General features: G+C 38.4%; 3 protein-coding genes and 3 long non-coding RNA genes across 12 annotated transcripts in view; 2 read left to right on the top strand and 4 right to left on the bottom strand.

Moving 5' to 3' along the window:
* Positions 1-746: 746 nt before the first annotated feature.
* On the bottom strand, positions 747-34780 carry LOC119502840 (myocyte-specific enhancer factor 2D homolog). Of its 5 annotated transcripts, XM_037794066.1 has the most exons (13): positions 34566-34780; positions 22776-23178; positions 20009-20212; positions 19265-19402; positions 17612-17828; positions 16151-16207; positions 15332-15513; positions 13264-13293; positions 10282-10411; positions 9869-10058; positions 7898-7966; positions 6281-6331; positions 747-5778 (listed from the first exon to the last, which is right to left on the bottom strand). In XM_037794066.1, exons 2-13 carry the CDS (start codon positions 22827-22829, stop codon positions 5313-5315), a joined length of 1788 nt encoding a protein of 595 aa, XP_037649994.1. In that variant the 5' UTR covers positions 22830-23178; positions 34566-34780; the 3' UTR covers positions 747-5312. The 5 variants fall into 5 exon arrangements, with proteins under 5 accessions (XP_037649994.1, XP_037649996.1, XP_037649995.1 ...); XM_037794068.1 differs by lacking the exon at positions 6281-6331; XM_037794067.1 differs by lacking the exon at positions 13264-13293.
* Positions 33345-46102, top strand: LOC119502841. Its single transcript, XR_005210186.1, has 3 exons — positions 33345-33489; positions 36821-36824; positions 45937-46102. It is a non-coding gene; the product is annotated as an uncharacterized LOC119502841 (long non-coding RNA).
* Positions 46103-52987: 6885 nt separating this feature from the next.
* On the top strand, positions 52988-67567 carry LOC119503888. The gene is made up of 4 exons (XR_005210403.1): positions 52988-53627; positions 56362-56420; positions 59188-59470; positions 65755-67567. It is a non-coding gene; the product is annotated as an uncharacterized LOC119503888 (long non-coding RNA).
* LOC119503889 lies at positions 60701-87606 on the bottom strand. 2 transcript variants are annotated; one of them, XR_005210404.1, is made up of 3 exons: positions 87501-87606; positions 78359-78460; positions 60701-65868 (listed from the first exon to the last, which is right to left on the bottom strand). It is a non-coding gene; the product is annotated as an uncharacterized LOC119503889 (long non-coding RNA). The 2 variants fall into 2 exon arrangements; XR_005210405.1 differs by lacking the exon at positions 60701-65868 and adding an exon at positions 68813-69784.
* A 1166-nt stretch (positions 87607-88772) lies between these two features.
* Positions 88773-110616, bottom strand: LOC119503643 (brevican core protein-like). Its single transcript, XM_037795514.1, has 14 exons — positions 109985-110616; positions 101396-101475; positions 100911-101270; positions 100558-100732; positions 100221-100348; positions 99781-100074; positions 98725-99576; positions 96480-98441; positions 92405-92512; positions 92073-92231; positions 91892-91974; positions 91042-91186; positions 90736-90918; positions 88773-89532 (listed from the first exon to the last, which is right to left on the bottom strand). The coding sequence occupies exons 1-14, from the start codon at positions 110002-110004 to the stop codon at positions 89438-89440; spliced, it is 4644 nt and encodes a 1547-aa protein (XP_037651442.1). The 5' UTR covers positions 110005-110616; the 3' UTR covers positions 88773-89437.
* Positions 110617-119159: 8543 nt separating this feature from the next.
* Positions 119160-121896, bottom strand: part of mrpl24 (mitochondrial ribosomal protein L24) — a 3582-nt gene continuing 845 nt past the window's right edge. For both annotated transcript variants that reach the window (XM_037795519.1, XM_037795518.1), the window contains exons 3-6: positions 121257-121352; positions 120764-120867; positions 120033-120163; positions 119160-119629 (exon numbers count right to left, since the gene is read on the bottom strand). In XM_037795519.1, the coding sequence (XP_037651447.1) occupies positions 119493-119629; positions 120033-120163; positions 120764-120867; positions 121257-121352 (468 nt within the window). In that variant the 3' untranslated portion in view covers positions 119160-119492. The remainder of the gene's footprint in view (positions 119630-120032; positions 120164-120763; positions 120868-121256; positions 121353-121896) is intronic.

The following is a 121896-nucleotide window of genomic DNA, read 5'->3' as shown; positions in this document are numbered from 1 at the left end:
ATAACGAACGTGAAAGGCGAACATGGCTATTGTTAGTACTCACTGCTGTCAACCTAGCAGCTTGTGGAAGATTCCGGTGATGCACAATGAGTGCTTGGGCAGGCAGGCAGGTCTCCCGTCCAGTCCTGAAACAGCCACAGATACCCAATTCTTTTCTTTTTTATTGTTGGACCATTCTATTTATTGATTGCTGTCAGGATGTAATGAGAATTTTAACTGATATAACAAAAATGTTTCTAAAATCTTCACCAACTCTACCTTTTATAAACTGAAAAAAAGACACCAGACAAAAACATAATCATATGAAAGTTGGGTAAAAGATGACATGAATGAAGATTTTTATGGCTCCAGCATTAAATTCATTTAGTCTGTGAGTATCAGACTTCGTTGTTGCCTCGCTCACATAGTTGCCGCTTCCCTCACAGGAGGTCATGGGAGATCAGCTAAATTTAGCCGTGTAGTTATCACTGAATGTGTGAAATGAAGCTTCATCGCACGTGTCTGTAACTGTGACAATCAGCTGAGGTGAGGATGAAGAGGGAAAAAACAGATGATCAACTGAAAGAGGACAAACACTCTAATGCTCCTCTGAAATGGACTGAATGACATTTTCGGGGAATGTAGAAATATTTCTGGAGATTTAACTTGCACTAAATGTTCCTGATTGAGGACTTTGGTCTTTATGAATTACTGAAGAGGCACTTTTGCTTTGTTAGTAAACATTCAAATAAAACCAAAAACTCAAATTCATTTCACTCAGTTTGTCTATTTAATATATAAAATACGGTAAAACATACGCAAAAAGGGTAAGGTTTCAAGGGACGTGGATACTTTGGTACAACAAACACTTTTTTGTAAAAGCGGTATAGAATTTCAATAACATATCAGTGCATACTTTGTATATGAAAATATACACAAATTGTATATCATTCTCAAAAAAAACAACAAAAAGAAATATTTTCTTTACAACAAAAACCCAAAGCAGACTAGCTCAACACAATATATTAGCTATAAATTTCATCTTTAGTATTCCATATGCTACATTATTCTGAGTTGTTTTCAAACTCATTTGTGATGCATGTCCTTTATCATTACTGTACGTAACATAAGTTTTGTTGTTACCTGTATCTCATGCATTTACTTTTTTTTTTTTTTTTCAAATTTCATGAATTACTAATTTCAGTTGTTTCCCCGTTTTTATAAATATATTCTATATCTTAATTAAAATTGCAGCATTTAACTGGTATTTCCTTCATTGCATTTACTAATACCACAATAACTGATCGTGCAATTTTCAGCAAGTTGTTTTAAAAAAAGGAAACCAGTACTATGTTTATGATAAGGAAGAGAAAATAAGAGAGAAAATAAAAACTATCCTACACAAAATAGCAATAAAATAAAAGCTCCATAATAATATCATCATAATAATAGACAATGGAACTGCCACCAGCACAAATTAATCCAAAAATAGTGAGATTCTAAAAAACATTGTACACAACAAGTAACAGGGGTGCAGGTTTTCATTTCTCATATAGATTGTCATGTGACTAAACTCCTAAATTGGACAGAGAACCTTTTTTGTACATGAACAAAACTGCATGAGGCAGGAAGCCAATCGGTGTGGTGTCACATTTCAGTCAACCACCAGCCCCCACAAACACAAAGAGTTTCCATTGAAATTAGTTTTGTAAAAATGGAAATGACTCATTAGCTCTGCCTGAAGGCTGGTATCACTCATCAGTTGGATCTTCAAAGAACTTGTTCGACATTTTGGGTAATGTGCTTATTCGCTGTCTTGCAGAGAGTTAGATGAGAAGTTTGACTGTCTGTTAAATAGGAAGTTACAGCCGGTTAGCTTAGCTTAGCATAAGGTCTGGAAACAACTAGCCTGGCTATGTCCAAAGATTTAAAAAAAAGCCTACCAGCACCTCTAAATCTCAGTAATTTAAAGGTTTTCTATTCAATATTCAGAGCATTAATATAGCAGCAAAAAACTATTTGCTTTGTAAAGATATAGTGGAGTAATGTCTACCTGAGCAGAGAATGAAGTCGCTCTCCCTCTGTTGTAATCCAAGCTTTTCCTTGCTTTGTTGACATAGCCGGGCATGCCTTTTCGTGCATGTTAATGCATGTGAGCGTGCCCCACTGGCTAGCTCACGGCCAATGCTCTGCACTGCTCTCATACGGCAGTTACAGCTGTTAACGCCGTCCCGACTAACGGTGCCGTCACAAAAGCATAGCACCCACCCTCTGGTTCCCTCCCCAGGTTAACATTGTTAGCCCCGTCAGCAGTGCTGCCTTGTTTTCACTGTCAGCGCCGTTAACTACAAGCTGCCGGCTCCGCTTTCGCCATGTTGAGAGCTGTGCAGAGGCAATAGAAATGCTCCCAATCTCGCATTTAGCACATTTAAATTGCCCAAATTAGCGAATGTTATGCATTTGCACGGTTCGTTAACACGGGAAACCAGATACAAAACTGAATTGATTGAAAGAGTGCTAATATTTGATTTTGAAGAACTTGAAAAAAAGGTGGTGCTGAGGTGGAAATGACAGTGTACGGCTTATAAATAATTATATATATATATAATATATAATATAAATTATATTATATTTTTTGAAAGATTTCTGGAAAAACGTGTAAAATTTAAGCTAAATTTGGATGAAAATTGTTCGTAATCGCCGTCTGAATATTATGACAGGAACACTGCATTAGAGGTGAGCTTCAGAGGTGCTGGAAGGCGAGTTTTGTTACCTTTGGACAGAGCCAGGCTAGCGGTTTGCCCCCGTTTCCTGCTTAACTACCCGACTGTAGCTTTAGATTTACTGCAGAAACATGAGTATCAATCTTCTCATCTTAATCTCGGTAAGAAAGCGAATAAGCGAGTTTCCCAAAATGTAGAATTACTCCTTTAACGGTTTAAGAGGCTAATTTTCTCCAACATGAGTTTATTGAAAGTGTTGGATGTTAAATTGACGATTGAAAGAAGAAAACAATACTAAACTGAACTTAGCAGAGTGAAAAGCTACCACACTGTCGAATGAGGGACGGAAAAATAACCTCATGGAAAACATCAACAACACTGGCGAGAACACGTCACACAGCACCGCGATGTTTCTTCCGTACACTCGCCACAAACCGCCAGTGTCGGTGTCAAACACTGGTTTGACACTCTGCTCAGACCAAACGGCATCGATTCATAAAAGCCGCCGTCGTCTTCACCTACACTGACCTAAAAGTGTAAGATTGTTTAAGTAGATAAAAAAACAGCCAACAAACAACAGCTGACACGCCAGTTTGCACTTTGAGCATCGTCTCAAGGAAAAAAAAAGGTCAAGCAATCAGGAGAAACTTTCTATTTGTAGGCTATAAACAACCTGTGTACACACACTCATACACACAAACTTGAAATGGTTGAGACCAAACAAATCTGTACTATAAAACATACAATTAAACAACACAGCACTTAATTCCAAAGTGAAACAAAGGCATAATCTGTGTCTGCTTAACGTGGAAAAGATTCTGTCAATGAAAATATGCGTCAAATAAGTGCGTTTTATCTCTTAGCTACACAATAAGTGAATGGCAGTGTCCTAATCGTTTCATGTTCAGGTGGTTATGGACAGTTTTACTTTGATTGTGGGTTTTTAAAAAAATGTGTGGTAGGAGAACATGATGACACCACAACCAAGCAGGCCTCTGTGAGTGAGACAGAAAGTGCACAAACCATCAACACTAGCATAAAATAGGTTTACTGAAACAAGTCCGATCCACCAGCACTACCTAGTGTGGCGAAACCCCTGCACCGTAGCTCGAAACATATCAAATTCACACTCATATATGCAAACAGATCCACTGAGAATCAACACATTGCTTGTTTTTAGGGATACCTAGCAAAGTCTATGCAAATATAGTCATATGTACATACACGTCGTTGAAGCTGAAAAGCTATTTTACTTTGTCGCCAACTGAAGCGGTAGAAATATAGAAAATGTCTTTTTCCTTTCACTTTTTGAAACACGGCAAAGAGCTAAGGAGAGCTAGAGAGAGCTAAAGAGGACATCAAAGCTTTTTGTATAAGGAGTGATTTTTATACAAAGTCAGAATTCCTACTTCTGGACAACCAACGAACCTTCAAAACAGATTTTTTTTTTGTTTAAATACCAACAGATAAAGAACACTTGGACTGAAAGGACCAAATACTTTCCCTACCCAAAAAAAGCCACCAGAGAGGCTCAAAAACTCTATGCATTTAACTGGATGGCATCTACTCCTGGTAATAAGCTGAGTGGCTGGCTGGATTTCTGGTACAACAATTTCCATCCAAGTTCCAGAAGAAATGAGGTGAGAGGACGGGAGGAGCACCCCGTCTGAGGAGAGAGTGACGGCGAAATTCGAAGCCTGAAAAGCATCAACAGTTTCTAGTTCTCGTTTCCGTGACAGTGCGAGTGATAAATCGTCATTGTCCCTGCACCGTGTGCGAGAGGCATTTGGCTTTTTTTGTTGAAGAGAGGTTGATATTGGCACTCGGTGCTCGGCTCCACCTGAGGGCTCGGGCCTGCCTGGGTGTACGAGGTTGGGAGAAGGTGGCAGCAGAAAGAACCATTCACGGTGAAGTATCTTTACCTAGAAGAGCCAGTTTGAGTCCGTTTGCTCAGTGCCAGATAGATGCTCAGTCCTCAAACTTGTCCAGATTAAGTTCTATCCAAAAGTGCAGTTTGGAAGTGACTTATGGAAGAATGGACAGCACGCAATCCAAGCGACCTTGGATTTAAAAAGAGCAGGAAGTGGTGAGTCATACAAGTCCCATAACGTCGACAAGCCACCAATCACAACGTGAACAATGTAGCAGAGCTCGATGTAAATACGTGAAGGTGAAACCATGTGATAGATAAATGTTTTTATGGTTTTGTCAGATTGCAAAGGTTCAACACCTCATTTCTACAAAACAAAAATGACTACACGGGAGTCCATTCAAGCAAGAAGGCTTTAAAAATCTACTGTCCCTCTATTCAAGGATCTACACAGGACAAAATATCCAGCTGAGTAAAGTCATCCTCTCCTCACTCAGAGCGTGATCCCCAAAGGATTTTTATTTCTATTTTTTTTTTTTGGCAAAGCCTCATAAGTCCGGGTGACGCAGCTGAGTTGTATAATTTTGGACAGAGGCAGATGTGTGATGATAGTGTCACATGGCAGTGGGGTCGGGGCAGTGGGGGTTTAAGAATGAGTGTGGGTGTGTGTTGTGGGTGTTGTGGGTGTTTGAGTGTCAGCAGAACTTCCCTGTGGGTTCAGTGAGGTGTGGCAGGCGACTCTATGTGACCCAGGTGTCCAATCTCATGCGCTTGATGTTTCCTCCCTCCTGCTCCGGATCGTTCGACGCCCTGAGGAGCTCGGCTGAGGGGCTGAAGTCGGGGCGGCTGCCGGGACCGACGTTTCCCGTAGCGCCAGCTGCGCCGCCACCACCGCCGCCGCCTCCCCCTCCGCCGCCGGCTGCACCAGTGTCATCGCGATCGCTGCCTTCAAAGGAGCTGGCGTTGCTGCTGACGCTGTCTGCGGGCGAGCGGCCGGTCGGGGGCTCCAGGCACAGCAGGGAGCCGGGGTACTGTGGCGGCGCGGTCAGGATGGCTCCCCCTGAGGTCGAGGACGGCGTGGTGGAAGATGGAGGAGGGCAAGGGGTGCTGCGATCCCGGCCGGGCGAGACGGGCTCTGACTTGATGCTCACGCAGGAGTTTGTGTTGACGGTCAGCATGGCGCCTTGAGGTATATGGGTCACAGGCCTGAAAACAGGGTCACAGAGGACAGAGAGAGAAAGACAATGGAAGATAAGGGACAGAACAAAGAGGAAAGGCGAGAAAACAAACCATACAAATGATTAGCTACTTGACAAAAGGTATATGAGAAACTGTAAGGTCACTCGCAGACAAAAACCCACATTACAAGGCACAGCACCAACAGGGAAAAGCCACACTCGTTTATTCAACAATCCAATCAATTCGGCGCCTTAAAAGCAGAAGTAAACCCCCACACTGCTCCCATAAGATCAACACAACAGCCCAGGAAGCATGAAATGATTCGTGTGACAGGGTGGTTCGCAGTGAGTCAGCTATGATGTGAAGAAACTACAGATGATAAAAAGAAAATAATCTCGGGTTAGAGAACATGGTGGAAACCGGAACTACGTCTCATTTCCTGTTTGACTGCAGACAGCACCAGACATGCTTAGAGGGAGCCAGCCAAAAGCGCACAGACACACAGGAAAAAGGAAGTATGATACAGTACCGGCCCAACCACTCATCTCTACCCAAGAGCAGGTTGGACGGAGAGCCAACACTGTGGGGAGAAAACAAAATGTTGGAGCCCAAACCAAAGGGAAGAGGTGGATTAGAAGGCATGTGTGGAGAAAAGTGTGAAACATTATTGCGAGCAAAGTTTCTTCAACAACAGCAATAATGTTAATGTCTTAGCATCAGAAAAACAAAGACCCTAGTGGGCTGAATTTTTGTTACAGCACACATAAAAATCCAGGTATGAAAATCTTGTTTTCTGATCTCCAAACACAATGGAGCATTTACACAAGAAGAAATGTGTTCGTATGGACAGTGACGCGTTCTGAACTTTTGACTTACTACAGGAGTTTGTACGGTGGCCTTTCAGGACAAAAACGCATACAAGAGTGAATGCAAAAATCCATTTAAATTTTTTTGCTTCAGTAAGGTACTTAAGGATTATTTTTTATAAAGAAATTGAAATGCAAAATATACAATGCAAAGGCTGCAAATACTAAAACAAAAACAACAGAAATGTGCAGCAAGAGAAGGAACACAGAGGAGAGAAATTCCAGCAAAAATATTGAAGCTTTGATCGTTCTGATATTTCTATTGTTTCTTATTTTAGAGTGAATTACTCTTAAAGTTTTTGCCTTCTGTATGCAATTCGACATTTGCAGCATTTCATGATTTTGAGCGCTGAGGTTTCCCTCTTGCATGCGTTTGGTCCTCAGAGGCCACCGTATTTGTGGGTGTTCCAGGGCTGTAGCATTAAATAAGACGGGAACAGTATGAAGAAAATATCTGCTTGATTTCTCAAAGCTGAGACTTGCAATTAATTGTCAAATGCACACCGGTAGAAAAAAGTCTTAAAACTTTTTATAATTTATATAATTAATCTTTGCTGCAGTGTTACAATTTTATAATTGAAAATCTTTACTGCATCAACTTTTTGATATTTGTTCCACAAGCTGTTCTGAGCTTAAATATTAATTGAATTACAAATTAATTTTACCGCGCATATGTTGTAACCAAATAATATGACGTGAAGATGATGCGTGGCATCTCCTCTTTTCACCCTCCTTTGGAAGAGGACCTGCTCTGTATATATAAGGGGCTCATTCTAAGCTAACGAAAACACAACGATTCTTAGTTTCAGATGATTATACACCAATGAAAAAATAATAATTATTATTTTCCATTTCGGCAATCGATCCCCCTAAGTCATACACACTGGTCCTTTAAAGCAAATACACACGCAGTGGACTTAAATAAGCAAAGTCAATGTCCACGGTCTATTAATTAAAACCAAATATGTAATCTGTGAGATGTCTGTTATCTTAAAAAGTTTGAATATTTTAATTTAACTGAAATTTCCTACTGAAAATGTTATATTCTCCTAATATTTGTCAGCTAAATTAATAACGACTTTCATATTTTGAAAGTTTATTTTTAAGGCCAGTTCTTTGTTATGAGTCAATTTAAATATATGGCTGCCTTCAAGGCAACATTTACTGTATGTCATTATGTTTTAGACAAAAGCCCTTCAAATGCAAAGTGGACTTCAAACCCCCCCTACAGACAAGGTCATGACATTTCACACACGCACACACTAGTAGTGGCTGTTCACCTCAGGTTGGCAGCCAGACTGGACACCTGGCTAGACAGCTCGCTGCACTGTTTGTCCACGCCCCACATGCTGTGGACAAGAGGAGAGAACACACTTCAAGGATCTGGTGTTCATGCTACCAAAGACACAACTCAAACCCGGCAGCGTTAAGCTCACGCAGCTCTCGACACACGCTGCGACTGCACTTAACAAGTCCTCTAATCTGATACAGAGGCTTCTCAGTCTTCTTCTTTATTAAATCTTGATATGAAATCTTGATATAAAATGATAGAAAAAACGTGAAAAATATCTGCCAAGGTTTTTCCAAAAAACTCAAATTACATTCCATTCACTTGATACGATGAGCGATTCGTCTTTATGTATCATTTCTAGGAAATAACCACATATCCTGTATCCACACAGCAAATTACATCAAAATCAAGGGAGCTGATTGTACACCACCTGGCAGAATCTTTCACTTCTTCAAAGAAAATTGAAGTGACTGTTCAGTCCTTCAATCTCAAAGTTGTGTTTACAGTAAGGCTCCTAACTGGGACAGCAACAAGAAACAAGAGTGCACAAATTACTTCCTTCTATTCTTCCAATGCACTATGATAAAATGAAGTTCATGTTGGTTAAAAACCAATGAGGGTAAGCCAATAATCTGTGGTGGGTGAACAAAAACGGTACTCAAGTAAAAGTATTATTACTTTACTAAAACTATTGATGCCAACATTTTTTTTGAATCAAAGCAAATATTTACAGAAATACAATCATTTATTTCCTAATTATTTGAATTGTGTTTTTATGCGAAAAACATAGGCTGCATCATTTGTAGTGTGGGCACAAAGAGACTGTGAGAGAACAAAGAACTTGAGTTAAATAAATAATTACATATTTCCATTCTGTTAATGTCACAGTTAACGAAGGCTGTGATAAGTTGCGTTGAATTGCCCTTTTGTATTGTTTTTACATGAGTTTACATTTGGGCCACCAAAAATGTACTTTGGCCACTAAATTTAGGGCCTTGGTGGCCCGTGGGGCCAGGGCGTAAAAATATATATCATCTTTACCTGAAGAGTAAAAAAGCATCTCGTAAAAGACTACTCAAGTAGTGAGTAACTTAATTAGATTAATGAGTAACTTAATTAGATCCATTCAAACAGGTCCTCACGTTTTCTCAGATTCACTGTGGAATTAGGAAAAAATTGCATGTGCCTCTTCTGAAGGAGCCGTTTCATCTTCTGCCAAGGTGAACTGAACTGAACTGTAGTCAGTTGAAAGGGGGGGTCATGAAGGGGGTGGGGCCACACCTCCGTTGCTATGATTGGCTAGTAGGCCTCCTAGCTCTCGCTGTCGCGCGTGTGAGCTCAGTTGAATTTATTTATAGCTAAATGTATCAGTAAAAGTAGCCCAGTGTAACGGAGTAGAAGTACATATCTTTCATCGCAAATGTACTCGAGCAAGAGTAAAAAGTATATTGGAAAACAACAACTCTTATCTTAAAAATAGAGTACACGTAACGGAGTAAATGTAACTTGTTACTACCGACCACTGCCAATAATAAAAGATGTTGAGTTTCTAATAATTCATAAACTCTGCAGTTACAAATGTGACTCATGTTATTAATAAAGGATCTAGAAGGTGAAATTGTTTTATACTGCTGAAGTGCACCAACCCCATAAAAGCTGAATACCATGTTATGAAGAGGCTGAGATGGTGAGATGCTGGTGAGACCAATTCACTAAAAAGGAATGTGAATTGCTTGCATATAAAAGTCATGGTATGGATATCATGCAGGCTGCCTGGGAAGGTCAGAAGTAAAGTATTTCAGCGTTGAGAGGGTTGTCAGTAGACCAAGAGCTTTTACACCACAAATACGTCAGCTGCTGTCATCATCATCGTCATCATCATCATGGATGTGGGTGACGGGGGAGCTTTTAGGAAAGGAAAGACGCAGCGCAGATGAGAAAACGAAAAGAAAAGACTTACACCAAGTTGCTGAGTGATGCAAGATTAAGTTGTTGTTGTTGCTGCTGCTGTTGTTGTTGCTGTGCTTGCTGTTGTTGCTGCTGCTGTTGTTGCTGGGAAACAGCCTGCTGTTGCCATGATGTTGGCAACAAGCCGCCAGGTGACGCCAGAGCGTGTAAAGCAGTGATGTCTGCACTGGTCAGCTGGTACTCTGAGAGAAGACAAAGGATAAAAAAGTCTCAATGTAAAGCTCTTTAAGTTCTTCAATAAAATTCTGTGGGATGCATTTTTTTTTTTTTTATTCTGTCGGTTTTAAATTTGTTTTCCTTTTTTTTTACTGAATCTTGGAGGAAAAATAATATATCCAGTATTTTATATTTTAAAGCCACCTGGTGCTAGTTCTAGCTATTTTGGCTCCCGTGTGTTCAGTTCACCTGTGTTGTACGCTGTGGGCATGGCGGAGAAGGGCAGCCCCTGTGCCAGGAGGCTCGGTGTGGCCACAGAGACTACCGGTGTGGTGAGGCTTTGTGCCACCTGGACTCCTGCTGCCAGCCGCTGGGCGTTCTGCCAGAAGAGGACACCGACATGTTAGTCACAGTAGAAACAACTTTCACACGTGGCCTCAAGCTAAAAGACTTATTTCGATAATGTAAAGTCTGACATGCTGGGAAATGACAATGTACATATGGCTGGATTCCTAATGATGTATTGAGTCAAGTAAATCTCAAAGTCACGTGGATTTACCGTCAGGAGGTTCTTGATGTCATGCATCAAAAACAGGTTCCTTGTTTTGAGTGCGCCATAAACAGATGTATTACATTAAAGGCAATTTATTCAACATCAGATATAATTATGTAACATTTTTTAAAGGTTTTTCTTCAGGCAATGTATGCCCTTATCAGATAGCGACATTGTGAGTTGACAGGAAATTAGGGGAGAGAGTGACAGACACTGACCAGGGATATTGCAGTTCATAGTCAACTCCTTAACACTAAGGCCACTCCGTGGGTTTATTTTTTTAACAAGACTTCAAATTAAAGCACAATTTAACTTAATGTTTCATATTCACTACTTATGCATGCATTTTTAAACAAAATCTATAATTTTTAATTCTTCTGCAATTTCTAAAATATGTTCACAAGAAATGTTTAAGTTTCTCAACGACTATATAATACTATCAAGGGCTGCAAAAAAACAATTATTTTCATTATCAATTAATCTGCCCATTATTCTTTTGATTAATCACTTAAATTGGTGGCTTTACAAAATGTCCGAAAATTGTAAAACGTCTCTCACAATGTCCTGAAACCTAAGTTGACTTATTCAAATTCCTTGTTTTGTCCGACTAACAGTCCTCAATATATAGATATTCAGTTTACTATCACAGAAGAGCAAGAAAAACAACAAATATTCACATTTAAGAAGCTGGAAACAGTGAATTTTTAATTTATTATAATTGTTTTTCCAGATTAATTCTCTGAAGAATGAATAATTGATTCATTGACTAATCATTTCAGCTCTAACACTATCTACTATACTGTACAAACAGTACATTCTGTACTCTATATGCTACTTTTTTAGATTTAAATTTACAGTCTTACAGTCAATACAGTAAATAATAACTGTATAGTCGTCCATACAGATTAAGACAAATACTGGAAGTTATCTTCAACTATTGTGACCCAGATCTTGTTTGACTTTTAATTGAACATGCAGCTGATCTCATGTTTCTCCAGTGGATGTCACTACAGGCCCGACAGTATGTTGCTTGGGTGCACTCCGGTTGATCAGATTTTTATGTTTCAATCATTCATTTTTAGAGAACAGGGTACAAACCTGATACTTGCTCAGTGCTTGTACATTAAGTCAGTCATTTAGATGACAAAATATCGAGTGTTTCTCCAAACCAGGTGCCACAGACATGCTGATAAATCTGTGAAACTGCTACCATGAGGTTTTATCATCATACACCTGCGCTGAAAGACACAAATCTCTGAAGTAGCACGACACTCTGGAGTCTGGTTCAGCTGAATTATAACATGGATAAAAAGCAAACTGAGGTCTTTTGTAAGAGAAAAAATAAAAAAAGGTCCTGCATACAAAAAGCCAAAGATGCAATAATTCTGGTCTGAAATTACTCTCTTGAATTGTATGACCATGTGAATGCAGATCATCCTGAGAGGAAACATTGGCTGAATTTACAGAGAGAGAGAGAGGAGATAGACCAGAGAGAGGGGCCAGATTCAATTAACTGCCTTTGTGAAGAAGTGAGGAGGGGCGGCAGGGTGAGAGTGATGAAAATGAATCACTATCCTCTGGAAAATGAGATTCTTGCCTGTCAACTTTGAGTGGAATTGTAAAAGGGGGGCGACTGACAATCAGCACCAGAACGCAGCAGCCATCATCCCTCTCTCTCAGTAAATTCAGCTTAAATTAAAATGTGGTTTTATAGGATAACAAGTTTTCTCAATCAGTAAGTTGTAGCCGGCCTACTGTACTTTTTAAAAATTATTTTATCTGGTGTATATAATATTGTAGGGCAAGTGTAATCTGTAGGGGTGCATTTTCATTATGGATTAATTGGCCCATTTTAGCAATTAATTGATAAAGAAAATAGTGAAACATTTTGGTTATAATTTCCCAGAAGATAAGGTGACATAGATATTTAGTTTATTCTGATATATGACAGAGATAAGCATCAAATCCTCACATTTGACAGGCTGAAATCAGAAAATATTCAGCATTTTTGCTTGAAAATTAGTGAAACTATTGAAGGGGACCTAATATGCATATTTTCAGGTTCATACTTGTATTCGGGGTTTCTAATAGAAGATGTTTACATACTTTAATGTTCAAAAAATGCTGCAAAAACCTCTTTTCACCCTCTGCCTGAAACACTCTGTTTGAGCTCCTGCAAGATGCAGATTAGGAGACGCACAATCCTGAAGTATTAATGCCTTTAATGTAATGCCAGATTTTGAACATCTCTACTTGACAATTTTGATGGAAGGTGAAAATGAGTGTCAGTGATTGTGGAACATGCTCCGCGGCGCTTCGCACCACAATGCCAAGTGAAGAGACACCCATGCTTTAGGTGGTATCATATGATGAAGTAAATGGGCCCGGTTCAAAACTGACGGGATCACTTAAAGACAATTCTGCTAAAGCACTGATAACCGTGGAGGTCTGTTTTTCTAGATTATCACTGCGAAGATCATGATCCTAACAACACAACCATGAGCCCTGAATCACATGCAGTCAGGTGGGAACCACAAGCTGAATACCACCTCAAGAAATGTCAGTGGAGCAAGACCAAAACAATGAGTATCTGTCGTACAGTATTGCAACCATGCTAATAATGTGTTGACTGTCGATAGCCATCGACTCATGCGAGTGACTGACGTGGGGAAAATCACCTCATTTACCAATTCCAGCTCATCCTCTGTCTGCAAAGGGTGGTAAGTAACAGATTATATTAGTAACTAAAAATCAATAAGGATAAATAAATAAAAAAATACATAAATAAAACTACTTACTGTAGTTTGGCAGACTACTTTTAAGTTACCTATGAAATAAATCAATGTATACTAATTGTTACAGTAAATGTGTGGGAACCTGAAATCTCAGGAGACAGCACAAAACCACAAGGTCCATTTGTCATCAGTTCTGCAGCTTTTGGTCAAATCACAAGATCTTCCTCGACACTTTTCTACAAGGTCAAGAATTAATAATCAATCTCAACGTTTAATTCAACATGAGCAAGTCCTTAAACCTGCAATAACTGTTTTTTTGGGGGCACTCAATACTTACATCTTTTCACTTTATAAAATTGATATGGTGAACGTGTTAGCAAACCGATGCCTAATCATACAGCTAGAAGACACGGAGCAACTGTCACTGGTCACTTGGTCAATATTCCCTTCTCATGGGTCCCGTTTCATATACAAGAAATCATGTGATCCATTGTGAATATAGAAATATTGCAGGTTTGAAGTGTGCGGTAAAATGGAAATTTGTAGTGGGCAAACTGTTTAGGAAGATTGTGTGGTATAATTGAAAGCTCCAGAACAGCTACTAAATGGACCACGCTTGTTATAGCTTGTTAAAGGGGTAGTTTGGGTGTTTTGAAGTGGGGTTTTATGTACTTGTATTACCTACAGTAGATGTCGGCATGCCCCCAGTTTGGAGAAGCAGACAGGAGTTACCGCAAGGAACCAAAGCAATGTACTGCTGTGGACGGGGCCGGCAGCAAAACGTATTTTAGCCACCTAAAAAAACATCAATATCAGTTTAAGTGTATGCTATATTTAGAATATTTTCGCCGGTATACGGTTTATGTTTCCGACACGGGGAACTGAAGCCGTTATCTATGCTCTTGCCAAAGCCACCAGACTCCATTGAATTTTTTTTTTTATTTTACTTCGCAGAACACGGGAGTTGCTGGTCTACCATTGCCTCAATCGGTTAGTGTTATTGTGTGACTTTGGTTAGTTCAGATTCACCAAAGTTGCACAATAACTCAAACAAACTAACCGATCGAGGCAGCGGTAGACCAGCCACTTCCATGTTCTGCGAGGTAAAATTACAGTTTTTTTTTCAATGGAGTCTTGTGGCTTTGGCGAGAGCATAGATAAATACCAACGGCTTTAGTTCCCCGTCACAAAGGGCTGTCTGACGGCAAGGTAAATTGTCGAAAATATTCTAAATATAGCGTACACTGAAACTGATAATGATTTGTTTAGGTGGGCCTTTCTTTTAGGTGGCTGAAATACATTTTGCTGCCGGCTGTCTACTGTCCACAGCAGTACATTGCTTTGGTCCTATGCAAAAACACCTGTCTGTTTCTCCAAGCTGGGCGCGAGCCGACTGTCATCTACTGTAGGTTATACACCGACTATGGATAAGTACATCATACAACCCCACTTTAAAACACTCGAACTATCACTTTAATGTGGGTGCATGTTTAGTTAAAGTTATGAGAAATCTCATCTGTATGTCAGTGGGAGTTGGCTGATTCATCCGAGACTTTGCTGACTCTGCCAGAGTAAATAATGAGATGTTGAACGTAGAGTGGAGAGCACAAATCAATGCTCTCGGGTCTTTACTAAAGACACAAAAATGATGGCAAACAGCCTCTAACAGACTGTTTATCTTCTATATAAACAATAAAAAATGTTTAATATAATATACATTTCAATTCCCAATGTTTTTGTATATTTTTCCATCTCATTCATTGGCCAGTGAAGGCATGCTTTTTCTGAGATAAAATGAAAATAATTTCTATCCCCTCATGGGACTCAACAAATCTTCTGGGTTTCAGGTGTCTTGGTTTTCTCGTTGTTTGTAAGATCCTTACTTTTTAATCATCCAGGTGACTAAGCGTGTTAACAAAAAGGTATAAAGTGGCACTTTTTCATTGTATAAGGTTCAAAATGTTAACTAGAAAGGACCCAGGCAGCACAAGTTCGGCTTGGTTAAGCTCACCATCTGCATGAGGCTCTTTCCGCCCTGTGAGGTGATGACTCGGAGGTCTGGCTTGCGGCTGGTGACCATCTGGGGGCTGGGAGGTGGGGGTGGAGACTTGGCCGGAACTACTTTCCCCAGACTGTTGCCGTTGGAAACGGTGAGGAGGCCTGGGGAGGCCCTGGCACTGTTGTATCCATTAGCTGCGGGGAGAAAAGGTGCGAATGGACAGAAATCAATAGGAAAATCAAACAGGTGAATGCAATCAGCGGGGTGCGGAAACTGTGTGCACTCAAAGTTGTGTTGAAATAATCCTCCACAGCTTTCTTTTTATTCTATTCTGAGATGCACTAATTTACAGATGACAACATCGACAGAATAAAGCTGGTTGTAAAAGCAAACGTCACCTCATCAGGAGCAAATCTAATCTAATAACTAAAAAGATGATTTCAAAATCTTTTTGTGTTGGTGATTATTGGACATGATGTCAAGACAAATTTATTCCTTCTACTAAAATCTTACAATAGTAAATATGATTTAGGAGCCAAAAGACTTAATAAATTGACCATAACGTGCCATAATGTTAAAAAGTGAGCTGCTGGGAATCCCATGCATGCCTGTTGATGTTACTGGTGGCATCCCCTGATCTCTCCACAGCACAATCACAGATGGTGCAGAGGAGGAGAGGAGAGGAGGAACCTTGGAAAGGATTTGGGATAAATACTCTAATACAGACTACATACCAGAGGAATTCTTAGCGATAAAAAATAAGCAAATAGCTTAATAATAAATAATAAACCAAACTCAGGATCGGAACAAATATAGTAGCAGAGTACTCACGGACTGGACTTGGGCATCCTCCATTTGAATTATTCAGCTCGCCTCCGAGAAGAGCACCTATTGAAAAAGGATAAAAAGGATGAGAATTAAGAACCAAAACAACACTAGAGGCTTTCACATTGTCTGAAATATAGTAGTTTACTGTACACACTTCTGTTATTTCTGATAAGATCTGAAAAATAAGGAAGCAACAACGTATTGGAACTTGTACCGGCATACAACATGCTGCAGCTCTGAAAAGACTGATATACAATATAATCAAAAACGTCTGTTTCCGAGGTCAGCAATGAGCTTTCAATCTAAAAAAAATTCCAAATATTTTACTACAAATTGTTAACGGAAATCCATAGCAATGTGTATATGTGTGTAAATTTTACATTTATACACTGGAGAAAATACCAAGACCACCTACAGTACACACCAATATACATTTAATCATTTTAACTACTATATTTTTATCCTATCCTATATATTTATTTTTTTCTAATTACAATCATTATTTATAGCCTTTTTTTTTTTTTTTTTTATTACAACAGATTACTACTAGACTAGAGTATGCCACCCTGCATTTCAATGCACATATTTTGATCCTTTGAATATTGAATTATAATCCAGAAAAAGAAGCATTAAAGACGTGAAGACGATAAAACTTTTGTCGCGCTCAAAGTTCATAAATGCGATTCATTCATGCGTATGTGTTAGGTCATGAATAGTTGTTAGCTAATTCTGCTAGAAACTTATTGTAGTAACTAAATTTATTAAGTGCAGAAGATATTATTCTTCAAATAGCTTAATATGCATTACCACCGCCTTCTGGACTGGTGGCGTGCCGACCCTGGTGTGAATGTAGCCAGGATAAGATGAGATTGCAACCAGATTTCTGATCTGGCTAAGGGAGACACATGCATGTGACTAAGTGTAAATTAAAATGTCTTAAATCTCATCTGGATTTTATCCAGATACGATGCACTTGACATGACAAGTGTAAAAGTAATAGATAATGAGAAGCCAAACTTACTGACTCCAGTTCTTCACTGCTTAATATGAGGCTGATACAGCTATGAGCTAATAATTTAAAGGTTATACAAAAGTTCCCAGTTGGAGGAGTGCAGCAAATGTCACACACTGCAGATTAGTCCAGGGCCGAGGAACTAATCAGCTCTTTACATATAATGATGCTACATACAATATCCACTGCAGGTCTATGAAAGAATCACAACTGATAACAATATATACTACATTACAATGTTATCCTTGAGGAGGTAAACATGAGGAAGAGCAGATAGTGTAGAAGTAGAAAAATAAAATGACCACATTAGAAGTATTTCGTATTTTTCTCGTGTTGGAAATATCTCTTTCCAAAAGTAAGAGGCTGCTCGACGGTTTACAGTCTGTTTCTGCTGGTATTCATTAAGTGACAACTGACGTCTTGCCACACTAGGCAGAGTATCACTCGCTCACCTGCACTGGCTGGTCGCTGTGGCAACCCAGGAGACACCGTATTTCTCTGAAGAGCCGGTTGCTGTGGCGACAGGAGGTGGGTATCCGTGAGCGATGATGATGTTACATAGGAGGTAGTTACCAGTGCGTTGCCAGGGTTAGTGAACTGCAGTGTGCTTTGATTGGACGCCTGGACTGTGACAGGCATGGAGAACGTCTGGGTCGGAGCGGTCGACTGCTGCAAAGTGGGAAGAGAGAATTTCAGTTTTAGTCTTTGTCGTACGACAACTGCTAACTGCTAACCGCTCCATCTCCGCTTTTCAGCCAGCATATTTGCACACATGTGTACAGTGTCTTTGGTAAGCTAAAATAGTTATCAAAAGCTAATATAATTCAAAACGATGTATCCGTTGGGCTCTAATTGCAGGTTAGCCACACAAATTTCAAAATGTATTTTACTGTTCTAGCTCAGCAAAATGTACAGTTAAGCCTAGAGGTGTTTGATCACCACATCCCTTTAGATCTGAAAGATTGCTTTCTTAACATCCACAGAGCTTTCAGAAAGGTGCTGTATAAAATGTATGGATTTTCCTAAAAAAAATGATTGATTGTGAATTGATCATTTTAAAAAAGTTGACGTGTCCAAAATGATTGATTTGTTTATCTCAGTGGAAGATATAAGATGTTTGGTTCCCACTTCTAACAAAGCGTGTGAGCCAATAATACAACGACGTTGGTATCACGTGATTTCTCTGTGTCGTCGGGGATCAAGTTGCCAGCAACTGATAAATGGCTGAGTTTGACGGTAAGCGCCCGGCTTCACTCCGGTACCAATGGTGCTCGGCGATAAAGGAGGCTGCCTCTGCCACTGGTGTCTCCATCAGACTGCAGAGTATGTGAATATTTACCGTGACAACTGATGTCAGCACATAATTTAGCTGTCTTAGCTTAATCGACCAAACCAAAATAACATAAAATTACAATTTGGCATATTTAAACAAAACCAACAACAACTTCCAACAGCCATAGTCCTTACAACCTTAACGGATGTGTTGGCACTGGTTAGATTGTCAAAAGGAGAAAAATAACAGCTTCAATCCCTGAGGAGCTACGATAGCGTCTTAGTGGCGGTTGCGTCCAGTTACCAAACATTATAATTTCCTCAAACAATGTAGAATGAAAATGTGCATCAGAGGTGATTTAAAAGAGGGTGGTCAACAGAAACATACGTGAAATATAGGTTTATTTTGACTGAACCAGAGTTGGGGATTGTTGGAAAGACTAACCAAGACGGTTTTGGTGAGCTTTATTTAGTTTCTGTCGAGTTTGAATGTGCGCTGCACACACACCAAATATAGGCCGAAAGCTACATGTTGCGAAATGACTGCATTACTCTACCAAGAAAGATTCATCACTTGACATGAAAGCCAAAACAAAACGTTCTGTTCATATATCTGTTATCTCCTATGATGATCAAAAGTGTCTATTCTTCTGCAAAAAGACCCAGTGAAAAATAGTGTGAAACAACCAGTTAGAGGAACTTCACCCCAGTAGCTGTTTCCTGTCGGCACTCAAGCCAAACACAAAATAATAACAGACAAACGTTTGACCAACAAGTCTACAGTCAAGAGAGAAGCAGAACAAACAGTAATTACGATATACTAGAAGACTTACTCCGTAGCGTTTGAAGAGAACATCCAGGTCCTCTGTGGTCTTACGGTACTTGTCATCATTTAGGGGACTTTGGTCGATGGAGTCTTCACCGTCTGGCTCTGGACTGTCACAACCGTTGAAGCCTTTCTTTCTCAAAGTCTATGAAAGATAAAAAGAAAGTGAGAGCAGTGTAAAAGTCAGTCACTTTAGTTGCTTGAAACCAGGGATGTCCCTATTGAGTTTTCTTTTAGTCCCCAAACCCCGATCTGGTATCTCCAATACCAAGTCCAATCTGATCTGGATCATCTAAATGTAGATTAAAGATGTATCCGTCACATCACCACACCACCTGAGGGATAAGCCAAAACTCAGCTAAATGGTGACTACTTATGTGTCTCTTGATCCTGGTGTTTTTAGTGAAACACCTGATTCAATCACTTGTACAAAAGGTGGTCACAATTTTACCAGATTACATGGAAAACACCTGTATATGTGATGAAGCTCACGCTGCCTCTAGTGTCACTAAGTTTGTGTGGAGTTTTATAAATCAACCAGATATTCTCTGGCTTCCACTTTTAAGAGGAAGCTGTTAACGTCCATAAATATTAACTGGCATCTTATCTCTGTTTTACGGTAAAGTCTCCCTGTAATAATAAATGTTACATCACAGGAAAACATTTCTTTAGATGACCTAAAACTCAATGGTAACTGTCAATCTTAGCCAACTCACTTGTAACACAAACTCTGCCGACGTGATGGATTTACCTCAATAATGTCTGCATTGGTCCGGCTCTCGTGAGGCTCGTTGTACTCTGTGTATTTGAGCAAGACCTTGTCCATGTCAGTGCTGGCATACTGGAACAGCTTGTTGGCATGGTTGAAGATGATCAGAGCGATCTCGCAGTCACACAATACACTCAGCTCGTAGGCTTTCTTCATCAAGCCAAACTTTCGCTTTGTGAATGTCACCTGAGAGAAAACGGCAGAGGAAGTTTGGGAGGGGGAAACAGGGCAGAGGGTGGGGAAAAAACAAAAAAAGGTATGTGAGTACACACCCTTTATTAAAAACTCAAAACTCGCTGAAGGTCTGAAATACCGGCATACAACTTGACGTTTTCCGTGTAAAGCTTTCTTACTTTTCCTCTATTTTCCAGTCTCTCTTTCTCAGGGTTAACACTCTGCTATTGAGATAAATATTAATATTATTTTTAGATCTTCTGTGATAAACACACAAAGAGGTCTAGACTTGCAAATCAAAATGAAATTCACAGTTCAGGAGAAGAAGCTGACGATGTGTGAACTTTCAGGTGTCTAGTAATGAAGAAAATATATGCAGTCACATTACTGGCAGACACATCAGGGAACACATCCAACAAATCGTGGAGACAGTTTTCAGCATCAATAATGAAGCATCCTTGTTTTTGTGGACCTTTTATGACTCATAACTACTAGCACAACGATGAAATAATAGTGTCAGGCATTGGCCTTCAAGCAATAACCGGTCTCTGATTGTTTTAGTTTTTTTAAATAATACTCCAACAATAGGTTTCGTTATTAGTACAACCAGTTATATACATTTGTTGATATGATTTTTAGCCTTGATTCTCTGATGTTGCGCTGAACAACTTAAAATAAAAAGAAGTGGACTAATGTAGTTTAATTTTTTTTTTTTTTTTAAATGACAAGGAATGTGATTGAGTTAACGCTGCTTCTGCCATCACCATTAGATGATGTGGTCCATACAGAAACCTATCGTACATACAGTACACGCTTTGGTCATGAGATTAATGGAAATAGATTTATTTTCGGTGCCACAGTAGAAGTCAAATTCACAGAGGACGTGGTGACCAACTCTTGGTTTCCAATTAACCAATTGGTCAATGGTGAGGTGGGCAGTTACAACCTGAATTCAAATGGAATTAAATGTTTAATTCTTGGTCTAACACAGATTAACATATTTTATATCAATAAATTTGTCAAAACGTTGTGTTGTTTGGAGTAATTTAACCATGTTTCAGTGACACTATCAACTAATATATTCTGCATACAACTTCCTCTAATGTCTTATGCCTCAGTGACACATGTTCAGTATTTACTGTATGAATGGTTTCCAGAATCCATCTGCAGAGTTTAAGATCAGAGCAACCGGGAAAAAAAAAAATAAAAATACCAAATTAACATTCTTATACGACTACTCATCCGACATAACTGAGAAAACAAGAAAGACGTTGGTCAGGGAAGAAACAATAGGCCATTAAAGAACAACATCAATACGACATTTTACAAACCCGAGCTGCATGGCAGAGAGGCCAAAAGGCACTCATGGAAAAGACATGACACATGACAGTCTGGATATTGAAAAAAAAAGAACAAACAGAGCCAAAATATTCTGTGGTGTGATGAAACCATAATTTAACTTTTCAGCAGTGAGACAAAGCACTTTGTTTGGCAGAACCCAAATTTATCTCATCACTCATCCAACACCGTCCCTACTGTGAAGTGGGGTGGCAGCCTCATGCAGTGAAGACTTGTGAGGAGAAAGGAAACAACAAATGGAACTGAAAAAAGGCAAATTGCTGCTGCTGCTGCTGCTGCTGCTGTAGAGTATTTGAGACCTTGAGACCTTTCACTGCAGCAAATGTGTATATTTGAATCGGACAATGACACGACAAGCATAAAACCAAATCAAAAATAGAGCAGCTTCATAAATGAGATAAATCTGTGAATCACTTCCAGACAGCTGAGTTCCTCCAAAATATCAAATCTGCCTGGCACCTCGGACTGGCAGTGAAAGATAACAAAAACCTCAGTAAATATGAATATCAGTAAACTGAACACATTATTCCTGAATTTAATATGTTGACGCTCAGTCTCTTTTAGCCTCGGAGCTTTTTCATGAACATGGAAACCATATTTTTAAAATATATTTGAATGACAACTGCTTAAATTTATTTGTATTCATCGCATTAATTTTAGTATAAAATATATTTTTACACTGTACTGCCTGGGAAATACTACCTTTTAGTTTTAGAAAGAAAATGTCTTGATAAAACGAAATGTACAACAGCAGTATTGATTTTTTAAAATTAATATATAAGTCTCTAAGACAGATGGATTTTTAACCGTGGCGCAATACTCTGATTCAATCAATATAATTAAGTTTGGCTGTATTAAGAACATATTAACTGATATTTTACAAAACAAAAACGCAAAAGGGATTATTGGTGCATCTAAACAGAACAACTAACATCTAAAATCATAAAATAAAGAATAAATATACAGGATTATAATTTTGATCAGTCATTAACACAAACTTGTGGTACTGTAAAGTTTTCCATACTACAGACATATTTTAACGCATACCAAAAAAGTATGGAGGTTCAAAGTCCTAAATGTCCTGTACAAATGTATTAACTTTATTCGGAATAATCGTCATAATAATAAATTATCAAAACACATGTTGGTTGCAGCCCTCACCCATAAAAACGAGCCACAGAAAAGAGAAACAGATGAAAACTAAGTTAAGACTCACCTGCTTGTTCCTTTCATCGGTGATCCGCTGGATCTGAATCTTTTTCCTACCCATGATGCTTTGCAGTTGTGGAGACAAATGTCGTAGTCAGTCAAGTGGTGAAGCGCCTCTCAGAGGGTGCGAGAGGAAGTGCAGCCTACTACCTCTTACTTCAGCCCAAAAGCACTCAGACACAGTCATGCATCCGAGGGCACACGCACACACACATTTCTCTGCCCAGGTGTGGTGAGGCAACGCTGTCGACCCCTTTTGCTGGCGGGCGGCGAGAGCGCGTAGAGTGGGTGCTGCAGAGATGTGTGACGTTTTACAGCGTGGAGGTCCTCAGTTCATTGTTTGTTCAACGGGGACAAAAGTGACAAACTTCCCCTGCAGCTGCTGTGGTGAAGAGGACGTCGCTCCTCTCCTGCAGGAGACAGAGAGACAGAAAGGTCACTCAAATATCACACAAACGTCAAAACAAGACGTGTGAGGAAATTAAATCGATGTCTGTTGATTCATGAATCAATAAATCATCATATTCTTGTCATGTGAGAAATAAAATGACAAAAGTAATTCATCTGAATTAACTTGAAAACAACGGCGACAACAATGCTGTCTGATTATGACAGCAGGGGGTCACAGACACACACTAAGGTATCTATCCAGACAACACTTTGTACCAGAATCACAGCTGAAATGCACTGGCATAATGATTTGGTTAATTCCAACCGAAGGCACTTAATTAAATACATTTTTGATTTGATGTCATGCTTTGAGACGTTCTCTTTCAGCCTTCATAGTGAAAAGTCAGGAGAAGTTAGCGCTGTATCTCGCTCAAATACACTTCAGCAGGTAAAGCTGCAGAAGATATTTTTGTTATTCATATGGATCTACAACATTACAATCAAATCAGGTTTAGAGCTGCAACGATTAATTGATTAGTTGTCAACTATTAAAGCTGAAGTAAGCGGGATTGGAGCAAATATGATTAACAAAAAGTTATTTTTATAAAACGTTATATCGTGACAGTAGTACATGAAACAGGTAACCTGAAAAAAATCATGTGCCTCGGTGTCCTCCAGTGCTCCTAACGGCATCTGCAAGATTTCACAGACCGAAGGAAAACAACCAATCAGAGCTGATCTGAGGTCCGCTGTCAAACTGCCGTCTATGAGAGCCGACTGTCAATCACTCGCGAACTCCGACCAAACGGTCAAACTAGGCAGCGCTGATCAAATATGAATCACTATTCTGTTACTGTAATGCCTATTTCTCTCCTCAAATGTTTTCAGAATCATCTTGTAGTGCACGGTTTAGTTGTAAAATGAGCACGTTGGTGACGCCGCCGCGTGAAATCTGGTGAAGGAATGCCAAGTTCCGGTCACATGACCGGAGCACAGCCAATTGGAACGCTCTCTCAATGAAATGACCTGTGATTGGTCAAAGTCTCCCGTCACGGGCTAGAGTATTTAAAGCCTGAAAACAGAGCCATGAGGAGGTGCAGAAGTCTAGTTTTCTCTCAAAACACTTGAATTATAATATACTGAAAGGTTATTATGGAATTTTTGCCCAATGATGGCAAAAATATACTGCCTACTGCCACTTTAAATTAATCCCCAACTGTTTTGATAATCGATTAATCGGCCTCCTATAAATAAGCTTAAAAATCAGTAACAGCTTCTTAAAGGTGACTTTTTTTGCTTCTCTCTCGCTGTGTCCAAATAATCCCTACATACTACCAAAGTGAAAAAGTTACGCACTATGTATGGTCCTATAAATTTCCAACAATATAGATTATAGTTATGTGACACTGTACTGGTCAGTGGCGGTGGAGCAGATGATGATTTATACATAACATTAACATTTATACACACTACAGCCACAAAAGCCATTTGAAGACATCACTTTAGGGAAATTCATGATAAAGGTTTGTCATAGTATTTTTTTAAACATGTTATAGGGTAAAGGATCAGGCTAATTGATTGAGAAGGTTAATAGATTATTAAATTTTAAAACTTAAGAGTCATCAGAACGTACAAGCAAAAGGTCAGCATGTTTTTCCACTCGCATGATGCTTCAGCCCCTTTAGGGCCACTCAGCGTCAACACTTAAACAATCAATGCCATTTTTCTTTCAAGGAAAATCAGAGTAGCTCTACTTGAAAAGGGACGTCAGTGAACAGGACTCAGTTTGTATGGGCCATTAGTGTTTTAGATCATATTTACACACAAGAAAATCTTCAGAAGCGATCTAAGAAGTGTCAGTCCACAAGTTGTATGGCATCAGAGGAGGCATACTGATGACTATAAGGGCTTCACATATCTTTGTGTGCAGACTGAATCACTGTTTGGTATTCTTTATATTGGCAATACTTTGAAATCCTCCTCGACATGAAGGTCTGAGAGTTATGAATAAGAAATGAAAACAATGAACAAATGATGAATAAGAAAGCCTTGAGAGCCTCTGCATGAGTTACAGATAGATTTGAAACTGGTCAGTCTCTTGGTCGTGTTACTACACACGACCTGAGCTGTTGGAGTCAAATGATTAATTGTTACCAAAGTGATATTCCTGTATGTTATACTGCAGGTATAACAAGCTTTATGCCAAGATTCAGATGGAGTTTTTAATGGTGGCAAGGATAAATATTTAAATTGATATACTACAGCAGTAACAACAGTTTCTCTTTGCTTAGTCGTGTGTGTCAACGTGACATCATTATACATTGCCGACGCTTTTGATTGTATCTAGAATTACAAATTAGTCACTTAATCTTCATAATAAATGCTAATTAACTAACAGTAATATATACAGCTGCACATATCCTTCCTTTAAATACGTCTACAACTGTGATTTAAGTTCACAGTAGCGCTGCACAGTTAATAATATAATTCTAGCTTCGACAGTTAATTAAACTTGGTCAGTTGTGATGCTGATGCTTTGCATTTAGGGTGCTCTGATACGTTAAATCAAGCGCTCACTGGAGCTAAAAGGAATGGTCGATTAATCGGCAATTAATTAGTCAATCGACAGAAAATTAATTGGCAGCTATTTTGATAATTGATTTTTCATTTCAGTCATTTTTCAAAGCAGAAATGTCAAACATGACCAGCTTCTCAAATATGAGGATTTCCTGCTATTCTGATTTGGGGATACCACCTTGGGCTCTGGGACACAATAATGAGCATTATTCACTATTTTTTGACATGTTATTGACAAAATGATTAAATGAGAATATCATGGTCGGATTAATTGATGATGAAAATAACAGTTAGTTGCAGCCCTATGTACGTATGAACAATCTTCACCAACGCTTGCTTCCACTATGATTTTGATGGAAACTCCATTTTTTTATTTAGGGATAATTTTATTTGACTTCATGCTTGACATTATTGATTTTTTTTTTGTATATGTGTGTATAATATCCATAATCAAAGGAGAGAAATATGAACTGGTTTGATGGGTAAACCACACCTCTGGAGGTGAAAGTGAGACAGTGACTGCAAATGAATCCCAAAGCTAAATTTTGCACTGCTGCAGAGAAAACTGGAAACAAACAAGGCTTTTACATTTTCTAAATACATTAGCATCCCTAAAACCCCTTCTCCGTCCTACACATAGGCTCAGCCCTGTGGCAGTCGTGTTACGTTTTCCCTCTAGTCTTGACCCTCCATGTCCGTGCTCTCCTGTGGGATTGCTGTTAGGCCAGACGGAAAAATTTGAAAACGCCAGTGGAGTGCACATGGGGCCTCCACAGACCACATTTCAACACTTCAGAGCGCCCAGCTTGAGAATTAATCAGATGTTGTAATAAAAGCCAGCATATTAGATTCAACTCTAAAAATCTCAGTGTCATTTATCAGTGCCATGTATTACCTCAACAGCTGCACATGAAACTTAAGCCCTCTGTATCAACCATATTTATTTTCACTTTTCTTGCTTGATTCAATACACCGGATCGGTATCAGCACAAATACTGACCTTATTAAGTGGATCAGGTGTCGGCAATAAATACAGTTTATTTGTCTGTCATTATAAAAAGAAATGTGTTTTCACTTTCACTCCCTGGCCTCATGCTCATGTTACCCTACATACAAATGATTCCAGTGAATTCAATTTAGTGAGGTGTGCAGATTTTAACTTTGAGAAAAAGAGTATTACTCGGTATCAGAGTTGAGGTATCAGAAACGGCATCGGAAGAGAAAAAGTTTTACTTTAGTATTTGGTGTTAAGTTGTTACAAGTGACTCAGGATTGGTTGAAATCTGAGGAAAGTCAACCTATTGTTGCTGATGTGTTACTGGTTCTTGTGACAATTTAGTTGGACAATTTGTGGTTATTGTGGCTTCAATTTTTTAAGCAAAAATAGTGAAAAGATGCAAACACATTTTCAGTTTCCAGCTTCTCAAATGGCAGGATTTGCTTGCCTCTCTTTGTCATATACATTAGTAAATTTAATAACTTTGGGTTTTGGACTTTTAGTCAGACTAGACAAAACATCTGAAAACGTCACTTTGGGAAAGACTATGAAAACTATGAAAAGACATTGCAATTTTTTTTATTATAATTTTTTTAATTTTTCTTTTTGGACATTTCATGCACCAAATAATACATTTTGGTCTATGCATTGTTACAAAAAAGTGAAAAATGTCCATCATGCCCCAGAGCCCAATGTGAAGTCTTCAAAAGTCTTGTTTTGTCTGACTTATAGGGGTGTAAATCACAAGTTTCATCACAATACAATATTGTACTGATACCGATTTTTATTCGATTAAATTCAGGGGTCTACGATCAATATGAGGCAATATCATAAGCCCATTTAACACAATCCGTTATGTATATATAAATGAACAAAAAGCAACTACAATATGATTTGACAATTTTACTACTGGGCTCCTTTACTTGGTTCTGTAGGAAGGAGGTCTGCTTGGACAGAAATCGTGACACACATGTACCATGGGAATTTCAAAATAAAGGTGTATCTTAAAGATGATGATATATATGTCAATGTTTTCACTTTGCGTTGATGATATTGAATCAATATATCACTCCGGATCGATGCATCCTTACACTCCTACTGACAATTTACAGTGAGAAAAGCTGCAAATCCTCATATTTGAGAAGGGAATCTTTGGCGTGTTTGTAAGATAAATTAAACGACTTAAACAATTATAAAATGTTCCTACGATCGACTAATTGTTTCAGCAGCAGTATATCATAGCTTCTTTTGGCTCATTAGCTTATCCACAATTTTCCCAGGTACTTCCCTAGTAACTGTGCAAGTACCCTCTAAATGCAAGCATGTTCAGTTGTGAATCACGGCTGTAGAAGGACCTACACGGCCAATTTATTGGATTATTAATCATGTCAAAAAAAGTACATTTATATTCGACACAACTAATGCTATAAGATGTTTAAACAACAAATCTTTCAATGATAAGAGACCTTAAAGTGTTTATATCCCTCTAATGATGACCATTAGCAGACAACATTATATACAGACTAGCAATTAATTTGGACAGCCTGCAAAACTAACACAGTACACCAAAGACATAATCATGTATGATTTGGTTTGTGCTGCACTTTTCATACATGATATATCTGTATTCACAGCAGTGCTGGACATCATCATAGATCATTCATTAGCTGCAACTGTAATGCACCAACTCTAAACAATTACCGCAACATGTAGACATATCCCACTGTGAGAGGGAAAAATGATTAAAAACAGCTCTTCCCTACTGACTACTGACTTCGCCAATGTCAAGCGACAATCTTTGATTAGCCGTGAATTGACCAGAATGGGGCAACACTGCAAGGCTTCGGTCTAACCTCTTCCTCTCCCTGACTGCCCTCTGCATGGCTGCCCCCTCATTACTGTAATTGACACGTTCATCCCTCCTATTCCCCCTTAAGGCGCTGATGGCTCAATTAGGAGCTGGCCGGAGGACTGATTGGATGCCAAGATAATGAGGTCGCCGCTTGGCTAAAACTGAGCCCTGCATCGAGCTGAAACCAAGCTTGCTCTGTGACATACGGGAAGCCAAAGAAGCAGAAAAGACTGTTAAGAAGTAAAGACACTAGATAGAAGTGTATAATAGTGGAAAATGAATGACTTTTGGCTCCACCAGGTTTGCCTCATTATCTTATAGAGGGCGTGCATTTGGTCACCCTGGTTGTAAAAAAAAAAAAAAAAAAAAAAAAACGAGACACGCACATGTTATTCAGATTGTCCAAGTGATGGTTATGCAACCCTTGAATATTCTTCTGATGAAGGAGAGCGCAATCAAGCTCAGGGTAGGCATCTGTCTGTTTTGGAGGAGTGTAATTAGTGGCTGTGACCTTTAGCGGATTATGCACTAGCCAATGAAATGTGCCAAAGCCCTGAGATAAATGGTCGGAGCCTCAAACGTGACTTGCAGTGGGGTTTGCCCATCCACAGCTCTCAGACAGCGGTTTAGGACAGCCTTTATGGCTCAATCTCCACTTCCGGTAGATGGACAGCGTTGACTTGCTCTTACGTAGTCTTGTGACTTTGCATCAACCTTTCACCTGACAATAAAAAGGAACATGTAGTGATGGAAGATTATATAATATTCATGTCGCCTACAAGCATTAGAGAGCTGTAACGAACTATCGTTTTCATTATCGATTAACAGCTGATTATTTTATCGACCGTTTCGTCTGAAAGTGTCAGAAAATTGTGAAAAATTTCCATTTACAAATACCTTTTTTGCTCCATTCGACCATCAGTTCAACACCCAAATGATGAGTTTACTTCCATAAAAGTCTTAAAAAAGACAAATCCTCACATTTGAGTTGCTGAAATCAGAAAATGGTTGTAATTTTTGCTTAAAAGGGCGGGTCCATCTGCTTTCTGTTACGTTTTTTGCAAATGGAAATGCACACTCGTTGCAAAAAGCAGTGACGTAGCTTAAGTAAGCTAATCGAAGCTAATCAATGAGGTTATGAAGAATGTGAACGCTAGCACTACAAAGTTAGCTGTGCTAACAAATGAAAGAGTAAGTTCAGACTTTTTGAAGTAGGGTTGTATGTATACACCCGAGTTCTGTAGGGTAAAATTACTGTGTTTGTGAATGTAGTCTGGTGTCGTTAGAGAGCGATATAACGGCTTCAGTTCCCCGTCGGAAAGGTCTGTCTGACGACGAGGTAAAGCGGCTGTGGACGGGAGCAGCATAAAAACGTTTTGGTTTTTTTTAAATAAAAAAAAAATCAATATAAGTGTACACTATATATAGAGTATTTTCATCGCTTTACCTCGCCATCAGACAGCCCTTTCCGACGGGGATCTGAAGCCGTTATATTCCGGTCTTCAAAGCTACCAGACCAGACTCCATTGACAAAAACAGTAATTTTACCTCACAGAACATGGGAGTTGCTGGTCTACCGCTGCATCAGTCGGTTAGTTTGTATGTGTTATTGTCTTTTGGATCCGAGTCGACCTAACGTGGCATCCACACAGCAGTACATTTCTTAGCTTCCCTGCTTCCTTTGCTTCTCCAAACTGGGAGAGTGCCAACCGCCATCTAAGTTACTGTATGTAACGTTAATACACTGACAATAAGGATGTACATATACTGTACATGTAACAGCGTCATCAAGCAGAAAAAAGATTTTAGAAGGACTTGGGAAATAGCATTTTGACACTAAAACAAACATAATACTACTACTTTGACTAAAGCTGTCACTTTTCAGATTATCACACCGACTAATCATTCCTTGAACCATTACCTGACCTGACAAGAATTTTAGAAAACATACAGTGTTTTCAGTTCTGTATAAATGTCATGTTCTATGTTATTGTGTAATATGTCTCTACTTGACAATAAGCTGCTGTGACCACCAAAGAATAAAGACAATATATGAGACAAATTACAAGTTGACTGCTATCAAAAATCATTAACTCAAAGCATAATACCTATCCAATTAAACAATTTTAATAACATATTTTAAATGTCTCATTAAAGTGTTTTGAATTTGGATTATTTTCCCCTCATGTCTTGCTATAAAATTACCATTAACAGACAAATCAATGGAAGCCTCTGAGGTCTTACTGTACCTCTTCCACTTGACTGAATCAAAAGGAGATACAAGGAATGTAAATCTTATCACCCTGGTATATCTTTGAGAAGTTGAGAAAATAAATCACAACTTTCTAGACACGGCTGAAGTATTTCAACCAACATAGAGGACTGAAACTTGGAATGAAAGATGTTGCCACAGCAATTACTGTATACTGTAACATGCGTTTCCTTTCCGTTTATACTTATATGTCTAGGTCAGGGGTCTGCAACCTGCTGCTCTGGAGCCACATGCGGCTCTTTAGCCGCTCTCCAGTGGCTCCCTGCGGACTTTTAAAAGGGGAAATGGATAACCGTTTTTTTTTACATTTTCGTTTTTATTTATCATTGTTGTAGGTCCATGGTACAACTTTATTCTCGTAATATTACGACTTTTTTCTCGTAATGTTACGACTTTTTTCTCGTAAAGTTATGACTTTTTTCTCGTAATATGTCGCCTTTTTTCTCATAAAGTTATGACTTTATTCTCGTAATATTACGGCTTTTTTCTTGTAAAGTTATGACTTTATTCTCGTAATATTACGCCTTTTTTCTTGTAAAGTTACGACTTTATTCTCGTAATATTACGACTTTTTTCTCGTAATATTATGACTTTATTCTGAAAATCTCTGATTTTTTCCCTCAATGTGGCCCTAATACTCTGTAGTACATTTGCACTTGGGCCCTCACTGCATTAGACTTATATACTATATACTTAGACTATAAACTGTATTATCTTCATCACAATGCTCAAATGTTTTGCGGCTCCAGACAGATTCTTTTTTTTTTTTTTGGCCTAAAATGGCTCTTTTCATGGTAAAGGTTGCTGACCCCTGGTCTAGGTCAATCATTTTAAAAATCATCTATTCTGATCCCTTCTCTCTTCACATTAGTTGCAAAATGCAAAAAAAATACAGTTTGTTTTAAATAAAGTGTGTATTGCTATAATATACATCTGTTGTCTGTCTTGTTGTTAGGATTTTTTTGAGACGAGAGACAAAAGTTCAAATTCCCATATACCCCCAAATGATGTTAACAATTCAAGATCTGAATTCAATCTTAAGGAATTGCTGCTGTGGACTTTGAGAAACCCCTTGGATGATTTAATTCTGTTCATCTTGGCAACCACTCCCAGCTTTGTCAGCGCTATGTCTTACCCATAGGAACTGCAAGTTTCAACAACACTGTTATTTCAAGCGTTTTATAATAAAAAAAAATACTTCTGCTGATGATACTATAGCAAGGTTTTTTTGGGAAGCCAAGTTGTTGATCCTGCTGTGAGGCAAGTAGAGAAATGGGAATATTTGACTTCTAGAAATAAGGAATCAGCAGCAAATCCAAAACCACATATTACACATCACAATAAACAGGCTGCTGGCAGAGAACTGACTGGTTGAAATGTGTCATCTATGCTCTCAATCTGTGGGACTGTGTGTACTACCTTACGATGTTGATAGGAAACCCATCTGCAGGGATGGCACACAGTGGTGTGTGTCACTCTGTCAAACTGGCCTACTTCTTGCCCAACAGCTTTAGTATCTAACACTGGAATGGCACAGAAAAAAATCATAGCTGCTGATTTCCAGTGCACTGAATGCATACATACGACCCCATACATCGTTGCCCTAATTTGACTGGGATGCTCTAATAGTATATGTTAAAGGGGACATATCATGCTCATTTTCAGGTTCCTGCTTGTATTTTGGGTTTCTACTAGAACATGTTTACATGCTTTAATGTTCAAAAAACACATTATTTTTCTCATACTGTCTGTCTGAATATACCTGTATTCATGCTCTGTCTGAAACACTCCGTTTTAGCGCATTTCAACGGAATGGCAATAAAATTGCGTTGCTAGGAAACAGCTTGGGTCCATATTTACACCCTGTCTGCTGATGTCATTTACATACACTGCAACAGGAAATAAATTGCGACACATTTAGTATATTTACGTTTAAAACTGTGAAATGGTCTAAATATTATATATTTGTGACATCACAACGGCTAGTTTCAAACGCACAATTTCTGAATACGGGCTTTTTGCATTTCTCCATGGATTGCATGTTTTGATACTTTCACAGTATTTATATATCACTTAAATCTGCTTTATAATATAAAATACATGAAAATCTCACTTTTTACAATATGATACCTTTAAAGAATACAGAATATAAAGCCATGCAAATGCCCTTTCGCACTGTCCACCTGGCACTGTTAATATAGTGAGTCTTTTGTACTACAATCTCATCAAGTCACTAACAGGCACACAAACTTGAACCAGAATATCATTTTTCTGGAGGCTGGAAAAATGCAGCTGGATGAGCAGCTTTTGAACAATAGCTCTCTTTTATATGTCTCCTTAATGTCATTAAACTACTGAGCATGTTAGCTCTGGTATGAGGAGTCCTGCACGCGGTTAAAATGATATTTACTAAAGTAGGGACAAAACATTATGACAGATGGAGTCTGGAGACTGAGGAGTAGGCCCACAGAAGGTAGACAGATACCCTTACAGGGTCTAATTTGACAGGTTGGAAGCTAATACCACTATCAAATCATCCTGTTTTTTATTTAACCATATATATATACATGGTTAAATAAAAAACAGGATGATATATATATATATATATATATATATATATATATCTGGATACAGTATCTGTGTGTATATATTTGACCATGAATATTTCAAACGAAACATTGGAAGGACCTGATCTGATTTATCTTTGTGTTCAACTCTTCGGCTTAACTCCTGTGCTTATTTTATGCAGGTCGGCGCCCTAGATGACAGGGTGTACTGTCCTAGACCTCTAACAATTTATCATTATTTATTTAATTATCTATTTATTTATATTTATTTTTGTACACCTGTTTTTTTTTTTTGAGTGCCCTCTGGGTATTGTCATGGGTGGGATATCTATCAGTCCAAACATGTTTGTGCAATGGATTGTCAGAGTTGTATTAACAAAATTCAGAAATAAACTCTGTTTAAAAAAAAAAAAAAATTGACATTTAGCAAAGTAGTAAATTATGTTTATTTGTATTTTTATTTTATTTAATTATCTATTTATCTATATTATTTTTGCACACTTGAGTGCCCTTTTTGAGTGCCCTCTGTGATTGTCATGGGTGGGATATCTATCAGTTCAAACATGTTTGTGCAATGGATTGTCAGAGTTGTATTAACAAAATTCAGAAATAAACTCTGTTTAAAAAAAAAAAAAAAAAATGACATTTAGCAAAGTAGTAAATATCATGTCTGTATACCTACAACACATTATGACAGATGGAGTCTGGAGACTGAGGAGTAGGCCCACTGAAGGCAGACAGGTACCATTACAGGGTCTAATTTGACAGGTTGGAAGCTAATATATATAAATCAAGTGTGTCCTGTTGTTTTGTAACCATATATACCTTTATTTAAGACAACACAACCAGGGTTGCAAAGGACGAGCTCCTCTCAACACTAAACAGGCCATTTCACAATGTTCAAGTTAGGAGTCGACAAACCGACAGCCATTACCTTCCTGACACACTGCGAGCTCTAACACGCACTACTTTAAATCACAATTACGGACATTTTGTATTCAAATTAAACCCTATTCTTCTACAGATATAAATCACAACAGTTATGCTTATTTACTTTAGCTATATTTATAATAATAACGCTAACGTCTGTGTCTGTTTGAGGAGAAAAAAGACGCAGGAAGGAAATGTATCACTCCACTTACCCTGAAATATCGCTGATAAAAAGCCGAAAATAGACCCCTTCAAACGACCTCCACACGTATTAATGTGTTAATTAAGAAGCGTTAATTAATCACGCTGAAATTGACGTGTTTATTTACTTAAAATCCACCGCATTTAGTCCCATTTTAATGTTGGAAGTAACTATACAGTCCACCCAGCCGTTACCAGCGTACACCAGTGTACCACCGACGTCATTGAAATTAGCTCGTGATTGACCCGTGGGAGAGCCAATGAGAAGCCACGGTGCGTGACTCTCCTCCAATCAGAGCGCGGTGTCGCAAAAAGTGGGCGGGTGTTTCTGCGAGAAGGACATGACGGAGGTGACGGCCATGTTCTTGCACACAGAGTGTCTGTATGTATCCCTCCGCTGCTTCAGTATTTACCTTTTGCATGATTTTGCATGTGGGGAAAATGTCACTGTGCTTCTGCCTGCTTTCCATAAGACACAACCCGCTACTAGGCCGTTGGTTTTGCACGCCTGAAACCACCACAGCCTTGATGAGACCAGCTGGGGTTGTTAAAGAGAGAAATGTTGAGTGTTATGAGGTGTTAATGGTCTAGATTTGTCTGCCAGATCTTCTTTTTATCATGCATTTAGACATTTTGGCATCATGACACACAATAGCATGCTTTTTTTTTTCAACTAGTCACCTTGTGGAAATCTGCATATGAGTAAATATGGGGACACATGGACTATTAAATCAGATATGAGAGGTTTAAATACTGTATGTTCAAGTTTATTTGTCATATGCATTTAAAAGTACAGTGTACAGTGAAATGCAATGAAATGCATTTTACCCTGGCTCTCTCTCAGCCCTTAAAATAGATATAAATATATCTATATATATACTGTATGTGAAAATTGCAATGCAATCATATACTGCACACATTGTACATTATATCCTTTTGACATTATGCAAGTGTACTCTGTATACACAGTAGGCATACTGTACATATAATCACATAAAACCACCTCTGCATGCAGACTAATTTATAACCGTATATATGACCAGCTGGGGTTGTTAAAGAGAGAAATGTTGAGTGTTGTGAGGCGTTAATCGTCTAAATTTGTTCTCCCAGACCTTCTTTTTATCATGCATTTAGACATTATGGCATCATGACACACAATAGCATGCTTTTTCCCCCCAACTAGTCACCTTGTGAAAATCTGCATATGAGTAAATACACACAGATATGAGAGGTATAAATATGTGAAATAAATTGCAATACAATCATACACTATATTATAGTATAGACTAGTGCAACTAACATTGTACATAATATCCTTTTGACATATGCAAGTGTACTCTGTATACAGTACACAGTATATGTATATATAATCACAGAAAACCACTTCTGCATGCAGACTAATTTATAATCTTTTACAGGGCCGGATTAACCCACTAGAGGGCCCGGGGTGCAAAATGACCTATAGGTGTCTCCCTATTCCAGTATATACCCACTCGAATCCTCTTCCCAATTTAGTTTTCTATATTTTTGATCACACAGAAATTAATTTGCAATATGCACCATGTACCAAGTATAATATCAACTGATATAATAAAAGGAAATTTTGACACAGGGTCTCTCAACAAGACAGGCCGTCAAGGTCAAGCACAACAGCAGCATCTACCTTATAGGGACATTTCTATTTCCCAAACTAAATTTCAATTAAAGCTGAAGTAGGCTAGATTGGAGCAAATATGATTTAAAAAAGTTATTTTTATAAAACACAATATCGCTATATCCTGACAGTAGTACATGAAACAGGTAACCTGAAAAAAATCATGTGCCTCTGTGTCCTCCGGTGTTCCTAATGGCATCTGCAAGATTTCAAAAACCGGAGGAAAACAAGCAGTAAGAGCTGATCTGAGGTCTGCTGTCCAGCTGCCGTCTACGAGAGCCGGCTGTCAATCACTCGCGAACTCCGACTAAACGGTCAAACTAAGCCGCACTGATTAAATATGAATCAATATTATGTTACGTTAATGCCTATTTCTCGCCTCAAATGTTTTCAGAATCATCCTGTAGTGCACGGTTTAGCTGTAAAATGAGAAAGTTTGTTACGCCGCCACTATTGTGAAATCTGGTGAAGGAACGGCAAGTTCTGGTCACATGACCGGAGCACAGCCAATAGGAACGTCTCGCACTAAAATAACCTGTGATTGGTCAAAGTCTCCCGCCACAGGCTAGATTTTCTAAAGCCTGAAAACAGAGCCATGAGGAGGTGCAGAAGTCTAGTTATCTCTCAGAACACTTGAATTATGCTGAAAGGTTATTGTGGAATTTTTGCCCAATGATGCCAAAAATATACTGCCTACTGCCACTTTAATCAAATTACCACAAAGTAGTGATGGCGAGATGAAGCTCCATGAAGCACTGAAGCTCTCCAGCAAATTGGTTCGCAAAAGGGCTCATTTCACGAGGCTTCATCTGGGCTTCTTGTGCACACAAAACCACCTATCGTTCAAATAGTGTAAAACAGGCAGATATATTCCAGATATGTGGCAGTGGTTTAACCGGGCAGAGGGCAGTGAATGTGCTTGTGTAACTAAAGGAAAATGATAGATGGGAGACATTTTTTGTTGTTATTCAGGAATAATAATATCTCAACTTGATTTCGGCTTCAAGCTTATTCAATGACGTCATTTGTCTAAAACAATACCAGCTTCGATACGCACTTCCTGGATTACTCAACAAACGCTCCGAAGCCTCGGCACAGCACGTAACATCACTACCACAAAGTAATTGCCAAACCGTGACCTTCAGGAGCCCCGGGACAACTGCACTCTCTGTAACACAACTCTATATACAGTAGCCTATACAGCGGGCCTATTCAATCGGCGTAACGAAGGCCACATCCGTCCCAGAAGCAACCTCCAAGTGCCCCAGCATACATAAATCTGATATGACTAAATATGTAAACTACATGTCTAAAAGTAACTAGCGAGTGAGTCATCTCGCTTCTTTCTCATCTCTGGGGAGTGTCACATGCACAGCACCGATCGGGCAGGATGTACGGATCGGGTAGCGACATCGCCAAACACTATGCACTCTGCACTATGTGTAAGTATAGAACAGGAGCCAACACACTGACGCATTTCCATGTATTTCCTCAGAAACGTTCTAATTTAACAGAAATGTAAGTGCCACAACAGGAGTAGCCTACCGGTTGGTTTCTGGGTCTCTGGGTGCGTGATGAAGCTGCCGCGGTCCGTTTCTGCTACCTGCACTGTACTTAAGGGAACAGTTCAACATTTGGGGAAAATAATAGTTAGATGAGAAGATTGATACCACTGTCACGTTTGTATGCTAAACATAAAGCTAAAGCCAGCAGGGGGTTATCTTAACTTAACATAAAGACTGAAAACAAGGGGGAAAAGCTTACCTGACTCAGTGCAAAGGTAATAAAGAAAATTTGTCTACCACCACCTCTAAAGCTCACTAATGTTTAGTTAATTTCTACAAAAACGGAAGTGTAAAATTTACAATTTGTGTTTTTACAGGGCGTTATGTGCTGAAACTATTTCTTGTCACGGGCAGTGACTCTTCTATGTTAAACTATTTCCTCAATTAGGGATTCAGAGGCGGCAAGGTACATAAACAATGTGCGGGTAAGGTAGGTATGTTCAGTGAGGTCATTCAGGGGCCCATTTGCAAATTTGAGAAATATGTAAACGCTGTCTTGACAGTTGGCTCTCATATAGGCTACCAGTAGGAAACAAGTGGGCACATTTCATCCAGTAACTGAGATCACAGTGATGTGCACTGACTCTCCAGGGAGTTTAAAAAACTGCTTTTAGAAAACGTTGCATTTCTAGTAACATGCTGGTCGCATTATTCTTCTTTCCTCTGGGTTTCTAGGCAGACGCTTGTCCTAGTTTAAAAACAAAAGCTGTATCAGGCCCAGTGCTGCGGACCACTGGGAATAGAGCAGCTGACAGAAATAAAACACATGACATCTTGGAAAAATGCCTCATAAGGGACATCTTGGATTAGAAACACAGTATCAAAGGCTGGCTTGATTTCTTGGATTCAAACTCACAAGCAACAAATGGGCATAAAGATGAGTCATGGACACCGAGCTCAGGCATGGACATCACTATGGACCAGGAGAACAGTGAAGTAGAATAGAGGATAAGACGAACCAGGAGAAGAAACTATGTTAAAAGGGACCTACATGTCCCCAAGAAAGGCATCTAAGGATTGCAAGAGTCTTGTGATGACCTGGACGTTTGAAAAGTTCAGAAGAAGTCCTTGGAATAAAGTCCAGCGGTGAGTAGAAACTCAAAGTCTGCAGCATCATAGTGTCCAGAGGCAGACATAAGAAATGAAATGCAGGGTAGAGAGGGCAGAGAGATCAGGCAGCAAAGGAAGGAAAAGTTCAGCTGAAGAAAGAATTGGCCTCCGGCTCCTCAAAAGAACAGAGTGGGCGTCTGTTAAATGTTGAACACCAGCTGAGGAAAGGTTTACAGTTAAAAAGCTTGAACTATTTAGCACGCTGGCTGTAGATCTGTAGAGCAGGTTAATTGTAAGGTTGGCGTTTTCCTCGAAGGAAACCTGCTGTTGAAGTGTCCTCGAGCTAAATATCGGACGCCAAATTGCAGAAACTGAGCGGTAAAACTGTACACAGAGGAGGCAGCTCAATTGTTAAACGTTAAAATGATCATGTTTTCTTTAGTGTATAATCACCTGATAATAAGAATCGTTGTGTTTTCGTTACCTTAGAATGAGCCGTTTATATCTACATAGGGAGCGACCCTCTCCACGAAGTCCGCCATGTTTCAACAGTAGCCTAGAACGGACAAACCAAACTCTGTTAACTTTTACTGCTCGGGCCAGATTCGATAACGTTACTTGCTCCCGTAACTGCCGCTCTCTCTCTCTCTCTCTCTCTCTTGCTTCACCACTCACTTCCCACATACACACAGACACTCTCCGCTCCACTCCGCTCCAGATGATCTACGCTATTCTCACAATAACTGGCTCTAGAGAGGGCCAGTCACGTTTTTCGTGTCGGCCACCGTAGCTCTTCAACACGCATGGCACATTGGAGAGTCTTCAGTTGGTTGCAATCTTCTCACTTCACTGCTAGATACCATATCCTACATACTGGACCTCTAATTGAATAAGGATGTGAAAAAGCAGAGAATCTATATCAGTACAGGATATGAATTAGTCATTAGTTTTGTTTTTTCTTTATTATAGAAAAAAGGAGACAGCTGAACCACACACAACTACAAAATGTCAAGGACGACTCAATAGAGTCCAATTTCCATCTCTTCACAAGAGAGTAAACTGTAATAGAAGCTTATCTGAAAAGAGATTTTGCTGAGAGATGTGCTACCTGGGTGCAAAGCGTATTTGATAATACTATTCAGACTTTTTAAAAACCATAATAGTATTCTTCATAGGGGTGTAAGAAAGTATCGATGCACTTCAGTATCGCGACATTATGTTTGTGATACTGTATTGATACTCAAAAACGGCGCTGATTTTTAATTAATAGGTTACATGCAAATATTTGTGGCAGACAGTGGCTCAGATTGCACAAAGAGGTAGCGTCAGGATGTTGGCTGTTACAGGGACTGTGATAAATGTAAATACAGATTTCACTGTTCTGATCGCATAAAAAAGTAAACTTTTTTTACTTAGATTTTATGCATATGGCGGTGTTCTTTATACTATGACAATTTTCCTAAAATTTGATTTAAAAAAAAAAAAAGCAATATATTGCCTCGCTTACAGTATCGCAATATATTGAATCGCAACTCTTGTATCACGATACGTATCATAACGCTAGATTCTTGCCCACAATCTTAATTCTAAATAAACATGAACTGCTTTTAGTTATCAGCTGCATGCCACTGTTGCTAAAATCACTGCATGACCAGATGGTAATGTCTGTCTTTGGTTAATCCAGTAAATGAAACACCTGACAAATCAAGGTGCTTCACTGCATTGATGCAAAAATAATACTTTCACTCTCAACAACAGTCTAATACAACCAGAGATATTATATAGAGAGCTACAACAGTATGGCAAAATCTCTGATGGTTGACAAACGTATATTGTCTCTCAGTATATGTCTATAGTTCACAGCTGGAATATTAGCACACAGATGTTGGAGTTTTGCAGCCACTCTCCATGATTAAACTCAAGCCATCCTGTTCACATGTTCACCCTGAACAAAGGGCAGCATAACAAGGAAGTTCAGTGTGTGACAAATGTGTTTTCATCCTCAGGAGTGACCAAACCTAAAGGGGTCATCAAACCCCATCTGCATGCCTGGAAATGTGCTTTACAGTCGCCGTGGTAATGACAACAACAAGCCAAAGTGCTCTCCATGCAGGTCTACCCCACTCTGCTGCCCACACACACACTCCACCCTGCCTCCCATATGCACTCCACTCCACGCTGCCATCATGTTACTGGTTTATGATCTCGTTTTATCGTAGAGACTAGAACTACTTGTCACTTCTCTTTATTAGTCATGAGGGTGTTTTCTAACCCTGGACATTTTTTGAGATTCATATTTCTGTGACGATCAGTCTTGATTCTATGAAAAATAAATATCTACAAGTATTATTAAATAAAATAAGATGCCAACTTGTGACGACTTATACAGTGTTCAAAGTGTTTAAGTGTTTAAGTTAATCAATTATAAGTTAAGCATGAAAGTTCATTCAAAGGTGATATGAGTATATACTTTTGAAATAATCAACTTTTGTACCGATGTTTTGTACTAATTTCTGTTTGTATACGTTAATTAGTTTTCTATGTGTCACCGCTGCTCAACCAATTGCCATTTAGGAACCAATACAGTGATTGATTAATTGATTGACCTTGGAAATAGCAGTTGGACAAAACAATCCCAAAATGAACTAGCTACTACCTCACTAACTAGATCATCCAGGTCTTTAGATTGACTCATAACAGCTACTGAGCTTGCATGTCCACAGATCCATCTCAACTGCAAATGAGCAAACTCCAGCTGCTGAAGAAGACCGCGTGATATGGTTGAAAGCTCTGGAAAAAGCTAGTGGTTGTTTTGTCAAATTCCAACTGCACCTTAGTCAGCCTAATTCAGTCAGTCTAAACTATTTCTTACAGACATTCATGGTCCCCAGAGGATGAATCCTGCTATGATGGACTTTGGTGCTGACTTTTCCTCTATAGTGACAGTAGAGCTGTAATGATTAATAGATAATTCAATTAGTTGTCAACCATTAAATTAATTGGCAACTATTTTGATAATCAATTAATCGGTTTGAGTCATTTTTTAAGAAAAAAAAAATCAAAAGTCTCTGATTCTAGATTCCTAAATGTGAATATTTTTTGGTTTCTTTACTCCTCTATGACAGTAAACTGAATATCTTTGAGTTGTGGACAAAACAAGACATTTGAGGACGTCATTTTCTGACATTTTATAGACCCAACAACTAATCGATTAATCAAGAGAATGATCGTTAGATTAATCGACAATGAAAATAATTGTTAGTTGCAGCCCTAAGCGCTACCGTGAGGTTGACATTTGTCAAAAAAAACGTGAATGTTCCTGTTTTACATCTACCACATTTAAACTGAATATGTGTTACCACAAACATACAACATGATGTTGTTATAGATAGGAAACAATTGTTCCCTAAGGTTCAAGAGCATCCTCTCATCAGCTTGGATATGAATTTTATGAATGTTTGTATTTCCAGCAGTCATGGGTTGCATCCATAAATTGGTGGTGATGGGTTTGCAGAAGACAGGGATGCTAAAGAAAAGAGACGATGCTCTTTATCTGACTGCAGTCACTGGCAATTCCCCACATCTGTAGGAAATACTACTTCAAATTCCTGAACTGATTATGTCAATACCTTTCCATTTCATTCATCTTTTCATGGATGTACCTTAAGATAAGATAAGATAAGATATTCCTTTATTAGTCCGGCAGTGGGGAAATTTGCAGTGTACAGCAGCAAAGGGGATAGTGCAAAAAAACAAGATGCATCAGCTAACACAGTAAAAAAAAAAGAGCTAAACAAAGTGTAACAAAATATGAACCATTTAAATAGAAGGAAGTATAAAAATAGGAGCAGTATATACAGTATTGACAATAAACAGACTATTAACAAAATTGCACAAGTGGAAAACGATATTGCACAGTGAGAATGAAATGAAATCCCACCTGAAAATATTGCACAGTATGAGTAGTAATAATGATAATGATATTGCACAGTCATTATACAGTATAGTGCAGTTATCGTCAGTATTTGGTGTGTAAGTGTAAGTGGTCTACTGGGAGCAGTGATGGTGAAGAGCTGTTTCAAAGCCTAAATCACAGTGGTATAGCCTATTTACTTTTTTGCCAAGTTTAAAAATATTGGGCTATTTAGTAAAAAAGAATATATAAGAAAAAGCTTTTGAACCCACCGTGTCTAATTACAGAATGTAAACTATTCCTCATCCCATATCATAAATACATACTAACCTTATTTGTAGGGGATGAAAGGGAGAAGCACTTGTGTTATTATTGGTGTTTGTTTGCATAAAAGCAGTTGAAGTCATCTGACTGTACATGCTCTTTGTCCAGGAGAGGCAGCAGATGGTTGGGACATAATAATCTGGTGGTGGTGTGACTGTAATACACGAAATGTCCACATGATGGCAGCAGGAGAACAGAGAAACCTGCTGTGACTCCTGCTGGGTGTTTTCTGCACTGATCTCATCGAGCTGCACCAAAAACAGCATCAGCACCTCGTTCATATATATAACCACGAGGCCAAATGTCTCACTGATATTTCATTTTTTATTAGTGTTCACACAGATTTTTTTTATTTAAATCATCTGATTTTACTAGAAACACTGCAAATACAGCACATACTGTATCAGTGGACTGAGGGATTTAAACCTTTTACCTGCTTGATTACTGACTGCTGTGAAATATCCAGTTCTGCTGATTTAACATAAAGACCACAGCAGCCAGAAGCCCAGACTACCTACTGTACATTTAGTGAAAGTTCTCAATAATAAAAATGCATGCCTATTTTTTTGGTGTACTTGATGGGTTTGTCTGTAAGCTCATCTACTTAAAAGTTGGTGTATAGACTGTTGTAATTACAAACAGTGGATTGCATATATGGAAACAGCCTTGAAAAAAGGAAAAAAATAAAGTATAAAAAAATAATAATACAAATGCATAGAAATCTAAAAAACATCTCAAAACCACAATAAAGATGTGTCATGTGCTGAAGTCCTGCGCTGAATTTAAACGCTTATATGGAAAATACCAAATTGAGATTTCTCATCTGAGATCAATAAATTTGATTTTCTGATGTTTTTAAATTATTTTGAAGATTTCCTAATACCCACTGATTTCTTTTTTTACAAGATAAAAAAAAAAGAAATTCAAAGACTGCAGTTTGCTCTAAATATTTATTACAGTGTCTTCATATTTCAACCAATATCTTTTGTTAATAAAACTCTGTGAGTTACTTTTCTCTGCACTGCTGCGCGTCCAGATCCATTTAACAGTCATGATTAATGGCCAATCAAAAATAATAACAAGAAAAAGACTATAAAGCCAAATATCTGAGCAACTCCTATTTAAAAATGTGAACTATAATCGCCAGTTCCAGCCATGAAACAAAAGGAGAACAAAATAAAAGCCTTTTTGACTGATTAAGTTTTGGCCTTTTTCTGTTGTAACTTGTAAAGAATAGTCGGACAACGTGTTGCGAAATGCGTTATTTTAGAAATTAAAAGATTAAAAAAAAACTTGAAAATGAGAAAAAAAATATATTTTATGAGTGTTTTTAACTGGAATTGAAGATTAAATTCCAAAATGTTCGATTGTTGAAAGTGTTGTGTTTTAACATCATTATTAGAATATAAAAGAGTTAGTTTATTTCGCTGAATGCAAAAAAAAAAATGAAAAATACATTTAAACCCTGGAATAAAAGATCTGCTAAATAGTCTAAACCTTTGAGGCATGTTTGCACACAGAAATAAGTATTTGCAATAAAACATATTTATCTTAGAATAAGAATTTTAAACGTTTTTATGAGACAAAGTTAAAATGTTTATCTAAACTAGTTTCCCAGTTGTCTAATTAAGTTGTGCATGAAGTCGATCAACCTGTTGGTCTCGTATTTTATTCAGTCGCTCATGTAGTAGATCCGTTTATCCTTCTTGAACAGCTCGAAACAAAAAGCCTTGATGATGAATCTCAAACTGTAAACGAGAGAATATTTAATTTCACACACTTCTGTCTGTCCGCTTTGTTTCTGATGTGTAGCGTTAATATCCATTCAAATTAGAGGCTTATTTCTGCTGTGATGAAGGAAAGCATAAATAAATTAGATTTTGCATATGGAATATGAAATATTTCATAAAACAATAGGGTATCTAAATGTTCAAAATGTACTATTAAAAAAAACAACATTCTATAAAAATGCAAACTAATCAAACTTATTTTAAAAATCAAGTATCTTTGTGTTATTTTATTTCTTTATTTTTTTAGAGAGTGTTTATCTATCTATCTATCTATCTATCTATCTATCTATCTATCTATCTATCTAGTCATGTAGGCTGCCAGATATCTCTGAGGCATCCATGCAACTTTCATCATCAGCTGCAGGACTAATAAGTGGCTCATCTCGGTCTGTTCTGTCAGTTATCTTTATCATTCAATGTTTATCATGGTTGGCAGCAGAGTGAGTTTATTTTTCTGCTCTACTTTCACTCTTTTTTTAAATAAAAATGTATTTTATTTTGAGTTTTTTTCAATATGCAAAATACACATACAAAGCAAAAAGAACAGCAAAATACCTTAAGCTCCCCCATCTCCCTAAAAAAAAGAAAAGGCCAGAATATATCAAGTATGTTACAATAGTGTTAGCTTTTTTTGTATGCTTGCACTGCTAATGCAATTAAATGTCCAGCAGAGTGTTTGAGGGACCAGAGGAAACCACGAACAATCACCAAGAGACTGCATGGCATTACATTCAGAGAAACAAGAGTCCGTTAGATGTAGATAGTAGAACGAAGTGTGGGGCAACTCAATATTTCACAGGACATAAATCTGTATAAAGACACCCTGCCCCCAATAAAACCCACAGAGGGTCCCAAATCTTCACACACTGACATAGAATACCTTGTCTCTTCCAAGTATAACAAGGAAATCATATCGTTGTGCCATATTTTATAACAGGGAGGGGATGAATACTGTCATTTCAGGCCAAACATGAGGACCAGTTGACTCTCATATGGTAGTTGAAAGCAGTATTGAGACCAATATAGCAATACTTTCACTTTTTAACATCATGCATATAGAGGCAGAATATCTATTCAGTCAAACAGTTTTACCTGTTTTATTTGCTTTATAACTGTGTGTGTGTTTTACCTGTTGTATGTTTTTACCTGCCTCGTTTAATCTTGTCAACTGTTTGTTTTAAAGCACTGACCAGAAGTGGCAACTGTGAATCTCGTTGTATTTAATACGATGACAATAAAGCTTTCTATTCTATTCTATTGTATACTATTCTAACCAAGATCTTACAGAAACACATCGGTTTCCCAATTCACTCAGGAGATTGTTCATGTGTATGCCTTTTAAAACATACTTCCAGACTTTAATGAACCTCTTATAGATCTGGGAATTATTTTGTTTGTAATTTTATTTAATTGTTTTATATGTTCATTGTTATTATTGTCCTGTGTGGAACCCAAGAGGGCCGCATCTCTCTTTTTTTGGTAACTATAGGATCCTTTAATAAACAATAAACAATAACAAAGAATATGCTGCGTATGGCCTTGTGTGAGTATAGTGACAAGGAGGAGGAGGTGTGGATGTTCAAGGTTCATTCAAGATGTTTAACTGAAGCTATATTGGTGGGACTGTTCAGTGACACGTCTACAAAGCAGAAAAGACAGATCTTATGTTGATTTCCCTTCAATATTGGCTGAGAAGCAAAATCATCACTCTTCCCGAAATCAGAGAGAAAACCACAAAGTTCATCACGTCACTGGGATGTAAAATCAGAGACTGCATAATAAACCCTTTTCTAGAAGTAGTAGCAGATACTAGAATTAGAAGACTGAACCGAGCTGAGCCACAGACACTAACATGAACTGTTTTAATGTGCAACATAACCTGTTAATCTGTTTTTACAAAATTTCCACCCTGGTTACCATGTTGGTGTCATTTACGAGTTAAATATTGAACATTTCACATCAGCCAGAGGTCAGCTGTAAAAAGGCACAAAGATTATGACTTCATACTACTGTAGATATCAAAGTGACTGAGAGGAAATGTTGGTAGTGTGGGTATTTTTTTTTGTTTCTTGTTCTTTTCTTTTATTGCTATGGACCCTCCTGTGTGTCTGAAATAAAATAAAGTTTTATTGTAATTTAAAAATTCACTTGAGTTCAAAAGCTTTCAAATAAATAGATAAATACTTCCAACGTCAGAGTCCCAGATTTTACCTCCTGATTAAATCATAAATTATAGTACCAGTTCTCTAGTTTCTCACAATAGCAAAGACTGTGGTCTGTTTTCACTCTGACTGTTCTGCAACACATAGAGGAACAATATGTAAATTTTCTTCAACATATCTGACAGCAAAGGAGTCCCCTGACCCCAGAAAGTGATGAAGAGCCTGCTAATGGTTCTTCTTCATAGACCACTAGTTGACTCCATGCAATCCTCTGAGGAGCTTTGGCTGTCAGATAATCTAATACATAAAATATTATGCATTTTCACAGCAAATATATAACTCCTATACTTCACTATTCTTTACATTAAGGTCGAAGGAACTATCAGGCTATTATTTGCCCTTTTTTTTTTAAAGTGCAACATTTCTGAAATAACTCTGGTGATTATGCAGCATGCCTTCAATCTCTTGAAGTACCCCCACTTTCATTTATTATTACTAACTACTAAATTATGCTACTTAAGTACAACTCTGAAGTAGAACTTGAGTATTTTCCACTGTGTGCTACAGCCTATACTTCTACACCTCAGAGGTCAATATCTTATGTTTTACTTCACTGCTATTACTGTAGCCTACACAACATATGATTTACACATAAAATATGATGAATTGTTATAAATTAACCCTCATCCTACCAACCTAGACCCCAAGAATAAACTGTATAAACAACCATCATACATTTTTTTTTACCTTTTTTCTTTTCAAAACATTATTGGTTATGTAAATAATGTCATCTTAACAGTATATATATACTCCTTCATAGACGATTTTCACTATTCTTTACATTAAGGTCGAAGACATTTTTTTTTTCCCAGTGTGCAACATTGCTGAAATAACTCTGGTAATTATGCAGCATGCCTTCAATCTCTTGAAGTACCCCCACTTTCATTTATTATACACCACCATGTCTCATTAAGCTCCTATTCAAATGAGAGGATCCCTATTTGAATATTGGCGCGACGTGGGGGTGAAAGGATGCCAGAGTCTCCTGCATGCATGCATGAGTACAAATACACACTGAATCCTTGTGGTCAGGCTAAAGTATTACATCTCATATTTACAGTAACAAGTGAGGTTTTTTATAGGCCTAAATATCGACTTTACTACTGCAACATGTTGCTCTTCGTCGTGCGTAAAAGCTGTGTTTTGTGTCCTGATGAGCAATGCCTGTAGTGATCACATCAGTTTCCTAATTCACTCAGGAGATTGTTCATGTGTTTGCCTTTTAAAACATACTTCCAGACTTTAGTAAACCTCTTATAGATCTGGGACTAATTTTGTTTGAAATTGTATTTAGTTTTATATGTTCAATGTAATTATTGTCCTGTGTGTTATATGTGAACCCTAAAAGGGCTAGATTACTGCATTTCTTTCTCTTTTTTTTGGTAACTAGGATCCTTTAATAAACAAAAACAAATAAACAGGAATATGCTGCATATGCCGTTGTGTGCGTATAGTGTTGTATTATTATTCGTTAGTATTGTGTGAAGCCTGCATGGTGTCTGGGCTGGCAGCAGTAAAACAATGGAGGGATGCTGGAGGGTGGTTTACTGCTGTCGGAGGCAGACTGAGACAGACTGAGACAGACTGTGACCCACCAGCCAAAAGACTGTCTGCTTCTCACGGCCCGAGTAACGCGTTACAAGAGAGTAACGGGGCAACACATCTATTGTTGTTTATGACTTTGTACCAAACCAAGTAAAGTGGAAAAAAATAGTTTTCTCTCAGAAACAGTACCATGGCAACATAGCGCCTTTTTATCGACCACTTAACTTTCACTTTGTCATGATATATGTAGCCTGTTGGCATTAAATTATGCTGCTGAAGTACAACTCTGAAGTACAACTTGAGTATTTTCCACTGTAGCCTATACTTCTACACCTCAGAGGTCAATATCTTATGTTTTACTTCACTGCTATTATTACTATAGCCTACACAACATATGATTTACACATAAAATATGATGAATTGTTATAAATTAACCCTCATCCTACCAACCTAGACCCCAAGAATAAACTGTATAAACAACCATCGTACATTTTTTTTTAAATTTATTTCTTTTCAAAACATTATTGGTTATGTAAATAATGTCATCTGAAAAAAAATGGATTATTTTTATTTTAGGAAAGTTTGTTAATTTGCATATTGTGAAAATGAAAATAGACAAAGCGCATGAGGAACTCTGTGTCTGTCTCCTTCAAAATGACTGACAAAGTGTCCCTTCACCTGATAGTGTGTCATACTTTAAATTAGACACATGGCAAACATTTTATCTGTATTCTATTTTATCTATTTTAACTTCATATGCTGCAACTGTGTGCTTCAGACAATACATTTCTCTTTTTCAAAAGCACTAGGCCTAATTAAAGAAAGAAAATAAACAGAAAACATTGATATGAAGTCATTAGGAACAAACTGATTGACAAAGCCATGAAAAATTGTAATGATAGAATAAAGCACCTGTGAGATATGACAAAAAGTAAAGGTACACCTCTGGGGTCTGCAGGGAGCCCAGAGGTATGATGAGTATAAAACTACCCAGCAATATAAAGGAGGCTATAAATTATCTCCATCACAACCAACAATGCTGCCTACACATTAAGAAACAATAATCTAATATGACAGTCAAGTGTTTTCTGTATAAAGAGTAGGCCTACTTCTAATTTTGGGGGGATAGCCTTACTTATTTTTTATTTTAAAAGTATGACTTTTTAGGGACGTTTTTCCTCGTCTGAATAGAAGGGATCAGGATAGATTATAAAGCCCTCTAAATATTTGGAACAAGCTCCCAGAAACCTGCAGGACCGCTCCAACTCTGACTTCTTTTAAATCAAAGATTAAAACTTTCCTGTTTGCTGCTGCCTTTTATTAAACCACTTAATGATCTTATATACTGCACTAGAGCTTTTACTCTTGTGTGTTATATTCTATTTTAGCTTCTATCCTAGCTTTTATTTTTCAGCTTGTTTTTATTTTCTAATCTTTAATGTTTTTATAACTGTTTTAATTATGTCTTAATGTTGTTTTGCACTTTGTCGCAATGTTCTTGAATGTGTATGTAAAGCACTTTGAATCGCCCTGTTGCTGAAATGTGCTATACAAATAAAGCTGCCTTGCCTTGCCTAAGACAAACTTGTGATTTGGTGGCTGTAGCCTATAACCTCATTTAGACTAATTAGTCTAAGTCAACATTTTAAGTGGCTGTTTCCTACAGTAGCATTAAGCAGCAGTTCAAATCATTAAGTAGCCTATAGGTGAACTCAATTATATTGACAAGTAGCCTATAAATACTGGCATAACGTTGACTTTTTACACTGTAAAGTATCCTGAATTAAAAATGACCAGTTTGGCCCATCAACCCATACAACGGTTTCCTGGCAACAAGTTGTGCAGGTGTTTTGGTTTGAGCCTCTGTGTGCTGCAGCATCTCTCACCAGGCCTTTATAGACATCTGACTGACATGGGGTTTCATTTGGTTCTGATGTAGTGAACTTGTGTTTTTTAATGGATAAAGTCATAAAAGGTGTGAAAAGAGATACTATTTGATAGATTTTGGTCCAGAGAGCCTGCAGGTTAGTGGTCATAAGGTCCAACCAGCCATTCTACACAACCGTATCAATGTTTTACAACTGATCCATAAAGCTTTTAATTATTTATTAACTTCTATTATAATAACGCCATTATTTAAAACTTTATAATTAAAGTGTTACCAAAAAGGTATATATATATATATATATATATATATTTTTTTTTTACTTATTTTTTTATTGCAGTTTCAGCAACTTATACAATCATCATCACATTCTTTACCACTGTATTTTCATTTTACAGCTGTCTCTTTGTTTTTACACAAAATTCCACAACTTTAAACAATATGGAGAGAGAGAAAACACAAAAAAACAAAACAAGACTTCATCTTAAACTATAATTTCAATTGAATTCAGAGAAAAAGGGAGGACACATACTTAAACAATCCAAAGAATTAAAATAAAATGAAGTAAAATAAATAAATAAATTTAAATAAAAATAAATGTGGTGAAGGGTCGGAGGTTATAGGTCAGAGTGTGTAGAAGGGTGTGTGTTGTATGTGTGTGTGTATGTGCTTAGAGAGATGACATGGGTCAGGAAGACGGAGATACAAGTATGATCCAGGATATATAAAAATATTCAGATCACCAATCACTGTATTAGTATGGTCATGGCAGGGCTTCACCTTTTAATAAATGTGTCTTTTTGGAGTCTTAGGGAATAGGTTATTTGTTCCATGTGGTCAAAAAGATATATATTTGAAGCAATGTATGAAATGTGTATTTTTGCAGTGTGTGTGTGGGGGGGATAAGAGATGCACGTGTGAAGGCGTGTGTGTGTGAAGGCATTTCCACACACTGATGTGGTCTAGACAAGATCAACATGACTGAGTTAACTTTATTAAATGCAAATGAAGTCCAGGCTTATATATGCATACACACACAGACAGACAAGACTGAGACCTCATACAATAAACGTTTGAGGGGATTCGTCTTTCATTGATTCAAAAAAGGATTTCTGGTGTGATTATCATGATAATTAGCCAAGCCAAGGAGCGCCTCTCGAGTCTGTCTCTACAAAGTTTCAGCTGCAGACAGTCACAGCAAACAGCTTTGAGACATGTCAATTCTGGGTGAGAAGAAGCCAAAAGACATGACTTTTCACATTTAACCATCTGAAAATGATATGTTCTCCTGTTAATAGTGAAGTCTGCACTATATATGCATGAATAAATCTTAGTATTGGCCTACAATCAATGTTAAAAATGTGCTACTGTTGGATAAAATATGACAGCATGAAATGATTAGATTAAATATCCATTGGAAAGTAGGACCATGATGTTCATGATGCAACATAAGCTCAATATGAGCACCTTAATGAGAACTCTAGACTTACAAATAGGCAATGGTGATATGATTTATATGATATATATTTAATGACATGTAAAAAACTAGCTTTAACTACAGATACAGATATAGTATATATGACATGTCAATTCTGGGTGAGAAGAAGCCAAAAGACATGACTTTTTCACATTTCACCATCTGAAAATGATATGTTAATAGTGAAGTCTGCACTATATATGCATGAATAAATCTTAGTATTAGCCTACAATCAATGTTAAAAATGTGCTACTATAGGATAAAATATGACAGCAGAAATGATTAGATTAAATATCCATTGGAAATAGACCAAAGTAGGACCATGATGTTCGTGATGCAACATAAACTCAATATGAGCACCTTAATGAGAACTTATAAATAGGCTGGTGATCCTAGGAACAGAAATATGGTGATTTATTTAATATATATTTACTGACATGTGAACAACTATAAGTCCTTATTATATGGATATATATATATAGGGATATTACCGGGATAACATGATAAAGTCATGCAGATAAAGCACACACTAACTGACTTACTGACTCTCTCATACACTCTCAATACCAACCCCCTACTGTATCCCCTCTCTCTCCCTCTGATACCTGATTGTTTGCACACCGGCAATATTTGCACCATCTGTTTATATCATGTTTATAGCTTATTTTGTATATTGTATATTGGTAGAAATTCAATTTTTTTATTCTTATTTTTATTTCTTTTGTTATTATACTGTTTACTTGCACCAACAAAACCAAAGCAAATTCCTAGTGTATACCTCTTACACTGAAATATATTAATTATTTATTTTTTAAAATATTTTTGAGAGCTACAAGTTCTTTTAACATGGTCATTTTATATTTTAATAATTTATTTATTTATTGTGTTGTAGTTGATTGTGCTACTTATTTTGTACTGTAATTACCTTGTGCCTTTTCTACCTTTTTTTTCTTTTCTTAAAGCTGACTTGGTGTAAACTGCTCAGAATTCCAATGTACTTAAGTGCAAATGGCAAATTAAACTCTTGAATCTTGAATCTTACACCTGGCAATAAACACGATTCTGATTCTGATTCCAACTGAGGCATTATAGAGTGATGTTTAGGTGGATGAATGAACATGATGGTGCCACCATGCACTTCTGCATGCGTCTGTTGGGGGGCGTGAGAGGCGCTGCTGTGGGTTTTCTTATTTCTTATTATAATTACATTGGTCGTCTTGCATAATATCAAAAAATCTCAGAGGGTGGGAACAGAGTTACCTCACTGACTCACAAGGGGGTGGGCCTTGGAGGGCGTATATGATTGAGGACAAATGAGATGTTAAACCATTTGGAGACAAGGAGGAGATGGAGATGATGTAGCCATCCGGAGCTGGACAGCCCCAAGTCCTCGGGTTTGGAGAGGGGAGGATTTGGGGCTGTGGATGTGGAGGACAGAAATGCACGGAGAGAAACGAGAGAGGACCCGTTAGATTTGAAGAAATGGACGCGCCCGTCGTCACAAAGCTCAATACTGACGCTCCTGAACGCGCTCATTTGGCTCCCAGCATGCTGCACGTCCAGAGGGACCTGCTGGTTAACCAGGAGCTCATCTCATCCAAAACCCAATGCAACCTGGCTGCTGCTGCACCTGCATGAGGAGGACACAGTAAGAAGCGTGTTTTTTTTATATATTATGAGTGTTTTGTTTTGTGTTGCATGTGAGGTTTAAACCTGCATGCATGGAGAGATGATTTTTTTTTTATTATGGCGAGCATAGGCTGCAACACACTGTGTTTAAACCACTGTTGTGTAAATAAGTGAGGATCTACATGGCTGCTGCACCTGAGGAGGAAGAGACAGTAAGAAGCTTGTTTTTGCATATTATGAGTGGTGGTTTTTGTGTGGCATGTGAGGTTTAAACCTGCATGGAGAGATGATTTTATGTTATAATATACAGTGCAGGAAGAGGCAAAAAAAACCCCACTAGGCTTCAGATAAGCCCAGTGGGTTTTTTGCCTCTTCCTGCACTGTATATTATTCTTTTTTGTTATGTTGTATAGTCTTAAATTGTGCAAAATAAATAAACAAATAAGCAAATGGCGAGCTCATGAATGCACGTTTATGTATAGGCTGCAACACACTGTGTTTTAAACCCTGTTGTGTAAATAAGTGAGGATCTACAGGCCACACCAAGATGCTTCAATAACTAAATCTACATTATCTTCCAGTGAGGTTTTTGTTTCTGTTGTGAGAGCAGTTTAAGGTTTAAGGTGTAAACGGTGCAGCAGCAGCATGTGAGATAAAGGCTGAGCATCATCTGATGGCAGCACAGACGTGTAGTTTCACTTGTGGCTGCAGCCACTTTTGGTTGGCGCTATAGATACTATAAAGTATATGTGCAAGGTAGTTTACTGAAATATCAACATGGGAGTGAATTTGAGAGCTCTGAGTTGTAGCCTTTCCTCCAGGTGATCTCCTGTCTCCCACAAGGCCTATTGATTAGTTTCCAGTCATCTTTATTACTATTAATGGAAAAGAATGATGCTCTGCATTTCCTCTCTCTCTTGCATCCTTCTAACCTACATTTTTAAAGACCTTTAAGAGATGATTCCCAGAAAATAGCACATTAATGAGAAGCTTTTTCTTCTTCAACTTTAAGTTTTGCTTTGGCAACATAGGTTGGTTTTAGTGTCTTTAATACCAATAAATAAAATGTTGAATTTGACTTTTTTCCAGTGTTGCTGACCCAGGATCAGCCATATATATGCTCTATTGTTATTACCCATTACATAAGTTCATGTTGCACCATTTTCCACGACTTTACTACTAAGCCCTGCACGTATTGCAGATTTTTACTGAAGTGTAATTGCACAATGTTGCATGGGTTTACAGCAGTGTCAGAGTGGCCTCGGGCGGTGCACAAACAGTGTTGTGTTTTGGCCTGTTTGCTGTCAACAGATTACGCGCTGAAAGGGCTAAATAGGAGAGGTGGAGGGGGGTTAAAAAAAAGGTTGCATGTTAAAAAGCAAAAGGTGATTATTGTACATGAAGCCAGCAGCGTGCTGTTTCCTGCAGCCTGGGATTATCCAGCACGGTGCCAGCAGCATAGGAGAGCTCTTACATAAGGCCTGCTGCTTAATCTGTGTGAGTGGGTAGTAAGACCTCCCTCTCATGCATGGATATAAGTTTCATTTCTAGAATGATTGCATAACATTTTCTATAGTATTAGATATATTTAGGAGGATGCATACATGATAGCAACCAAATCCTGGTTAATTCAGCGACAAACCTGTACTAGTTTTTCATGTAATGTTTTTAAATGTGTTGCTTTATTGTATTTATTTATTTTTCCTGTTTTAATCTCTTATTTTCACAAAAAGCCCCACAAAAAGGGACAGGTGTTGCAAATTAGCATCCGCTATAAGCACTATGATACTGGCATCAGATAGCTGTTTTTAAGTTGTCTATGTACATTGTATTGGTCCCTATTAAATAAACCATGAATGGATGGATGAATAGCTGCGCCGAACTGTATAACTGACAAAGGGAAGAAGTTTATTTACTATATTTTTTGGGACTTTATCTAAAGTGATGCAATAGAGAATTTTTTTTTGCAAAATAAACACGTGCAAAAGGACTTATTGGTGTTTTGCATCATCACTGAGCAGCATAATTGGCTCTTGCAGGAGTCGCAAAGGAGAAATTAGTCGGATGTTCACTCCAAAATGAAGAATCGGTGCTTTATCATGAGCAGTAAAAGTGACTCTGCACAGGTGAATCTGCAGGTTAAAAAAAAAAAACACCTGTTAAATTCCCCTATATAAAGCCATGCATGAGAGATGGAAATGCATAGCAAGTTATAAGAGATGTATTGGAGACTGTGATGTGTGACACAAGTCTATAACATAATGTTAAAAAGGAGGTCCTCTGTCTGCAGCAGCATCTCTGGAGCATCACTCTGCTGCAGAGTCAGAGAAAGCTGCAGGTGCAAAGCGACACGAGCTGGACTAGTTTGGGTGCTTTCTGTGACCTAGTAGGCAGATTTCCCATCAGGCATGCAGGGTGTTTTCCAGGGATTTTCCAGAGAGAGAGAGAGGGAGAGAGATGAAATGTCCGTGTGTTGTACTATATTTTAAAGATGCATTCATTTCTTGGAGATTTGAGTGGATTTTCCCCCCTATATGTCAAGTTCAAGTGTAGTTTATTGATCACATACACATTGACATGGCAGTGAGATTCTTTGTTCCTGTGTGTTACTCTCTCATCCCTGTATAATAGACAATCAATCAATTGAATAACAACAATGAAGTAAAATATAATCATCATTATAAACATTGTAAATATAGCAGCAACAATAGCAAATTGATCCTCAAGTCATTCTTTCTTTTTCACCCCCTCAGAAACGTGCATGCAAACGCACCAGATGAATATGAAGACGAGGACTTCCTCCAACTTCCAGGTGAATATGAATTATCTCACTTTTTTATTTATTTGTCATGGATTTTTACTATCGACACTCAATGCAACACAGATGACTCTGCAGGAGCTCTCAATGCACTTCAAGAAAATTAGGGAAAATTCATATGCAACATCTTCCTTTCACACACACACACACACACACACACACACACACACACACACACACACACACACACACCTAACATGAAGCGACCATGCAGCAGCAGCAGCACGCTGTGTGGAACTAATTGATTACTCCTGGAAATCATTTTAAAATCCTTTCGGGATCCTTTTTGTCCTGTTCCGCTCAGGTTTTTGTAGCATTTTACAGCAGCCTTTTATGCTCCCTGACAATCTATTAAAGTAGAACATTTTTCACTATATACTGCCAAGTTACCTTGAACGAAACCTGGAGAGGAATCACAGTTTTTCCATGCAGGAACATGAGGGTCAGCAGTTTGGACGTAACTAATGTTTTTTTTTTTCATTCTTTATGATTTTTTATGCATTATAATACAGGTTTTTCTTAGCTATACTGTGCTCTTACTGGTATACTGGTACTTGCATGCAGAAAATGCATCAGATATCAATTAAAAGAAAGAAATATTTTAATTCACACAGTTAGGTTAATTCACAGTCAGCAGTGCTCAGTATTTAATATTTGCCTTAATTCATGAAAGCTAAAATTAGCACCATAAATACAATTAAATAAACTGTTGCATTAATATTATTAATTATTATATGATTCTATTACATTTAGGAGGTACAGCACAATACACATGGGTCATAATTTAAAATTACTCTTGACTATTAGTTTGTCCATTCTAACAGATTCAGTCAATGCAATTTGAAAAATAAAGTCTAATTTTAGCATTTTAAAGACTTAAAAAACACACACACGTAGACATTTCTGTAGCCAAAGAATTGAAAATACAACTTTATTGTCTCTGTAAGAGCAACACATATACACTCACATTAGAAAGACTGTTAATCACAACATTCAAAGTCTATGGGCTTAAAAACTATCATGTGGAATTGGTAATAAAAATATTAATAAATGATAATTCATGGCTGTATATGGGAGTCATCAGTGTGAAGTCGTGAGCTCGTGTTAAAACGTGTGTGTCACGGCCTGCAGACGTAAAACAGCAAAGTGATCTTCACTAATGGAGGTTTCTTTTTTTTTTTTGGCAAAAATCCAAAGCTGCTCCTTATAATTCATCCCTCTCTGAGATCTTTCAGAGAGCAGTTGTAAAAATAAAATGTATAGGCCTAAAGCACGAGGTGGTGTAGCCTGTAATATATTTATTTTTTGATGTGTGGATGGAGGCAGTGGCCTATTTTATCACGATGCTGTGAGAAAGAACATCATCTGTCTGTGTGCGTGTGTGTGTGTGTTAATTAGGCATCACACCTCGCTGCATTAATTGAAAGCCATGCGATGCCAGTGACGTCACTCCCCTCTGACGCCAAAAGCCATTTTTAAAAAAAAAACAGTTTATGGGGGAAAAAATAAATAATAAAATAGATAAATAACATTTTAGAGAGAAACAAACACAATGATGTATTTGGCTATAGGTGTTAATATTTTACTATTTTCAGATAATTATGTATATCAGCCCTAACTTCAGTTTATTTGGAATTATATATTATATATATAATATATAATATATATATATTATATATATATATATAAATAAATAAATATCTCTATATATATATAATATGTATATATATAAATAAATAAATAAATATATATATATATATATATATATATATATATATATATATATATATATTACTCAAATATATTATTTTAAACCTATAATGAATATGGCAGGGTCTAAAAACATTGCTTCATAATATAAAATAAATTAATGAAAATAAACGTATCAATAATTCCTACACATTTATTAATTTACTTACATTTCATCTAATCATCTACATACATCTTATCATTTTTTTTGCAGTTATAGGTTTCTTGTCCTTCTAAGCAATATGTCAAACTATTTCCTTTACAGCTGGTGTTGCATCTGCACTGAACTGTTTTCTAAACACTATGTGTAGAGAATATTTTGAGGATGTAAACTGTTTATGTTAATAATATTTGAATAATTCTCAGGATAAAAAATAGTGCAGTATTTTAGATATGTAAAAGAACAACTTTGCAAAGTAATCCTTAATGTTAAGCACATGGTTTGAGGGTTTATCTGCCTTCCAGACTGGACATTAAAATAGACTGAATACCTTTATATACCTTTGTATAGTAATTGAGTATTTACCTCTACTAAAATGAGTTCATGTGTTCAATTTTCAAGGGATTTCCTCTTTTCATTCTGCCATATACTGTAATATTTTCGTGTAAATTATTCCCCTCAGTGCTATTTCAGCCCGAGCTTCTAATGCCCCTCATAAAGATCTTTATTGTTGTTGTCTTTAGTTCACTGGATAGTCGGCTATAATGTTTTGTTTTGAATTCCTACAAGAGCCCATTCACATTTCAGTCATATAAAAGACACTTAATAGCTTGGAAAATGTGTTCTCCCAGCAGTATCCCTTGTGAATCTTTAGTCATGCTTGTTTTTCATCTCATTTCACTGAGGCGTTTTTAACACCACGCCATAAATCATCTGCATTAACACTCCAGATTTATGACTATTATTGTCATTATGTTCACCTCTGGAATAGGTGCAAAACAGAGTAAAGTAGCTTTTGTTTTTGGTGAATTAGCCCTTTAAGCATTCCCCTGTCATTGTTTGTCCTCACAGGTGTTTCGGAGGTTGTGTGTGTGTGTGTGTGTGTGTGTGTGTGTGTGTGTGTGTGTGTGTGTTGCTGGCAGAGAGCGGTGTTCGCAGGCCTGAGGGGTTGTCTGTTATCTTTGGTTATCTAGCTGTATGAGTGACGTACATTCTTCATAAAGCTAGATAACCGAAAGTAACAAGAATCCCATTACACGCCTGCACGGAGGAACAAAACAAAATATGAAAAAAAACACATAAAGAAGCAAGAATGGGCTCCGGACGATGGATGTTGCCAACCGATGACGTGAAGGTATGATGCTGTGTTACATAAGGGCTGATTTTAAAGGGAGGGGAGGGGAGTTGGGTCTCTCATAGAGGATATAATATGCACCAACACAAATAATCAATATTTGAATTATAGAAAACATTACATTTTCACAAAATACATCAAATCTGGTCACAGTAATACTGTAGTGGTGGGGTATTGTGCTGCCTTGTGACAAGATGGTAGTGTGTGATGTTTCCTCATGCCAACTCGCTGTCAATCAAGTGGTCGACTGGGATGGAAAAAGATAAATTCAACATTTAAGTGTTCTTTGTCCTTTCCAAAAATGCACTTTAAGTCACACTGGAAAGCTAAATGATCAATACAGCTAATAATAAATATGTGCACCTACTCCTATTGATAGACATATTGCAAAAAAAACCCAACAAAACTATCTTGTATTTGTACATGAAAAATGTATTTTTTTATCTCCTGGACAAAGAATCTTTAGTGGTGACCTTTATTTAAACTGCTATCCTCTCCATAAATGGCATCCCGTTGAATTAATCCTTTCCTGTTCTGTCCAAACATCTCGCCTCAGGAGGAAATGGATCAAATTAACAAAGTGTAATGCTATAATTAAAATAAATCAGCTCTGTAGTGAGTGGCCATGCAGGGTTGACGGTTTCTGCTAAAGAACAAGACTGTTATACCCGAACCCAAATAGATGATGTACGCGGAGGACCAGCCTCATTTTCTGCTCGGTGTACCAGATTAGACCGAACTGTGCAAATAAAATAGACTTTTCAGATAGTGTCTAGTACGAAAAACATACGTAAATCATCCACCTTCTTGTCCCACCAGAGAGGTAAACTGTGAAATTACTCGCTAGTACTTCACACTCAGTTGGAGAGGTTTATTCTCGGTGCACTGTGCCTCCGAGATTTATGGTCTTCACCTTGTTGTATCCTGTTTTTATTTATTTATTTATTTATTTATTTATTTATTAATTATTTTTTATTAGAGGCCTTTCAACTAATCACAAATCAAATTAGGTTTTTCTGTGAGGACACTTAAAAAAAAAGTCTTCACCTGGTTGGTTTGGGGGTTTTGTTTCTGAAAGATTTGTTATCACTGTTAATACAAATTAGTGAAGAAGGAAGCAATTAGCTTGCATGAACTACAGTTATTTCAAGATGATAAAGAAAAAGGGAGTTTAGAGTTTCAAAGCACTTGGATAGGATGTTGAGATAAATGTTTTTTTATGTTTTTTTTAAAAAACATTTGATTTTAAGATCCTAGAAAATCCTTAACCTTTCCTTTTCTCATATAGGCCTCTTTTTTTCTGCCGTCCTCCCTCTCTCCGTCTCACACACGCTTAATGCACAACCATACATACACACAAACACATACCGCACACTCAGGAATTTCTTTGTCTAATTGCACTTTGTTTGGGGAAGAATTTGGCCTCAATCTGTTTTTTAATTAGCCTTTATTTTATCGATGCCAGTTAATTGGCTAAAATATGCTTTTAGCACAGTTTTCTTGCCTGAATCTCTTTCTTAGAAGGGAAAACTGTTTGTTGTTGTTCTTGTAAGATGAACAAGAACTACACATGGTTGAGACATGCTGTAGCCTCAGCAGCTTCGTTTTACATGACCATCCTCCTCTATTTTTGGTGAGTTTCAGGGTTCGGGATGATTCATAAAAAGGGAGATAACGTGCATGCTGCTCCTCTGTGGTTTTAGAGAGCACTTCCTACAGAAGCAGTGCTGGTGAGAGAGGTGAAACTAAACAAAGGACACCTCGAGAGGCAATTAGCGGCACTTTGCCATCATTTGGAGCATCTCCTCTCCAGTTGATGCTCTTCTGCAGTTGATTTGCTGCTTTTTCCTGCTCAATGGGCTTTGTCTCAAACAAGTCAACAGTATGACATCAGTGGGGCGCAACAAGGCAGCGAGGAAGATTGGTCATCTCATCTCCCATGTTAAATGTAACTTTGTCGAACATATATACTATCTAGGAACTAAAAATCTTTTTAAAATCTCCTCTCAAACCTCTTAAGCTCCATCAACACTGTAGTGGCGTATAACACAAAGTGTAACCATCATTTCATCAGTGAAAATAGGGCTGTAAGATTTTTTTATATCCTAAATTGATCTTAAAATTTCAGAATCTTGCTTCCCAATCATTAATCTTTTTCATACGTTAATGGCTGCAGCTTAATTAGAGATTTATCCAGCTTTTTATGATCTTTAAACCTTATTATTTGGATAAAAAATAGGTTATAAGCTATTTTCCTGTTGACCACATGTGTTCACATGTGCTTTTTGACACTGTACTTTCCCCACGCACTCGTCCCAACGTACTTCTTCTTTCTTTTCTACGGGTCCCCCCCCCCCCCACACCCCCTCATTCATTTAATTTTATTCTTTTCGTTTTTTTCCCAGCTTGGATTCTCAGATGGTTGGTTCTGATTTGTATGCATTTGCATAATGAATGTCATTTGCATGCTCAGGGGCAGACCATACCATGAGAACGGCTGTGTTGGTTGTTTGCGTGTGTGTGTGTGTGTGTGTGTGTGTGTGTGTGTGTGTGTGTTCATGCATGGGCACATGTGTGTTCGTATGTGTGCGGCGTATATTAAGCACATGTAAATTACACGTTTTTTTTACACAAACAGACCATCACAGGGTGTTGTTTGTTTCGCGCCCACACTGTATAAATACTTTGTTCTTCCTCTCTGACGTGTGTGTGTGTGTGTGTGTGTGTGTGTGTGTGTGTGTTTGTGTGTCCATGTGTGGGAGAATTCCTCCTCTATGTGTGCATGTAGGGCACCAATGTGACGATCATGCCTCTTTCTGTCTCTCCGCCTCCCTCTCTCGCCTGTCTTGGTAACCGTTCAGCAATGTACCGACTAGAAGAATGAAAATAAGAGACTCCCTCCTCAATCCCATAATCCTCCTCTTCTCCGACCCCTCCCTTGCCAGTTTGTCCTCCTCTCCCACACGGCAAGTCACAGTCCTGCCACCATCTTAGGTGTTAAGACTGGCACAAAATGGCAGCTGAATAAAAAGGGGGGAACGTGGATAGCCAGCGCTGCACCTTCCCCCACTTCACGTTGGCCCCGATCCTTTCCGCGCCATTGGTTGCCTCAAGACAGTGTTAATTACTGCCAGTGTGTTAATTGTAGAGATCGCCCCAAGAGACGTGCGGGAAGGGGATGAGATAGGAGGAAGCCGTAGAGCCGGTGGCTTTTGAGTGTCGGCAAGCTGGCATTTTTAAGGGCAGCTGCGGTTCCCTGCGTCGCTTTCATCGTGCCCGCCGTCACGCTGCAGACTCCGACGATCGACCATTTTGTGGATTTTCCACAAGGCGCCCTGAAAACTCTTTCGACGTCTCGGCTTCTGGGACGTTAATTAGATCATTCGTTTGATTACAAAGAGTTATAATTTCTATTTCTGCATGTGGAGCATTCACACGGTATTTACGCTGCAGGCGCGTACAGACGGCTTTGTTTGATGATGTGGAAGAGAAAGAAAACACCTACATGCTCCCTGACACCCACAAGGAGCCGTAATTAGCAACATGGTGGTCTTCATAAATCTCCGCTTGTTATCACACTTAGTTCTCTCTCACGTGGCACTACACTTCCTATTTGGCTTGTAGAAGAATATTTGTTGCCGTATGGATTATTTCACACAGGGTCATCAACTGTCACTCGTTTCTGAACCAGAGGAATTTAGAGATTTTACTGGAAATAACATTTAAATTATCTAAAATATATATACCATCACTTCACCCCATTTCGTTGCTGTTGAATGAAAACCTTACGTCTCCAACAGGTCAAAGTTTCTGGCCTCATTTTTAGCTTTATGATCATGCATTTGGGTTTAAAAGGGATCAGATAAGGAGAGATCAAATAAATGTCTTTTTGGGATTTAATTGGAAATGACTCTAAATTAATAACCTAAATTAATATACAGTTACTTCTCGTTTTGCTGCTCTTGGGATGAAAACCCATCATGCCAACTCTTTTGGCCTTACTTTGAGCTTCATGTGCATATTATTTAGGTTTCAAAATGGTTTTACAAGTCTGAGAAATGTCGTAACTTTTAGAGAAGCATACAATATTATCAAAAAGTGTGAAAACATTTAAATTCCCCTAATTTTGAGTTAAGATTTAGTAAACCTTTAAGCAGGGAATAGGAAGTGAGGATCGCCTTCTTCAATGTGGTTTTATGACCTACACCATTGAGCCTGCGACTCTTACCACGACCGCTAGAAGCAAGGGACCGATGAGTTCAGGGAGGAAAAAGTGTAGTAAGTGAATGACTGGAAGGAGGAGAGAGAGAGGGGGGGGCAGACAGACGAGGAGAGGGAGGCTGCGACAGTGAGATCTCAATAGTGAGAGGCCTTCTTTGTGTTTCTGTGTGAGGTTTATCTTGGGGGGGTGCATGGGGCGCTAAGAAAGGAGGGGAAGAGGAGAGGGTGGGGATCCTATCCTGGACCCTCAGACAAGCGGCACATTGTCCTCCCCAATGTGTGGCGGCACTTGTGGCGTAACGCCATTATTTAGGCCAGTGGAGGGAACGGGGGTCTGGAGACCAGCTTAACCAAAACGCCAATTAGAGCCGGATCGTCCTGATTAATGGACGAGGGAGATTGGTAAACAATGCCGGCCATTGTTAACGTAACCCCCCCAATTCCCTCCTCAAACACACACATATACAAACCCCTACCCCACGGGTTCTTTCACACAGCAGACCCTCCATCCCCACTGCCTCTAACACACACACACACACACACACACACACACACATGCAAACACACACATGATTTGTCTGTCATGCCAGTGCTCAGAGGCCTGCCATTAGCATGCTGCTCTTGTTTTTTTTGTTCTAGCTTTTCAATGTAAAGTTTTGCGTTGATCCTCTCATGTAAATTGGCGTATATATGTGAATTATTAATCTTCCTGTTAAGAGATAAATATAATTAGTTTAAGTAGTAAACAAAAAACAAAGTTCATGACAAAAAGTTAACATTTCGCAAACAAAAAATAAATATATGAAAAAAAAAAAAAAAGATTACAGTTGAAATGTTAAAGATATATCCTTATGTATTTAACATGCACATAAAATTAAACATTTAAGTTGTAAGCGGAGCGATGAAACTGAGGCGTCTTTCATCAAAAGCGGCGCGGGGCTCATATGTTAATCACACACACCATGCGATGCTCGGCTCTGCATTTCAATACGTCCTACTTTATTGTTTTTTTTAAGCATATGCGCTGAATAATTAGCCACCACATAGTCCAATCAGGGGCATGCCAATGTGGGGTTGCCATGGCGACCTCATCAGTTCGTACCCCCCACTCCCCCCTCACTCCCTATCCCCTCCACCCCCACCTCCTTCTCCTCCTCCTGCCTGGCTGCAAACAGGACGGAGAAAAATAAAGCGTGGGAAAAAACACTTTGGTGGCTCAGACAATGATAGTGGGGGTGAGGAGGAGGAGGAGGGAGAGGAGAGGAGGAAGAGAAGGAGGAGAGGAGATGGAGAAGGAGAGGAGGTGGGATGTTGGTGATTGGAAGAGCAGCTTGTGTCTAGACTGGCATGGTTGTTTTGGAGTTTGGTGTTTTTAGGGGGTTAGGGGTGGGACATATTTTATCTCTGTGTGTTGAGTTTGTTCCTTCTGTTATTAGCGTGTAATCTACGAGCAGTGAATGGGAGCTTACAGTAAAGGCCACTCCGTAGGCGATACAGTAAACAGTAACACACAGCTTTGTGTTAAATTATGCATGACTTAGCTCAGAGTCCTACAAATGTTTTGAGTCTGTGCACATGATCGGTTACTCAAAATCCGGCTGCAATCCCTCCACATATTTAACATCTTTAGGAGCTTTTAAGTAAGAACAGGAATTGGCTAATTATTCACAAGTAATATGGGATGTGTGTGTCATGCAGGACACGTGTGTTAGGTTATTAATTGCATGTGTGGATGCAGTACGTTTGAGCCTTATTTAACCAAGATGGTCTCCTGGGATCAATATCTTCTATAGTTGTCTCCAGTTCGAGAGTGTACTGTAAATGCAGTAAAGTTGAACACAGTAGAGCAGCTGGGGAATTGAGCCAACTGGTTCACCAACATCATTTGAATACCGTATTAAAAATGCATACACATGTATATTCTGTTGCTCCACATACTGCAGAAACTGTACATCTTATCAGGACATTAATGATAAAACAATGATTATATTTTTTGGTCATTCTGTGATCTTCTTGAATGAGATGAGATGTTTTTAACGCCTCCTCTGTGTCTTCTTTTTAAGGTTTCGGATCAGTCTGGAGTTGGGAATTATCCGTCCTTTTGCTTCTCCGCTCTTGTGGACTGTGACTTTTGAGTCCAGCGATGTTCATTTCACACAGGACTACGTCATTAACCGCTAACATACGGGAGGAAACACACGGATTCTGTGAACACAGCCGTCTCCAACAACAAGAGGACAAAGTTAAAACCGCCGGGTCTTAAAGCTGGTAATGGATACAAAAGTGACCGTTTTCGGCCGCTACAGCAGAACATCTTTATCTGAATGACGACAGAAGACTTTGATACAAGCGGTACAAACTGACAGTTGGCCATCATGAGGCTGGAACAGAGCGTACAGGACGGCAAAGTGAGCTGTTGTACACGGTGTTCTTGGGAAATGCTCTGCACAGCTGTTCAGGAAACATCTGCACTAGATTTTCATGTAGGTCAGAGCTTAGATTTCTCTCTCTCTCGATCACGCACACAAAAAAATCTGTCATTTGATATTAAAACAAATTTAAAAAAAAAATGAAAAAAAGGTTAGATGATGGTAAAAATAGTTGCTGTGGTGTTTTGAATTTTTAGCGTTATTCATTAGTTTAACAATTTATTCTCTTTTTTTATCTTAGATCTTAAATCTTAGCTTTTAAATTTATTTTTTTCTCATTTATCTCTTGAATCCTACTTGTTTCTAATTATTTCATCTTACAATTAAATTAGTCTCTTTGTCTCATGTAAAATGTTGCATGTTTCAATCAAGTTGTTGACAATCTGTGTGACTGGATTACTTGAAACATTTGAAATTATTATTTTTTCGTGCGATAAATGTTTTATGGAATTCATCCATCAACTATGAATTGTTTATCAATCGTTCAGATTATTTGAATTTTTTAGTTTAATTTAGTTGAGGTTTTTTTAGACACATGCAGTACATTTTTCTCATTTTTTTCATCTCATAACTATATTTTGTACATTTCTATATTATTTAAGGGCTGTATAACCTTTAACATCAGCTCATGTGAAGCTTTTATGGAGGTCTTATAAGGTTCTATTTTTACAGCCACTTATCATGTACATCACATTTTATTTTACCTTTTTTTTATTTTGTGTAGAATATCGTTATTAAATCTTTATCAAATTATATTTTTATTTTTAGTGTACACATTTTATCAAGAGAGCTTCTATCACTGCAGGAAGCATTTTGTGCAATTAAAATACATTTTGATTTTATTTTTTTTATCTATGCAAAAGAAATGAGCAGGAGGTTTTGTTAAGTTTGCACTATGTGTATAAGTGTTTGCACATGAATTGTATGGTATACGTTTGCACATTAGCAGCTAAATGTACGGGTTCAGTTTGTGTGAGGGAATTGTGGTGTTTTACTAACATGCACTATTATGAGCACAGGTGCAATGTGTGTGTGTGTGTGTGTGTGTGTGTGTGTTTGAGTGTGTGTGCTACGTTTTAGGTTTCATTAGAAACAATGAATACAGTCTTTCCATTGATTTCATCAGTAATTGCAGTCAGCCTCAGAGACTAAAATCTGGTTTTATTCCACATTTCATTTGTTAAATCAGCTCCTCTGACAATATGAACACATGAATGCATGGGATTTTGTTTTGATCTAATGTGGAGAGCTTGTGCAATAGAGTTTATGCAGTTTGAATACTATTTCGAGGGAATAACTGATCATATTGTAATGCACTGAACTACTGTTTCAGGAGTGTTATAAGCAGGATTTGCACATGAGCTGCTGTTAATGTGTTTTTACTATGCAACTGTTTCTACTGCAGTTAATTTAAATCAATAAAAGTATTAATGTTTACAAGAGACAATAACTGTCTATGTGTGGATTTCTGAGGTCTACGTTTGTGTGTTAAAAGGTACTAAGATTTGTTTTTTTTAAATCTATGATGAGAACGTAAAGGATGTAGAATCAACCGTGACACAATCATTATTTCACAAATTTGTTGAATCATCAAATTACGTCAAAATTTACAAAACCGCATTGTGTTTCTTCTCCAGTACATCATCCACATACTGAACAAAAAAAGGTAATGCACATTTTGCTTAGTTAGCTGTGTAAATACATTTAAATACATTTTAAAATCAACAAGTATGGCACATTTAAAATCAGCTTAGTTCATTTGACATCGCTAACGTATCAGGAAGGTTACAAAAAAGTGCTCAGTCTGTTCCAGTTTAGTCCCTCAATCATGTAAATATCCACACAGAGTGCAACAATTTAGAAATAAACTTCCAGCTCCCACAGTAGACGCACAGAAAATAAGTGATAATTGTTCTGCACAGAGTTTCATTTATAGATTTAGATTTAATATTGTCCCAGAGGGAGATTTGTTTTCACAGCCAGTACAACACAGAAACATACAGATATACACACAGCAGAACACATAGAAAAAAATCACTATAAGATGAAGTTCCTTACAAACTTTACATGTGATGTGGATTAATTCCTACTGTTGCAGGCTCTTCTTCATGGGGCTGTGTTTGTGTACACTACCATCAAGCTGTTTTCAATACATTATCTATTAGTGTTGCTATTAGTCAATTCTTTTAATTTATTAAAGAGAAGGTCAGTTACACACTTCCTCTTATGTGTGTCATCCAGTACAGTCCTTTACTGTTACCGTCAGCCCAGCCTGTTCTCATTCCAAGGGCGCCAAATACCGAGGCTTTGTCACGGCTGCCAGCATGTAATACCGCCGCACAAGGCACCCTTTAGCGCCCGTATGAGACGCACCAGGCTTTCCATTAACTACAATGTAAACCCATCCGCGGCAACAATAAACGCTTAGAGAAAGTGCGTCGGGAGTGTGGTGACGTAAAGCGAAAAGACACACGGCGGCTTTGAGGGGAGGTGGATGGGTCCAACAAACACAAGGCTTTCATCAAGGAGGCCGCTGTTTGAGTCCCGTTTCATTTTTACGTTACAATCAGCTGTTCGTTCACAACGTTCAGCTTAATTTTCACTTTACAAACGTAGTAATTTATATCCCAACCATGTGTTCTTTCCTAAACCTAAGTGGTTTTGATGCCAAAAATAAAGTGACACCAAGGGGCGTGACAAAGCGTGCTGAGTGTGCAGAGCTGGGATGAGAACGTGTTGGTCAGCCACATAGAAAGAAGCTCAAAGGCAACGCTAGTGATAGTCGTAAAGACAATCGACTCGCTTACTTTCCTACCCAGCTGTTCCCAGCAGGTCTGAGACTGGAGCCTGTGACTCTTATTCACTCACACATTCGATTCACACTCATTTTTAACCTGCTTTTGGAGTGACGTGTGGGGAAAAATCGTTGTCATGTGTAAATACAAGTTAACAGTGATGCATCATTTCCCCAAATTCTGTTAAAAATCCAACCAGATTTGTCTGTGGTAGAGAATGAGTTTAGTGATATTTATGATGCCAGTAGTCAGACAGATGATTTCCCTTTACATTAACACAGAAGTATGAGACTGGAAAATGTTAAATTACATAATCTTGGTATATTTAATGATTAATGCATGAGCTAGCTGTGAGGAACCAGCCATGCTGTGAATTTAAAGATGGACCTAGAAATATAAAGTTTCAGAAACTATTCAGGTTGAGTGGATCCATTTGGATTAAACTATTTTGAAATATGTTTAAAGTTGAGCTGTCTCTATTGGGATTTATTGCCCGTTTATGAATTCAGGATCAAGACGTGGTTGTACACTACTTCATTTAATGCAATATAACTGTACAGGTATGTAAACTGACCAACTTATTACACAAAACCCTCGTTAGAACAGTCCGGAGGTAGAAACGCTCCAGCAGTGAACAGAGAACAACATGCTCACATGAACACTAAACACAATCACTGATCAATGTTTACACGCGCTGTACACTCGCAGAGGAAAATCACAGTCACATCTGGATGATGTGCTGCGTCTGGGACAGCGTGGCACAGCTGCTCTTAAAGAGGCGCAGGCCAGTGGATCCAGCTGCTGCCGTGCTGCATGAAGCATCTGGAAACATCTGGAGGGACGAGCTCCTCGTTCAGCTCACAAACACTCTGGGGGTAAAGGTTTCGAGGAAGAAGGTTTCTGAGCTGTTTGTTTCACGCATAACACGACGGATACGAATCATTCACAGTGTGTGGTGGTCATCAGAGCGTATGTAACGCACAAACTCTCCTTCTCTTCCACAGAAATGATAACGGGGTGACTGAGGTAAGTATAAATTTGATGTTTTGGAAAGGCTTGCCAAGTTTGAATGTTGAGTATTTTGATAATTGTTTTGCGTTCTTCATGCATTGATATATTAAGCTGTCCATCATTAAAGGCGCCCAAAATTGACAGAACAAACAACATAAAGATTAAAGCTTCAGTAGGCAGAATGTTTTTGGCATCATTGGGAAAACATTCCATAATAACCTTTCAGCATATTGTAATTCAAGTGTTCTGAGAGATAACTAGACTTCTGCACCTCCTTATGGCTCTGTTTTCAGGCTTTAGAAAATCTAGCCTGTGACGGTAGACTTTGACCAATCACAGGTCATTTCAGAGAGAGAGAGCGTTCGTATTGGCTGTGCTCTGGTCATGTGACCGGTACTTGGCGTTCCTTCATGAGATCTCATAATGGCTAACGCGTTACAAACGTCATTTTACTGCTAAACCGTGCACGACAAGATGATTCGTATAATATTGATTCATATTTGATCAACGCTGCCTAGTTTGACCGTTTGGTCGGAGTTCGCGAGTGATTGACAGCCGGCTCTCATAGACAGCAAATGGACAGCAGATCTCAGATCAGCTCTGACTGCTTGTTTTCCTCCAGTCTGTCAAATCTTGCAGATGCCGTTAGGAGAACCGGAGGACACAGAGGCACATGATTTTTTTTCATGTTACCTGTTTCATGCACTACTGTCAGGATATAGCGACCGTTTAATAAAAATAACTTTTTTTAAAATCATATTTGCTCCTATTTCAGCTTTAAGCTTTAGGAGTTAAAAAAACTTTTTTTTTTTTGCTTTTAAAACGCAGAAATTCCTTTTGGTAACGGTCTAATACTCTTTATTTTAGCATTTTTGGTTAAATATCTTCACTGTAATTACACCTTTTCTAAACATAAATGTAGATGGAGTATAGATTGGGTAAAGCTGTGAATTTAGTAATGTTTATGATTTAAATTGTATTTACTTGAAATCCCCTATATATATATATATATAAAATTGTAAAAATCATAATCATTGTAATGAAACAAAATAGAAGTCCACCGTCTACATGTTTTAACAAATACAGGCTTAACCTGTGGTTGACCTTGTTGACCTTTCACATGTTCCGTCAGTAAATTACCATTTAAGATCTTAACAGTTAGTAGGGACATTTAAATAAAAAATATACTAAAACACTGAACAGTCAGCTGTTACTCTTAGTTAGGAAAGATGGCCTTAAAGAGAAACTGTCCAAAAACAAGTACTGTATATGATTATATAACCGATCTAAGAGTGCAGCAGTCTCAATAATCATTTTCTACACACCTGTGATGGTTTACACTGAGGCTGAACCTTTTTATTGTCAGTTTTATTAAATTGACTCTGCTGTTTTTGTTATTTTGCATCTGTTTTTCAACTGAAGTGTTAACGTGACATTGACGTAAAAGAGCTCGTATGAACTAATCTCCTGTACCCTGTATTAAAGAAAAGGTTAAAAAAAATTAATCTGAACAATCTTGCATCAAACTGCCTGTGGAAAAATCTGATTAAAAAGACCTGGCAGACGCAGTACTAGTATCAGCTGTACAAAATATACAGTTAGCTGTCTGTTACCGGAGCCTATATACAGTCTATCATTTCTAATTTCACTCTGGGGTATTTGCAGTAAATTCAAAATGATATTCTTTAAAATTTAAACAAAAATGCTAATTTTGGGGCGACTGATCCTTTTTGACTGGCAGTGTATTAAAAGAGGGTGGTATCCCACGGTTACTGCAAACACAAGTACCACTACAGATCTTGTAGACATGATAATTTGCATTGTTTTTGTAAAAACATAAATCCTGAGTGAATGTGAGAAGGGCCATATGACAGGTAGGCCCTCCACTGCAGTCAGCGCTGCAGGCCGGCCTCCAGACAGCAGGAAAGTTACGGGAACCGTCTGATTATAATGGAATCAATAACAAAACAAAGGCTCATGTCTGGGAGGAAAATCGTGGGAAGTGCCGCCGAGGGCCTGATTAGCATTCTGTATTGCGAGTCCCAGCGGGCCGTCTCCTGGAGCCCCCCAACCCGGGAGTGAAGAATGGCTGCACGGGAGGGGAGGGGGGCAGAGATGGAAGAGAGGTTGCAGAGGGCCAGACGGGGGATGCGGAAAGTCAAGGAAGACAGCTTCACAAAGACGAGCACGGTGCTGATGAGGGGGGAGAGAGGACGGGGGAGGTGCTGGAGGGCTCGAGGCTGCCACCGTGAAATCCGGCGGTGCGAGGGGACTGGGTTCAAGTTCAACGGCAAATCCTCGTCTGCATGATGACGTGATGAAGACTCTCTGAAAGAATCCCGTCTGACTTGAACTGTGTCTATAACTTTAAATCTACCTGTTACTGTGGTGAAACTCACCGGAGATGAAACTATCTGAAAGCTGGTCGCTTCAGATCTCATCTCATCTCATCTCACCTCTAATCTCTGAAGCACGAAGGTCAAATTTAATTTAAAACTTTATTTGAATGCAGCAGATTCAGATTCACATCACTGACAATTAGAACCAAAGTGTGGCTGAAAGTAACGACTACTTTCATATCAATTAATCTGATTATTATTTTCTCAATTAATAGATAATCATCTATTTTGTCACTATTTCCTAAAGCTTTAGTTACTGTCTTCAAATTGCTTGTTTTGTCTGACCAACAGTCCAAAACCCAAAGATATTCTATTTACTGTCGCATAAGAAAAAAGAAAAGCAGCTCACAAAGTGAGAAACTGGAGCTACAGGGGATGTATGGTATTTTTGCTAGAAAAAAATAGTTAAATATAAAAACTTCTGGTGATCATCTATACCGATTCATCGATTGATTGTTTCAGCTCTGAACAAAAGTCTATTAAATATTGAAGAAAATATTCAGATATGAATGGTCTTAACTTCACTTCAGTTCTCGGGCATATATGAAGATATAATCTGTTGATTGAATATGTGGGAATGAGGACGACATTGAACCTCTGAATACTTTTACAGGTGTAACCGTAGCACTATACATATCTGTCAAGTACTAAAGGTTGGCATCAAATGTTTCCTCAGATTTGCACTTTCATTTACTTATAATCTCTATCAGACAGCGTAATGAAAAGTAATAACTTTGCAAATTTTAGTTTTATTTTGGTAAAGATCACACGATAAGAGAAACACAAGATTTACTATTTAACAGAAGTCACGATGTTGCTTCTTCATTTTTCAATCTTTACAAACTTGACTTTTAAACATATTTGGGTTTTTCAAGGCATCTGAACTCATTTATCCTGTAAAAGACCAAAGAAATGTAAGTTTTCTTATTCTTTTAATTACACGGTGTGTGATTTAAATGATAACTACATTTTAGACTGCATTAAATTCAACCAAAGTTATTGTAAAGATGTTTATGTTTAAACAGGATTTATCATTTACTCCCTTTGTTAAATGAAAAAGGGTTTAAGGGGGTTATAGAAAATCATGATATTGTATCCACACTAGCATTGAAAGACTTGACGTGAAATGTGACTTCAACTGCCCTAATTTGAATATACTGCATTGCTTACAATATGAACAAACCTATGAGTATTAAAAACCTATGTGAACATGCCTGGCTATAAAAAGGTCCTGCCCGCCTGCCAGAGAGTGTAGACGAGATAGAGAAGCAATGTTATTGGTAATAAATACGCTAATAAATGAAGGAAATTGACTGAATCGATCTCAGTAGCAGACAGCATCCTCCTGTTCCGGGTATTAAACTATATAATGTACAGTACATGCTGGAAAAAAGACATCCTAAACCACTGAATAAATTACGGTCCTCCTCGGCTTGTTAAAGGTCAGAAATTAAGTGTGACATGAAGCGCTCTGACCTCGGGGCAGACGGACAATGGTCACTTCCTCCCTAATTCACCACCTCTCTACAAACAATTGACTGTTTGAATTTGTGTGTGAGTGCGTTGCTCTGTGTGACCCTCTTCGATGGCCTTTTAAATCCACAAGTTGCTTGACCTTTGAACCCTTTTGATTGTTGTTGTGTGTCCTCGCAGGCCGCTGGGATTTCTCATAAAGACACCTGCGACATCCTGCTGCTTAGTTTTTATAGTCACACCATCCTGATCTAATCCCATTAATTCTTCCTAAAAATGGACAGTCGGTGGTGGAGGAGGTACTCGGATCCGTTACTTAAGTTAAAGTACAAATACTAAAATGTAGAAATACTCCATTACAAGAAAAAGTCCGGCATTTAAAATTCAATTCAAGTAAAAGTACAGAAGTATTATCAGCAAAATACTTAAAGTATCAAAAGTAAAACTACTCGTTCTGCAGAAAAAGGTCCCGTGACTGATTTTATTATATATGACATTATTAGATTGTTGCATCAATATGTAAATACCATTTTACAGTTGTAGCTGGTTGAGATGGAGCTATTTTATCTTCTTTTACTGTTTGGTAGTTTAGTCTAGTTTGTTCCAACGTAGGGGACGGGCATCTCCAAAGAGTCACAAGATAAATCCGAGGGGTTGTGAGATGATTAATGGGATATAGAAAGAAGAAAAAACTTAATTTGTTTGTTGGACTTTTCTCTAATCTTTGCCTTTTTGTGAAATATTGCATCATTTTTCCTCGTTGGGCCTCGATCAGCTATTTAAATGAATTGCATGTGAGAAGTTTGGAGGGAAAATGTGTCTTTGGTGAAACTGTAACTGAGCTCTAACTAAACACTGCTTTTTTGTGAGAGGTCATAAGATAAAAAGGTTGGAAACCACTGCTTTAATCTCTAACAATGCATTATAATTTATAATATCATGTGTTTTTTCTGTAAAGTGTTAATCTGAAGTAACTATAGTAACTACAGCAGCCAAATAAATGCAGTGGAGTATATTTCTCTTTGAATTGTAGTGAAATACAAAGCATAAAAAATGGAAATTGTACTTAAGTACAGTGGTTGAGTAAATGTACTTAGTTACTTTCCACCACTCAGTGGTCACATGATGCAAGAGAAACACAAAACACTAGAGTTGAGTAGAAGTAAAGATGTTCTTTACTTCTAATTCTTTACTAACTTTTAAGCTTGTTTCAGGTTTCCAAAGCATCTGAGCTCAATCAGAGTTTTTGGAAATCTTAAATTATGAGAACAAGCTCCTCGGTTCATTCCTAAACTGCAGAGCGACGGGGGTGAAGGGTGAGGGGTCAAAGCCGGATAAAGAGGTTGTTGACCTGCTGGTATGCTGAGTTTAACCTCTTGACCTCCTTTTTGATGAGAGCTCAGAGGTCGTGACTCAGTCAGGAGGGGTCGAGGGGACGGGCCGGAGGACGAAGTGTGTCGTCCATACCCAGCGAGCCGTGGAAATGCATTTCTGCACACGTGCGCGAACGGACGCACATCACAACTTAACGGCTAATTTTTTAAAGAAATATGCAAAGACTTCTGCAAAAACAGTCCAGACTGATCACACAGTTTGAAAAAGAGTCTCTTGACTTTTCCTTTTTGTCACATATTGTTCAGCTCATAAATGCGTAACAACGATCATGCATGGGAATGCTCAGTTGAACCTCTTTACACAAATGAACATTGTCTTAAATTTCTCCCCCTGTCTAAAAGTCATCCACTCGCTGGTTTCCCACAAAAACAGTCTAGTGGGTGCTATTGAACATTTTGTGAATTATCCCTCCACTCTCCCAGACCATTGACAGTGGGGGCGGCGAGCTCGATGGGGAAACAATATCTTATAGATTGCGATATAAAACCGATCCGTCCAGACGAAGACACAGGCACAAAACATGGCTAGAAATCAGCCATGAGCATGTCATGGCACGCTGGAGGGTCTGACTACTTAATTAGACATATAAAAAGGCTGGGTCAGACGGAGCAGACAGGCAAAGAAAGGCAGGCGAGATGAGGCCCTTCAAACTGTCTGCGTCACACCGTGGGTGTGTGTGTGTCTGGGTGGTGCTGTGAGAAAGTGTGTACCCGTGTCGTTTGCATGTCTGAGTCTCGGCTGTGCAGGACTGCGTGTAGGAATGTGTCTGTGTCTGGCACATGTGTGTGTTTATCGTGTGAACATGTGTGAGATGTTTTGTGATTCTCTGGCGGGCTGGAGTGGAAAAATCTCCATAAAAAAAACAGATTAACAGATTAATGATCAAATATATCTGTGAAAGCAATGAAGGTTTTGGGCCATTAAAAAAGATTCCTGTGTCAGGTGTTACTTTTTCATATTTTTTGATTTGGAAAAAAAAAAGCTGTTGTGCTCATAACCAGAAGCTTGCATGGCATGCATATGCAGCACAGGGACATAAATCATGCATACAAATTATACATTTAAGGGTACCAATTGCTCAATTGAAATAGTAATTCAAATGCGCAAATGATCAAGAAATATTGTTGACTAAATAACTTGGTGGTCAAGCACATTAACCGAAAGCAGAACAAACATACTTGTGCTATATGAAATTATGTATATTTTGTCAGACTTTCTTCTAATCTTTGCTTATTTTCTTGTGAATTACTGTATATATTTACCTCTGAAAATACATTATTAATATGATACAAGGTCAACTAGAATAACCGCATCGTGGTTGTATGCCTCCGCTAACCAGTCAAGTTGCAGTTTATATCCACGTCTGTCCAAAATGTCATCACGTCATCATTTTATCCTATTAGACATTAGTGTGAAATTGTCATAATTAGCACATGAATTCTTGAGTTATGGCCAAAAACGTATTTTGTGAGGTCACAGTGACCTTTGACGACCAAAATCTAATAAATTCATCCATCCCAATTTGAAGAAATTCCCTCCAGGCGTTCCTGATATATCACGGTCACCAGAATGGACCCGACGGATGTGTGAATGTATGGACAGACTTACAGACGAACGGATGGACTGACCTTATACATTTAAGGGTGCAAGTTGCTAAATTGAAATAGTAATTCAAATGCACAAATGATCAAGAAATACTGTAGACTCTGTACTGAACAACATGGTGATTAACAGACCAGGAACATACTTGTGCTATATGAAATGATGTATCTTTTGTTAGACTTTCCTCTAATCTTTGCTTAACTTCTTGTGAATTACTGGATATTTTTAACTCTGAAAATAAATGATTAATATAATACAAACTCAAACATACTGTAACACTTCTCTTTAGTTAAATTGATGATAACCAGTACACAAACAGTATCGTGTGAAACCAGTGACGAGGGGTCCAGAGTACACATTGCTTTGTCTCTAGGAACCTCGAGAACCTACACATTCATTAGGAAGTGGAAAACTTTTGATTCCTGAAAATTCCGCCACTGTTTCATTAAACAGCTAAATAAGAGCACATTATGTTGAACTAACCAACATATCCTCATACAACAGTTCGTATGATATCTTTAGAAAAGTTATTCCTCAGTTTTCATGTGTTTTCCTACAAATGTCCAGCAACACGTGTCAATTTCCGCTCGTTACATGCATACAGTCTTTTCAAAATAAACTTCCTTTTTCACAGGTAACAACTTGGTAATGATTTAGGCAACAAAACTACTTAGTTAGGTTTAGGAAACAATTTTGGTTTGGGTTAAAATAACTACTGAAGTAGCGTAACTTAAGTACGGAAGTTGCGTGACATAAATCAACGTTGACTTCTGGTTTCACACGGAACACAAACACCGGTCTTCTGGGTGAAAGTCTGGTGTTTTTTGACCCACCAATTCACCCCAACCTCCTCTCAACGCGGTGTTTGTTATTCTTTATACTTCCTGGTTCACCATTACGATATGAATTGATTTTGTGGGATATATACGGATATATACAGTACATTACTTTTTATAGGTATAGCTACGAATGGTGTATGAGAACAGCCTGAACTAACAAGTAAACGCTTATATTTTCTACCTCAGCTACACTGTAGGTCTCCTGTTACAGGGAACACATGTTATTATTAACCTACAATGTACTGTGTCATTTAACAACAACTATCATAATTCATAGGAAGGTTTTTGCACATATCACATAAAGATGGTGAATGTTGAATAACTGAACCTACTGTACGTCTATCAGCAATGAAAATATATCAGCAGAGAGATAGATATGATAGATATCTCTAATGCAACAGTCTTTACCAGCAAGCTAACACAACACATGCTTGGTTAAAATGACTCACATTCTTCAGTTTCATTAGTTGTCATATTATCTCTCTCATTTCAACACAGCACCCTCTGCAGGTTATCAAATATCGGCTTTCCAGAAATAAGTCTTTTTTATTATCTGCCTTTAATCAGCACTGTGTATGCATGTATGTGTCTGCTCACACTTGTCTAGCCTCCACTATGTTTAAACTATGTGAAGTGTATAAGAGCATGAAGAATGTGTCTCAATAAGTCATTATTGGTCAAAACAAGTCAGGGCCACTTATAATAATCACTTCTTCTTACTCACTCATTGTTGCCTCGGAGCAGACAGGGCCCCGTCAATTTGAACCAGAGTCTGTGGGTGAGAACCGACTGGGAACCCTCCATCGCAGCTGCAGCTATTTGTTGTCTGCGAGACATAGAGGAGAGGTCAGAGGTCAAATAAGTTCACAGGAACTGCGGGCTTTCACATGTTAATGCTTCGGTGCGGCACAAGAACAACACAGAGGAGGTGATTATAACATTGTCAGGACGCTGTTTGTTTAAAATGTGTCACAATATCACGTTTGATGGACAGCGCTACTCAACTGAAGGACTCTAGGTTTGCCAAATGTTTAAGATTGGGGATGTCTTTCAAAATGACATGAAAATATGGACGAACATGAATGAGATGGTGGAGAAAGTGCAGATGAACCAAAATAATATGTACATGTGTGCAGTCTATAAAGTGGTATATAGGATGTATAGTGTAAGTAATTTTCATGTAAATTTATCATATAAAATATTATTGTTATAGATTAAACTACCCAGTAATGTGTAAAATAGTTACATTTAGCTCCACCTCAACCTGCTACCACAGTAAAATGCTGCTTACAGATTAATGCAGTATGATATATTATCATATAATACTCAGTACATTTTGCCGATAACACTTTTTATTATCTTTTACTGAAGTAAGAACTTAGTTTTTTTATATTTGTAAATCAGGGTATTGCAACTGTTATTACTGTTACTGTAAATTATCTGAATACTACCTCCACCACTGGCTGTATACCAAAAACCTGTCCTGTTCTTATATTTATGTTCCTCTTATTGCACTATTTACACTATTACAGTGGTTATTTAGGAGGCTTTCACATTGATGAGTATGAACACCGTATACCCGGGCACGATTTGTCGATCCGTTCCCGGGTACACTTGAAAAGGTTTAGGGCTGTTCCCGAACACCATTTTTTGGGTTTCGAAGATTTGGTGAGAAATATTCAAAGGTATTCGAAGCTTCGCGGCGTGGCGCAACAGGCTGACATGTTCTTCTGTCTGTCTGTCTCATCTTCAGTGCCCGGGACAGCGCCGCTGCCGCACTACTGTATACACACACCTCTACACACAAAAAACAGTGATATCTGTCTGAGAATAACTAATAATAACTAAAGTTGAATATGAATAATGTTGTTAGATTATTCCTTATTTCATGGGCTATTTTGGGATTTATACATTATTATTACATACTTATATATAAAAACAAAACAAAAAAACAAAAATTTAAGCATTCGAATGCTGGTTTGGAGGTCGATTACCATGGCAACGGTCAAAGCTTCGAGGCCTTCAGGTCAACCCTAAAAAAGTGGTCTCGAGTACAGTTCATGTGTACTTGGGAACGGTTCGCATCAGGTGTGAAAACCAACTGTACCAAAACTATAGTGGACTGCTATTTAACGGGAGTAGCAGTAGAGTTGCAAAGGCATTTGCCAACGCTGCCGGTCTCCTCCGAAATCTGCATTATGCTCGCAGCACCAGTCTCAGTCTCTGAACTGCACAGCCATGGGTGATAAAGTAAGGAAGGCAGACGAGAGAATCGTTCTTAACATCGTCTCCAAAATGCAAACAATATTAGGCATAATGGGGAGGTCGCCTCCACGAATGGGCTCGGGATCTTGCGATTGTCGTGCTTTTCTGCACTGTAACGACAACATGAACAAATGTCACACCCTAAAGGAACATTATTGCCACAACAGCAATTTATTTCCCACTTCCATTTGATAAGGTTGAAAAAAAAGTAGTCTAGAATATATAAAAGAGAGACGCGGGTTACCTCGTTTTAGATTTTAAAGAGGATTTTGGTTTAGTGTCTAAAGACTGTAGAGTACTCAAGTTATACAGAGAGAGCTTAATAGTAACACATCACAGTGTGTCCTGGTGTAGTAAGAGTTTAAGATGCTGATCATCGTAATCGCAGGTTCAAGACTGGCTATAGGATCCCATCTCTCCCACACCCCTCATTTCCTGTCAGGTCTTTACTGTCCACTATAATAAATGCTAAAAACAAAACTCTAACATATCACCAAAATACCACACATGACAAAACAGATATGTTTTGGGGATAATGTATCACCATCTTAACACTGACGTTGGGCTTGGATGTGGTATACGTGTGTGTGTGTGTGTGTGTGTGTGTGTTTGTGTGTATAGCGACAACACACACACACACACCTTGGATGACTAATCAGTGGTCTGTGTCGAGGAACAGCTGTGAGAACGAGACGGCCTCACAGAAACATGAATGACACAAACACTCGACTCAATAATCCTCAGGAGGAGTTTTGCCCACATGTTCCCATCACGCTGACTGAAACAGAAGCTGAATATTGAAAAGGAGGTAATTTCCCATGCAGTCATTTCTGTTTGTACAACTTCAGCTCAGAGCGCCTCCAGCTGGAGCTCTGCAGCACTGCAGGAACTCTAAAAGCAGCAGCATCGAGGTGTTGAACTCTTCGCCCTGGAGCAAAGGACTGGATGACTTTCAACCTGAAGCTGATTTTTTTTGCCATTTGATTTGTCATTTTCTTGATGGAATTTGTTATGATAAAAAGAAATGCTGTAGTACCACAGAAATCTAAATCTGAAGGGCTTAAATGTTTTTCTTTCTACTCTAGCAAATTTGTATCCAAGTAACAAAGACCTTTAATAGCATTTTAACAGTAACTAAAACAGTAATGATATGAAATTCTGCTTTAACTTGTCGCCTATTTTCACTGTATATCAAAACAGTGTTTTCCAACATGCAGCCAAGGTAAATCTGAGGGGCAATAAAAATGATTTAAAAGATAAAAAGAGGGGAAAAAAGCACATTTCTGTTACCCCAAATAATGCTTACTTTTTAGATACGTCTTTCATTGTTGATTTTTGGTGGAATCACACAGTTTTATCTCTTCATGCCTGTAAATTACACTATTTAAAAAGTCATAACACAAAAAGATTGAGAACTATAGAACAAATTAACATTGTACGATATGATCAATTGTTTGTATACAATTTTTTTTTTTTTTTTAAACTACCATGAAACGGTCAATGTGTTAGTTAATTTTAATGGTCCAAGTGGTTCAATTATGTGATGATGGTTTGATCAAAATGCTCCTGAATGATTGTTTCTCAAGTCAGATAGTTTCCCATGCAGGCTGCGTCCTCCATATTGCCTCTCCATGGGTTCATATTCTAACCTATTTGTCTCAGTGTTTTCACACGGCTGCCTGTCGATCAATCCTCCCACCCCCAGCACTAAATTGGTGCAGTGTGAAAACAGCCACTCCCCGTGCCCTGTGGGTCTAATTGGCTCGGATTAAAGAAGCCATTATATCAGTGGAGCTGATCTGAAAGCTGAGCTGCTGAGCTGCAAGCAGCCCACACACTTTTTTATCACGCTGAGAAACTGATATAGCCGCATCCAGCTGCTGCAGCTTCCACATACACTCACTTCTTACACGCAGCACTCCTGGAAGTATAAACAGTGAAACGGATACAATGATCTGTATTCGAGAAGGTACTTCATCACAATAACATGAGGTATTTGGTATTGTGAGATGGTTTTATGGTCCAATAAGTGGTGCTCACAGCAAACTGGTCTGATTGATTAATTAAGTTGAACGCCTTTGACTGTAACTCATTATTGAGTTATGCAAGAAGATAGATATATAATAGAAAGTAATAAATCATAAATTGTTTTATAATTGACTATTTTTACAAAATAAAGGATTTGGAGTCTCACCAATCAATCGGCCAATATTAGCGTATCACAGATACTGTGTATATCATACAGGCATATATAATCACAAGAAATTCTAGTACGGGAAAGCCAACTATATGTTAGAGGTAGAGCTGCAATGATTAATCGATTAGTATCTATCTAACAAATTAATCGCCATCTATTTTGATAATTGATTCATCAGTTTGAGTTATTTAAAAAAAAAAAAAAAAAAAAAAAAAAAAATTCTCTGATTCCAGCTTCTTAAATGTGAATATTATCTGGTTTCTTTACTCCTCTTTGACAATAAACTGAATAATCAAGACATTTTGAGGACGTCATTTTGGGCTTTGGGAAACACTGATCGACATTTTTATAGACCAAACAACTAATCAATTAATCAAGAAAATAATCAACAGATTATTCAACAATGAAAATAATCACTAGTTGAAGCGTTACTTTGAGGTAGTCAGAGTTGAGTGTTTTGATTTCACGTCCCATTCAAATGGTTTTCACTGGTGGCCGTTAGTGAGTAGATGGTTTAAAAAGGAAATATTTGGACATTTTTAGCATGAGTTTTTCTTTTTTCAGTGAAGTCCCTCAGAATTTCTAGAAACAAAATAAAAGATTATAATGAGCAGCTCATAAGTAAAACCTGAGAGGATCCTGTTAAAACTCCTGTTCTTCCCGAAGCTTTGTGGTAAAATTCACATTTATGCAATTCATTTGACAAAAAAAAAAATTTCCATTCGAGACAAAATATTGATAATAGATATATCCATTTTAAAATATATAGATTATTATTTCTTTTAAAAATGTAAAAGTCTGTAAGAAGTAGATTTATTAAAGTCAAGTATAGATCTTAAATCATTTTGAAACTCATGAGCTTTATAAGAGAAATGTAAATGCTAGATCCTTGAATTTTTCACCGATGGTGTACGATTTTTTTCCGCTCTGTGTTGAATTCCTAAAGCTGGGCTACACACAAACAAACACATTTTCTTCGAGGAGTGTATGCCTGCATATTGTAGTAAAGAGACCAGGAAGGAAGTTGGGACCCCAAAAACACAAAACACTCTGCATTTGTCCAAATCACGAGCGAGAGAGGAGCCACAAAGGTTGTTTGTGTCCCAGTGAGCGGTGGCGGAGGGGTGAAGGGTTGTGGGTAAAGCTTACTGCTGAGGTTCCCAGCCAACTTGGCATGCCTTTTCAGCTTCTCCTCGCCCTTCTGTCTTTTCATTGTGCGGACTAACAGATCTTGTGAAGTCTTGCACTGTGGTCCAATTATTACCGATATGTTCATTCAAACATCGTTTTCTGTTTCCTCTGGAAATCTGGCAGTTTCGCCCAGAGTCACCGCACATCGAATGAAACTGTGCGACACACAAAAACGTGTTTTTTTTTTTGCAGCTGATGAGATGTCTTAGAATAAAAAGAGAATTTCACTGCCTTGTTTTAGGCGGGAAATCATCATTTTGATATATCTAGATATCAGACATATGTTTTCATGAAAGAAAATGAATGGAAACATTTTAATAAGTTAATTATTTAGATCACATATCAAGCTAAATGCCAAATATTCTCTGGTTGCAGCTTCTCAAATGTGATGATTTGCTGATTTTCTGTCACTTTAAATTGAATATATTTAGATTTTAGACTGTTGGTCAAACAAAACAAGCAATCTGAAGGCAACACACTTGAGATTCTGTGAACTTGTAAAGGTCATTTGACTATTTTTTACATTTTAGAGACAAAAATGATTAATCAAAAAAGTGTCTGACAGATTAATTGATAATAAAAATGATCAGTAGTTCCACTCATAGACTCAACTGCATGATTAACTCCTCATCTTAGCTTATTTGACATTTTATAAACTAAAATATAATCTACAAAATTTAAGAAATCCCCAATAAAATAATCAATTATGGTAAATCATTAGTTGCAGCTCTAACAACACAGCTAAAATAATGATAACTCACTCCTTTTCATTCCCTACACCTCCCTCCTCCTCCTGCAGTTCACACCAGCGGTCATTTTCGGGTGTCAAGGGCCTCGCACTTGGGGTTTTGGGAGGTGGGCCCTCAATTAGCGAGCCACGCGTCCTTCGGAAGAAAGAGGAACTCCGTGAGGAGTCCTTAACGACTGGCCTCTGTTCACTCTGCTCTGACCCCGCGACCTCGGGGTCACAGGCCACAATACACTCCCATATGGAGCTGTGTTATCGGCTCTATGACGAAAGGGAACGGACAGCAACCCTCTGCATTCAGGCCGAGCTGCGTGACGCCATTGAAGGCCTGAGAACGCCGGTCCTGCTCCAACACCTCTCTGAACATCCGCCCAGCTTTATGAATTCAACTTTACCCTCTGATCAGGTCCAATAATGTGGATCGGTCTTTTTTTAATTGAGCAGGACCAGAAGGAAGAAAGGTTGCACACATACACTGCACACCGGGGGAGCTGCCAACTATAATCCTGTATTTCTGGCCACTGAGCAGCACTAATGTGGATCTGTTTCAGGGGTAAATGCCTTGCTCAATGGCACATTACTGAGAAGGAAAGGGCCTCCCATTTACCTTCAAGTGCTCTCATACATGTTTTTGAATTATGCATAAAGACACTCACACATACAAACTTTTAATGATGGAATAGTCTGTTTCATAAGTTTTTGGCCTGTCTAATGCTGATAATAAATGTACTATTAAATTATTACAATATTAAACTAAACCAGTGGTGGAATGTAACTAAGTACATTTACTCAAATACTGTATTGAAGTATAATTTTGAGGTACTTGTACTTTGAGTATTTCCATTTTCTGCTACTTTATACTTCTACTGCACTACCTTTATTTGATAGCTTTAGTCACTAGATAATTTGTTGATCATATTATGTATTATTAATCTGGAAATAAATTATTCTAATGTGGGCCGTTCTGCATAATGAGTACTTTTAAGTTTATTTTGATGCTAATACTTTTGCACACCTACTTAGGTTCTACACTGTAGTTCTAAGTACTTGAGTACCTCTTCCACCACTGCACTCAACATACATTTCCGAGTTAATAATAATGCAGTTTGGTTCTCCATAGCCAAGAGGGATGTCTTCAAATCACTTGTTTGGTTTGAAAGTTTGAAAAATATTAAATTTACAATCACATAATGCCGATAAAAGCAGTGGATATTAATTATTTTTGCTTGATTAATAACCTATTGCTAAAACATTTTTTTGCGATTATATTTATATTTTTTTCCAGCTGATCAGCTAAGATGAATTAATTAATCATTCAAGCACAAGTTGGGTCATGGATGAATTTAAAATGAAGGCTTACATTGGCTACACTTATTGGTAAGAGACATGCATCAAATACACATTTTGTCACCCGTTTAGTTAGACTTTCCTAATAGTGTTACACCAACAAAGTGTTGACAGTGGAAAAGTTTAAATTTGTACTCAATCAAATATATTTATGTCATATTAGTTAGGAATTAAAGGGATTAAAAATGTCTGATGACAAAATAAGAGCATACTGTAGACCAGGAGTCTGCAACCTGCGTCTCCGGAGCCACATGCGGCTCTTTAGCCCCTCTTCAGTGGCTCCCTGTGGATTTTTTAAAATGGAAATGATTAACTGTTTTTTTGTTTTTTGAGTATTAGTATTAGTTGAAGAAAAAAAAAATCTGAGATTTTGAGAATAAAGTCATAATATTATAAAGTAGTAATTTTACGTGTTATTTTCTTTTTTTCCCGTAAAGTTATGATTTTATTCTCGTAATATTACGTCATTTTTCTCGTAAAGTTATGACTTTATTCTTGTAATATATTACGACTTTTTTTCTCGTAAAGTTATGATTTTATTCTCGTAACATTACGACTTTTTTCTCGTAATATTATGACTTTATTCTGGAAATCTCAGATGTTTTTTCCCTCAATGTGGCCCTAATACTCCGTAGTACATTTGCACTTTGGCCCTCACTGCATTAGACTTATATATTATATACTTAGACTATAAACTAAAATCTATTAAAATGCATAACTGTCTTAAGTATTACACAGAGTATGGTTGTAGGTGTAACCTGAGAGATTCAGTCATTCATTTTCTTCACCGACAAAAGGTGTAAAAAATATTTTTAATTTGGTGAAAAAAGACAGTATTTATTGTGTCTTACTCAATAATTAATAACAGCACATTCAAGTGTACAGTAAGTGGAGATACTTTAAAAGGTCCCATATTGTAAAAAGTGAGATTTTCATGTCTTTTATATTGTAAAGCAGGTTTAAGTGATATATAAATACTGTGTAAGTATCAAAACGCTCAAATCACAGGGAAATACACACAGCCCGTATTCAGAAACTGTGCGTTTAGCACCAGCCGTCAGGATTTCTGTACATTTGTGATGTCACAAATCTACAATATTTAGACAATTTCACAGTTTTAAACGTAAACATACTTCATGTGTCCCAGTTTATTTCCTGTTGCAGTGTATGTGAATGACATCAGCTGACAGGAAATACACATGGACCCAAGCTGTTTCCTAGCAACGCAATTCTGTTGCCCTTCTGTTGAAATGAGCTAAAACGGAGCGTTTCAGACAGAGCATCAATACAGGTTTATTCAGGTAGACAGTATGAGGAAAATAAAGTGTTGTTTGAACATTAAAGAATGTAAATATGTTCTAGTAGAAACTAAAAATACAAGCATGAACCAGAAAATGAGCACGATATGGGACCTTTAAGGAAGGAAAATGGAAAGTGTTGTATAATAATGTGATTGTGTTCATTTAATACATGCAGGCAGCACGAGTCAAAGCTGAACTATCCAAACAACAGGAGATAAAATGATTGTGAATCTCACTAAAAGCAACATTGTTCTTCAATTCTTGGTAGCAGCTTTTGTTTGTTTCAGACATTTTTTTTACTGTTAACATGGCAGCAATCAAAATATTTAGTATGGGCTCAGCTGTGATATCAAACACTTCATTGTTCCCTGACATTTTGCCATTAGTTTTCCTACAGTCCCAAAAGATCATGGAGCAATGATGCCATCTGGTGGCAGCTGCTGGCAACTGTTATTATCTCATAGCAGAAACTGATGTAAACACTGTAGATTTTAATCAGTTTTTTGAGAACATAATAACATATAACCTGTCAATTACATGCATTGACAGCCAGGTATCTGTAAACTACTCATTTGTGTATGTTTAGCATCTTGTATGTGTGATAAAAAAATGATTTGAGTTGAGACAACAGCAGTCTCAAGCTTTTTTGTGGCTTCTGGGCTACATGTTTGGTAAGCTAGCTCAGTCCACCTGCAGCAGGTAACCTTAGCAACAAACAAAACCAATTCATATATTTACATCTCTTCCTCATCACTGAATGTTTATCTAACTTTATCTGCTACAAAAAAACACACATTTACAAACACACAGTACTTACATTATTATGTTTCTCTCGTTGTTTTTCTCTCAATCTTCCTCAATTTAACGACCTGAGTGACGACACCGTGACGTAACATCTCTCTGCTGATTATGGACAGGCGCGGGCGTGTGTGCGCGCAATCACGTTGGTCACCTGCTGTTGTCGTTGTAGCCTATAAATTGATAATGCAGTAAGAAATCTTACACACTATATATACACTATATATATATGTATATATATATATACATATATATATTAATATTATATATATATTAATATATTATGTATATATATTGTATATATATGTATATATATACTATATATATAGTGTGTGTATAATGAGTGCCATGTAATAAAGATTTGCTTAATAATTTATTGGCTTTTTTTGTTGCTTTTGAATAGGGTAAGCAGTAGTCTTGCCATAGGCCTAATAGGCTACAACAGGACTTTTCACTAAAGTAGTTTATACAAATAGATTATTGTGATCTCAAAAGCATTAATAAATTATTGACCAACAAGTAGAGGTGAAAGAAGTATACTCAGATAAGTAAAAGTAGCAATACCACAATGAAGAAAAAAAAATCTGTTACAAGTAAAAGTCACGCAATCAAAACTTTACTGAAGTAAAAAAACAGATAATAATTAGCAGCGAACTATACTTGATGTATCAAAAGTATAAGTACTCATTATGCAAAATGGCCCCATTCAAAGTGTTAGATTTATTATATATGTATTAGGCTATTGGAAGTTTATGCCTGATTCATGTACAGCATTTGAATGTTGTCAGAGCTAATTTGAAAAACTGTGTATGTTGGGTAGTTTCATCTATAACAATGCATATTTTAGAAACTGATCATATGTTTGATGTCCAAAATCTTTATCTGCTGTCAGATAAATGTAATGGAGTACAAAGTACAATATTATTTCCATCTGAAATGTATAGTGGAGTAGAAGTGTAAAGTAGCAAAATAGAAATACTCAAGTTAAGTACCTCAAAATTGTACTTAAGTTGGCCTACAGTACTTGACTAAATGTACTTAGTTACATTCCACCACTGGTTTAGTGTATATTATAATCACAAATCCACTTCAGTGCTGCTCGGTGACCAAAAGTACTGAGGCCACATAATCCATAAGTGATATTTCTACTGCTTTTCTGTTAACACGTAGACCAAAATACTATAGACGTTTCCTTCCATCAGTAAAAGAAAATAGAAATCCAAAGGGTGTTCCTGCTGTGTTGTCAGTCTGAGTTCTGGATTGAACATGAAATGAAGCCCACACACAGTGCTAAGGGTAAAATAAGAGAACGATTTATTCTTTGTTCTGTTCTACAAAACTTTATTACAACATAAAGCTGACGAACAAAACTGCGTCTGCTGGAAGATCAGAAGTTTCTCTCAGAAGAAAGCGGACAGCAGTGATCACAGGTGTGAAAACGAATATATGTACAGTACTTATTGACTATTTGTTAAGATTGACTTTGTGCTTTGGAGTCGTTAGATTCTTTGAGAAAGCAGGGGAAACAAAAATCTCTGGTTTTAAAGACATTAGCACCATTTTATAAAAAGGTTCCGGACATAACAAAAACCACAACGAGAACCATTCTTACTGTAATGTAGATTTGGAGCTGAGTTCACACATTTACTGTATTTCTTCCTTCTACTTTAACATCTTTTTTGCTCTGCTATCACTACATTAAACCAAAACACGGTAAAAAATATTCTAAAGGACATCAAAAAGTAGGAATGTGTAACTCCATTAATAGAAAACAAAGCCTGTCTGTGCACTCAGGCTTCTTGGCTGAGAGGAAGCTTCAGTTTGTGTCTTTGTGGTTCATTTTTTTTCATTTTGTTTGAGCGTTCATTGGTAAAAGCATTTGATTCTTGGCACCTTGTCATGTTACAACAGCAGAATTTAAGAGAGGAAGACAAGGAAGGAAAGCATGGCTGACTTTTAAAACTTGATGTCCCAGAACTGCGGTGTGTCTTTAGTGGCTTCAAACTCGTCTTGTGATGTCACTTCAGGGCGTTGGGTTGGACCTCCGGCCTCTGAAAAGTAATTCAAAAGAAATGTTCAACAGTTATTCTCCATTTTTCTTTTTGTCAACAAAACCCCATGAAAAGACCAAAACCAAAACCATGTTAGTCTGTCTCTCAACACTTTCAGACTCCCCTGTCTGTGGCACTCATCCCCCATGCTTTTCTAAATCTTTAGAAATGGGACACAAATATACACTTTAATTTAAAGAGGACCTATCATGCCTTTTCCCTTTCCTTTAGTGTATTATATAGTTTTTTTGTGCATGTAAAATGTCTGCAGAGTTACAAAGCCCACAGTCCACGCCAAAGGGAGTTACTTTCCCCCACAGAAACACTGCTCCTAAACTTCCTGAAACGCTTGATTGAAGTCCCGCCTTTAATTCCGTAACGTGGTGATGTCACCAAGTAACACATTTGCATAATACCTAGAGTTTGGTTCGGTTGGGGGGTCTAGTAAACCCAAAATACACAGGCATGCACCTGAAAATGAGCATAATAGGTCCTCTTTAACGAAAAATGCTATTTCTTAATACAGCTGGGCACTGTGGTTTTTAGCAAATGTTACTCAAACAGCAGTAAATACAGTAGTTCATTTGTTAGGGACTAGTTTTATCGGCAGATTAATACGCCATTCAAGATTCAGAGATTTTATTTGTCACATACTCAATATGTTCAGTGAAATGAAGGATGGCATAAATGATACGAATTATTTATTGCACATCATTATTCTGGCTTTATTATTATTATTAATATAAGTATTGAAACATATATTGGTCCGGTCTGTAGGTGGGTTGTGAAATTTTTCCAGTAAATAAAGATGCAAATGTTTGACTGCGTATTAACAGCAGCAGGACGGTGTGTGTGTGGGATTGAGTCAAAGTGAACTTCAGTGCTCATGTGCATGGTAATGAAATACAATGTTACTCAGTGTAAAGGTGTAACTCGCTGATGTACTTTTTTATAGTTTTTGGACAAAAGTGGAGCTTTATGGCACAGAGGAATAAGATACAAAAGACTTTGGATACACAGATAATAATGTCAAAATATACAGTCATTGTTAGTTTTGGACTTTTCATAGGATTTTTTGACATATTAGAAAAAAAGTCTAGAATATCACCTGATCCTTTGAATGGGAAAATGTTTAAATGACAGCTGAGACAGACTCAAAGTCATGAAGGTGATCTTAAGGGTTATGATAATCTCTTATCTTACCAGGGATGCACAGGACCTGGGGCTTCTCCCACCTGCCTCCAGACAGACACCTGATCAGGGGATTTAGTCTCTGCTGGAAACCCTTGGTGCAGTGATAACGCACAACTGCGTTGGTCTCATATCTCTGTCGAGCCTTTCCAAAGATGGATGAGTTTCTGACCTTGGGTGGTGGACCACATGAGGCTGTTGGAAGAGTTGAGTTAGGTCTTCATTGGGACTGATGTATGATGGTGTAACAGCCAAATGCAACCACATGAGGGAGTTGAAATCATTAAATGAGGAGCTCTATATGTCTAATTTACTCACAGGTGCCTTTCTTGCAGGTGTATGCAAGGTGATAGTTGCAGGGTACGTCACTCCAGCGTCCATCATCGTGCCACACCATCACTACACAGTCTTCACCAGACAGGAAATAGCTGTCTGGCTGCCCTCTGTACCAGTTCTCGTAGAGCTGTATGCATGGAGAGAAGAGACATGGGTGAATTTGTTTTTAACCAGAACATGGAGAAGTAAACTGCATCCATATTAATAATATTGTTCTTTCCACTTATTTCCCTATTTTTTTATGAGGTTGTATCATATAAAAGTAGCACAACTTTGGAATTAATTCATAACTGTAGCCTAAAATGTGACATAAGATTAAAAAAAAGGCATTAAATCATCACTTGGCCTGGCTTCAGGTTCTCCCAAAGCTTATAAAAACTACAAATGCTGGTATCAAAGTGAGTGATCAAAATTGCACGATCCACACAAATACTTATAATGGAAAAAAGGAAAATTCTAATATATATAGTATAAAATTCAAAGGAGAACATCATTTCACTTTCTTGCCGAGAGTTAGATGAGAAGATCGATATCACTCTCAGACATGAGAGTGATATCGATCTTCTCATCTTATTCTCAGCAAGAAAGTGAACAAGCATTTTCACAGAAATGTTTGACTGTTTTTCAATTTTGGGGGAATAACAAAAGACACTTGACAAAACTCCTCTAGAGCCTCAGAAGAAGTCATGCAACTGTTTTCAAGGCTGACTAGTGGGCTACTCCTCATAACTAGTAAACTGATCTTGAGGGGTAAAATCAGGGATATCAGGGAATGAAAACTGTGTGGATTTGTTTTGTATGAGCTCAGTCACTCAGTTTCTAATATCCTCACCAGTGGGTTGCCATCAGACCAGCGGAAATCATCCTCAATGGTCTTATCATTCAAACCGGTCCACTGGTATTCTTTGTAGTTGTCTGGTGAGGGCAATGAGGCAATTATATTAATTCAGTCCTCAGGACACAACAAGTCAAATAAATCACTCATATGGGACAAACCATCTTGTTGAACCTACCGTTGATGTAACTCTGTTCCTCAGGGGTTATGATGGACACCAGATGAGCTCCCTGCGTGCGACAGTGCTGCTCGGCGACCTCCCAGCTCAGACGCTGGCTGAAGTGTCGATAGCAGAAACCGTGGAACTTATCCCAACCTGTTTCACATCGCTCCAGGTCTGAAAACATCCCAGAGGAGGAGACAGGACAACCGAGAGTCTTTGAAAACAGTTTTATGCTGCAGTGTGTGAAGTCCCCTTATATTTACCTTGTTTTCAATGAAACAGATTCACAACTTTGTTGACCGACATGAATAAAAGCAATTTCCACTGCAAAAAGGCAGAAAGCTCACCGGTCTGACAGAGGTCTCCTCCGTATGTTGGCAGACAGAGACATTGAATCTGCCCGTCTCGGTCAGTACAGGTGCCTCCATTGAGACAGGGGTCTTTCACACAGGCATCTGAAACAAAACAGAGGGCCACATCAGGTTATTCTGCTGCTGAGACTACATGAGAGCACAGCCCACACTCTGTATATCTCTTTATTCAAGTATTCTATCATCTATTATTGTAATTCAAGTATAAATGTCGGGATAAAAGTGGATTTGCTGCATCAAAAAATTCGAGAGATAAAGATTAAAGTTCGAGGATGCACTTATTCCAACCGTGCATGTATACCAGTGAATTATACACATTTACAGAGGAATATGTGCAAATATAATAATAATATTGCCACTAAAATGACATTGCTGATGCACCAGGAGCCAACAGATGGCAGCAGAGAACAAACTTCTTAGTGTCATATGAGGTCAAACTCCTCATGTCTTCTGTCTTCTTTGGTGGGTCTCTGACATCTGAGACCTTTTTTTCTGTCTTCTTCTTCTTCTTACACTCTTCATTAATAATAACCTTTCAAATGGTACTTGTGTAAAGTGTTTACACTGTGTGACTGGGTAATAAAAAAGGCTTAAAGGGGCAGGTCACCTAAAACCACACCACGTTTCCCTTATAACCAGGGTCTCTAAACTCTATCCACAAAGTTTGAGTTTGATTTGCAGAAGTTTGGAGCTGCATTCGTCCCAGTACATTACACTGACTATCGTTTGTTGGGTTTAATATGCTAACATTACACTTAAAAAAACTCCAAATCCAAATGCAAAGACACATTTAGATATGATAGCTAACAGACCTTGTTGTGACCTGTTTTGATAGCTACTCTCTACCAAAGCATGCTCTCTGTTTTGATCATTAGATATCAGAGTAGGCTATGTCAAACATGTTATGGGACATACAAGTAGTGATAAAGACACTGGTTTTCCTGTCATAAATTCTCTGTGATTCACATTCAGTAGGCTACTCCGTCACTCAAATAACCTTTGTGCATTTGTTTCACACTTGGATCTCCTCTTCCATGCTTTAAAAAATGCTTGCACAGGACCGTTATTCACAATTTCTAAACTATGTTGAATAAAAACCCTTAATTGCAAATTAGGTAGTTGAGTTCATGAAGTCATTTTGGGGAAAATATAACAGAAATCTGCCAGTTAGTCACTTCACATGATGAAATAAACCCATAAAACTTGTACATTCGTATGCTAGATTGAAGTTTTGGCGTTGACCTATTTGGAAAATTGGATGTTACACTGGTAAATGGAAATATCTCTTGGCTACGGGTAAATTGTCCCTGTCAAAAGGTTATTGTTACCAAAAAAAGCCTAGTAGTTTGGAAAAAGTATAAAAAGAGGGTTTGGAGTTTCAGTTTAATTCTCTAAATTTGTAAAAGAAGGCAAAATGGAGGCATGTGTGTCCAAACTGAAATTAAACATTTTACAAGTGGATCTGGTTCATTTGCTTCCTTTTACACCCCATAAACAAGAGCTCTGTGGTGTCTCTCATTATACTAAACACTCACATACTTCTCTTTAGGTCACTGTGTGTGTGAGTGGAAAGTAATAACTGTTTTACAAAAGTCAAATGAGAATCATGTGTGCTCAAAGAAAAACTGCTAAAAAAAAAATACACAACGGGGTTAAGTATAAACAAATTTAAACCTTGTGCTGTGACCCATGTCGGCATCTCTACTTTGATTTTTTATGTTTTCTCGTTTGCACAGCACCAAGGACCTTAGTTCAATTCTCAGCCGTTTCTGGGAAAAGTCTGAATGCTTTCCATGTGTTTGTGTCGTTTTCATCGAACAGCACGAGACAATAAATTCCTGCTGGTGATTATGTGAGGTTAGTCATTTCAATTACTGAATGAGTGGTGGCTTTCCCACTGTCTTTAACTGCAGAGTCTCCAGTCTTTTATCACCATGAATAGTCCTATATATAAAATCAGCACTGCCCACCAAATTAAGGCTTAATGGAGGCTGAGATTAAAAGTGGAACAAATAGCAAAAGCATCTGCATGCTGCATCTGTGCAATATTCATTTACTGATGCAAGCTTTCTGACGCTTAAAATAAAGGTCTCTGTCGGAAAGCTTGTCTCAATAAAAGAATATTTACGTGGATGTTTTTTTTTTTGCATGACTGGTAGCATGCTGAGTGTAAAAAAGAAGGTTTAAATGTGAGATTATGCAGCAAATATGGATCAATATGAAATACAGCATCACCACCATGTAGAATACAATAAAATAGTTTGTCTCCATTAAATGAGAATACATTACAAATTACCTAAACTTGTTGTATCAGCTGCTACTCTATATCCCGTACTTCCATTTTTAACCATCTTTTTAAAAAATATTACCTCTTCTGTCCTCTATTTGTTAATAGACATAACTCTCATATTTCTAGATACCATGTCCTAAATGTCAATGCAAATGTGCTGAGTAAAACTGTTGCACAACTATCACCACAAATATGACTGACTGGAACATGTCATGGACTTGATAAGAAAGTTGCCGGTGAAAAGAAAATCTGTTTTGTGATGCAGAACTCTGAAAGCATCTGTAAAGATGGATGGAGCCGCATGCAGAACCACTCTTGTTTGTTTGTGCATCATTTTAAGTTGCTGTATGCACTTTAATGTAAAGCACATTGAGTTTTCCTGCAATGAGATGTGCCATATAAATAATATTGCCACGTCTTGTTGTCATGCCAAATTCTACGGAAGCCAATTTCTGCTGAAAAAAAAAAAAAAAAAGATGACAATTTGTGCAAAATAAAATAAAAAATACTCATGATAAATCAAAATGATGAGACACTTAGTCAAAATTATGAGAAAGTGAGTCGTAATTTTGAATCATTAAGTCAAAAAAAAATTGACTTACCTTGAGATTTCATCATGTCTAAATTTTCATGTTTTTTTTTTTTTTTTTAGATTTTCTTGGCAGACATTGGCTTCCATACTACGCACCACTCTGCAGCTGCCATTTTTAGTAGTAGGAACAAACAATTTTACAGTAAAGTAAAACATTTGAGACTGAAGGAAAACAAAATAACAGATTTATCAACTTAGGGTGAGTCGAGCAAACATAGATTAGTTGATTTTTATCATTCTTACAACTAAAAACAATACTGTACAAATCTTGGAAGATCATGATTAAACAATAGAATGACTTCAGTATGAAACATTAATGACCCATAAAGGAGATTTAAAAAACATATTGCTAAATGCTACCACTTATAACAAATGAACACTGAACAATATTTGTGCTTATAAACATAATAACACTCTGTGCTTTTGGTACTAGACTGTCTAAAATAGCAAGAGAAGTCTAAAAAATCTGAGTTTTAACACTTGATGTGAAGTTATGGATTAAATACATAACTTAAATAAAACAAATAAAATCACTATTGCTGTTGCATTCAACATAATAGCTGTTACATTCCAGAGAAAAGTCCCTTTATCAAGTTACTTCCAGATTACTGCAAAAGAAACTGAAGAATGTGATGGTGGAGAGAATAATTTGCACTTGGTTTGGTGCAGAGATGTATTATTTAGAAATAAAATCCACTGATGAAGATATTGAGAAAAGGTTTACCAACGCTATCCCCATCACTCTTGCAGAAAATCATTGTAGAAGAAGCACTGAGACACTCATTCATAAACATACCAGTATATTACAGTACTTCACAGAAGTCAATCTTTGGATGAGGAGGAAAACATCATGCACAGCAAGACTGGGCTGTTGACAAATGTCAAATGGGAGCTGTTCCAGTGTGAGTATCTTGGAGGGGAGGTGGGGGGTCACAAAGGGGGAAGTGAGGAACGTTTTAGGGTGAAGCGGGAGGAGTCAGAAGGGTGAGTGGGCTTTTTTGAGACAACAAGTGAAACAAACGTGGGAAGTCGTTTGAAAAAGGAGGGGAGGTGTTTTACAGAAAATGGAGCAAAGCCAAGTTGGGGACAGATCGGGGGATTTTAGTGCATCATTGCGTCGAGTAGCAAGAGGAGGACGGTTAGGCTGATGAGAGTGGCTTTAACATTACCTGAAACTTTCCCTGTACCGCCTACAGCTGCCCTCTCATTGGGCAAGATAAGCAGGGTGGGCGGCTGGGTGAGACTAAACTCAACATCCACCAGACCTTGATCCACTGGTGGTATGAAGGCCGTCACCTTCCGGGGCTCGGCCGTCTTGCGGACAACATTTGGTCCCGAGGTGGTCGGGCTCCAGGTGCGTCTGGACCAGTGCGTGGCGGTCGTGATGGTGGTGGTGGTCGTCTTTGTGGTAGCAGCAGCTGGTTTTGTACTCGAGGAGGAATCTAGAGCCGCTGTGGAGGTGATGGGGGAGTTTGTTCTGCTGAACTCTAGATCGTTCAGAGACTCTTGGGGTCCTGTTCTGGTGGTCAGCAGAGCCCACTCCCAAGGAAAGACGGTAAAGTTCTCCTCAAGGGTTGGGGAAATGTTAGCTTCTTCTTCAAGGGTTGGGGCAGCGCTAGATTCTTCTTCAAGAGTTGGGAAAACGTCAACTTCTTTTTCAAGGACTGGGGCAAGGTTAGCTTCTTTTTCAAGGAATGGGGCAATGGTAGCTTCTTCTTCAAGAGCAAGGATTGGGGCAATGCTAGCTTCTTCTTCAAGGGTTGTGGTAATATTAGCTTCTTCGTCAAGGAATGGGGCAACGGTAGCTACTTCTTCAAGTGCTGGGGCAACGCTAGCTTCTTCTTCAAGGGTTGGGGCAATGCTAGATTCTTCTTCATGGGTTGGGGCAATGCTAGATTCTTCTTCAAGGGTTGGGGCAACGCTAGATTCTTCAAGGACAAGGGCTGGGGCAACGCTAGCTTCTTCTTCAAAGGTTGGGGCAACACTAGCTTCTTCCTCAAGGTATGGGGCAACGCTAGCTTTTTCTTCAAGGGTTGTGGTAATATTAGCTTCTTCTTCAAGGGCTGGGGCAACGCTAGCTTCTTCTTCAAGGGTTAGGGCAATGCTAGATTCTTCTTCAAGGGTTGGGGCAACGCTAGATTCTTCTTCAAGGGTTGGGGCAATGCTAGATTCTTCTTCAAGGGTTGGGGCAACGCTAGCTTCTTCTTCATGGGTTGGGGCAATGCTAGATTCTTCTTCATGGGTTGGGGCAATGCTAGATTCTTCTTCAAGGGTTGGGGCAACGCTAGATTCTTCAAGGACAAGGGCTGGGGCAACGCTAGCTTCTTCTTCAAAGGTTAGGGCAACACTAGCTTCTTCTTCAAGTGTTGGGGCAATGCTAGCTTCTTCTTCAAGGATTGGTGCAACGCTAGCTTCTTCTTCAAGGGTTGGGGCAACACTAGCTTCTTCTTCAAGTGAAAAGGATACTTGAGCTTTCTCTTCAAGAGTTGGGGAAACTTTAATTTCTTCTTCAAGGGTTGGGGTCACTGTAACTCCCTCTTCAAGAGTTGGGTTAACTTTATTTTCCTCTTCAATGATTCGGCTAACTTTAACATCCTCGTCAATGGTTGGAGTAACTTTAACGTCTTCTTCCAGGGTACCAATAACTGTAGCAGCTTCCTGTCCACTTGCCTCTTCATACCCAGTGGTCGTAGTATCCAAATACACTCTGTATCCAGATGTTCGATACCGTGCTGTGGAGGAATCAGTAGGCAGCAGGGAGGTGTTTGACACGTCTGGAGACTCAGTGGTAGTTAAACCTACTCCAGAAACGAGGATGTCTTCAGACTTTGTCGGGTGCACTTGTTTGTCTTCACTTTCCAGAGTGATTGTGTCTTCAATTTCTAAGCTTGTACTTCCCTCCTGTCTAGAAATGGAGGACTCCCACAACTGTGGTGCTGTGGAGAGGATATCCAAGCCCAGTTTGTCAGAATGGCGTGCCCCAGATGAGAGAGTAGGATTGGGGAGTGACGTCCGAGGCTCAGTGGTAGCACTGCTAGCCGAAGCAGAAAGTGAGGTGCGAGTGGTGAAGCCAGATGTGGAAGAATCTGATGTGGGGATGGATCTGACTACTTCGATGTCAAGGTCACTCTCTAGAAAAGAGAATAACACATTTTTAGAGTTGTAAATACATCTATCAAGGAAAGAGTTTCACATTTTGGGAAATACCCTTATTTGCTTCCTTGCCAAGACGATGAAAAGACCGATACCACTCTACCGTACAGACACAAGAGTGATATCAATTTTCTCATCTAACTCTTGGCAAGAATGTGAATAAGTGCATTTCCCAATATATAATATATGAATGATTCATCCAAGATATTTATGTGTTCTTTTGTAAGACTTATAAACGCACATTTAAAATGCTCGGCATACCTTGAGAAATATCTCCAGACCCATCTAGATTGGTCCACAATGATGTTAACTCCATGATGGTAGATTTTGTACTTTGTGCTGGTGTGTCTTCTTCTTTTGAGGCCTGAGTTGAGAGAAACACCTGCATATGATCTTCTCCTGCTGCTTCCTCCAGCTTCATCTCAACCACGGGGTCAAGGGTCATAGAGGTCACCTCCCAGAAACTCTCCTCTTGAGTATGATTGCTGTCTGTCTCGCTGTAATTGGCTTGTGATCTGTCAAAATGCAGGTTGGTCTCTTGTATTTCTTGAGAATCCTTTGGCGTCTCAGGTGTATCCTCTTCGGGATGTGTTTCGGGAACTGTCTGGTTATGTGTCAGAGGTTCATATGATGATTCGGGAAACGCTGTGGTGCTTTCATTCTCAGACTGCTGAAAGGTGAAGTTCAAGTTGTTAGGGGAATCTGTCTCATTGTAAACACTGAGCAGTAATGTTGTGTTTTGTGTGGAATCGTAGGTTTCTGTGGTGCTGATAGTGCTGTTCAGCAGTGCTGTGGGATGCTGGGAGCTCATTTCTGTGGGAGATGAAGTTTCATTCAATGCCTGGAGGACGTCCAATGTAGGCGTGGTGTTGAGAGGAGACTCTGTTGTGTCTGATAGAACTGTTGGGTGCGTGTCAACCAGGTTTTGCTCAGTGGAAGAGAAAAAGGGAAAAGATTCAAGCACCCTTTGAGCTTTGAGCTCCACCTGTTCTGCATGTTGGTTCAGTTGCAGCTCTTCAGCTTTTTCCATAAGAATAACAACATCTTGTCCATTGTCCGCAGGCTCTGTGGCCACGAAGTCCATCACAGAGTCGGTGGGAGTATCTCTACTACCTGTAAAGGACAGATAAGTGATTACAAATTTGATTCAAGTAATATATATAATCTATTTGAACCTTTAATTCAAATATTTTGTCCACATCCTTACAATTTAACATACATATACACTGTAAACACCTAACATTTACATATATCTGAATGTCCATTTTTGCATGCGTATCCAATGCATTTTTGACACACACAAACTTTAATACTCACCTTTGAAACAATACACATCATGAAGGCTGGATGGCTCTGGGAAGCCAGTTTGGTTGCCGAAGCGGTAGACGGTTTTGACGCCTGGCTGAGGTCCTCCGCAACGCTCTCTAGGGTCTATGATGGGGTAACGCACACTGCCATCAGACAGCCAGCCAGGGCTGCAGCGGTCCAGACCTTCACTCCATGCCAAGTAAAGCTCTGCTGTTGTAGCCAGCTCGGCTCCTTCTGCTCTGCAGTATGACCGCGCTTCATTAAATGACAACTGCTGCGGGATGGAGTCATGATACACCTCCCCTACAAACACAACATATTTAAAATGTTTACATTTCTCACACGATATATTATTATTTTAGTTTTTTTAGCTCTCTGAATCAGAATTGGCCCAAAAGATCAAGTATGGATTGGGCTTTAGTTATAGAAATATGTATTATTATTCATACCCTCAGTTTCCTCCACATAACAGTAAACATCAAATAGATCATCTGGATGCATTGTCCCATAGTTTCTCACGCCTGGTTGGCCATCCATGTCTCCATAACAACCTTCACGGGGCACTTGGATTGGGTACCTGCAAGAATGGAAACAACATTTGTCATGTAAAATTCAACCTTATAAACTTTGTAAACTTGTCGTAAATTCTAGCGGAGATCCTGTATACTTTCCTGAAGATACACATTTCAGGTTGAATTTTGGGGAAATGTGAATAAAGTCTTTAGAAATACATCTAAAACATTTTTCATTAAACAATGAAGTGCAGATGCAGAAATGATGAGATACCTGACGGACTGGTCTGCCAGCCAGCCTGCATCACACTGCTCGTAGCCGTCATAATAAGCTGCCAGCAGCTGGTCAGGAGTCGCAATTTGTGCCCCGATGGCCTCACAAGCACTCCGGGCCTGATGGAAGGAAAACGCATAGCGGCCCAAAGCGTCTCTGTATTGGAATACAACACCTTAACACACACACATAAGCACATATTTATATTCAGATTATACAAATTGCCCCTTGAACAACAGTATATTACCAATAAATGTTGATTTTTGTATTTGACACTCAATATAATTAAATTAATCAGATGTTTTGTAACAGGAAGATTACAATCAAAGCAGCCACGTTTTTCATTTTGTTACCTTTGACCTTGAGTTGAACGAGGTCGCTGGCGTCCTCCAGGCCCTGCTGCACCTCGCAGCGATAGTGACCCGAGTCACTGGAGCGTAAATCTCCCAACCACAGTGATAGATCATCAGGGGAGGAAGTGTAGTTGAGCCATGCAGCGCGGTCTCGGTACGCCTCATTGACCTTCACCCTTTGACCCCGCGCCACCAAGATCTGCGTCTCCACCCCGCCGGACACCACGGTCCACTTGACCCGCGGTATAACGGGGGAGGAAGAGGACAGAGACACCAAGCAGGGGATGGAGATGGAGCTGCCCAGCGGGGCGGAAACCGGACCGGACTGAGGGATGTTCACCTGGAGCTGCCGGGCATCATCTGACAGAGAGCGTGAAGAACAGTGCGGCTTTGTAAATTTGCTGATCTTACTTTTAAACTCACCTTTGCTTATAACTGAATGGATACTGAAAGTAAGAGGTAATAATGGGAAAATGCAGACGTACCAAATGCAGATGGAGTTTGTGTGGGGAAGGCCAGAGTGAGGCGGCAGACTGCAATGAGAAGTGGAAGTATTTGGACATGTCTATGGAGATAAAGAGGAAAACACAAGATGATGATTATTATTATTATTAGACAAAATATGAAACATAAAGATTAATGAAGCCTTCCTGTCATAAACTCAGGGGGGAAAAAAGGACACAAAAATGACAGATTATTTCTCCTTCCCAGTTTCCAATTTCACACACGTTTAACCTTTAAGAGGCAGAGCGATTTCTGATACTGGAAGTCACATATTTTGTTGAGTCAGCTCCACTAATCAAACCAAACTGATCTCCTGTAATATTAAAGGTCACAACCTGCACACCGTTGTGCTACAGCATCCACCTACAATAGTTTTAGCTGTGCACATGTATTGATATGCAGCTGAGTGAGGAGAGAGACTCAAGGTTACACTGTAATGCTCTGACTTTTAACCATTTATCACTATATAATTAAAGGTACAGTGTGTAGGATTTGGCGGTATCTAGTGGTGTGGTTGCAGATTGCAACCAACCAAGTACCCCTCCCCTCACTTCTCACTTTCCAAGACTGCGGTAACGTGAGCCGCCGAGTGCAAAACCGTGGTAACGTCGTTCGCCTCGCTCAGTGGCCATCCTTATCATAATAACACTACTTTAGGAGCAACAGAAGTCAGACGGCGGCTGGCGGTACCACGGGTTTGCACTCTGCGCCTGACGTTACCGCAGTTTCACAAGCGTGTCGGAGAACTACGATGGCCTTCGGGTAACGTAAAAACATGAAAGGCTCTCTCTAGAGCCAGTGTTTGGTTTGTCCGTTCTGGGCTACTGTAGAAACATGGGGACTCCGTAAAGAGGATCCGCTCCCTATGTAGATATGAAGGGCTCATTCTAAGCTAACAAAAACCCAATGATTCTTAGTTTCAGGTGGTTTTACAATAATGAAAACATAGTTATGAATATTATATTAAATTTCCAATAATAGATCCCCTGAAATTTTACACACTGTTCCTTTAAGAATAAAAAGAAAGAAAGAAAAAGCTTTATGTGGGCTTATGTAAAAAGGGCCATAAAGCATAAAGCACCTATAAAAATGGAGGGATATAGACCTTAGTGTTATCTTAGGAGAAGATTGAACAATATATCTTATAAAGCAACAAGTTCACCATAAAATCTGCCTTTAGGAGTAGATATTACATCCTAACTTCTACAGCCATGCTAGCAGACCTGTGAGGAGGAACGTAGGCACAGTAGCACTTTGAGATAAATACTAAATACTATGTTACCATGCTAACCATCAGTTTAGCACTCAGGGGAGCAAAACATCATGACAATCGATCCAATAGCGTTGAGATATTTCACTCAAAAAACTTATGATGGCACTAGATGAAAAGTCAGAGGATCATCAAAGTCATTAAATATATCCTCTTGGGACCATGAATGTATGGACAGTCCATCCCATAGTTGTTGAGATATTTCAGTCTGAACTAAAGTCTGGTGGAAAATAAAAATGATAATTATACTTGCAATGTGCATACTGGGTAAAGATAACAAATAGCACTAGAATTATACTAACATGTGTTTTATATTTAGTCTACTCTCACTGATATAAATGGAGTGGAACATTTTTTATTTATTTTATTAGCATATTTGACAGGGACAATGCTCATTGATCAACAGAAAAAAGAACTGTAAAATGAGCCAAAAATAGACCACGAGTCTAGTTTCCATCTGTTTGTCTCTGGCCCGATGTTAAGGCACCCTAAAAATAGAATAAACTGTCACATCTTGTGAAATAATATCAAAAACCCCTCTCAGTATAATGCAATAAAATGCAGCAAAGCCTCCAAACTGAATATAAAGTTGATTCGATACCTCTCACACTGGCAGCTGTGTGTGTACATATTGAACAATAATGTAAAATACTAAAAAACAAGTCCCATAAGATATTGAAAAATATATCTCAAAGCTATAAACTAGTATAAAAGAGCAACTTCTCTGGTTTTCAAAGGGAAACTGGGAGCTCCCGACCACAAGCCATTCATCACCTCCGGGAGCTAATGACACGGCGTCTCAGCCCGGCGGCATCCTGCCAGCACCCCGTCACCAGTCTGGCCCTGTTATTAACCCAACAGGCATGGCATGGCGCTCACAGTGACCTCACACAACCTCCTGAAGCTGCAAATGTTCATTCGTCACTAAAAAAGCAGGGCTTTGACTCCAAATTACTTTCCTGGTAATCGATTCAAGATAGAAAACAATTGGCAGCAAGGTCCTTTTTTTAAGCAATATTCACAGGTTCCAGCTTTTCAAATGTGAATATTTGCAGGTTTTCTTGGTCGTTTATGATTGTAAACTGAACATCTTTGCAAAACAAGCCATATTAACTTGACATTAGGAAATTGTGAGGGATAGTTTTCCCTATTTTATGACATTTTTAAATCAATTTATGAAAAAGCATCTCAATTGATAATTAAAATGCAGCCCTATAGGCAGTGGTGGAAGAAGTATTAAGATAATTTTCTTAAGTTAAGTTAAGTAAAAGTCCTGCATTGAAATTTAGTAAAAGTGCAACAAAATGTACTTTAAGTATCAAAAGTAAAAGTGTTCATTATGCAGAGTGACTGTCAGAGTTATAGCATTATATTATTGGATCAATATCATTTATGCATTAACATGAAAGAAGTACTTCAGTGTTGTAGTTGGTTGACGTGGAGCTAATTATGACTACTTTATATACTTTAAGGCGGTTTATATTTTACAAACTGGTCATTTGTTTGGTCTATAAAATCTTAATCTGTAAAGTGAATTGTAGCTATAACTGTGAAAAAAATGTACTGGAGATAAAAGTAAAATATTTCCTTCTGATATGTAGTAGTAGCAGTATGCAGTAGTACTTATGTAAGCATTTTTTTTAGGACAGAGAAGCTCTTTAACTCTTAAAGAAGTCCCAGATTGTTTGACTGTAGCTGAAACAAAACTCCTAAAATAAAGCTCCTAGCTATGCACAGAAGGGGTACTGTGTGCGTCAGCCCCATTCATTTCTGTCAAAATGCAAATTTAATAACTAGCATAAGTCTCATACAGACATACACATAGTATACATGTGCTCAAGGTGAAGATTCTAGTAAATAATGACAAATGTATAAATATTATCACAGTCATAAGCGAGCCAAAAGTTAAAAGTTAAACAAGCATTGATGAGCTTTTCTGCATCTGTGTATCAAACACATCAGCACCAACACAGCTCGCTAACTTGTGTCACATTAAATGACCCTCTTTGATGGCAGAATAATTGTTGTCTGTTTCCTCAGCCAGCTGGGAGGACTCCACAGGGCTGGTATCACTATTAGTATTCTTGACGAGAAAGCGTCTCACAAAAAGCGAGCAGTGGGCCAGGAGGACAGCTGCACACTGTGCTTTCACTTCAGGCCGACTCCCTTACAAAAGGCCTCGGAGGAAAATTAAAGGACGGGGGCACTGGCACACTCGCTCGCTTTTTCTCTTTTCTTTCCTCTCGATTCTTTTCAAAGATGGAAAAGGAAGTTTGAAACCACTAAGAATCGTTTCTGGAGCAGGCTTCGTACAAAAGGCCACATTAAGACACTGTTTCAAATGGTATCGCTGCTGTGAGAGTGGGCTTGTGTGTGAGTGTGTGCATGATTCAAATTGATGACAGAGGAGAAAATCCCGGTTGCTGCTGATTGTTCAGTGACTTTTTTGGATCACAAAGTGTTTGGCGTCGTCCGTCACCAGGCACTCTGCAGCGCTGCTCTTTTTAATGAGAGTAACAATGAAGACAAGTCAAGCTAAAAATCAATGCCACCCACTGCATTTACAGGTCTAGAGACTGCAGCCGATGCATTATTCACAAGCACAACTAATCCAGTCTCCTCCTCCTGCGGAGATATACAAGTAAGCAAAGGAAGACTGACATCAGTCAAAACCACATTACAGCAAATCTTTAACAGTGTCAGCTATAAATTTAAATGTAATGGTGAACAAGGAACATGAAGTCAGAGGCTGGGATCCCCATCAGTGCTGCACTGACAGCTAAAGCTTGCTCACTATATCTTGCGGGTGGCCTCTGCAGTACTCTACTCTGTCTGCATCAAGGTCAACTCAGGCAAACCCCGTCTCCACCGGCGAGCAGGAAAATATCTCCTGATCTCAGTTCAGCCAGGTCAAACATACCGAGACATCGGGTTGACTGATGTAAGCTCTGTGGAGTGCTGAGCTGGGACTGGCTAATGAGTCTATGATTAAATACAGTCGGGATCTCCAAAAATGCACAGTCACTGGGTTTCAAAGGTAGAAATCCACTCTAGTATAAGTTTCTGTTCACCACATGAGTGTTGCGGCTTCATTCCTCTCATCATCTCCAACTTTTTTTTTACATTTTAGATTTATTGACTCAAGACCGTGGTTACATGGTACGATTGAGTTGGAGTTCAAACTGCAGCGGTTCCTTTGATATCTTACGAAAAAGTTATTCCTCCTTTTTCGTTCTTTCGTTTTCCTACAAATGTCCAGCAACACATGTCAAATTCCGCTTGTTACATGCACGGTGTAACAGTGTGTGACAACAGACTGAATATACAATAGGAATTAAATACAACGTAAATTACTTAAACAAAAGCTCCAACTTTCTTCAAGAAGACACCTAATTCATAACTTTTGTCTTATCTGCACTGTAACAACAAAGTTAATTTATACACAGATGGGCAGTTTAGTACGATGGTGTATTGAGGCCATTGTAGATTAAAAAAAATATATATAATAATAATTGCGGAGGGGCGTAATATTCAAAGAAAAGAAATTCTGAGATTAAAGCTGTATATTTAAAAGAAAAATCTTGGATATTTTCTGAGATTCAAGTGGCAAATTTACAAGAAAAAACTTGCAAATTTGCGAGTTTTTAAAGTTGTAAATTTACAAGAAAAAACTATACTGTAGATAAAACTATATAAAAAAATGGTGGAGGGCAAAACCGTGGTAACACCAGCCACCGTCTGAATTTCGCTAAAGTAGTGTTATTTTGGTAAGGATGACCTCTGAGCGAGGCAAAGTTTACAAGTTTTTTTTTTGCAAATTTACAACTTTAATCTCAGAAATTCAGAGTTTTTTCACTGAATATTTCCCACCTCCCCCGGCTCCGTAATATTTATTTATTTTTACCTACAATGACCTTAATATGCTGTCGTAGTTTAGATAGAACTTTGGCACGGACTTTTTCCTCTTTTTAATGCTTGCATTCTTACATTTAAAATGTGACAGTCATCTCACAGACTCTCGTTATTCTCCTCCATTTTATCCACCGTTGATACTTAGCAGAAATCTTCTAATCTAAAATCAAAGGTTTGCAGAAGTGGCTAAACTAAGGCAACATAGAACACTTCACACACCATTTGTGCAACCTTGCCACCAACCAAATCAGTGTCATGTATTTTTATTATTCTACTCTGAATAAAATAATATTTGTCTTTATTATAATTTGATAAATAACTGGCAAATTACAGCATTTCTTACTTTTATTCCTGTTTATCTAAGTCTATGTGTGTAACGGTCAGATCTCTGGTCGACAAACGGATGTTAAGAATTCACCTTGGACAGATTAAAAGTGTATAAAGAGGACAGAATAACTCCCACGAGGATCAGTTCTTGCTTCTAGCCTAACTGACCTCTGTACGAATGAAACACCACAAACCATTTCTTCCAAATTCATCTATGCAGATGACATTCGCCTGGTAACCAAGCACCAGAAAAGGCCCAGAAACCCCCCCCCAATGAATTATATCTTCAGTTCAGAAACAACCCACAGCTCCAGATGTTGTACAGCTGTTTTACACTGAACATTGTCTACTTCAGAGCAAAGTAAGCCGCCCCTTGTCTGACACTCAACACCACTCCTCCGACTCTCCGCACCATCAAATGTAACACCTCCACACATCCGACAAGTTGCACTCGCTCAAAGGACTCGTCCCACCTCCCAAATCTTCAGACATCTTCAATAAACCGACTGTCTGTTCCCCCAACAAGCTGACCAACTTGGAAAAGCCACCCACTCAGTAGACGATTCACCACCCATCGTGCCCGGGAACGAGTCGGAGGATCAAACAAACACCTGATCTCAGACCTGACTCAGCAAATCCGTGGACTGACCACCGCCCATGCGTGGCAGGCCCATTATAAACCACGCAAAAAACATAAATTGAGCAGAACGGGGGCAATAAATGAACTACTAAACTGCATTTTCCTATCAAGAACTCTTTAATTTGAGGTCAACTATTCAGACACTAGCGTTCAATCATTGGCTACCTTACATGGTTGACCAGGGCATTTATTCTAGGATGATTAACTAACTATTTATAAGGAAATAATTTGCCTGACTCCAGTTTATATTAGGGAATTTTAAACTCCACATCCACAGTATATTACATGTTTGATCTTGAACCTCCGAATAACCTGTATGAGTAAAATAAAAGGTATAATCTGGATCCTCTTTTGGGGACACAAAATATACTTGTATAAACTTCTTCAACTTCAGCTCCAACACAGACTTGTAATTATGTAATTGCAATTGTAGAATTATTCTGCATAAACCCTAAGAAACAGCAATTTTACTGTGCTACCCTACCTAGTTTTTAGCCTGACGATCAGGCTGAATTAATGCTATTTTGTTTTCACTTTATAATTTATTGTGAAAAATGTAATGACTGAAAAATTTGAAGATGTGGGCAACGATTCAGAAGCTTAAAACCCGGCTTTAATTATTCCTCCAACAACTTCATCCACACTCCCTGCAGCAGTATGGGTCTCCTTTCTCTTGCTGCTGTGCAACATGTGCCACACCTTCAAATGATATAAAATAGTGTGAAAGCTTCTCTTCAGACAGGTCTTTTTATATCTGATATATTTTTTGTACTTTGTACTACTAACTTGTTTACTGCCTTTTTACTAACATGTTTTGCACTATGGAACTGTGATGCTGGACATTTGAATATCCCTCGGGATCAATAAAGTTACTATCTATCTATCTATCTATCTATCTATCTATCTATCTATCTAGGTCTGAGGCTATGACAACATCTACATCATATAATCAAGAGACATTAACTGAGCATCTGCTTTTATTACCTGATATTATAGTGACAGCACTAGACCAACAAATTCAAGCTTTAATGATGTGGAATTTTGCCACAGATGGGTTGAATATTATAAATGATTAGGTGATCAATGGCTACATGTTGATCAGAAATTACAATGTCAGTGTTTTTTAGTTTGTTTTGCTGACTAACATCAAACCAGAGAGCCACTGAACCATCAAATAAAAGAGAGAGAGAGAGAGGAATCCTTAAAAAGTCTCTCTTTTACTACATCTCCACCAATCCATTAATGAAGTCTACCTGGACCCTGAGGTGCAGACGATGAACAGAAGAGGCTAAATGTGCACTTAAGACAAAAAAAAGCTGGCTTCTTGTGTCTCCCGCAGGGAAAAACAGCATCAACATTTCAGCTGTTTTTATTTTCTAATCTTTAATGTTTTTATAACTGTTTTAATTATGTCTTACTGTTCTTTTGCACTTTGTCGCAATGTTCCTGAATGTTTATGTAAAGCACTTTGAATTGCCCTGTTGTTGAAATAAAGCAAATAAAGCTGCCTTGCCTTGCTTTACCCCCAGAGAAAATAGCATTTAAATAAAAAAATAAATAAGGGAGTTGCTTTCTATAAATGCAGAGGACATAGTAAGTCAATGCTGACACAGCTTTATATTCATTTCATGGACATTTCAAAGCTCACCTGTGTGAAAAAAACATCACATTAGCCTCATAATTATTATGTAATAATCATGGGGACTGAGCATGAGCAGGCAAAAGAAGCACTTAAGAAACATGTCAAGCAGCTGCATGCTCTTCTAAAACACAGTGGGGGGGTTCAAAATGTGCAAGAAAAAACAAAAAGAAATAAGAAAGTTATACTTATAGGTGCGTCAGTTCCACAAAAATGACATTTTTCTGGAGAGAAAATTAACTACTTCAGCTGCATTACTCCCAGAGAAAATAGCATTTAAATAAAAAAATAAATAAGGAGTTGCTCTCTATAAATGCAGAGGACAGTAAGTCAATGCTGACACAGCTTTTTCATTCTGTTTCATGGACATTTACATGCTCACCTGTGCGAAAAAGCATCAAAATCAGCGTCATGATTATGACTGAGCATAAGGAGGCAAAAGCACTTTAAGAAACATGTCAATCAGCTGCATGCTCTTCTAAAACACAGTTCATGGTGTGCAAGAAAACCAAAAAGAAAGACGAAAGTTATACTTATAAGTGCGTCAGTTGCACAAAAATGACATTTTTCTGGAGAGAAAATGAAATACTGCATGGCCATAATTTCAGGACCTCCTCTGAGGACAGCAACTTACTGTAAAGCAATTAAACTGGTAAACAGGGTCATTTTCTTTAATTGCACCATCATTTAACATCACGTTTAAAAAGAACTTACAGACCACATCAACTGTGTACCATTAACACACAAAGGCACAAATAAAACAAAAATAAATTAACCCCTACCGGTTTCTTCTCAGCAGCATTGCAGCTGATGATGCAGGATGGATGGATGTAAAAAGTCTTCTCTGTCAGCTGCACTCAGCTTGCTGCAGTGCGACTGTCTCGTCCTGTTTGTGGGGAAAGAAAAGCGTCTCTGGATGCTCTGCAGGCTCTGGATGCTCTGCAGGTATATTATGAAGGAGAGAGGAGTGAGGAGGGGAGTTGTTGGGACTGCTGCTGTCCGGACGACTCGGAGACTCGGAGAGAAAAGGAGGGAGTTGAGAGAGAAAGTGAAGCCACATATGAGATCCTGAACATGCCCACTTTTTCACCCAACAATCGGGATGGAGATGGCGCATGCCTGTCAAAGGGGATTGGGAGGGATGACATCTGAAATAACCGATGTTATAGGCTATGAAATGAAGAGAGACGACCTGAGTGAGTTGGTTTTTTTTTCCTGCAAATGCATTTGGAGTCAGAGCAGCAGCAACACAGAGCTGCTGATGCTGCTGCTGCTGCTGCTGCTGCTGCAGGTGATATTGCAGCACAGTCACCTATACAGGAGGAGGAGGAGGGAGCTGACAGTTAACACCTCCTCTTCATCAGTTAATTGGTCTTCTTCGATCACCTTGAGTAACTTTGCATGTATCACCATTGCTGCAACATCCTGCAGAGGATCAATCAGACCACAGCTGTCAGTTTACATCTTCAATCTGCAGGGTGTGTTTGACACCAGTATTTCATTTGAGACCCATAAACTAAACATGCAGTATGTCACAGTTTAGTAGTCGTTAACTGCCGCTCATCCAGAAATAACCATAAAAAGAAAAAAAGTCACAAAGATATTTATTTATGGGGCATCATTTGTGGTCCTAGCCATGGCCGGATTAACCTGCATGAGGGTCCTGAGCAAAAAAATTAGCCATGGGCCCCCCAACACGTTCTCATCCCAACTCGTCACAAAGTGCCGCTTTGTGACGGCGTCACTTTAAGTTTAGGAAACAACATGGTTGGGCTTAAAATGACTACGTTTGTACAGGGAAAATTAACCTTAACGTTGTGAACACAGGACACGAATGAACAGCTGATTGTAACGTGAAAATGAAACTTAACACACGGGACACAAACAGCGTTCTCCTGGATGAAAGCCTTGTGTTTGTTGGACCTATCCACCTCCCCTCCCTTCCGCCCGTCTCTTTCGATCTTTGAACTACGTCACCACACTCCTAGCACACTTTCCCTGTGCGTTTTCTGTTGCGGCAGATGGGTTTACATTTTAGTTAATGGATAGCCTGTGCGTCTCATACTGGCGCTAAAAGGTGCCTTGTGCAGTGGTATCACACGCCGACGGCCCTGACAAAGCGTCGTATTTGATGCCCTGGGAATGAGAATGGGTTTGGGGGCCCTTTGAGCACACCTCCGCACCACCCAATTTTTTGTCTGCATGCATCCTGTTATCTTCAAGTAAACAAATGTATTTAGTAATGTGCGCCATGTAAAAGTTTAGAGTTGTTCAAACTGGCCAAAGTTGAAGGCAGGATGAAAAGCCTGGTGTCACAGAGAGGGCGAGAACATAGACTGTATATAGGAAGTGGACGTAGTCACCATGACGTCACCCATTGGTTTGCAGACTGCCGTTTTGAAGCGTCGAGTTCAGCATTTTGGCCGTCGCCATCTCGTTTTTTTGCAACCAGAAGTGACATGAGAGGGTGGATTTAAGTACAACATTTTTAGATGACCAAAAAGTTATAATTGGCTTTCATGAACTGAAAACACTGAAAGGGTTCAAGTTCAAAGAGGAAAACACGGACAACTCCCAGACCAGACAATGCCGTGGTAGCGACCTATCAATCACAAGGTAGCCACGCCCTAAAGCATAACGTGCTTTATGGTCTATTTGACTCTAAATGGGACCATAATTTACTAAATGAACATCATGCTGTATTGAAGAAGACTTGAAACTAGCGACTGAGACCATAAACTCATGTTTACAATGTTTACTGGGGTAATAAATCAAGTGAGAAGTAGGCTCATTTTCTCATAGACTTCTATACAATCAGCCTTCTTTTTGCAACCAGAGGAGTCGCCCCCTGCTGGCTATTAGAAAGAATGCAAGTTTAAGGCATTTCCGCATAGGCTTCACTTTTCAGACCAGGAGGTTGCCCACTGGCGGGACACAATTATCGTTCAAATGGGGGTAACATTGCACACTTTCAGTCTCTCCTGGAGGGCATTCATGGTGTGAATGAAGAAAGAGCTTGAGAGAGAAATTCAGATCCTGCCTAGAGGCTACTGTTTCAGCAATCACAGTGTCCAGACAAGCACTTTGTTTGAAGCATTTGGACACCTTTACCTTTCCAGCTGGGTCTCTGGAGCAGGTGCCCACTCTGAACAGTCAATAATCCAGCTTGGTGCTGTCATCAGTGGGGAGAGAGCGGTGAAGCACCGAACAGAATCTCTGTTACTGAGGAAGATTTACAGCCGAGTTGAATCTGTGCCCATTTTGGGTTACATACAGTACTTTATATGTTCGGGGATCGTCTTGGCTGACTACTGTATCTAACCATCTGTTTAAACTATAACGGAGACATGCAGAAGTCAAACGAGGTCAAGGTAAGTGTGTACCAATGCCCTCTACAGACGGGGTGAATGGTGCTTTGTAGAGGCTGTCCTTTGGCCCGGCAGCAGCGGTCGGTGCTTCACACCTGAGGAATCTGACACCCAGATACCAGCAGGACCGTCTGGGAAGGAAATGTCAAAGCTCAGAGGAGCAGACAAAGATCAGAGGTGAGCTTTATGTTCCAGCTATGACTGACTGTCACAGTGAACCAGACTGAGTCAAGTCCAGTCAGCAGTTATGCTCGCTGTAAGACGTCATTCTCTCTGCTGTCATTTGTCTTCAACAGCAGGGCGGTATAATGAAAGCGAAGGCCATCCTTAGAGCAGAAACTCCAACCATAGAAAGAGTCAATCCAGGGGAGGCTTTCTTCACAGCTGCTCCTGACATCTGACCTCTGACCTAACTGAAGAGTGGGACAAAACCAGAGAATAACTTGCTGATGAAGATCTTGTGATAAGATGGAAAGTTGAAAGCTGATATCAGCAAACTTCATGCACAGCACCCGGGGGGTCACAGCGGGCCGGTGGCCAGCATCAGCGCTGGGTCTAAAGACACAACACAACAACGGCACCACTGCGCTCTGAAACACGTGATTTTCAATGGCTTGCGCCGTGCAACGACAGCTTATCACTGCGTCGAGCAAAGCGCAGCTCAAATTCAGGCGTTGTAGACTTTTTTTCCAGCATTTTTCAAACTTTTTTTTTCAGACATTTTTTCCAGACGTTTTTTAGACTTTTTTTTTTTTACATTTTTTTTTTTTTTTTTTTATCTTTTTCAGACATTGTTTAGACTTTTGTTTTCCAACTTTTTTCAGACTTTTTTTCCAACATTTTTCAAACTTTTTTTCAGATATTTTTCGGAGTCTTTTTTCCAGCATTTTTCAAACTTCTTTTTTCAGTTTTTTTTCCAACATTTTTTCAGACTTTTTTTTTGAGACATTTTTTTTTTTTTTTTTTACCTTTTTCAGACATTGTTTAGACTTTTGTTTACCAACATTTTTCAAACTTTTTTTTTTCAAACTTTTTTTTCAGACATTTTTTTTCAGACATTTTTCAGACTTTTTTTTCAGACATTTTTCAGACCTTTTTTTTTTTTTACCCTTTTCAGACATTGTTTAGACTTTTTTTCCAGCATTTTACAGACTTTTTTTTCAGACGTTTTTCAGACTTTTTTTTTAGACATTTTTTTTTTTTTTTTACCTTTTTCAGACGTTGTTTAGACTTTTGTTTTCCAACATTTTTCAAACTTTTTTTTTCAAACTTTTTTTTCCAACATTTTTCAAACTTTTTTTTTCAAACTTTTTTTTCCAAAATTTTTCAAACTTTTTTTTTCAAACTTTTTTCAGACATTGCTTAGACATGTTTAACGGCAGCAACAGAAAGTTTGCTCAGCAAATGTTCAGTGAGGATCAACGACAGTTTCAGAGCAACTGAATTCAGTTTCATAATATTACACTCAGTTTCAAGTTTATTGGACTTCAGTTCCAAACTAATAATTAAATTTCAAATTATAATATTCAGCTTAATTCAAATATAAATTATTCAAATTCAGTTTTCTAGTGACACATATTTCTGCCCATATTCAGCTTTCTGTAAAACACGTTCTTGCCCAGTTCAACAAGCCCGGGGGTTTTGTTGCTACAACCTTACTCAGTCTGGTATGACCAGTAGCTTATGGTGGCTAATGTTAGATATTTCTGTGTAAATGTCTGCATCAGTTGGCTGCCTCTCTCCACTGATGTCTTTAAGGCGACTGACTCGAGAATATTAAGGAAAAGGAAACTCTACTGTATGTGCCGTTATCCTGTAATTACCTCTTGTGGCTGCTGTTTTGGCCAAAGTTACTTAGACTCATTTTAGGCCAACATGGAAGAGAAGTCATTTAAGTTCTCAGGGGAAAAAAAGAAAATTTGAAAATCTGCAATTTCCTGACAACTGGGCAAACCCCATCTGCTGATGTAGATCATGAGATATGACTGAAAGCTCCAAAATAGTTACTAAATGGTGTTTTCTCAAGAGAATCTTGTATCTGCTGCAGAGTTTGATAGAAATAATCCAGGTCAAACCTTTCATAGAAAGTGGATCATTCGGATTTGAAGTATTTAGTTTTCTGACTGTTACACAGCGGTGGAAAGTAACTATGTAGTATTAGTAAGTACATTTACTCAAGACCGTAACTTCAGTACAGTTTTGAGGTACTTTATATGAGTATTTTCCATTTCATGTTACTTTATACTTATACTCCACTACATTTTTAAGGGAAATATTGTACTTTTTACTCCACAAAATTTATCTGGCAGCTTTAGTAACTATTCTCTTTGCAGATTAAGATATTACGCTACTTTATAAAATATGATGCACTGGTACAAATTCCACTTCCCTACAGTACGTAGTTACAAGAATAAAATGCTTCTATGCATTGCTAATAATAATCCAATAATAATACATTAACAGGGGCTGTCTGCATAATATTACTACAACTTTAAGCTTTATTAGTAATATACTTCAGTACTTTTACTTATGTAAGATTTTGAATGCACAAATGTGCGTGCCGTAATTCTTAGAAATACAGTCCTGTAAAATACCTTATACTATAGTATTTTAGTTTTTTTTCTGTGAACTACAGGTCTGCAAATTAAGTGAATTAATAAAACTGAATATAAAACCTATAAATCATATCTGGATGAAGGGAATTCAAGTCTGACAGGAAAAGTAAGAGCAGTTTTCTACCTTCCTTTTTCAGCTCCTAAATGTAACATATTGAGGTCAAATACAAGAATCCACTGAGAGCCACTAAATTAGACCCAACACAGTTACAGTGTACACATGCATGCAGGCCGTGCCTCAGACCTGCATACAAGCTAACGTTACATTTTCCAGCAGCCTTCAAACAACCAGCCTATAATTAGACACTATCATTATATTGTAGCTGAGCTTAGATCATCAAATGAGTCAAGAGCAACATTCAAATTTAACTTTAAAGTGTCTTCAGATGTTCTGGAGATGTTCAAGCGATCACAAATCCTTCTGCAAGGAGATCAAAATCAGACGGGAGGATAGCAAATGTGCAACCACAAAGATATAAATAAAAAGACAGAGACAAGTAACTGAGTGATATAATGTGAAATAAATATTGTAATCTGACTTCCAAAGTCTTCTGTTAGTGACTCTGAAACGTGCACGTACACCACCAGGTGGGATTCATTAGTTCACGTGGCTGAGATGCAAATGTGACTCAGCTAAAACACAGAGCACATCCTGCAGTTTATTTTTAAGTAGTCTTAATTCTGCTTGAGTCATGTTCCGCGGTTTCGTTTAACTGGGTTACCAGAATCAACCCACCACAGAGTAGAAATGTCAATCTCAAAACTCCTTCTACTCTGCACAAGGAAATCTGTGCTTTGTGTGTAAATGGAAAAAAAATGAAGACAAAGGCTTCACTTCACCAACGTTACACCTTCAGCTGTAATCCCAGACTGAAATCCATACAACACTCATGCCATGACAGGAAAGACAACCAGCCTTGGAATCATTTTTCCTGCCATAAAAGGAAAAACCTCAAAACCCAGTTTCCGCTGACTGGCTGCTTTTATTCCCTCTTGGATGCAGAGTGGTGGTGGAGGCAAACTGGTTCAGGAGAGACCAGTCTGGGAAAAAGTGCTGCACTCATCGGCTCACCGGCCAAACCGACGCCTTGCCATGCTTTCTGCATGATGTTACTGCACTGACCAGAAATGAGGGTTATGGAGAGCCGCTGTGATACTTTGACGCAGTTAAATGATGTGTGACACATTGTTTTTTTTGAGTCACTGCCTGGCAACAGAGTTAGTTGCTTCTACAGCTGGAGATCTGGCAAGCCGGGTCTTTCGGTAAATCGACACTCGTGGTTAACCAGCGGGGGGGGGAAAAGATTTCGCCACCTCCCTCATATATCACAGATAAATGTGCAGCTGAGGGGAGCTTAAAGAAGACTGGGCTTCCCTTTGATAGATGCAGATACTTATACTTTAAACTGGATATTTAGAGCTACAAAGGGCTATTTTAAGTCCATATAAACTAGGGCTATCAAAGTTAATGCGATAATAGCACAATTTTTAGATTGTGGCGGGCTTTTAAAGCTAGAGTGAAGATAATGGCATCATATAAAACTGGAAAACCTAAGGAATCCATCGATAAATACCAACTTGTTGCGAAGGAGGTTAAATAACGCTCCAAACTTACGCTAAATGTTGGCGAGGAAAAACTGCCATGGCCATTTTCAAAGGGGTCCATTGACCTCTGACCTCAAGATATGTGAATGAAAATGGGTTCTATGGGTACCCACGAGTCTCCTCTTTACAGACATGCCCACTTTATGATAATCACATGCAGTTTGGGGCAAGTCATAGTCAAGTCAGCACACTGACACACTGACAGCTGTTGTTGCCTGTTTGGCTTGAGTTTGCCATGTCATGATTTGAGCATGTTTTTTATGCTAAATGCAGTACCTGTGAGGGTTTCTGGACAATATGTGTCATTGTTATGTGTTGGTAATTGATTTCCAATAATAAATATATACATTTGCATAAAGCAAGTATATTTGTTCACTCCCATGATGATAAGAGTAAAATAAGATTAAATACTTGGCTAATCTCCCTTTAAGGTACATTTTAAAGAGATAAAAAATAATTTGCAATTAATCGCGATTACCTATGGACAATCATGCAATTAATTAAATATTTTAATCGATCGATCAATCGACAGCCCTAATATAGACATAATTTAATAAAGGTTCATTAATATTTTCATTACATTTTATCCCCCTAAAGGATGGTCTAAATGTTGTTTCAAAGCCTACTACACAATTCCAGGAAATAGTTCTGGTCTTTTCATTATATCAATTGATTCTAATCAGTTTCATTCACTACAGATATAGTTCACATATTTATTTTAAATAATTTATATTAGTGCTTACTTTGAATATTCTTAAATTCAAGTTTACTTTCACCCTCACTATTTACGTTACACTACCTTACACACGTGATGTGTATGAAGGAGAAAGGCACAAATTTTATTTTAAAATGCTTTGAAACTGACGTTCTTTGCTTTGGTTACTGGGATTGATTTGGGGAGAATTAACTGGCTCTACGAGTCACTTATAGGAGAGTTATGCACCAAACTATGCAAGATTTACCTTTAAGTATAAGAAATTAAGAACATTTTGACAACTGATCACAAAAGATGGTAATGTAAATTTGAGATTTAAAAAAAGGTTAAACTGTAAGTGAACAAAAACTGTTAAACTGAAACTAAACACACAGTGATTTTGCTTTGAACATTGATGAACTTGATCATAAATTCATGACCAAAAATGACTTCCTCAGTGAGATCATACTTGAAACTATAAGACGTCAGAGGAACAGCATGCAGTGCCACAGTTTATAAAGAGTCATATGAGGTGAGTGAGAACTTGGTTGCAGCTACCCGGTCTGTGTAGTCTCCTCCCAAAACCATTTCCTTCTGCACACGGTTTCCCAGACATGTTGGAAAGACAGACTCATTTGTCTAAAGGCTTTGGAGAGCAGCATGTCTGGGCTTCTGTGAAATAATATGACTATTTTTAGCCTTATGAAAGAATGATCCAAACAGACTGGAACAATTACCATTATTAACCCGGCCAATATCAAGAATAAGGTTAATTTTAAGTACAGTGTGCATGAGCCATACGGCAATACTAAATGTCAAGTGATTTATTCTCTCTGGGACAGAGGCTGTTGTCCTGATGATGACTCTAATAAAAGCTTCCTCAACATTGTCATTTTAGTTGAAATGCTGCTTTCAGAAGCGTCTTATCGCATTAATAATGTTTCATTCCTGCTCAGTGAATATTTTTTAAGTATTTGCCTGGTGTGGGAAAATATAACAAAGCCAAACCCTTAAAGGGGAACTACGCCCATTTTCAGAATACATACGTTATTCCAGACAGACAAAAAAATGTTAGTAAACATGAACAACTCTCTCCCAAATCTAAAAACTAGGGTGCTAAAACTCAAACTTGTGATGTCATAGGGTATAACGTGTGGAGCTGCTCCATAGACAATGAATGAGGAGAGATGTTCTACATGACACTGAGAGCATGCTGGGGAATGATCTGAGTATATGGGAACATTTTCTGTTTCACAACTGAGAACACTACAATAGAATAAAACTCATTTGGGTATAAAAAAAAAAAAAAAAACATTCTGTGGGTTCATAAAATCGGTCTCCCGTTCATTGTCTATGGAGCAGCTCCAGACTTTATACCCTATGACATCACAAGTTTGAGACTTACTTCTCTGGTTTCTGGCTTTGAGAGAGTAGCTCATGTTCACAAATATTGATTGAACTTTCCACGGCCATGGAAATAACATATTGGAATTATTAATTTAGGTGGCGTTACCCTTTAAGTTTGTAAACCTTGTGGTTTAATAATATTGTCCTTTGAGAATATGTATTTATTTAAATAGCTAGTCTACCAGCTAGTCTTCCTGGGGTCCAGATATAAGGTTCCTCGACTGAAATATGGAGTGAACTTCTAGTATACAGCAAATACAAGCTATTATATTAGTTTACGTGTGACATTTATTCACAATTACAAAAAAAGAAACATAATTCAAACTCTGATACCAGAGAATAGAGAACGATTGAAACTATTCAGGAAACATTTACGTAACAGGTCTGTTTCACCTCCTCATATTTTTTTACAAAGCTGTCATTTCCTTACTAATATGTATGTTGCACCAGTGTTTTCCAGTGTTTCCATAAGCCTTACTCATGTTATCCTCATAGTCTCTCTTTAACATGCCATTCTGCTCGACTCCCACCAACACATGGAGAGTTTTCAGGGTGGAAACTGGATAGCACAATGGTGCCTGAGTGTCTCTAGTTTGTCCGGTCAGTACCAGTAGGACCTTCGGGGCCTTCTGTTCTCCTGGATGCCCATTTTCTCCATGACTTCCTCCTCCAGGGTTTTTAAAGACGGTACGTAGGTTTTTTCTAGAGTGGCTTCTGGACTGGTGTCTTTCGGACCATCTGTAATAGCAGAGAGACAAAACAGTCACACGTAAGAATATATACAACTGGAAAAACACAAGAATAAAAAAAGCAGAAATTTTAGCAGACACCTGTTCACTCTGAGTGCCTCCAGATGTTTGGTTGGACGACACATCGTACAAACTAGGTTATTTCAAGCGTAAAATTAAGTTGGAAAGTTGTTGAGCATTGGTAAAGGTTTACACTTCTCAATGTGTTTCTAGTTTCTTCCACTATAAAACAATTAAACTGCATCACTCAGACACCTATTTTTAGAATCCAAGTCTGCTTATGCTGGAAAAAAGATCGACAGACAGTTTTTATGTGCCGACTCTCCGCTACAACACATAATAAACTGGTTACTGAGAAAATCCCCCTCCAATGAATAAAAACACACTCTCACCTTTCCACTGCATTGGCACGATGCCATCTCGTCGCTCTACGACAGGTTTGGGGATGATTCGACCCGTCCTGAGAGCCACTCGGACTCTCTCCCCCTCTTCTGTGAATTTCCACTCCACATCAGTGGGCTTCCTGGAAGAACAATATCAGCATGTCAGATTTAATCTGTTATGGAACCAAAGATCATTTACATTTATCTACAGTAAATGACGCTGGACTATTTCTTAATATCCTGAAAGTAGTTTGAAGATTGTTATTATACGGCATCAGGGATGTCAAGATACCAGAAATTTAGTAGTATACCAATGCCAGTGAAATTCTACGATTCTCGATACCAATTCGATACCACGGTAAAAATAAAAACAAAAGAATAAATCCTATGTACTTCAACATATACTCCTTTATTACCGTTTGCTGCTGTTTTTTTGTGAATTTATCATTAATCCCTGATGATTTTTTCTGCCGGTCATACTTAAGAGTTTTTTTTTTTATATATTTATTACAATTTGTTTTCAGAATAACACCAGGAATTAGAGCTTCACTTCAACTTCAGCACAACCTACTTAGGACTTCAGATAGCAACAATGCATGACCGTCTAGAAAAATGACAACAACTCATTGTGACTGCTAATCTGTGGTTCTGCTATTGTTAAGGTCCTGAGGTGGATGTGCACATGCATAGCCACAATTTTAATTATTATTATTATTGCAGTGTAGCAAACTTTACTGTACCTGTCTGAGGGGTCAATGAGCGCAACATCGTGGAGCAGGATGGGAGCCTCGCTAGAAATGTAAGTCCCACGGTAATCCCCAGTTTTTCCAATATACCTGTGATGCTAAGACAGATAACAATAGTTCAAACTCTAATAACCAAACAGGTGGTGGCCAAATGGCTTTTCATGGCACACTTTGTCGGCTTGTTTCACCTTGACGTTGTACTAGACATGTGTCTCCATCTGGTGGAGCGAAAAAATAAATGCACACTGTATGACACAGCTAGAATTAACATGAAAACTTTACCGTTAACTTTTTGGTGAAATGAGATGACTGACAGGTCATCTCTGTATCCAAAATTGTTTAAATGCATAGTGAAGCATCAGCACTATGTGTGGAGAGAACAGCAAGACAACTTTTTGTCCTCTCAACAGCAACGACAATTATACTGCGATACACCAAACAGCTTCCAGTTATTTCCCTCTGAAAACAAACTACAGTAGTTCCTTACTGCGTTCAGGCCCTCCAGCATAACCCAATTTCTGTGTCGGAAGACTTGGATCACTTTTCCCTGCTTCCCTTTGTCCTTCCCTGCGAGAATCTCCACCTGAGAAACGAATGAAAAGCAGATACTTAAGTCTATGTTGTTCAAACATTGTCTTATTACATCTAACAGTTTTTTCACAAAAAACCCCCTAAAAAAATCTGTCTGGAGCCGCAAAACATTTGAGCATTGTGATGAAAGTAACACAGTTTATAGTCTAAGTTTATAGTATATAAGTCTAATGCAGTGAGGGCCAAAGTGCAAATGTACGACGGAATATTAGGGCCACACTGAGGGAAAAAACATCTGAGATTTCCAGAATAAAGTCATAATATTACGAGAAAAAAAGAAAATAGCACTTAAAATTACTACTTTATAATATTATGACTTTATTATTGTAAACTTATGACTTTATTCTCGTAATATTACAACTTTTTTTCTCGTAAACTTCTGACTTCATTCTCATAAAATTACAACTTTTTTTTCTTATAAACTTCTGACTTTATTCTTGAAATATAATGACTTTATTCTCAAAATCTCAGATTATTTTGTTCCCTCATTGTGGCCCTAATACTCTGTCATACCGTCGTACCATAGACCTACAACA

The sequence above is a fragment of the Sebastes umbrosus genome, chromosome 15, assembly GCF_015220745.1.
Source record: "Sebastes umbrosus isolate fSebUmb1 chromosome 15, fSebUmb1.pri, whole genome shotgun sequence".
NCBI classification, from domain to species: domain Eukaryota; kingdom Metazoa; phylum Chordata; class Actinopteri; order Perciformes; family Sebastidae; genus Sebastes; species Sebastes umbrosus.
This window is presented reverse-complemented; position numbering and strand designations above follow the sequence as displayed.

Bases quoted from the DNA above. Each gene is read 5' to 3' on its own strand.
- LOC119502840 (XM_037794066.1), bottom strand. From the start codon at position 22,829: ATGGGTAGGAAAAAGATTCAGATCCAGCGGATCACCGATGAAAGGAAC. The intron at 13,294-15,331 runs GTGAGCTTAACC...CACCCTTTGCAG, and splicing joins GAAAGAGCCTCATGCAGATG to ACAGAGGATGAGCTGGAATT. The intron at 7,967-9,868 runs GTAAGTCTTTTC...TCTTGTCCACAG, and splicing joins GCATCACTCAGCAACTTGGT to CATGTGGGGCGTGGACAAAC.
- LOC119503643 (XM_037795514.1), bottom strand. From the start codon at position 110,004: ATGCTGCTGAGAAGAAACCG. The intron at 100,733-100,910 runs GTAACAAAATGA...GTGTGTGTTAAG, and splicing joins CGTTCAACTCAAGGTCAAAG to GTGTTGTATTCCAATACAGA. The intron at 98,442-98,724 runs GTATGCCGAGCA...TCTCTTTTCTAG, and splicing joins GTCTGGAGATATTTCTCAAG to AGAGTGACCTTGACATCGAA.